The sequence below is a fragment of the Labrus bergylta genome, chromosome 22 (assembly GCF_963930695.1).
Source record: "Labrus bergylta chromosome 22, fLabBer1.1, whole genome shotgun sequence".
In the NCBI taxonomy this organism is placed as follows: domain Eukaryota; kingdom Metazoa; phylum Chordata; class Actinopteri; order Labriformes; family Labridae; genus Labrus; species Labrus bergylta.
In genome coordinates this window covers 8,384,484-8,498,782 of record NC_089216.1, presented here as the reverse complement: position 1 = coordinate 8,498,782, position 114,299 = coordinate 8,384,484, and the positions used below count along the sequence as shown (strand labels likewise).

Below are 114,299 nucleotides of genomic sequence, written 5' to 3'. Positions count from 1 at the left end.
GTGTTGTTGTCCCAACCATGCAGGTTGAAATCAGTCTGGAAGGTAGAGCACAACAATGCAAAAATATAAATCAGTGATTTCTTTCAAATTCATTAAAGCTAAAGGAAAACGTTTTTTTTTAGAATAATTCTGAGTAAAGATACGTGTTAGAGATGAAAACTCCCGGGAGGAACTTTCCACTTTGTCGATCTCAGCGCGCGATGAAGACAAAGTTGTGCGTCTGATCTCTGCTTGAGTCGTCCTGAACATTAGTAGCATCTCCTGAAGAAAAAAAACCTCATCTTTTAACCAGTCAAATGTAAGACTGTCTCTGCCCCATCTGGTACCTACCTGATGACAGTGGTTACAGACATCAGAAATCACTTTATAGAAATATTAAATCCCATTCCTGTTGGTTTTATTTGGTCATAAAGATACCTCTGTATTCATTTCAGTCTGTTGCATAACCAGCTCTAAACTCCTCACAGGGGCTTGAAAGCAGGAAATAAAAAGGAAGTTAAGTAACAATATATTTGCACTTAGTTACTTTTCACCTTTGCTAAGAAGCCATTAGTCACTGATATGCCAATGGAACTTCTGTATTAGCTAGACTGTTACTGGAATCAGAATCAGCTAATTAGCTGCTTAAAGGAAGTGAGGGTCAATAGGCTGCATTGAACTGGACTCTTCTTTATTGCTCCTATACACCCTACAGTTTACTCGCTTAATGTCTCTATATCCAATCGAAGGTGTCCACATCGACCTCGGGGGGGGGGGGGGGGGGGGGGTCAGCTCAGAACAGTGTGTTCCCATCACAGTCAGGTTCATCTATACTGTATGCGGGGTGTGGATTAGGGGATGAAAGAATGCCACTGACTGTGAAATTGCCTGATTTTTATCGGGGGATGTTGGGGAGCAGCTGTGCTCAATCCTCTGCCCTAATCCTGCGGCCGGAGAGAAACAGACAAGCAAGGGAGCTGTGTGTCGGTGTGGGTTTTTTTTCTTCCCCACCTTGTGTCTGTTGCATGCATACCAAGGTGCATAATGGAAAAGTTCTGAATGGTTGTGTTTAAGCATGCTCCTGCAGCCGACAAGATATACCTGATAAATCATCCCACTGTTTGTGCTCTCATGAGTGTTTTTGCAGCAGTGTGGAACCGGTGGTGTGGCGGGGATGCAGGATGGGGTTTGGCGGATGACTACTTTTGAGCTGTAACAGAAAAAATATCAGCGATGCATTGGCTGTATAATCCTGTCACTACACTATCTGACCAAGCATGCTGCTAGCATAGCGGGGGGAGACGAGATCCAACTAGGAAGTTTGTCAAGATTTTTACAGAATTTCAGTTAATCTGTAAAACAGTTCACACATAAAAGTGTGATCTATTCAGTGCTGGAGGGAACCTTAAGCTGCACAAAGGTTGTTTTTTTATTGTAACAACTGGTCAAAAGCATGCGTGTGCAGTAAATAGGATCATTTACAGGGATCAACCCATGGACATTTATCATCCAAAATCTGTATTAACTATAGAGAACAAATATGCATTCAAGTATCTTTCAGCTAATGGTTTTATTTTATAGTTTATAATAGACCCTCTTTGGATGGATATATAGCTTTCTAGCAATATATGGCATTTGACTTAAACCTAATTCCAGACACAGGAAGCCAATTGAAAGAAGGAAGAAAAAAGTGTATCACAGTTTTATACTCAGCTGCAGGCTGCAACACTTTAGAAGAACTTGATCATTTTAGAAGAATGAAATATGATCAGTGAAAGACGGCAAATCATAAGATAATGTATTCATTACAAGGATGATACGAGCACGACTGGAAAACCTCTTTCATGTTAAAATGAAGTTTAAGTCAAGTCAGAGTTCATTAGCATATCTTAAAAAATGACCACATAATAGCTGCTTGTCCTGCACACTGTAAGGGTCTGCAAAATTGTCCTGTCTGCTAATCAGTCGTTTAATTCAACACTTAAGTCAGTTACCAGAGCAGCTTTATAAACCTTACCCAGTAGGATGTATGAAAATCTTTGGCTAAAGATACAGTGGCAATATCACGCTAACAATCATAATCCAGTATAACTTCAACCTTTGACGTTAATTTTACTATTACCCCTTAAGATTTATGAGTCTTAAACTGTAACAAAATATACACATGTAATAGGAAAATAGAGTCATTATTTTATTAAAAATATTTTAAATTAAGTAGGTGATTCTCTTGTACTGGGACTAAAGTTTTCACTGACTAAAACTTTAATAAATGCACTTAAATAGGCAATAATGACAAAATAAGTGTCTGTTAGTCAGTCAAACTCTTTCATATTTTAAATGTATGGTCTATTTTTACTTTCTTTAAATAACCTTGTTTTTTCAAAGTAGATTTTACAGCATTTCTGTTGTAGTCTTGATGTACTTGTTTCCCACATACAGAACTGTGATTGGTTTGTGCGACGCATGCCACAGAAGCTCTCTCGCTGCTCGTCTCTCTGAGACTGCACGGGGGAATCAGTCCTTGTGGCGGTGCTCGGGTATTTGCATACACGATGAATCGAGGCCTATCTCTGTGGCCACGCCTGACGCACGGACTGAAATGTACTCAGCAGGTGACGGGCAAACATATGCCTCAAATGCCATGGGGTCCTGAAGCCGGATCATCTCCAAAGGCTAACTGGCAGGTCTAAGTAGGGACGGCATTAATACATATTATTCACAAAGAGCATGATTGAACAGAAAAATGTGCCCGGCGTGTACCCAGCTGCTTTGTTGGCACACGGCTCAGTCTCTGCCCGGGTTTCAAGACTGGGCTCGGATTTAGCCGTGCATTCACTGAATTCCCCATGCAGCTCTTATTCATTCATTCAGGCGAAGGCCGGGCTGTACCAACAAACTGCTGTCTGTGTGTGTGTGAGAAAGGCTGTGTGTATTGGTGACAGTCCCTGAATAGTTTGGTACATCACAGCAAATTTAGAATTTTGACGAGTCAATAAAGGAAATGTTTTTATTCATTTCAAAATGCCTGAAACATTTATACGTATGATACATTTTTCTGTGGCGGCTTTACACAGTGAACTTCACAGGAAAATCAAACATTTTTTTAATCTTTCCATTGAGCTAAGTTGTGATAGTTTTACAATTAGCATTTTATTAAATGAATGCATCATTAATGAGAGGATCTTTCATGCCTTGGCTGGTCCAAACCAAGGCGACAGTTTCCTGTTTGCATCCAGGCACAGCATGAACCGCTTCACTGATGTTCTCACCTGCTGCACAAGTATTTTTACACTTGGTTTACATACATAAACATGTATGGAAACATTTCTTTTTCCCATAGAATGCCTCCCAGCCATCAGGAGGTCAGCAGGTGCTCCTGGGCTCACCAGATGTCTTTGGCTGCTTCAAACAGTAAATGTGATGGATATATTTAGAGATAGAGCGCCCTCTATTGGCGAAGATATGAAAGGTTATTCAGGCTAAGATTTGCTGGGGAAAAGATTCCTTTTTTTTCCCTTTCAACCCCTTGTTTATCCATGAATTCATAGTTTTTAAATGTTAACTTTTTGGCTGAAAAACATTCAATAAGTGTTGTAGTACACTTGTAGCAGATGAATTATCTTCGACATGTAGATATTGAACTCACTGCAGAAGAAATAGTCTTTTCTCCAACAGTTAAATCTTCAAAATCAACAAGGTTGTTTCATGTGGGAAACATTCACGGCATTCATTTATTCAAATAAAATATAAAATGAATTAAAAATGGAAATTTGCCCTTATTGTACAGAATGTGAAAACCATTTTCTTAAAACCAGAAAAATACCTCTAAAATCTGTTAGACCTGAATCAAAATGTGACTACATATTATACTTTTAAATACAAAACTTTATGAGTAATACAATTCAAACGACTTGTTAGTTAAACATTTAAATTGCATGATTGATTGAAGATTTCAGTGCATATTGAACAATTGAGCCTGGAAATAAAGAAATAGGACATGATTAATGATCTGGACTCAATCTGAAGTATTACAATGTTTCACATGTTTTCAATCATAATAATTTTATATATATTTAAGTAGTTTTTAGTCTTACCTTCACTATTTGTCGGCTTTGGAAAATTAATTTGACTGCAAAACAAGTCAGAGGAAAACATGTCAGTGGCTTGTCAGGCCTTCATGTGTGTAGTCTGCAAATTCATGCCTATTTAAATCGCACAAACATTATTTTATACATCTTTAAATAGTCATAAAGGTCTGCAAAGCTTCCCTTAGCCAGAAGACTCAACTCACATGCTGTCCTTTAAGCGGCGTGCTGTAAAATTCAGACTCCACTGCCTGGCTTCCTCTTCGACCCGCGTTCCCTGCAACACCTGGAGGGAAATGATCAGAATTGTTCAGTGAAAGGACATAAAAGCATTCATTTAGCGCAAGTGAAACTCAATGGATCAAAACATGGCTGTGGGGATTTGATTAAGCAGCACTTCCCCAAGGATTAATCCCCCACCACTGCAACTGAGAGTTGAGGAACTACAAAGGCTCGCTAACAGAGGTTTTCCTCTGCGCATGCTGAGCTGCGTTTCTAAAGACTTACTCTGAGTTTGATGGACGAGGTCGATTTTATCTGTGGAAAGAGAGGATATCTCAGCTATTCGCAGTTTGAAGTAGTCATTAGTGGCCACATGCTCCAGTGAAACTTTACCAGCACAGAATGGAGTTTATTTATATGTCTAAGTTCCAGGAAAGCAGGTCTCTGCGGAGCGTCTCTGTGATGACAGAAGAGTTTAACCCGCATACCAAGGATGGAGAAATATTTACCGTACACACTGTCATCATCCACTCTGTTGTTGATGGTACTGACTCCCAGCTGACTCGACTTCTTCTCCTGCAGGGACAAAGATCAGACCTTAAAGGTTAGGTCAAGATGCCAAAAACAAAATGTATTTAGTTTGGAAGAAATGTAAACCACAAGAGAAGTGAACATACTAGTTCTTCAACTTCAATGCTCTTTTAGATAACGGTACACTTTTATCTTAACTTTGTCAGAATCTGATTCAGAGTTCACGTCAATAAAGGCGACACGTTTCTAAAAGTTTAAACCTTGTGATCAAACGAGTCTAGTTTGGTCTCTTAGACCGTTGTTTTTGTTTCTGTGAGGTGTGACTTTAACCACAGATCATTTCTACTCACACGTCTAAGATTGGTTTCATTCGAGAAACGAATCAAAAGAAAAATCACAACCACAATCATCCTAATGTATCGTGTTACTCCTTGGACGGGCTCTCTTTGCTACATTGGGAAACCTTTGGATTGCTCTATCAAACTATATAGAAAGAAGTTAAAATCTCTCCCATACATCACCTTACCAATATAACAAGGACCTTAAATCACTGGTAATGTGTACATTTTAAGACAGATTTCGAATTTCATTTATGAAGGTTAGAAAGTTAAGATTGTATCGGAGTCGCCTATTTGTGAGTTTTTTTATTGGACGTCACCGCCACCGGACTCATGCTGGTTATTGAGACTCTAATGTAAACATTTGCATTTTAGGAAAGACACATTAAAAAAAAAACACATTAGCCTTCTTATTAATATCAGCCATGTTCTCACCACCTCTTCCAGTCTGTTGATTCACCTTCATTTTAACCCTCCTGTCATGTTAGACCCTGCCACTCCCATCTCCCCGGCCCGATCCCAATCTCCATCCTTAAGCCTCGGGCACTAAACACTCACCGACTCTAAAGCTGTGAGGGCTTGAGACGGTATGAAAAAAAGAGTAATGGCACACACTATCATGACATCACACGCTTGGAAACAAGATGTTCCATTATATAATAAGCCATAAAGCCCATACCTCCAGAATTTATTGTATTTCTTTAATTACAATGTTTGTATATTTTATCATTCTATCAAAAAAGCTGTTACACTCTGTGAATGTTTGACTGGAAGACACAAACATCTCTCTAATGTGCTTAAAAATCCACAGCAGTAAATAACTAAGCTTCATATTGTCCCATAATTTTATTTGCGTGACGATTTCCTCCCCCACTTCCATACTTGCATACATAACATTTCCTCTTTTCTTTTTTTTCAAACCCTGATTACTGCTTCAATATACTTGTGGTAATTTGCATAATTTGCCATTGAAAAGTCTGCATCAGATCCCTCACACACCTGACGATTTCACAGTGGGACAGCACGGAGCTCTCACACGCTTACCGGGGGAGCGAGCCTCAAAGTCCCTTTCCTCTTATGCGTCACCACCTGCTCACCTTTTTCCACTGTCTCCTCTAAAATGCTTACAACTCAGTAATGGTGATGAACAGGTATGATTTTAAATGTTGTCATCAGTAGAATAGTACGGCAGATAAGGCATGGTTTCATTGATTTGATGTGAGACAGGAGACGTCGATCAATTACAGTCTATGCAGAAAGAAAACATCTCACTTCACAGAGAGCACCTCATGTTTAGTTGACCAGATGTTCCAGTTTAAAGGCATTTCTTTCTGGTTTGGGTGTGGAATATTCTTGGATCTTATACTTTCTCATGGTCTAGCCCTGCTTTTTTATCCCCTGCCTGTTCAATTCGGCCTTTCTTTGTTTGCCTGCCTGGTTTTTTTTTTTTTAACCTTGGCCTGTCTTTTGAGTAAGTGCCATTTATCATCCGTAAGTATAGATTTTGAAGTTGTGTTTCAGGTCTAAAACCGTGCCAACACACTTTTTCTTCAACATTAATTCATACCGTTGTTTAACATGCTCTGAAATGCTCTTTCCCAGCTGCCTTTTTAGATGAGTCAGCTGAAAAGCACAGGTGTTACTAATATCATTAACAATGAAGCAGCTACATGGAATTCAGCCATCATCAATTTTATGACTTACACCTGTGTGTTACCTACTGTGAAGTTTCAAAATGTGCTGCATAAAAAAAAAAAAACATCTCTCTGGACATCTGGAAGTGCAGGACTTTAGTGTAAATCAATATTCACATAAGTCTATTGTCATGGCGACAGACACAGTCCCCCCCCTCCTCCACACCTTCTTTCTGTCCTGTTTGCTATAAATCAGCTCTGGCAACTCCTGTAATTCCCTCGCCAACCAGCAGGTGTCCTCAGCTGGCTCTCTGTCAATTTGATTTGTTCTGGCCTGTCTCGTGAGAGAGGTTACACAGCCATACAAAATGTGTCTGAGCTGACAGTACCATGATTTATTTATTTGCCTTTATGTGTAAAATTAACATACTGCACATTGAACACCGTATCTAAGTACAAGATGTTTGCACTCACCATCACCTTGCACATTATTTGCTGCACAATTATACCAGTCCTCCATTGCACCGGTTGTGCATATGTTGTTTTAATATAGTTTAAAAAATATATTTTTGCATCTTCTGTTTAAGGTCCTGACCGTAGGAGTACTACTATACATAACAAATTACAAATTGTATGTGTATTATAGACTAACTTGGCAAGAAACCCAATTCTGAATCTGATTCAAATTAGTCTGAATATAAAATTCAATATGTTTATATATTTGCTATACCAAGACTGTCCTGTTTGGTAAATACAAAACATTATTCCTCGCAAGGTTAGCAGATGAATTAGGTGACCTATCACTGATCACTATTTCATTGCGTGTTTAAAAGAGGCTCTGAATGTGCAACACCACCCACACATGCAATAACATTTGTATTTATTATACTAAGAAGGGTAGAAGTGTTTTCACATTCCCATGTGGGATTAACCTGTTAACTGTGTTTGCAAAGCATAACCAGCAGATGCTTCTTGTGCAGTTACGTTACAGCTGAATTTATTTCTTTCAAATCCAGTGCGATTGTGATCAGTGTGTGCGATCGCTGCACCTCCTGGATGTTATCGACTGCCTTCTGGCCCCGCTGCAGGTCGCTGGAGCGCTCCAGGTTCCCGTCCACGGTGAGTGAACCTGCCTTCACCCTCTGCTGGAGCTCAGTGAGCGGCTGAAGCCCGTTCCCCTGGTTTGGCAAGAAGGTGTCATAGGTGGAGGAGATGCTGTCTTCTCTCCCGTGTGCTGCTTTGGAAACACAATAAAAAAAAAAAACATGCGTCTACCACATGTAAGAACAAGACAAAAGGCTGCATTATGATTAAGAAATAGCTTTAAGTATTCTTCTTTTCTTGATTGTTTAAAATAAGGCAAGATTGGGTATACACTGAACTCAATTTAGTGTCCCCCTATAAAGCAAAGCAAACATTTGGTTCTTTCATTTGGCACTCAAATGTGTCACCTGCTCTTTTTATTGCTCTTTTTAAGCAGCAATAATCCAGTGTGATTGTGATCACCCCCATAATGCGCACTACAATTTTAATGAATTTAGCAAAACTGCCTATAAAAAAAAAAATTCACATTAACTAATTCAACCTAGTAGGATATTTGAACATGTAATGACGAGGGGAGAAGTTACAGGAAAATGACTGGCACAGTAAAAGTCCCGCTGTTACAATCTTCAGACCTCACAGTGATAATAGTGATTCTGCACAGAGGAGGGAATACAGGGAGGCTTTTTGGAGGGAGCGGGGCCAGCAGATATAAAAGAAATCTTCCTGCTGTACCACACATTTTGTGATTTATTTATTTTTAACTCCAAAACTAATGACTGCAACTTCATGCTTGAGCGTTAATAATGAGCAGAAAGTGGTGACAGAAGCTCCCATGTCCTTGCATGGTAACAGGTCTGAATGTGGATCTTTATTTGCAAGATATACCGAGTTAAATTTAATACATATTTGTCTCTATTCTGATAATGGCACTGTATCAAAAGTGTGTATCAATGCCTAAAAAGTCACATAGCACGCACCTTGTTTGGTGGGAAGTGAATACAGATCAGCATTCCCCAGTGGTGCCTTCTTCTGGAACACTGTGAACACAATGCAGCTTATAATGACCAAGTCGGTAAACTATTTCATATAAAGTTTTTTTTTTGTCAATATAATATATTGTAGATGTCGCAAGCCTGCCAGATGCTACAAAATGTTTAAAAAAAAAAAAAATTAAAGCTGCTGTAATTCAACCATTTTTCCACAAGATGGCGACACACCCTAAACTAACAAACAACAAATTAACTTAAAATCGTGACATAATAAAACGTCATCCTACTAATGTTAACAAAACAACAACAACAACAACAACACTCATGTTACTGAATGGTCATGTGTGTGAAATTCCCAAGAGTTGTTAATCAGGATGTTAAATCTGTGTTTCTTTCTGAGAAAGACACACACACACACACACACACTCAGTCAACTCTGGATTGAATTAGTCGCTCAGAAATGATGCTTTCAGTTTGGTAGTGAGCTGTCAGAATGAAAGGCTACACTGTGTGGCTGTCAGAGGCGGTGGATCTGCGGCTATATGACCAACGCTGGAGTAGAATTCAACATCCACACCCTGCCTCTGACTTCTTCTTCCTCCATGACAACATCTCTCTTTTCCACTTCATGTTCAATCTCTCTGTTTTTTTTCTGCACACAACGAGAAATCAGGCTTGATTCAGATTGAAATGTTGAACAGAGTACTGCTGCAGATGTGTCACGTGACTGTGGCTATTACTTTGGAGTGTGTACATTGCTCAGTCCGTGCATGGTAATTCCACTCTGTTGGATTGGATTTCACTCAGCAACATTTCAGTCTCATCAGGGCTCGAGACGTCGCCGCTAACAAAAGAAAACTCCTCATTATTTCCACTTTGTGCATTGGTCTCCAATAACTGGCTCCTCTCCTAATCCTCCAGCAAGCCTCATCTCTTCTCTCACATCTCTCACTGCGGCGGTGGGAGTAAGGAGCAAAAAATGTGATCCTTGTGTGGTTTGAAGCTGCACTGTCTCAAGAGATGGAAACCTCAAAATCCCTCGGCTTCTTTCTCTTGTGCGCTCGGGGGACAAGGACGATGGAAAACATGTGTAATGACTTATTCTGGCTGACTTGGCCTTGGTTTTGGCCAAGATTGGTTGCAGATGGTAGCCTGGTAGTTCCCTCTCTGGTTGGGAGAGCTGAGGAGAGTTCAGTGGTGCACTCAATTTCCCTATTTGTTTTCATTTTTTTTTTTTTAGTCCTATTGGTCAGAGCGTTCGGCCTACCGGATGCAAGCGAGCTCAATAAAACACTGCAATGACGGGAGAAGCAGCCTGTTGCACTGTTTAATCATTATGTGTGTTTTTGAATACATAAGTGAAATATTATCTGTGCTAATAATGACATAATGGATGCATTTTTAAATAAGCTATGGAAAAACAAAGTCACAGCCCTATTTTAAATGATTTATAAGCCTTAATAATACCAGTCACTTTTGGATGTTTCATCTTCATGAAATATTCAAGCTGCTGAAATTGAACAGTTAGGGGCTGTGGGCTCTTGATGCAGGCAAATGGTTCTTTTCTCTCTCTCTCTCTCTCTCTCTCTCTCTCTCTCTCTCTCTCTCTCTCCTCGCTTTTGTTTGTTTTGCAGCACGGAACTGCCGTGTTCTCGTGGTTTATGGGATCAAAACAAACTGCATCGCAAAAAAAAAAGAAAAAAAAAGCCTGTACTGCTTTTATTCAGCAGCACTCCACTCCACAATGGCAATGCACATTCCAGGCACTTCCTCCCTCCCACATGATCTCCCCAACTCCCCTTCACATACTGTGCATAACTTAGTGTTGCTTTTTTACTCCAAATCAGCTCCATCATTGCTGTTGTTTGGAGGGCGCAACAAAAAGAAGCAAGTGTTTATGAGTTACCTTTAGTGATGTACGGGGTTCTGTCCTCCTTCACATGGCTGCTCTCAGGCCGAGGAGTGGGTGCCGGTGGGCGATTGGCGATAACAACAGCGTTTGTTGAGTTCAGCATGCTGTCATATTCATCATTCACCTCCAGTGGTGCGTAGATCTCCTCCTCCTCCTTTTCCTTCTCTCCTTTTTGCTCTTTGTGCACATCTGTGAAAGAGGGAGTCCCTAACGCACATAATGTTTACTGCATCACTTCGCTTAAGTCATGATGAAATTCTGCATGCTGTTTTTTTTCTTTTTTCTTTCATTTCACAGCTAATCGGAAGCAGCTCCACATGGTGCTCACATCAGCGCGGGGGGAAATATTCAGTGGTCGTAAATGACCGGCAAACCCAGCATAATGATGCGGTGGAAAATAAAAACAATGTCATTACGGGCTTCTCTTTGTCCTACTTCCACTTCCCATCAGTCCTTTCACTCACCTGCGGCGCACATCATTTCGTAAACGCTGGAATCGCCATTGTCCTCGCCAGCGTTGAACATATTCTGCAATAAGAGAGCATGAAGAGGTGCCTAAATGCCTACCCAAATCACAAATAAACAGCTTTAAAGAAGCTATTTAGACCTCAAGGGGAGACATGTCTAATATGTGACATAAAGGCCATGGTTTGCTTTGTTAAAGTGGATTTTTGGTTGTGTTTTTGACAAATCTTCATGTTGTTTTCTTAAGAATGTGAATCCATCCTCGCTGTCATCCTATTTTCTCACCTGTATCCTCCTTCCAATTCACAATAATGGCACATAAAAGCTAGGCTGATTATCCTCCGAGCACTTTCTAAGCTCTTTCTCACAACAGGACGTTAGAGGACCTGCCTCTACGTCCTCTTGTAATGTTCTGTGTTTTCATGTCAGGTGTGACAAAGTCCACATCGTTAATTGAGCTCTCCCATAACTGCATCTGCTAGGACTTGACTTGGGGAACAGCATTTTCAGAGTCACCTCTCTCATAGGTATTAGAGAGGTGTGCTGTAACCCTGCCTGCTGGCTAACAGAGAACAGTTTTTCCCTCCGACAGCAGAGCTGCTGCCGAATCGGCCCTATTTGCTAATAGCATGCTGAGGAACAGACAGGGGTATGATCAGGGTAATTATGAAATCAGACAATCTTCCCCTTTCAGTCCAAACATATCATTTAGCGAGCAATTCAAGACCATCAGCTTGATATCTAGACTGCATCCTCGATTAGACCGACACTGATGTTTCTGCCATATTTGAACTTCTGATCAGGATGTGAAACACTGAAGAGTTGCTTCATTCATTTTGAAATATTACGTGGTTAGATTTTCTCCAACCAAAGTGAAATCCTATCAATGTCTTTATTACTGTGTATGAAAACAGCTGTGAAAGCATTCAACATGTAATGACCTCAAAATATCTATGATGTATTGTATGATATTGTTGTAGTATTACATTTGAATCCATTATAAGCTGAAAGAAGATAAGGCCTAGATTGCAAAAATCCCAATCAGTAATCTAAATCTTGCAGGTTATATGTGATGCATCTCCCTTTGATCATGCTATCCTCCATATAACCCACCACACTGTGGGCAGTTTCCAAGCAACACAGCCACTCGTGACTCAATTACAATAATACACTGTTCCTGGTACTGCAGATTACTTATTGACTGCCATGAATCCCTTACTAAACAGTGGAGGTTCCTAACAGGCCCAACAGGTAGAGAGGACGGGTTAATTACCGTCACAGCTTGAACATTCAAATACAATAGTTGGATGCTGTGCTTAAGCTCCGTGCGGTATTTTAAAGAGGTGATTTCTGGACAGGGAAGGGTATTTATTTACTAAACGCAAGTGCTAAATCATTTTTACAGATGTTTGAAACTGCAGGAGCCCCAGGCATTCCAGACAAATTCAGTTTCACTGCTGCAATCCGAGCAGCAGTGCTTCAGACTAAACAGCGGGCATGATTGTGTTAGAGGGCGCACAAATCTCAAGCAAATCTAGTGAAGGATAAGGAGCATAAGTCTGTTTTCAGCAGCTGAAATGGTCAATCCACAGGACCGGCTCGTCTCGGGTCACAGTGCCAGCATGCTGGTTTGACATAGGGGTATAAAGATCAGGAAACCTTCCACTTAAAGACAGGGCAGAAAAAAAAAGTCTTTAGCATGGGGGACAGAAGAAGTGGTCAGCACAGCAGGCGGAGAAACACTTCACACTTCTGTAAGACCATATCATCTCTAGTAGATTTTCTTCAAAGTTGTTTTAAGCCAAACTTGTGTTCTGGAATACTTTTAATAACTGAGCTAAAAAAAACGAAAAAAAAGAGACAGTGTAAAAAGTCCCCACAGTCAGTAGGACTCATCATACAGAAACCATGAATGCCTAGGGGGGTCCTGGGCCTAACTTATTTAACTAGATTAGAAAAACCTTTGCCAAGGTGGACGGCTTCATACGCTGGTGACCGTGAATAAATAAAATATCTTGATGACAATCCATTGGATAGGTGTTTCAGTCTGGATTCTGGGGATTCTTCCTTGAGGTATCTTAGCTTAAAACAAACCGAAATGTGTATGATTGATCTAAATGACAGCATACCTTCTCAATGCAGCTCATAGCCTAAGGGAAGAAAACTGTGTCTTTGTCCTTATGGCCATGACCGTATCATTCAAATGATAGTCAAATCAGTGGAGTTTGTTGATAGTGATGGTGCAGTCCCAGACCATGCAAACATTACATGCAAAACAAGGACAGTAGAATCAGGACTGTAGAGTATGGGATGCCACTAATTTGGTGCTCCTATGTTTGTAGGAGTATTTGTATACAAACGCAGCATGCAGAACACAGAACAGAACACTTTCAAGATAATTTGTATTTACATCGGAGAGCGCACAGTGAGATCTTGATAGCAGAGGAGTCCATGTAGTGCCAAGTGACACTCAGCCAAATGTGTGACTCAGTATAAGAACAAAATATTAAATAATGTGTGTTTGTGTTGGTAATTACTCTGAGCAGGCACAATATTGCAGCGTGAGGACGTAAACATGGTAGATAACTCTGTAGCGTTTTTTTTTTCTATATTTGTATTCTAGTTATGCTCTCCCTGAATAATTCAGCCTTCCCCTCTGGAGCAGTTCACAGCTAATTAACAAAGAAGTGCGGTGCCAAGGCAGACTAGTGGATCTGACGCAGGCCTTGTGAGTGATTCAGCCTGTGTATGAAGCATGGGACCGATCCATCTAGGATTTATTGACATAGTGCTGCTACCCTGACGCCCAAATCACTGATGCATCATGGGTTGATTAATTGGAGGTAGGGGGGAAACGCTGCAGATGAGTTAATGAAAATGCCTTGCAGAAAAAAAAAAAAAAACGAGCGAGAACAAATCCCACAATGCTGACTCTTACCCTCCATGTTAGCACCAAACAAGAACAGTATGTCTGTAGTTTGAGCTGTCAAGACAAATTTTAATTACCCTTCAAGAAACACACCGCGTAGAAATGTCAACGTCGGATCTGTCTGTTATTTTACAACTATAGGCTTGTAGAAGTCCCCGTGGGGAGACCTCTGTTTGACTCGGCTGCTCCTCGGTTGCCTCCGAGTCTCACAGCGAGCACTTTGACTCACTAGAGCGATCTGATCAAACCTTGCTCCATCTGCAGTCACTCTCAATTAGCGGTGTTGCTAGGGGGGGATTAATACATTTGCAACAGCTGTTGGAGTGTCTAAACGTCCCCAGGGGGGGGATTCTCAATATGTTGATCCAGACCATCAGGGAAAGTAAAAAGCTGTCAGTCTTAAGGGGAGATGGGAGATAAGAGCGGAGATTTCCACATGAATGAATGAGCCGCGTGCTACTATCTGTTACAAACTGGTGTACGCACACTCACAAGTTATTCAACGGGTGACACAAGCTTAAAACGATCAACCCCACCAAGTGAAGACAAATGTTTAATTTGTCCAGGTTTTGAATGATCAATCCCTCAGGTTTTTTTCATGTTGTGCTAAAAGTTCTCTATTGCTTTTTTTTTTTCTGTCACATTTTTGATTCAGGACTTTCAGTTACTGTATAACACCAGTGCTGTAGTTAATTCCTCTCTCGCTGGGCGTAAGATGAGTAGATGAATACCATGTTAAGGACTGTACTGGTTTTGTAGCTAATCACTTGGCAGAAAAAAATTGAAATAGCTAGCCTGGCTTAGTCCAAAGCTAAAAAACAATCTGCCCAGCAACAACTCAAAAAGTGTGTTTTTTCTATATTTGTATTAACCAACCAATCAAAGTAATGTCTTTCCAGTTTCAGCTGCAGCAGTTTACTTGGGATACGTAGAAGAAGCTTCTGGGTAGCATTAGCAATATATAGCTAAGGCTTGGCAAAGCAGGTTATTGGCTGTTACATGGAGGTAAAAACAAAACACCAGAGACAAGTCACACCAAAAACTAAACACCCCAGGAGACACTGTAAATACTTTCTTACTTAACTTTTTGAGAGAACAAATAAGATAGTTCTAGGAACTGGAAAGATCAGTCAGTGATAATGTCCTCACTGCCTGATAGAATTTGAATTGAAAAAGGAAAACATTATGATGCGAGTGTCCTTCATGCCTATCAAATGAATGTATGAACATGCGTGCAATGGAGCTATTTAATGTGTTGCTCTTGTGTTCGTGTATCCACAATGTGAAATGGCTTTAGAGTGAGGAGGCTCTGGATATTAACACGAGAGAATGGCAGCCATTAGGCAAGAAAATCTCAACATTAGTGGCTGCTTTAATTGTCTGAATGTATGCAGACGACCCTGCGCTCTGAACCATTGTGCATGCATGAACAAACACAGCCTTTCTAATGTCTGTGGGGGAGTTCCATTAGGAACCTCACAGGCCGAATATATTCAGGATAAGAGGGGCGGGGGGGTGTTATCATCAATTCTCTGTCTGTGACATGAGCTGGATGAAAAAACACTGGTTAGGAGGCAGCGAGGTCACCCCTGACACACAGGTCACTCTCAGTGCTCTCCATCTTTCCATCCTCTCCATTCTGTTCATTATTGATAAAGCACCACTCACTCAGAGGCCTCACGCTGTATTGGTGTTCGTTATAGCATTCCTGAGTGCTGCACTTCTTCACCTTAGCTTGTGAAATCTCACAAGCCTAAGGTGCATTGTGTTGTTTTTCTCTGCCGTCAGCGACAAACTGTAAACTATAGAATTCCATTCAGATGACATGAAGTCCAACCAGACAAATAATCTCATTAGGGATGTTTTAATTAGCCCACAAATCACTTAACATGAGCAGCTGTCATCAGATATCGACACTTTGAGGAATGTCTTAATTGCATGGAGGGTCAGAAAAAGCTAAAAGAATCATTTCCAACAAGGATGAATTCCAACTGGAGTGAGATATGCAAAGCTAATAAAATAAAAACTCTGTGGATTGGGTGTGAGTTGCAAATGGTCCATAAGGAAATAGTTACCAGTGTTTCCTTCAATAGGACATGTAGCTCTGTATGGCCTTGATGTTTGGCAATCTCAGCGGGAGTCTGCCTGTGGCAATTGGCTGTGCGCAGGGCTCGCTCGGCGCCTGGACACTGCAGGAGGAGGCTGGAGACTCTCTTTAGTCCATACTGGGCAGCAAAGTGGAGGAGTGTTGGTACTTCTGCGTGGTGGAGCTCTAATGGGGGGAGATTTGGCGGTTTCGATCAGGTGAAAATAACTCTAAAAATCAAGCTGTACACTGAAAACACCACTTGTAACACTTCTGCTACAGATGATAACTTGAAGTTGACCCCGATGCAATCTAACACCATCAGGAGAGTTGAAGAAAGGCACCTCGGAGGCTCTTATTGACTTGTTTATCATGGAGACGTTTCCCTGTGCCCTTTTTAGCAGAGTTAAGGATCAATCTCAGAGGCTGATGAAGCCATCAATCTGCCACATAATGAGCCCAGCAATAATGGAGGGCTTTTCCTTTTCATGGCGGATAATGTGCATCATGCAACAAGAACGCCTTCCAACTGTGAGAAGTCTGTTCAAACCACATTGTTTTGCATGAACACATGCTCTGAGGGCAAGGAGCGGAATAAATGGACATTCGGTTTTGCTGTAGGCATTTGTATAATTACTTTTTTTGATAAGTACTTCCAATTTCTCCTCTCCTGCTCCAGCACTTGTGGTTAGATCTGATGTTAAAGTGATGGAAAAATGTAGAGGCTGTATAACTAAGCACATGTGTACAGATTTGAGAGATTTTTTTTTTTTTTTTTACCTCTTTCAGGTGTGTTTTCACTGTTCAGTCCCTGAAAGCCTCCGGTGGGCATTCCCTCCAACAGCATCGAGGACAACTTCTGATCCAACCTCTCCACAGACGACTCCTGAAAAGCCTAAAACAGAGAAAAAAGACAGATTGCGAGCACGCCAGAGGTTAAAATAACGTCTGCAGGTAAGGCTGCAAAGAAAAACAAATCTACAAAAGTGAAAACTAAAACTTAAAAAAATGGTTTCAGCTTGAAAAATAGTCTAATGGTCAAATTATATAAGAGACATAAGGTAAGCAGACAGGTTAACTATAATCACTAACGCTTAAGCCCAACTGAGCAAGAGTTTTATTTGAAATTCACTTGGCAAAATCAACTCTTGGCTCTGCTCGAGTTTGCCTTTTCAGCAGAAGACACCTAATCAAATCAAGTGTTCATGACTGAACGAAGGCTGAAACCTGCCGTCTCTTCAGTTCCAGAGAAGAGACTGTAAACGGTAGCTCACATAAGCATTTAGATATATGCTGACTCAATGCATCTTCTTTATTGGCTTGAAGTGGATCAGATATAGGCAGCGTTTTTGGGCGGCCATTGACTAATTTCTATAGCGGAGTTTCATAATGATGAGTCACAAAGTAATTTAAATGACCTCTGAAGACTTTCCTGTATTGAGAAAAGAGAAAATCGCTCAGCTGTCAAATGAGCTTATTACATCACTTAACCAGTTGTGAAAAATGTTATTTCTATACATTTCCAGAAGTTAGAAGTTTAATGTTCGGAGGTTTATACTTCACAAACTATACTGTAATGTAGCAGTAGTTTTTGGTCTTAGTCTAGTTCTCTTTATTAAAAAAGTTCAGACATATTACTGCACGTCCCATTATATTGTTGCTGCGCAAAATACACTCTGGGATTCTGCTGATGGGTTCTTGGAACTGCATCAGGGTGGATTGCATTCTGCTCCGTCTGCTCTCCACACACATGGAATTTGTGCCCAAAGTCAAAGCCTGCTAATGTGCTAGTAGACAATACTACTCAGACCACAAGCAGTAACCAGAACACTTCTGTTATCAGTTTTTGTCTGGTAATGGCAAGAGTTAAGACATTCTGTTTAAAAAAAAAAATCACAAATTAACATGAAAATAATTGGCCCACTTTGAGGAGTTATTACTGCACATTAGTAATAATATTCAGCCAAGAACCTTTAGTGAGTACCTCTCACTTATTTCACATCAGTTGGGATTCAAAGTCATTGTGACAAGTACGCCTTTTTGTAACGGTATAACAAGACCCCAAAATGTCATTTTTATGTTTAAAATTATTTTATTTTCTTAAAATTCTTTTTTTGTTGACTCTTTTCATCTACAAAGATTACAAATACATCAAAGAAAAATTGTTAAACTGAAAAAAGCAGAGACTGACATGTCCTGACATTTTGTCCCTGGTACTGGTCAAGCTAGCACAAGCACTAAAAAAGCACTAAGTCCTAATATTGTCCTTTTTATAGCATTCATTTGCTAGACCTGTTTGGTAACAGCAATGGTTGACTGTGGCTCAAGTGTCCTTGATGGCCAGGTAAATACCATGTATGGACGCTCAAATCCATTTGTGTTTGAATGTTTGCAAATGGGGACTTCCATGCAAATTGTGCTGTTCCTGTATAAACACAACTCTTTTTTAAATATGCTGCCTTTTGGTCAAGGCCAAAATGGTTGGGCTTATTTAAGGTAATGTTTTCAGATGTTGGGTTTACCTGACACATAAAATCCACAGGGTCTGCAGCCCTGGCCAGAAGGCAGGTTATTTCCTCCATGTTGGTGTAGTACTGCAACTGTGCCTTGCTCAGCGGCACTCCATTGATATACACAGTAACTCCAACATTTCCTCCTGGAAAATCTGCAAAAATATATAGAAACCATTGTGCATTAAAACTGAATGTTTAAGGTGTAGGTTTTATAGGTTGCTATTAATGACACACTCGTGATTTCTTATTATTTCGTTCACCTGGTGCATTGATGCACAGGATCTGCTCGTTCCACCGGACAGGCTTCACTCTCACTGTCTGATTCTCACCAGTGAACTCAACCTCGGTGTCGCTGCCAGCCGCCTCATTTTTCAAAAGAATGAACACTTCCATGGAGCTCTGCCAAGAATTCAGTACAGTGAACTGCAGTGTAATCAATGCTGTGGATGCTTTATGAAAAAAGGAACGGTTTACTACTGACTACACGAGTGTCTCACCCCGCAAAGCACTCTGGAAGGAACGACCACCACGCTTCTTGATGTGTCACTGTGGGCTTCAGTCGACTGCTTTTGTGCCATGTTTTCCTCTGATCTTGTTGGTTTACATGTTATAGGGTTGACATTTGCTGTGGAGGCTGACACGCCCAAAAGAGATGAGACGTAAATCATTAAAGGAAGTTGTGCCTGCAAAAGACGTTTCAGATACCATAACCTTTAACAGTACTGGATGTTAAGCATGTTCCCTGGGAGATGAATCATACTGACTTTATTAGTCCTTTGTCTTTGGTTCAAAGTGAAAAATCTCAAAAATAGAGAAAAAGAATTACAATTTAATTTAGGAAACAAGGTCAAGTTATCTGTAGATAAAAGATTACTGTGTTTTTCTGACCAACATGCTGAAACTATATCATTCCCATTAGGCCTCAGCTTGACTGTCTTTAATGCAGATTAGCAAATACTTGCATGCTGAAAAAGATTGGTGAAAATAGTAAACAATACTCCTTCCAAGCACAAAGCAAAACATTATATTTCTGGCATGATAACAATATTATGCTGCCGTCACGTGCTCCTCGGCGATATCGATTTTACTGCATTTACAAGTAATGAGCACACGAACGGCCCTTCCAAAGTCGTAATTACGAGCGGGAAATTGGGACATTTCTATGAAACCCGAGTTGCCGACATCTGCAACGGAAAAACACTGAACAGCGTCCTTTTTTTTGTCGCTTTTTTTTTTTCCGACCAGAGCTTTTAAATGCGTGTATGTCGTCATTACGAGTGCAAAACTGGGACGTACCATATTTCAAAAGGAGCATGTGAAGGCAGCATTACTGTGAGGATGTTAACGCCCAGCTGTACCTCAGTTACCCCACAGACAAACCCTCTGGTTCCCAACCCAAGTCCCTACAGACTTGAGTTACTGCTGCCCCTTCATGTGTGATATGAAATTCAAAAAAATGTTCAGGTCCTGAATGCCTCGAAGCACTAACCCCTGCACCACCGCGCAGCCTAAATCAACGCTTAAATACCTTTATGAAACATGTGTTTTATTTCTTTGACATTAGTGTTTACACACTCAGTCGTGAAGTGCACTTTCTTCCCCTGTGAACACAAAAGCTCATTGTACGCCCACAGGTCTGTTGTATGAGCTAACAAACAAACAAACAGCGTCCTTTATGAATAGGGAAGTGTACTTCTGGGTTAAAATATAACTGTTGGTGAGATCCTGGCCTGATCCACTTCACTGTATCAGTGCAGTGAAGTGATGCAGAGTGCACTTGAATTTGCATGTCATGATGAGTAGTCAGTGGTGACCAAAGAGGAAAGACGGGCTATTTGCATCAGATGTTGTCCCTGCACACCTGTTTAAATACAAGCCCCCCTCCTCCGCTTTATGAGCTCATACAAATAGTGCCATTAGGAAGAACAAGGAAGGGGGCAGAGGAGAGTTAGAGGGGCAGATGTGGACATGCTACATATGTACCAGTTTCCCCCAAAGACGTCTCCGAAGCTGCTGTTCAAAAAATATTGGATGTCAATCTTCAGCGCACACAAAGAAGTCAGTAAACAGGTTTCCAAGCTGCTGCTCAGGCATGCTCACAAATAATGAGCATTCTTTTCTGCTCACACCTCCAGCAGAGGAGCAGCAAGGCCATGTGACATTTTTCCTGAAGGAAGGGTTTGTTGAAGAGGGATTCTGTTCTGGGTTTGCGAGACTGGAATGCAAATTAGGAGTCAGTTCTGGTTTATTTTGCTGTCATGCATTTGGATGTTCGTCACGCCGAGTGTGTTATATTTTGTCCCTATTAAGAAAAAGAGATATCAATTGACAAGTGCCATGACTACAAAAATGATGCCTGAGGCTCTAATATTTTGATTATAATTTAGTATTCACGGAAATAATTTACTGATTGTAACATTAGAATTTTTGGTTGGTACTTTAATGCATATTAGTCACATTAAATTCAGAGATTCAAATTATGTTTAATAACATTTTTCCTGAAACCCAACAAGGTTCCAGGAAAAAAAAAAAGAATTAGCTCAAGATATCAAATCTAAGAGCTACAGGGGAACTCTAGTGGGATTTCTTACCTCACCCTTTTTCATAAGCACAATTGAATTGACAATTAATTTGTTCTGCTCATGTTAGTAGAGGTCTTCATGTTACATTTCTTCAGTACAGCTAGTCATAGTTGATACAAAATCAACCCTCGATTTGGGCCGAGACAACACATTTATCTGCAGGAGGTCTCTGATATTTAGGGGTTAAGCTCTACACATTTCTTGAACTAACGCCATACCTTTCTTCACAATATCAGTGACAGCAGACAGGTATTCATGAGCATCTTGTTCACTGGAGATCTGCAGGCACTCGTCTGCGTTCAGGGGCACCAGCTCCAGCAGCGGGGTCAGACTCTCCACCCCGCACAGCAGAACCACCACATGAGCTGCAGGACTCAAAACACGGGCCAGGAAGAAGCGCTGCATCTGACTGAGAACCTCCAGCATGCCTTTGGAGAGGATCAGGAGCTTGCAGGTGTACTCGGCCAGCCTCGAGAAGTCGTCCAAACGCCGCCCCGCTGGCGCTGAAGCGATGTCATAGCAGCAGATCCCGGCCTCTGAGATTGGACCAGTGAAGACTGAGTGCAGGTAGGTGGCCCATTGCTCTGCCTCTGTCTCATAGATGATTAACAGCTCCTTAGCTACAAGAAAACATCGTATTTTGTGGAAATGTCAGCAAATATTCCCAATAACTTTCTGTTTTTTAAGTTTTCTATATTATGAGGAAAACATGATATTCTTTATGTATAGATTTCAAAGGGACAGCTTACCTGTCTGGCTCATGGCTACAGTACTGTTTCTCCGTGTGTGTCTCTCTCCACAGTGACATGGAAAACAGGGCTGCTATTGTTAGGAGGAACTCAGATAAGAGGGAGTTTCCTGCTACACTACAACAGAAAAAGAAATGATAACATTTTTGTTTTTCTGTTTAACGCATAGCCCTCTCCCTGCTGGGGTTACAAGAATCAAGATTGGAAGTGATTTTTTTTTTTTTTTTGTTTTGTTTGAGAAAAGGAATAGAAAAATCAGAACATGTGTGATGGCAGCAATTTCCAGCAACGGGGTCAATGGAATGAATTTGACTTCATGCAGTGTGGCTTGGAAATCTCAAAACTGATTTTGTGATTTTGACGTCACCTAAGTTTAATCTTTCTGCGCTCTCGGGCTGGTAATTGCGCCACTAAATGTGCTCAACAAAATGTCTGTATATAAATCTCTAGTTGTAACATATAAAGTTATTAAAGGCCAACGTCTGGATCATTTTTGGTCACTGTGGAGGGCGCCACAGCGAAATGAAAAAGGTCACTTCATGTCTAATTATGACATGGCTCAGCTCGAGTGCTTCCCTTATTTCTAGTCGAATAATTCAACATTATTTTAACGAGTAAAAAAATCACAAAAGTAGGTGTTCATGTCCTAAAGGTCATTTGAAAGCAAACAACATGTGATTAGAAAGTCACAGACTCCACCGGAGTTTAATTAAGCCTGCAGAGCTGTGGCTGCTGGGATGACGACTAGAACCTGAGATGTGTTAAGACTAATGATGTGGTGTGAATGTCTCTACCACAGGCAGACATTCAAAAAAAAAAAAAAAAAAAAGGCTGGGATGATCTGACCTACTAGCACAGAGAGAGAGAGAGAGAGAGAGAAAAAAAAAAGCTCAGGGCTTCATTAACTGCCTCCACCTGCCAAACAACTGACTCATATCACACCAGTGTCTCGCTAATAGCACCATTTATTCCCTTTGTGCAGCACTAGGGGGACTGAAAAGCTCAACTGTTGAGAAAATGTGCAGGTGAACACTGAGGTCTCCTTCATGCAGATGGTGGGTGCCGTGCACAGCACCCGGTGACTCACCAGAGACAGATCATTCTGTTCTCATGTATGTAGAGTCACAAACTTTCACTCCTCTGTACGACTACTCTGATCTAACAAAGACACAACATGAACATCTCAGCAGGATCTGATGTGACAAAACAAAACACATCCTCTATATCAAACAGCTATTTTTTCACAAGTAGTGACATGGAGACAAGCAAAGCTGCAGCCGAACCATGACCTCAGTGAGTTAGACTATCGATAATGTTATCACCTATGTAAACAATCAAGACCAAAACTGGAACTTTTCCACTTTAGGTTGGTGCTAGAGGAAAGGACACTATGTAATAAACTTAAAGGGCTTACCTTCCTGGGAACAGTAATATTCTCTTCAAATATTATGGAAATGTGTTCCATCAGGTTAGCCTTTGACATATCTGGTGTGCACTATTAACACTCTCCTGTGGGTGGCACAAGAGAAAAAAAAATGGAACAATCAAAGGTAGAAAGATCTGTCACTAAGCTAGCAGGATTTATACTTGGTAAATATGAACTGCAGGGTACCTGCATGAAAGTCTGGCTTTGAGAAAGAGTTCAGTAAATCTTTCAACTGATTTTCTGGTTGACAGAATTAGTGATGATTTTTTTTTTTTTTTAAATGGAGATGAGATTATTTGTTTTGGCCACTAAGAGAGGTCAAGAGTTAGTCATAATGAAAACAAAAAAATCATTTTTGTAATTCAAAAATGATGACATAAATATGATATCCATTTTTATTTTTTGTGTCATAATTTACAAACTCATAATTTAGGAAATAAAAAAAAAAATCAATTTCTAATCCATGTTTTGTTCTAATCAGCTCATCAGTGTGACTAAGTTTGTAAAGACTTGCGTACCTCAATATAAAGTGCTACAATCAATTATTGCATGGATACATTTGTTATGCTCACAGTCACATACTCTATTATGTGTGCATTTACAAAGAGCTTCTTATTTTATTTTTTTTATTTTTTCTGCCTATAAAATGTATTATAAACAGATTCTTAACAGTTATTCATACCAGGTCAGATTGACACAGAAGCAGCCCTTATAAAAAAAAAAAAATGAACGCACAGGCAGAGAGTAGAAGTCTGTCGCTCTCCGCCAATAGGAAGAGCCGCCTGCGAGTCGGAGGCGGCTCCTTGCGCGTCAGCAGGTTAGGCTGCGCACTGCGCTCAAACAACTTGATACAGAGTAACAGTAAATCAGACAGAGCAGCTCCTACCAGCCCCAGCAGTGAAATTGTAACCCTGTTGCAAGTATTTTTGGCCGCTGATAGGAACGAGTGAGATCACTGCGGTCTCTTTTTCTCGGATAGACTCAAGAGTTGTTCGGCAAGAGCAACGCAAGGGACCGTTTTCAGTCTTAATTTCCTGCTATATCTCAATATTATATCACACTGGAAATGTCCGAAAACAAGCCGAATGATGAACCGAAGTTATCTACGACGGACAGGGTGGTGAAATGTAAGTGTATTTATTTATTTTTGTTGTTGTTGTGTTAATGCCACAGCTCTCCCTTGTGTCCAGGAGAAGCAGGCAGAGGAAGCACAGTCGCAGCAGCAGCAAGCAGCAGCAGGAGCAGCAGGAGGAGTAAATGTAGTCGAAATTTGTCTGCTTGGCTATGGAGGAAGAAGGGTGTTAGCCGAGATATGACAGCAGCTGTAAACTAGGAAGTGAGGGGTAACTCCACTTTGGAGACCCGAGCAAAATGTGTGTGTGTGTGTGTGTGTGTGTGTGTGTCCTCTTAGAAATATGTGCAATTCTGCATGTGGGGCGTGATACAGCCGCTTGTCTGTAATGTGCTCTGTTTGCATTGGACAACGAATAGTATGACTGATGCGTGGTCATTTTCGATTCCTATGTACAGTCGCTTTACAACATGCATGCAGATATTGCAAAAAAAAAAACCAATGCAACCCGGGGGCGATTCCCCCCCCCCCCCCTTATTTTGCATGCATCACTAAGCATGGCTTCTTTTTTCTCTCTCTCTCTCTCTCTCCTCACCATTGCATAATACTCTACTTGATGTCGCCTATGTTTTGTAATCACACATTTGGTTCATCGTGTGCTAAATGCGATAATGGGGCCGTGCTCTTCCTGCCTGCTGTGTTTACAATGTCTTGCATTCCACCTTTGCAGCCTACCATAAGAATGCAATGAAGATCATAATCGACACGACCTAACCCCTGGAACAAGGAGTTGGAGCAAAATGTAGCCTTGCAAAAGGTTTCATGTCAGTTGACGTTTCATGGTGACTTAAAAGGCACTGCTCCACTTCCAGTTGCAGCAGTGAAGCCTGTTTCTGCTTAGGAATATTAGCACCTTACATTTCCCCATGTTGGAACACCAAATCCCAAGCCCCCCCCCCCCCAGAAGCAGTGTTTTGGTTTTCTGTCCTGCCTGTTTTTTTTTGGTTTTTTTTGTTCCAGCACCAGTTGCATCCATTATCCTATCCGGCTCCAGTACATCCCAACAGGCATGTGCAAGCGATCCCAGTGTGCACACAAGCACATCAGAGGGAATTGTTGGAGTAGTTTTTATTCAGGCTTAGTTGCTGGGGTTCAACTGGTTGAAATGATTAGATCATCAGTGACCATTAAACATTAGGATTGAGTTGGGAAAGGCAGTGCTACAGGGGTTGAAAAGACCATGACTGGAATCGTTTACTCGCTGAGCTCTTACGCAAACTCAGTTCTACTTCAGTGCTTTCTTAGGCTAAGCTTGCGGCGTTGAAAAAAAATATGTTACACCATATAATAACTGCAATAATCCCCCCCCTCCCCCCCCCCCACCCCGCAGCCAGCAAATAAATAACCAAAACAGGGTTGAATGGTCAGAGAGCGTTACACCATGTCGTGGGTGCTTTTGTGATGAATATTTCAAGAGATCATCCCCCCACAGTCTCCAGCCACTTGGAAGGGTAATGAAAAATAGATTTGACAAGTATGTGTTTTTGAAGAGATTTTAGAACATCATCTGGAGACTCGGCCTGTCTCGCGGTGTATGGATCTGAAACTAGAGATGCCGTTGTATTGCTCGTCTCAATTCTGCGTTTTTCCACTCCCGCTCTCCTCCTCTGCTAAGTGACGGTCTGCGTCCGCTGTGGTCTCAATCAGGTTGAAACGTATTGATTAGTCATTAGAGGGGCTGTGTGTAAGGGAATCTGAGAGCTCACTCCTAAACCTGATGTGGAGATCAACAAAGTAATTGAACTCATTATTCATTCATCAAGTTTCAAGAAGTCATTGTTTTGGTAATGCATCACTATTATGACAACACGGATGCTGGCTGTGTACAAAGCACCTCTCCAAAATAACTGCAGGCTATAGGTGTGAAGTAATTTGTTTTCAGCCGCCTAGTTTGCCCTGCTACAAGGTGTCAGTCCAACTTATCATAAGTGCTTTGCATCCACCTGTTTTCGAAATGCATTATCATAATGCTCCTGAACGGGACTGCCGCATAGTAATTACTCATAGGACTTTAATCAGCTGAGGCAGGGGAAGTTGCATAATTTTCATCTTGTTTTTATCCCGGACAGAAAGAAACTGGAATAAATGAGCAATTTCCAGTATGCAGCCATTAGCTTTAATGAACTCCATCAGTTGTGTGTTAGTCAGATGTGCCTTTTGTTGTTGTATCATGCCCGTTGATTGACTGTTGCAGCTGTTTTGCATTAGTTTTTAAAAGCCTACCTGGTTAAGCAGCATTTGAATGAGGATTAGTTTAGCATTTGAAATTATTATACTGCTGATTTTGACAGATGTTGCCATATTTATTAGTTGTATAGTTTTTATTAGCCATTTATTAGCCATGTAGCTGCATCTAAAAAAAAAAAAAAATGTGTGCGATAGATCGACCTATCGAACGATATACGGTGCATAAAATGTATGAAAATAGCTTCTCAGCTGTGCAAGTTTACACATTGAAATAGCTTATTTTGTCTGACATTTTGTTCCTGAAGTGAAAAATAATTTAAGATAATAAAAGATCAGGACCATTTAATTATTCACATGAAATAACAAAAATCAGCACTTCTGTGCAAAAAGTACTTGAACAAATATAGATGCCAATTTACTTTACCAAGTATTGATGAATCAGCATTTCTGTCAGCTCAGATAAGTTATGATATGCATCAGTCATCATACCTCTATATTAAATACGTCAACAGAGTATTCACAACTTCTGTAGTCTCAATGTAGAAACAGAGTCTTGCTCTAAATGATAGCTTGCACTGGAGCTATCCTCAGTTAGATATAAAATAAATAAACAGTTGTTAATATGGTTGTCATGGTGCAATCATGACAACCGCCATGCTCCAAAGCAAAACAAGCCCAGTAATGGTGTTTTTCCATCACCAGCTCGGGAGCAGGGCCTCTGAGCCCCCGATGTGGCCTGGGTCCTTCTCTGTGAGTGGGAATGGATAACATCTGACATTTGACTTTTTGTGGAGAGGCCCCCGTGCTCAGACATGCGTAGGTTGGAGATGGCGGTGGTGACAGCGGCCCAATGCCAGCCACTGATCCCAGCTGGATAGCCAAGTCATTTATAGAACAGAACATTAAGTAATGCCACATACTTGATCCTTGCCTTACATGTGATCACCTGCAGAAGTGCCTCATGTTCAGTCTGACATGAGTGTTACCGTAGTGTTCCTTTTTTTTTAAATTTATTTATTTATTTATTTTTTACAAGTACAAACACAGCGCAACACAGTCATATAAAAATTACCATTTATCAAGAGCTTTCCTCAGGGTGTTGTTACTCTCAGTTATATTTCCTCATTAGCATGCAATAACCATTAGCTTTCTTTTTTTTTGCATGGGAATTCGATTACAAAGGGAAAGTTAAGTGATTTATAATGACTGCTGAGGCTGTTTGTGATTCAGATCCTGTCGTTTTTAAGTTAAGAACTTCACTAGAAGTAGTCTGCCATATTTTGGTGAAGACTAAAGTCCTATTGTGTTAGTAATGTTATTGTTAGTAGCTGAATATTTAGGCATATTTAGGGCATTTTCAAGGAACGGTTGACTTTAATCATTAGTCTTTTCTCGCCATATTTACACTCATCGGCCACTTTTTTAGGTACACCTTACTAGTACCAGGTTGGATCCCCTTTTTGCCTTCAGAACTGCCTCAATTCTTCGTGGCATAACCCTAACCCAGCAACAATACTGGACGTGTTGTGCGTTCAGAGATGCTTGTCCGCATACCGCTTTGTAACAAGTGGTTATTTTAGTTACTGTTGCGCTTCTTTCAGCACAAGCCAGTCTGCCCATTCTCCTCCGACCTCTGGTATCAACGAGGCATTTTTCGTCGCTCACTGGATACTTTCTCGTTTTCTAACACTTTGCTGTAAACCCTTGGAGATGGTTGCATGTGAAAATCCTCGTAGATTTCTAGTTGCTGAAATACTCAGACTAGCCCGTTTGGCACCAGCAACCATGCCACGTTCAAACTCACCGAAATCACCTTTCTTCCCCATTCTGATGCTCAGTTTGAACTTCAGCAGATCGTCTTGACCATGTCTACATGCAGTTGAACAACTGAGAGCTTAATAGAGTGGTCGGTGGGTGTATGTACTAGTGGATCTACTGTGTCGGCAATGGAGGGAGGTTTGACTTTACACAGACCTTTTCACTCAGAGAAAAAATGCCTTGGGTTTTTCGCATTCCTTTAAACCAATCGAAATTGTCCCTATGCATGTGCAAAATTCTTCATTATGCCATACTCCAAATGTTAACCTATACGTGTCAATTTAACATATTAGTTAATTGTTACAAGTTTTTTTTTTTTCCCAAGTTGTGATGAGATCTTCAAAACAACATGTGCTCACAGAGAAGAAAGAGGACTATTCTGTTTGAAATAAGCGGCCACTGTCTACATCCTGTGAGTCAGACTGTGTGATTATGACTGGTCCCCCCCCCCCCCCCCCAAAAAAAACGTAACCTTTTTCTGTGAACATACAAAGATGCTGTACATTGCAGCCGAATTAATTTCCTCAGCTAGGTTGCTTCCACCGCTTGACTGAACCATCTAGAAAGAGTGAATGGAAAAAAAGAGTAAAGCCTCATTTGTTTTGCATGACTGTGGAAAAAAAGTATTTTGTTTGGTGATTATTTCGGTCAGAGTTAAAAGCCTTCTTATGAATCAATCTTTGTGAACATCAAACTACAGCTGAAATGAATTAGCATTACCCACAACAGTTTTGACCCATTATAACCGCAAAAACGTTTAAGGGAAAAATGCCTAAAGATTCCATCGTTAAAACATCTAAATGATGCTGCGTTGTCTGATGTCACACTAAACAAATTACCTTCACAATTAAGCAATCAATCTACAGTAATTATGATTAAAATCAATCATGAGTTACAGCATTTCATCACAATGTTTATGCTTATAATTAATGAGCCAAGGAGCCTACAAGCACATGCAGTTACACCACGCCTGTGTGAAAGTTCTGCTGGCAGTAGTTAACCGGGGCCTTTGATTGGTCAGACAGTTGACCTGTAAGCAGGGAGCTCTTGATCTTCTGCAACAGACTTGGCTCTTCAAGATCAAACTGTCAATATAATGTCCAGTCAAACTGAATAATGTGTGGAAATTATGATGACGGTTATTATTAATTGTGCAGCCTCATTCCATTATCAAAAGCACTCTATATAGTTTGCTGAACGGTCAAGCTGTCAGCAGACGGGCTCAGTGTGTCATAATGCACTTTCGCAGTTTAGATGATGCGTGCAAGGCTGATGTTTCAACTTCTCAATAAGAAACTGTGTCCCCTGTGTCAGTTACTGAAGTTTCATCAGTTGTCAGGGATGCAGATCCCTGTTTGCATGTCATGTCTCCTTTGCATGTGAAGGAATCATCAGAAGAGTCATGTTGGGTGGGTGGGGGTGGGGGTGGGGGGGGTCCTTGGCTTCTTTTGACAGCGGTCCACAGAAACAGCTGGACCTGGAGACGTCCCCTTCAGCAGAAACTGCAAGTGATGAGAAGAAAAACCAAACATGTGATCAAAGCCTGTCGTGTATCATCTCCCCTTGTCTGCTGCGAGCTAACAGATTCTTTTGGCGCTTTTTGATAACAACATATTGCATCATGGCACAGTAGGGAAGACCTGCGCTGCCTCTGTTGTGATGTGATGCTCAGATACACAGTCTGGTATCCTGAACCTGAGTAAGTGCACCTTTACTGCTCATTAGATTAGAGAGGAATTAGGCTCTGTTGTGGATTTAGGGCACTGCAAAGCGGCGGATTTGGACAGATTAAGCTCCATATAGTTGGATAAAGGCGGCTCTGCTCAGAGGTTGTAATCTGACTCCATGCATTAGCTGCTGCTCTTGCTAATTCATGTGAACAAATGGATGGTGGGTCTTTGATAAAGACATGAGGGCGAAGAGCTGTTTACCTACCTTCGCATTTTAGGTTGTGTCAAAGCCTATGATCACAGATTGTGGATTTGTGAACCTTTTAAACTCACTGTTGATCCGTTTGCAGCTTCCGTTTGTGAAGTTGGATTGAGTTTAGCGATGGCTTTGTGCTATCGTGACTCTTTTTTTAAAAGGTGTCGTACATGCATCAAACTCCCCTTTTCAACCTCCAAAGAACCTTTTTCGAGGACCAAAAGCAAAAATACTGCTTTTTGTTGCCTGTGTCCACATTGCATATCCAAAAGCCATATATTGGGCTATTGTATTTGGTAAAAAAATCAGCCAGCGTATAAACACACCCTCAGCGTTTCCCATTTCATGGCTGGCAGAAACAAACACTTGGTCCCTTTGTCAGCCACAGCAGCTCACAAAAGCCATTTTGGAACAGAGACAGGAGTTGTGTGTCATCAGATCACTCTCTGAGGCTGGTCGTAGCACACTCGCAAATCAATCAATACAGTGTCTACAACACATGTAGCTACATATTGGGCAGGCGCTACAGTGAGTGTGGGGGAGGAGAGGCTAACCCAGTGAACTGGGAGCAACTGGGTTGCTGGGTTACATTAGAGGCCAGTAGAGTAGTGAATTTGCTTGTTCACCTCAGGTCCTGCTCAGGGGGCAGAGAGTGGACAGCAGTGAAACTGGATCTTTTTGGAGCAGTGTGCAGACATGTATGTAGATGCATGCACATAATGCACAATCTGGGTCAGTGTTAATTAATATCGTTAAAAGCCTGTTTTTCCTCACAATTCAGATATAGAAAACCATCTGTCCTAGGATTGTTGCCAAATGCTGTTTAGCAAATATTGTTAGCAAATGCTTTGTCATGCGCTGCATATAACTCGCTTAACAGAGGCCCAATTCAATCAACGCACAGTGAATGATGATTTGAATCAGGATTCATTTTGTATGCATTTCCCCACATGTACATGTCTTGATATTTATACTGTCAGCTAAAATCCATTACAAACAGGTTGCAATGTGAATCAGACAAAAGCAGGAGAATTACAATTAAGATATTTAAGGAAAAAAAGTTAGTGACTAAAAGTTGGCATTCATTTTGACAGTTTACAAAACATGACGAATGTTTCAGGCTGAGAAACTGCTGTACATTTCGTTTTTTTTTCCCCCCAATTAAATCTCTAGTAGCAAGTAAATAAAGAAGTGAAACTTGTAAAGAGTTTGAGTGTAATCTGTCATTTGTTCATGTCACTTATTTCTCATTATTATGTAGTTTTGGGTAGTTAACTTACCAATTGTAACTTATTAAGACTAGCAAGGGGAGAGAGAGTGTGTTAAGGAGTGATGAAACTTTAGATGGATGTGCTGAATCTAGCCTTTTGTAGCACATTGAGCAGTGAGTGCATAAATCAAAGCAAGTCTTGCAGCAGGAGTGTAAGCCCATGCATTGAAGGTTTACAGAATGAGTATTTTATCCTTATTTATTTAAATCACAGGAAAGTCTGAAGAACTCTTGGTTGCTTCATTCATCTGGTCAGTGCCAGGAATATAGTTTATATTTATGAAATATACTGTCAGTATCCATCATGTGGATTATGGCATTATAGAGACACCAAGAAAGACTTGGACCCAACACCAAAGTCAATATATCATTTCATAGGCTAGGACAATAAAACGTTTTTTTCTTTGCAGGTAAATGCAGTAAAACGTCATCATTTATAATCAGTGCATTAGTGAAAGGTAATACATGAATCCTTGCACCCTTTGCTTTATCATTATCCAAAGAATCGCAGCCTGTTCATATTTTGAATTGCCTAAATATTTATCTAACCCCAGCCCACAGGTATGCACACACAGCCACCTCAAACCGCACGCTAAATGAGAAACCGTTTTAGCACCGCTGAATAACGTTTTATGCCTCTGAATAAAAGCTCTCCACAGAAATGATTTTATCTGGGACAAACCTCCTTCTGTTGGAACACACAGTATTCTGGCTGCAGTTTTCCTGCCATTCTTGTCTCTATTAAAAGGGGAGGATCTTTGTGGTGAAAGCATACCTGTATGCTAAATGGGAGGCTTTGTCTTGGTGTATTGAGACAGGCCCCTGCACGCTGCTGTAACGCAAACACAGACACACTGTCCTGTGTTGTGTCAGGCGGTCGTTTGTATTTAAATATGGGTAAAATGACTAGAGCCATCTGCGGGCTGTCTGTAAACGGCAGATTAGTAAGCAGGGAAAAGTCACCGCAGGGGGAGGGATGTTGTAACTCTTGTGTTGGCTCATTGCCTCGGTGCGTATAGAGGGGGGAGGTTGACATGGGCAGGGTGCGCAGTATCTCATGGTAACAGTCTAGTCGAGATTGCCTCTTCTCTGCTATCATGTAGGCATCGGTACTTGTTGACACCCCCACACACACTGAAGCAGATGCAAATGAGACCTGTTCCTATGAAGAACTGATGAATATGCTGATTTTTTTCATTTCCAGTACTTGAGCTTGTTTGTCAGGGAACATGCAAGAAGCACACAACCTAAACACTTTCTCCAACATTAGAAATAATGTTAAACCTTAGCAAAGAGGGAGTTTGTTATGATGAACTTAGTGTTCTGTCTTATGTCAGCGCAACCAAAGCAAAGCCAAAAGACATATTAAAGAATAAATCAAGGAAAACAAATGTACTCGTAAACCACTGTAACCATTAGAGCTAACTTTAGAGAAGATGGATGGTGACACCTAAAAACAAAATGTTCAAGATTTGGTTTTGCCAAGACGGTATAAAAAGTAGTTTTATGATTTAAGATGTTACAGGGATTGTCATGAATACAAAACAGATCAATCTTTTTGATTTAATCCAAAAAGTAACCTTTAAAAGTCTGATACAGGTTGGTGTTGTGTTTCCTACATTGACAGTTTACCCTTAAATTACATTTTAGTGAATCAAAGAATTACAATATCTGACCTAACATAGAGTTCAAAATATATTGAGCATAATGGACTGTAAAGAACTGCTCATGTAAAATGCATTGTAGATACATGGACGTAGTCTCAGTGACATCACCTACTGGTTTCTGAAGAACAATTTCAATGAGGCCGTAAATGTTAATTTGATGTAAAAATAATAACATGGGGATTCTTTGGCCCGTGTGGCTAGCCTCAAGTGGACAATCGAAAAACCGCTCTCCTCCGTTGACTTCATTATTCTACGATGGAGATGTTCGCTTTGACACATTCTCATCAAATCCATGTTAATGCTCGGCCCGAACATCTCCGTAAATTCTTTCCCGCCGGCTGCAATCGGAGCAGAACAGGACTTCTTACAGAATTCAAACTTGTCTTTAGGTTGTAGCAAAACATTCCACTGCAGGTTTGTTCTGGCGGGAGTTTTGTTTGGCTGACTACTGAAGCATTAGGCGCAGAGCGGCGTCAGCCAACATGGCATCTGTGCTGTGCATTCAGTCAAGCTGCCTGCCGGTTTCTGGCCAGTTGTGGGCTTCGGGCCTTCAACCGAAGTTGGACATTTTTCAGGGCACTTTCTACATGGGTATAAACCAAGAGACCTTTTGATGTGAAGTATGTGTGGGAGTCACAGTGAATGTCATGTGTGCCCAGCGTTGCCTGTCATTTGCTGCACTATGAGAGAATTGCGGTGGCGAGTTAACCTCACTCTCTCACCTTCTTGTTTAACCCCCCCCCCCCCCCCCCCCCCCCCCGCTCGGGAAATGGATCTACTGCTGGCCAGATTTTATCCCGCAAGATGAGAGATTGCGTTCTATTCACGGTTCTCCTTTAATTAACAGACCAATCAATACTTTGAATCAAGTGTTATGAGTAGACTGTATTAAAGCCTTGAAAAACAGAGGGTCCGTAAACTAAAGAAAGACTGCTGTGCTGTTCTCAGGTTGTGTGTAGAGCCTTTTAACAGTAAAGACTTTTATTTGTCAGCTCCATTAAGCAAATTAACAAAAATTAGCTTAATTGAGGAAAGCCCTTATTAGAGAAGGGTAAATAAGAGCATTGTATGCCTCGTTGTTTTTTGTCCATTCATTCACCCTGCTGCATGAAAAAAGACAACCCTGGGGGGACTTTTCCCTTTTTTTCAGGTGTTATTAGCCAGCTAGCTAAATCGCCCAGAGTGTGGACGAGAGAGAAACTCCAGCTATACAAATACAGCTGGAGGTGAGTCGAGGCCCCAAGGTTTATTTACATGTGTTAATTATAGACCACCTGGCTGAAAATGAACCCTCTTATTCCACGTGGCGAAAATTGGTGTCTGCTTATCTAAGTCCAGGAAAAAAAAAAATCTTTCATTGGATTTCAGCTTGTTCTATAATTGACCTGACAGGATATTGTTACGTGACAGTCTAGCCTGACTCACCTTTCAACAACGTATTATTTATAATTACTTTTTTTTTTTTTTTATATACATTTAGATGTCAGAACTTCTTATAAATTCAACGATCTTCTTTGCAAGTATTTAGTGATTCCACTTTATTCCAATGCAGCAGTGCATGTGATGTCTTCATAGGGCCGATTTATTTTTACAGAAAAAAAAACCCAGTGTGTCTTGAATTTCTTTTTCTTAGTTTCTTTTAATGAATTTATAAATAAACAACAAGAAGGTCTTCTTAATAACTGGAACACAGATGTTGCTTCTTGCTGCTGTCATTTTTCTACACAAAAAATAAATGATGAACCTGTTTTTGTAAATAAAAATCTAAAATAATACTATTTACCATCAATACAGACAAATATAAGCCACAAAAACAAAAGTAGTCACTTCACAAGGCCTTGCTTTCGATTTGGAGTTAGTTGCACAATTAGGAAAAATGTATAAAAAAATTGGTTTCAATCTGACCCCAGTTTCCTTCCCCTCTCTCTCTTTTTCCCAGTTTGAGTGGAGCCCCCGTCATATCTCTAAAATAAAATCTACATATACCTCGACTGCCTTTTTTAAAGGTGAATTGTGCCTGAGTTTCCCCCGAGGTTTAAACCTGCTTACACACCTCTGAAAAAAAAAAAAATGTGTCACGAGACAACCAGGCATAACAAGGGTTAAGTTTGCCCCGGAGCTGATGATGGCAGGCCTCTCAGTCACTCCCGCCCACGTGGAGAGAAGAGGGCGGAGGACCGCTGACTGGCCCACTCACTCCAAACACACTCTGCAGAGGCTAAGCAGAGCCAGAGTCGTGACTGAGGTGTGTGTGTGTTTGTGTTTGTGTGTGTGCGTGTGCGTGTGTGTGTGTGTGTGTATGCGCCCGCATGTGTGCGTGTAGGGGGTAGAAAAACTGGAGAGGTGTATTTGTTACCATGCCCTCGCTGTTGAGTCAGGCTCCAGGATCAACTCCAAAAGAACCACCAGGTGAAATTTCATTACAGCCTGTTGGCCCTTTGCAATGAGTTTTCCCTGGGAATACTCTTCAAGGTCAATTTATCTTTTTTAAATTTAGATTTCATTTACACTAGTGTTTGTCCAGCAACCTGAGGCAGAGCCGACAGGCACAGCGCCTCCCTGTACTCTTGAGTTGTCCTCCACAGTCGCTCAGGCCAAGGCGAAGCGCGATCACACAGGCGTGCAAACTGATATCCCATCGGTCTGAGCTCGCCGTGCGCCTCTGTTAGCCAGATTGCAGAGAGGTTAGTGTGTCCCAGGGCTCCGATTGATTTTGTGCCTGTCCAAACACCAACGGGGAGCCATACATTACGATGACCAATCATTTGAGCTTTAATGCCGCCCTGCTCCCGATCGGACCATTAGGAGGAGTAGAGGGAGGGTTCCGGGACTCCTACTGTATCTTTTTGCTGTCAAGCGGGCCTGCTGCTTATTAACAGCGTTTTGCTTTATTGATTGCATGGAGAGAGATCCTGTTTTTCAGCAGACTGTGGCCAATGCACTTGTGAACTAGCTGTCATTGTTGTTCATGTTCATACTTGTGCGTTTTCATATTTGTCTGACTCTGAAGAATGTCAAACCCAAGGACATGGAGGAGCTTTCAGTTCGGCTGATTTAATTTCTGCGTGTGTTAAACTGAGTCGTGAGACTGAAGGAGACATGTTGTTGCAACAAGCTAATCTTGAGTCTGTTTGAACTCTTGAGCCCAAAATGTGGGTCCATTGTCGGTAATTAAATCCGTTGTCACACCCCGGTCTTATAAACACACACTAGCTGTCAGGCCCTTTTGGCAGCCTTGGCGTTGTTTTGCATTATCAAGCAAGCCTTTAGTATTGGCCCCTATCCCCTGCAGAAAGTGGCCATGGTTTATGAGTGACACGGACGTTCAGTCACACACACACACACACACACTGCTGTGAACACAAGTTTGGGTATGTCCCCGTCCATGACACACCGTCTCAACAAGACTAAAGAGTACACCGACTTTGACAGCTTTTCTTCCCAGGCTCCACAGCTACTTTAGTCAGCACTGCCTTCTTTTCTGTCCTGTAAAAATGTGAGACATGCCCCACCAGGCTGAATATTTTCTTTCTCACTGGCTTGACTCTTTCTGTCTCTGTGTCATGTATTCCAGCAAACCCTCTAACAGCAGATTTCTTGTCTTCTTCTTCTTCTACTTCGTTTTAAATGCGGTTCTACCCTCCCTGACTACGACGCGTACTCTAGTCCACCATCTGCCATTCATTCAGCATTACTTTGCATTTCCATTTTGCACACTTTGCTTTATCACGCTGCTTGCTCAACTGTTTGAGACCGAATGTCGTGAGACCGAAACCCTCGTAATGCTTCAGGCCTGTACCCCTGTATAGAACGTAATCTGATCCCCCTTTAGGAATGTGGCAGGCCTAAGGGAAGGCCAAATCAAGGTACAAATCAGCCGGTCTGCAGGCAGATAGTGTATCTCAAAGTGATTTAAAGCCAGCAGCATGTGGCAGAGTGAAATCAATTTAGCATTCCTCCTTCACCAAACCAGATTCACATTTTTTATTTTTATTTTTTTTTTACTTTTAGATGCTTAATGAAATTAAAGTTGGCAGAAAATAGTTGTAAGATGCGTTAAACATTCACAGTCTGTTTTGTAGCCAGCAATTAAGAGGGCAGGGACTTCTCCTCAGACTAACAGATGGTGTATACAGTGCAGAGCTATTCGGATCCACAGTATTACACTACAGCAGTGCATGTCATGTCTTCATAAAACCAATTTGATTTTACAGAAGACAGCAACTTGTGATTCGGATCAGACTTCAGCAGTTATATACTGAAGCACATGTCTTCGTGCGTCTGTTTGCATTTAGCGAAGGAAATGGTTGTAAAACTTTGTGACTTTGCATAAAATACAGCTGTTCAGAACATGTCCCGAATATTTAGTCTTTTTATGAAGTTGGAGCTATTACTCTAGCTGTTGTGTAGCCTAGCTTAGCACATGTCTTCCCTCTTTCTATTGACATTTGGATCTTTTTGAGTTTCTTAAAAACAATCTTCAATCTTAAAAACAAACAACAAGAAGGTCTTAAATCCTGAAAATTCAATATAGAGAAATATAACCAACAGAAAGAAACTTAGGCTACCATCTTTTTTTGGATTAAGAGTTAGTGGCACAATTAGAGAAATTTATTAAAAACCCATTTCTGTTGTACTTTGGATGGATATTTTGTCCAACCAGATGGTAAGAAGAGGCTCCAGAAGAATGGCAAGCATGAACCTTCAACAACCTTCTGTGTTTTCTACGGATCATAGTTTGTTTTTCTTCTGGAAAACAACATGCTTAGCCGTGGGACTCTAATGTCACGGTAATAAATGGGAGGCACAGGCCGGGGCGAAGGCTCGCTCTGCAGGGGTACATACCAAGATGGAATGTTCAAAGAAGAATATATAAAAAGCTGAGCCTCAGTGTCTGGTCTGTACATGTACAAAGATATGTATGTACAGTGAAGGAGGCCTATGACCGCAGCAGGAGAAAATATCTGGGAGTCAAGGCTCCCTTTAGGCAGTCAAGCTGTCAAAGTGTCCCTTTCTTAGTCCTGAACATACTCGCTGACCTAATCCTCAAGGATGAATGACCTTTGGCGGCCTGCTTGATCCAAAGAGATCAAGGGCATGACCCGCACTACCAAACAGCGCCTAGAGTTCTCTAGAGGCCTTGACCCTTTCTAACACTCCTCGTCTTTGATTGGACGCTTCTGAACGAGATGGCTTTTGTATGTGACGCTTTAACTGCCTTTTAATCTGGCTGCTAGTAAAGCCTGCACAGATGGTGCCTTCAGCATAATACTCCGCTTGTGAATTTTTGAAAGTGCTTTATCTGCAGTATGGAGGTCGGGCTGGCGGCGGAGAAGGATGATTTACTTTACAGTCACTTTTAGCCCAGAAGTGTTGCATAATAGCAGCTACTTCAGGGGTTCCGTCACAGCTTCTCCTGATATATAGAGCTCCTCCAGGGGGCTTGGCATGGCGAGACAGAAGTGTGTGTGTGTGTGTGTGTGTGTGTGTGAGGCTGCTGAGGAGTTATATCCTTTGCTGACTCAGAATTCCTTTGGTCTTCAGAGAAGTAATTCCTTTGTTGCACTACCTTCCTCATATCACAGCCCCGTGCTGTTTTTTGCTTTTCATTCTTGGCAGTCAGGTGCTCCTGCTGGCAGGAGAACCCACCACACCCACGCAGTCATGGCCCAGATACAGACATGGGTGTTAGAGGTGGGCGTGGGCAAGGGGGAAAGGGAAGCAATGGCAAAGGGAAGGGGACTCTTAGGGGCCTTGTTGTCTTGGCAATATGAGGGAGGAGGTGGCTGGCTGTGCTGTCCCATTGCCTTACCACCTGTCCACAGAAAAATCACAGTAGGCCTGCCAGAAAAAAACATGGATCAACCATGGACACAAAGTCATGATGCCATAAAGATGCCTGTTGAAATGTTCTATGGATGTCATTACTCTTGAATCCTTATTCTTTAGAACCTTCTTGGATTCATTTGTGAATGTTTTAATTGAAACACACAATAATTGCATTTTTTTTCGCCCCTGTGTTGTCCTGGTGAGACAGCGTAGAGGAATGTCTTATCACATATGCGATGGGGCTATTCTTGTATGGTTGGGAGGGTTTGGCCCAGTCCACAGATCATTGCAATATCACAGGGCGGCATTCCTGGGGGCGGTGAGTCCAACAGGTAACCTTTACAGCTGAGAGGAGTGGCAGTGTGGACAATGGGTTGGGGGAGGGGGGGGGTTAATTAATGATGTGGAATCTTATCAGTTCAGTCAGTTTTATTTGGGTCAAGTCTTGTCAAGTCTCTTATTTACCAAGTGGGGGAGCAAATATAGACTGGTCTCATCCCCCCTGTATGCATCCAGTTATTGCATTCTAGAAATGCCAACATCTCGTCTGCCAACGAGCCCTCCTTGGGAGGTGCGATCACGCCTGTTGAGGCATATTATCTCAGGCAAGCTGTGAATGAGTGCAGAAAACACTGAAGTCAGCTGGAGTTTCTGAACGCGACATTTTCCTTTTGGTTTATTGTAAAGAAATGGATAATATTGTGTGAGGGTGTCGTGAAATCATAAGTCGTCTAATGTACTGTATGATAGTACAGCTTTATTTAGAACTTGACCTCCTTCTGTAGTTTTTTCATAGAGATCTCCTGAATAGCCAGCATGATATTTATATTGTTCAAGGTTACACACGTAGATGTCATCCAAGATTATTGTTAAGGTCTGTTTTATACTTCCTGAACAAGACATAATTGGCCTTTATACTTCCAGCAAACATTTTCTGAAAGCTGAAATTCCCTTTCCCTGTTATCTCTTGAGGGTTTACATGTGTGGATTAAAATATTTAAAAGGGGATAAAAAGCCGGAGCTACTATATGCCTCTTGACAGTTGACTGTAGCTGTGAAAAAGACAGAAATAGTTGCAACACTGAAGCAATATCACACTGTTGGCTGTGCTGTTACATTGAATACGAGCATGGCTATAATTCAGTCATCAGCTTTGCTCATATTTAGTAAAACAGCAGCATCTAGAGCATGCTTATGCTCCCATACAAAAGTTCTGCTCGTGGCGTTTAGCTGTAGACAAAATCAAAAATCAGAGGTGATCACTATTTTCATTCAACAGTTCCTTGTTTTGCGTTGCCATCACAACCTGTCCTTTAGAGTAACTCCACTTGAGCTTAATGAATGCACAAAGCACAAAAAACATTTATTGCACATGTTCTACTTCTGAATGTTTTCTACATGGAACAAAACATTTAATTCACTTTTTGTGTTAGGATATCGTCCTTTTTTAAGATGTAAAGTTTGCCTCAATCTCGACAATGACTGTATACATAGTTTTTAAAACACCTGAAGCCGGAGTGTAGACCTGGGCTGGACGATATAACTAAAAATGTTATCAGGATAAAAATGTTCTTATCAGTCGATATCAATAATTATCACCGTAAATGTCAAATCATTATTTTGTTTTATTTAAAGGCTGATTTTTGCTCTTGAGTGAAAGTTGAAGAAACCAGAGGATTAATGCTGGTTTAACAATTCTTTATTGTTAGAACATGACAAACTATACTTGAACAGAGGAACATTTGACAATCTTAAGTACAGTGCAGGGTGCTGGAAAGTGCTGACATGGCAGCTTGCTGCTGGGGGAGTAACACTTACTGGCCTGGTGCTTGCTGAGGGTCCACTAACACTCATTTGGGACTGTCATTTCTTTCCTTTATATTGTTTCAAATGGTAGAAAAGGTTTGTGTTGTTGACTGTTTTAGCTGGCACTTGATTTCGGCACAGGGAAGACTGTACATTAGCTCAGTGTGGCTGATGGATCATCATTGATGATCTTATCCAGAAAAAATGGTAAGCAAATATTGTCCATGTATGGGGATTTTTAATATGCCGTTATTAATTTTTTAAATATTTACAGCTGGACATTTGGCCGTTGATGTCTTTTCCCGCATGTGATACTGCTAAAAGCGCTAAATAGCGGCTAACTTAAATCCTGCCTGAATCAGAGTGATACAGTGAAGAGTCATAGTCCTGTTCTTCTGCATATCAACTTTTGGTTTCACAACAACATCTGCCCAAGCTTAGCTGCACACAGCGGATCTCTATAGCTTCCAACCACTCGTCCACATGTCACTACTCACTCACAGAACAAGCCACCAACAAGCACGCCTTATTAAGTGGCTGCGTGCGTACTGGTGAAGCCCTCCAGGGTTAGTGGGGACATATGTTCTCGATAGACCTGTGTCGTCAGTCCTTCCTCATACAAGCGCCAGTTGACAGCATGATGGAGAGCGATGAAGGACTCACACAAAGGTGGTTCTGTGCACGTACAGGGCCAGTTTTTTTTGTCCAAACACTCTCCAAATCCCCACTTCAGTTGCTTTTTTTTAAAATTTACCATGTGAGTTAATGTTGAAATTGTAGCCTTGAAGTCCTGCAGAAAGATGCAATCACCGTGTCAAAGACTAGACACATAATAGCACCGGACATTGCCTGATTTACTTGAATCTGATTCATGAATAGTAATGTAGAATTGAGATCATTTTTCTGAAAAAGCTTTTGTAACGCCCTGCCTGGTAAAAGTCTGGATCTTTTGGAAGTTGCGTCAGGGTCCTTAGATTACAAGTGACGCAATTAGCATGTTGCATTCAACCTGTTTGTCATGCATTCTTTTAGGGGTACATTATAACACTGGGCATGACACTATAAAATGTGGCCTTGTAACTGTCGAGTTGGTTTGTATGCCACAGGTTCTGTTTGTGGCATGCGTTTGCATACAGCGGAGCATGCACCCATAGCACCTCGTCTTCCAGATCCTTTCAGCCTCTTCTATTGTTCCGTCTCCGCTATGCTCCAAAGCTGATTACAGCGCCTTCTCTAATGAAAGCTAATCCTGTGTCACGGCATTGTGGAGAAGGAGGGGGGGGCAGGCCTCAGCACGGCAAAGCTAGCAGGGAACGTCTTCTTCAGGACCTGTCAGAGTGGCTTTCAGAGGAAAATGCCAGAGAGCGCTAACGTCTCGGCAAACCTGGAAGTCTGCGAGGTGTTCTATGTTGAGATTGAGCTTTTTGGTTGTGGCATTTTGGCCCTTTACACTTTACGCACAGTTAAGCCCAAACCTGTCATGGGCTTTAATAATTCCCATTGAAAATACTCAGCACAGCTGTTTATCATAGCCTCTTATTAGTTGGACATTGGTTAACTAAATAACTTCAGTGAGATTTCTGGGTTTTTTTTTTACACTTTTGCTCTCATTGACATTGTTGTACCTGCACCTGAATTAAAGAAAAGCATTGCCATCATGATTTAGGATTTTAGAGATTTTTTAAGATACTAAGAATCACTGAGGAAGACGGATCTTAAAATGTACATTTTCCAACAATAAGCATACTATTTAAGTACATGAACAAAAGGTGCAAATACTGTATAAAAGAACACCTCATATATTTATTCTGAGAGTCTTTTTTTTTTTTTTGCCTGGAGAAGAAATGATAGCATTGTATTGTGTCAACATTCAGTATGGCTTTCGGGTAGCAGTTTGAGGTAGATGACAAGTTGTGTGAGGCTGATGATCTGCAGGGACATACCATCAGTGGACTGTGAGTCAGGGAGTGGATTGGGAGGGAGTCAATTAAGAGTGACAGGTGCTCCTTCCCCATCACTTCTGATGACTTTTTATTTCATTGACTGATCTTTTACTCTCCATGGCTCATGCACCTCCCCCAATTCAGCTCCAAATCAACTTTAGCAATTTGCCAGCCATGAGCCAGGTCCCTGGCGGCCTCGCTCTCTGCCATTGATTGGGTTGCTTCATTGATGAGTTGCAGTACGCCCAAACTCAACCAGAGAATGCAACGACATCCCTTAGAAAATGCCTATCCACTCCCCTACAACCACAGCAGCTGCCACCTACTCCTGTCTATCCATCCTTACATCCATCCATCCGTCCCTCTGATCGCCCACGCCAGCCTCCCACGCTGCAGCCCTCACCTCACTAATTAATCAGAGACTTAGTCAGAGTGCTGTCTGAGCAGCGGTGCATTGTGATCACCTGCTGCTGCTAACGCTTTCCACATTTCTCCTCTCGAATCTGTTGAGCCAGCAGCAGGATTAACATTTCCCCGTCACTCACTATCACACTGCTGTCGCCGGACCTCTGAAACACCGCTATGGGCTATTTTCTGTCAGTGCTCGATGGTCTCTGATAACCCTGACAGCCATGGCAGCATAAACGCAGGTCTTGGGTGTATTGTTGTCTTGTTTAGTGTACGACCTGTCCATCTTAATAATGAAAACCCCTAGATAGCTGTCAATGACGGGAGCGTCTGTGCAGACAGCCCTGCATGTTGTTGCAGTGAACAGCTGTCAGATGCACCATCACACTCCTTTTTGTTTGTGTTCAGCACATGCTTCCTATACATTATTTTGTAAGCGTGAACCGGTGAGATGTGTAAGATAATACTTCTGCTCTTATTTTCCAGCCTCTGATCAAATTTGGTACAGAATGTAACATGCAGCCGGCGACTCTTTTTTTTTTTTTTTAAAGCCAATATTTTGATGGATGAGAGATTAAGACTGAGACTCTACAGCTCTGTTTCCCTGGCAACGCCTTTTACTCACTTTTATCTAATATCTCTCCTGTTTGTTGATGCGATGTTTAAGCTTATATCACTGCTGCAGGAATGGTCTACCGCTGATTGAATTAAAGTTTTGGTCCTCAATAAGTTGTGATGTTGACTACCGGACAAAAGAACAATAGACTAAAAATGTTAATTGATGTAAAGTAATAAAGAGAACGGTCTGTACTTAAACACAGTCTGGATGTCTCTTTTTTCCTGACCACATGAAACCGTCAACAACTTTAATTCCTGCTCCTATAACAAATTAAACTAGCATGCCATCAATTAGTTGGAATACGTTGAATAATATAAAGGCACTGTTTTAACATTTTAGGGCGTGAATGATTAATTACGAAGAGAAAATTCAGTAGTAAAAGAACTAGAAATGATTAATTCAAGAAAAGGAGCGATTGTGTGCACAAATGATATGTTATCCTTTATACCTGCTGGGCCCAGCAATGTTACTCGTCCTCATAACAGACTATCTTCGATACAGGTCCTCTTGAGTGTTTGTTGACATTTCTGCTCACTCTCCTTTTTTGCATTTTTATTTCCTCTCTTTGTGTGTGTCTGACTCTCGGAAGGTGAGTGTTGTTGGCTCCGCTCATCTTCCTGCATCAACTACAGAGGTAACCACTCCATTTCCATACTGCGCACAGACATATTAGGCGGACTCAAAAGCACTGAGCTTCAAAGCTAAGCTCTGCTAAGCGTTTGCATTCAGGGCCAGCTTCCATCCCTGCTAATGCATGGTGAAGAGGTTCACTTCAATTTCTAAGTGACCTTTTCACTGTTAGCCTTAAAGCCTGTGGCTTTTTTTGAACCTCCAGACGTACTCTTTGGCCAGATGGCATGCAGTACTGTAAATGTTCTATAGGTTGATTTCCATTTTACGACATTTACATACGTAATATTGTAAAATAGGAGAAGTTTCCCTCTTTAATGTTGCAGCAGGTGCACCAGTTAAGCTGTGCTGCTTCACCACCTCCGAGGTAGAATACAGCCTTACAGCCCGATGAACTCTGATTGAGTTTGTTCCAGATTCCTTGTTGTCAAACCAAATTTAGTTTTTTACTTCTTTTATTGAACAATCTAAGAACATATTGTCATCAGAGATGGTGTCTATTCTTGTAGTTGACAAATAAATATTGAGAAATCCAAAAACGATATATCAAAAATCTGAAAAAATGTCTATGGATTTTGATATCGGGAATAAACCAAAGTCCTACAGTCGTTACATTACAGATCTTTACATTCTGTTGCTCTTCTGACTTTAAGTAGTTTGAAAGTTGCTGTGCTATAAATGGCACATTTCTCTTTTTTTTTGTGTTCTTTCAACAGATTTTTACTAACTTGCCATGCAAGCTGCTATGAGATGGTTAGCTTTTGAAATTGGCTTACATCTTTGGCAAATCCAGGATATAATGAGTTATACAGATTGTGTATTCAGTTCTGCCCATGTTCTTTCCACACAGTGGAAATCGTAGGACCCCAGGTTAACTATTTCATTTTAGAAATATCAAGCAACTGAAAGTGTGTGTTGAACCACCTCTCGTTCAGTTTTGGACCATTTAAGAAGGGAAACCAAGAAAGAAAATTAATTTTGATTAATTTTTACGCTCGCTGTTCACGGTGTACTTTTCATTTAATAATATTGTTTCTCTGCGTAGTTATCTTTAAATTGCGCTGGCAGCCATTGTTTCCCATTTCAACATTCTTGATGCCATACTATACATTTCTAGTGTGGACTGTGGGCGTCATTGTGCGGCTGGAATTCATGTTGTGCTAATTGTACGTTGGAATGCATTATTTCAATGAAGTGCAGACTTATGAATTATTGATTGACAGCGTTATAGGCTTTCGAGATATCAGAGGGGGAGGCGGAGTTGTGGAAGAACGGAGACGGCAATTTCAGTCCTGACATATAGACAACTCGCTGATGCTTCTAGTGTGTGCGTGTGTGTGTGTGTGTGTGTGTGTGTGTGTGTGTGTGTGTGTGTGTGTGTGTGTGGTAGACCATATTGCAATTAACGCCTTTTGAATATAATGCATTATATGCTTCAGCTGCAGCTCTTTGTTGTCAGCAAAGATGGCCACATCTCTTGCATTATGCATGTCAGGTAATCAGATTCGAATGCACTTTGTGGTGGTGTAATAAAGAAGCGATGGAACTGGTGCCAGATGATATTTGAAGTTGGGAGGGGGGGGGGGGGGGGGGTTTCGGATGTACAGTGTGTTCCTTTGTTTTCTCCCGCCTACAGAAGCTCATGCATTCTGTTCATCCTGGACTCCTAAACATATCCCTTTCTAATTGAATGTGGTTATGTAATTTAATTAACAGACCCTGGCTATCAGTAGAGAGTGACTTGCACACTCTTGGTGCACTATTCAACACTTGGCAGTCTTCCTCTGGGCATGCACACAGTAGATGCATCAGCAGTAAAAGGCTTCCAACTGGGAAAACGTCTTGAGTGTGATTGAATTTTTTTTCTCCGTTTCTGCACAGTCAATAGCAGATTTATCTCATGCATATAATGTAACTTCATTGTGCTTTTATTGTGAGGCATATTCTCACATTTCAGTTTGTTCTTTTTTGTGAAATACTGTTGCACATGAGTTCTTTTTTTTTTTTTGCAGTTCTCCTAATGACATAACAGGTTTATAGGTATAGGTTTATTTCCCAGAAAGATAACAAAAAATTGAAATGTGGATGCAAAATTTGCACGAAAAGGTTCAAAAGTAGAAGAAAAAAAAAAAAAGGGCCTTTCTACAGCCCAGCTCTGAAGAATGGGTCGAAGGGCTTTTCACACGCCTATGCTAAGGGGCCTGTTCTGTTGCAATGTTCTTACCAGGCTTTAGTACTCATGTACCATGTAATCAGATTGAGCTTTCGCTTTGATTAATTACATAAACATTTTGCTTTTGCTGCCACTCACTTACCTTGCCTGAGGATAAGACGCACAGCAGCAGCAGCAGCATCCGAAAAAAGAAAAATGGATCGGCTGTAGTTACTGCTGTTTGAGTAAGGAAGCAAAGTTACAGATCAGTATCTTGTACTGCCTTTGCATAAAAACATCTGAACATGCAGTCAAATCACCTCTGGTATTCTATGCTTTGTATGAACCGGCCTTTGTTGCACCCTTGCATAGTTGTGAAGTCTTTGTTCTGCCTCAGCTCCCTGTTGGTCATGCTGAGATTTCCACTGGTCATGCTGAGTCTTAGGGTAGGAAAATTGCTGGTCTGGTGGATGTAGGCAGTGACAATCCGAGTCTTGCATCATGCACCGCTGCAGATTTTGTTTTGGATCCGTTTGGTATCTGATGGATTGATGCTTAGCATTGAAGGATTTCGGTTTCTGGCACTGGAATTGTAAGAATTGATCACAAGTTGTTGCTTATCTTGCCAAGCAGTCTGCGGTACCTGTATGTATTTCAAGGAATTCATTCGATTCATCAATGCCCACTCATTGGCCGCCATCCCAAACCTGCTGAGGCCATGCTGACTTCGGATCAATTTCATTTATGGAATGCCAATTCGTAACAAAAGACACCTCAGGGCACTTCTCATAAAGAGCAAGTCTAGACCACATTTCTTATGAGAAAGGGTAGTTATTAGCAGAGAGCTAACTCCCTAACAGCTTCTGGGGCAGCCAAGTTTGCTTTAGGTTTAGCTGGGCAGTTGATGAAGATATACTAGCACAGTGTCTGTCTGCTTATGTCCATGTTGTGTATGTGAAGCTGGATATTATTATTATCTGTAAAAGCACTTCTTCTACAACTTCGGATACTGATTTGCCACAAAGTAGAGCCAGGTGTTGGAATTATTTTTTTAAGAGGTCACTGATTTTCAGAGATATCCTCTGGATTTTACTTAAAGAGAATGAAACGTTGTTTTATTTTGTCTCCACAGTCTAAGGTGTAGCTTACTCAACTTCTCAGCTGCTGACAAGGCCAAGCAGGAGGGTGATGTACAGCAATTGCAGACATCTTTGACACCAGTTCAGGCCAAAAATCATGCTTGCACTCTTTCTGTTCTTCACTAACTGAAGCCAGAGGTTTGCTCGGTGAGCGCCGCAACAGTCTGTCTCGCTTTCTCCAATTAAGCTGATCTGTCCAGCACCCTATGACTGCACACCTCCCGCTGTCTCGTTCCTCAGAGGGGGATCGCATCAGCTCTGAACTACACCAACCTGAACATTTCAAGCTGCCTGTTTTTCTCACCGCTTCTCAGCGGCTGCAGATGCGCTGCACCCAGTGGTGCAGATTTATCCAGAAGAACACCTGAAAGCCTGCGGTATTTTGGGATAATTATTCTGACAACAAATGTTGCATGAACAAAGGTGGCTGCAGGGGTTGATCATCTAAAGCTTTGTGAGTTCAAAAGATGCTCATTGTTAAATGTGGCTATAAACCTTGCTGACCGACACGAGACAGTATTAAATAAACTTTATTTAGCACGCCCCCCAGACATCCTGTGGATAAGCTACCTCTTAGTCTTTAAACTTAATGGCTGATGGATGGCTTTAATTTGTATGTTGGAAATTACAATGCTAATCTGAGACAAATGACCAGGGAAAGTTAAATCAGACTCCTGCCTATATTTTTTTTCTTTTTCTTTTTTTTCCATCCTCTCCGACCCTCTCTCACTCTCCCTCTCTCTCATCATTTCTCTCTCATGCTGGATTCGAGGCTGCAGTGCAATTTTGCTGTTACATAACAGAAAGGGAACAGAGAAATGGTAAAACTAATGAAGGCAAAAGCAAGCGGCTAATGGAGAACATTTTCTGAGTCACACTTAGGCTTCAGGCAGATCGCCTCGGGTCAGTTTGTGCTCTCACAGTTATGAAGCTGTGTATGAAAGGCTGAGTGCACAGGGTTATTCGCAACAATCCGCCATTACTGTGTGGGAATGCTCTCACACTGTTGCTTGGCAGGAAAAGGGTGGAGATTTAGCTGTTTTTTTTTCTTATTATTTATCCGGCTTTGACAGTCAGCAGTGAATATGTAATTACAAGGATGGAAATATTTGACCCCACCATTTATTTTCTTGTTCAAATATAAAACTGATTTTCTCCTCTGAAATGTTTTTTTTTCTCTGCACCAGACTTTTTTTTTTGTTGAAGGCTTTTTACAGTGTCGTCGAACTTACTATTCCAATGTACCGCGTTATATTTATGGCAGGGGTGGGTGTTAATTTAAGGGCTGTGAGAATGTCTAAGAGGGGAAAACTCTGTTTCCATTTTCATGATTGTAGAAAGCAGAAGGGTTCGAAGGCGCCTGCAAAATACAGATTTTATTTTTTTATTCAACAATTTTTATAGATTTTTCAAACAAGGAATAACAAACACACCAATTCACCTGACCAAAGTCATTTAATAAAATATAACACACTACTAAATTGGCCTCTAAGTTGCAGGACAGGTAGACAGGCTACCTATGTGAGCATGTACTGATCAAGCTTGTTCAACAGAGAATATGTCGCTCTCTCATTGGCTGCTTGATGAGGAGTTGCAGCCCGTTCTTCATAAAGAGGGTGTTCTCTCCTCCAGCGTCTCAGTATGATCTGTTCAGCTGTTGGGAAAGCTAAAATAATGCACCATTTGTCAAAGAAGGACCAGTCAGAGAGTCTACAGCCTGACTTTTAAAGAGCAACATTATTCGTAAGTGATTAAACTTCAGGATGTGTCATGTTTGGTCCCTTCAGTGGAACAGATGTGGCTCCGTCAACATCCACAGCTCACTCTGAAGGCACCACCTGCTGAGTGTTTGAGGAAGCATCAGTCTGTGAAAATGTTTAAAATCATCTCAAATGGCCAATTTAGTTTGTGTTACCAGTCGATGTGTCTATCTTTCTCCATATTTGAAAACACTGAAGGTGTGTCGAGTCATGCTTCAGCTGCGCTTTAAGTGATACAAGTTCATCCGAACAAAAATATATTTGGTTGACTTAGATTTCTAAGTCACTCTAGACATATAGAATGTTTTTAATCAGGATTTTTTTATTGCAGATTATACATTTAATCCAATAAATAACTACAGAATGTTTGCCTTGGTCTTTTAAAATTGTAAATGTTTACTTAAAAGTAATTTAAAACCTTCCTCAGTGAAGGTCAGTCATTTTCATCTTGAGGAGAGGTCGTGCGCTTTAGCATCCTCTTTTGACCAGGAAACCAGATTTTTTTTATTTTTATTTTATTTGAGTTTAAGAAAAGGAGAGAATTGTTCCACTTTATGAAATTGGAAGCTAGGTTTTTTTTTCCTCTTTTTTTTTAATGTGGAAGTGAAATCAAAGACTCTGTTGTCAGATTTTTTTGTATGTTGCCGTGGTATTGGTTGCCAAGTGATTGTAATTGGACAGACCATCTAGATACTGTATCTTTGGTTTTCTCTTTGAGTGAGGGGCAGGCAAATAAGACTTGATCTTCTCCCTGTTTATTTCCAAACATGGATTGGGATCAAATTGTGAATCGTTTTCAGTGAACGATGTGTGTTTTGACATGTTTGGAACAAAAAAAAAAAAAGAATTTTCCTTTCAACAATGAATAATATTCTGACAGAAAGAGAGCCCTGACAGATATTAAACATTTGACATGAAAAGCAAACAATTGCACAAACAAACAAAAAAGTGTCACAAATACACTAAGCCTGTTGGACGATACAAGAATTGAACATTTTGATACGATTCTATTATAAAACAAAAAATATCCATACCTGTTTTTATATGATAGCAACTAAAGAAGTCTATACAACAAGTAGTCCTAGTCACCCCAAAGTGAAAGATTTCTTGTTTTTGTTTCCTGAAACTGTAAGTAAACCCCTGCACACTGACTCTCAAAAGCAGCAAAACATCATCAGGGTTTTTTTTGTTTTTTCACAAAGTTACATTTTGCATATCACAACAACTTTATATATATATATATATATATATATATGTGTATGTATATTAACTCAGACACTGGTACCACAGCTGTATTCTAGTTCTTTACACAGACTTATCTTTCCAAACATATTTTTGCAATAAGATGAGGGTACTTGGCTGAAAGAATATTTCACTAGGGGGACTTTGTTCAATAAAAGTTTGAGAACCACAGGTCTTTAGGGTGACTCTCCTGCCTTACTCATTATATGAGGAAGATGTTTTTGCAGACATTGAAAATAATTTGGTTAGGTCTCTTAAAGTTTGGATCAAAGAGCAGCTCGGTTGTGGTATAGCCTGCCTTGGGATTTGACCTGTCGGAGCAGTCATGCTTAATTGGCTAACAATATGGGTAAAAAAAATCACTGTAGTCCTCTGCCTCTGATGATGGGATATGGATTTATTTATGACACTAAAGATCAATACACTTTATATTAAGTAGTTCATACTCTTAATGGTCCATTGTGACACAAACACATATCAGACTCTGGCCCCAGCTGTCATGTTTAAATCACAGATGTGACCGTGTGCTCGGGTAAACCATGCCTCTAAAACAAGTTTGTTTAAGTTCACACAAGTATTCACGCTGTACGTTTCCTACCTCACAGGGCTCAGAGTTGTGTCGTCGTTCAAGTCAAAAGCCCCAAGGCCCTGGCCTCGGGCTAGAGTTGCGTAGCAGGTGCTCACAAGAGGCCAACCAGGCCCCCCCCCCCCCCCCCCCACAGTGTAATACTATCTCTGATGAGGATTTCTGAATGTCCCAGATCCTTTAGTGGTCATTTTAAAACTGATATTTGGTCGATGTTGGTTTATGTTCAGAGACAGTGGATGTTACGTGTGCAGACTTGGAAAAAGATGTTGCTTGAAGAAGGGCAAAAAGTTATTCTAAAGGTTATCAAGAAACTGTGAGACGATGTCTTCCGGATGTTTGACACCATTGTCAAATTGCCCCCCCGGGGACAAGTAAAAGTTTTTGAATTGAATAAGGAGCAACTAATTAGCTACATACATAGAAAAATCTTCCCTGTAGTTTACCAGAATCCTAACGTTGGCTTTAAGATATTAAATAAAAGGTGTGATGTTCAAATGTTATCTAATTGGATCAATCGGCGTATTTCATAAATGTATTTTCAATAAGCTCTTTGCACGTTGCTTCTTGTTGATGTCATCGGTAAGAAATGCAGGAAATGAAACTCTGCGAGCTCATTAAATCTGAAATTTCACTGCACGCCTGTTGGAAAGCTTTAAATGCTGACATCCTGAATATCGTCTGTCCCTACAGCACAGTGTGACACCGAGTAAGTGCAGGTCTGATTACCACTGATGTCACCTTTGGGAAGGATGGATGCTAAGGCAACACACACATACTCTCACAGAGCTACCGACACATCAGTATTTGCTTTCAGCTTAGTGCGTAAGTCACACTTGTACGCTATGTGCAAAGTCGGCAAGTGGACGTTAATTAAGAGCTTTTATATTTCAAAGACTGGAGAGCTGCTGAATTGGAAAGTCCACAGGATGTCGTCTTTAATTAAGTCCTTTTTGTACCTTTCTGTCAGTGTAAACTGGCTCATTAGGGGGGCAGTAAAAAAACGGACGTATTAACACTCTGGGCCTTTGTGTAGGTCGAGGCCACTAAAAGTAGCTCACAATGATGGTTTCATTTAAAAACATTAAGTTTCCTCCTACCTGTTTGATGTCAGCTGCTTAAATGGCAGCGACACAGGGTCCATTTTAAAGAGTTGCATTGTGGGGGTTTCTATTCTTTGGTCACAAGAGCAGGATTTGGACTCACAGTCTGTCCAAAGACTCATTGGGGCTGTGCATGGTGAATGTGCTCCGTCTGCTTTAAATGCGCTGATAAGGTTATAAAGTTCACTGTTTAAAATGAAAATGCATGCAAACAGGATTCAGGCCTTTGAATGCATCTCTTGTATCCAAAATTACTCATTGAATTGCTGTGAAAAGCAGCCCTTATTAGGCCACTAATTATGGTAATTGATAGTAACAGAGATTTGTTGTGGATTTGGTTAGTCTAATTTCCATGATGCCTTCCAGACTGGAGGCGAAAAAACACATCTTTTTATACTCTGAAATAATAGTGACTTACACAGAAGCAAATGTCAGACTTTAGATAATACCTCTGTTCTTCTATAATAAGAATTAGAAGTATAAGAAACGTCTCTTTTGACGTTTGCGTTGCACATTAAACAAACTACCTCATGTCATTTAGACTTAGTACTCATATTATGGCCATTTTAACAGATTCATCTCAGTACCGAGCTTCATGTAATCACTTTTTCCTATGAAAACGGCGAAGCGAATTAGAAACTGTGAGGCTCTGTTATAAATACTGAACATTAAGTGACTCGCTGATCACAGCAGCAATCTGGTAAATTGTCTCAGAATGAGGGCTCTGAGAATCGGGGGTGAACAGTTACTCCCTCTATTGCGGGAGTGGATCCCCTGCAAGGTACCGAGTATCTGCTCCTCACATGAGGAGCGATGTGGCGTTATCTGTGTATCCATCCAGCCTTTTCATCAATGAAAGGTCAACTAAATCACTTTGAATATATAATGAAGGAATAAACAGCTTTAATGATATATGTTTTTTCTTCTTCCCCTTCCAGCTGTTCCGTTCCCCCCGAGTCACCGGCTGACGGCTAAAGAGGTGTTCGACAGTGAGGGGAAGCCCAAAGTGGACGTGCTGAAAGCTCACCTAACCAAGGAGGGCCGCGTGGAGGAATCGGTGGCGCTGAGGCTCATAGCAGAGGGCGGCGCTATCTTGCGCGCAGAGAAGAACCTGCTGGACATTGAAGCCCCCGTGACAGGTCAGAAGCCTGATATGACTCATTGTTAGTCATGTGGACGATAAGCAGAGATTCAACATAAGCAATCATGTGGGCTTTTATTATTCCTTTAATAGCTTTTATCTGTCAAATATTTTGATGATTTTTTTTTTTTTTTTTGGGCCAATCCCAAACGGCAAGGATTCATTTGCGAGTTTCCTCATGTCATATTACAATTTAGCTCCCGGGTATACTCCATTATATTGAAAAAATAACTATTTAAGTATATACTTAACATACTAAGTATGTTTCCCAACCTTTTTGGTCCATTTCATAGAGAGAGAGAGAGAGAGGGATGAAAAAGCCTGCTCTCCGTCTGTTCATTAATCGATTGAGTTGCAATGTGCCAACAAACTGCTTTAAGTCAGATCGGACGAAGGTGATGACAGGCAATGCACAGAGGCAAAGCAGATTGTTTTTACCTAAAATCTATCAAGCTTACAATCAACTCCATGTGAAAAATACCGTGTTTGTATGCAGACATGGCAAAAAGAAAGAAAAAAAAAAAAAAAAAACCCTCCCTTCGTTAGCAGTCAGTCGTTATCAAGACTGCAACTGGAATGGACAACTTGCAGAAACAAGAAGGTGTTAGATTTAGTGTTGGATTTGAAAAGCCCCCTCTGCTGACTTTTTTTTAATACAGGGCTGCAATGTTTCAGCCATGTGACAAATTCATTTTTCTTAATAAAGTGAGTCATTGTGTCCCCAGGCTGTATTTTGGCCGTGTAGCTAGCCATAGCGGTGAATGCTTTTTGGAAAAAAAAACAAAAACAGGTTTAGTTCACCCACTTTGCAAATATTTATCAAGCTTAATGACACTCCGCTGTCTGCTTCATGCTGTTTTAATACTTAGCTGATGGTAAGAAGTAAAGCTAATACGACTAATTCCCCCTTTTATTGTAGCTACTAACCATTGGGGAGGGAAAGCCGTAAAGAACAGCACTGAAGCGGATACATTTTCTGTCTATTGTTTGCTGATGCTAATTTTTACTGTGGAGGACTCGTTCTGTGTGAAATGCTGACCTGGAGAGGAAGCTGCTTCTGTGAAGGAACACTGTGTAGAAGGAGGCTCACTGATGCATATGCACTGATCCACAGCATCCATTGTTGTCTTTCTTCCTGGTCAAGTGCCCTGTTCCTCCATTAGACTTTCTGATGAGGCGTCTTTTGATGTTCGCGTAATCAGAAGCAGAGGCCCACTCAAAGGATCTATGGCAACCAATCATTTTTATTAATATGAGCTCGTTCTCATATTATTGTGCTGGGTGGCCCGGCTGGCGTTGTGCTTACTTAAATTCATGAATGCGTGGTCCTTTTTCAACCAAACAGGGGTTCTAGTATGCCTAATCAAGCTATTAAAAAGTGAATATATCTTCTTATTTATATTCTGAGTGTTTAAAGAGTGAAGCTCCACAAACAAAAAGATGCAAACAGGTCGGACAATCATGAGCTGTACTCGCTGCCTCTGTCTTTTTGTTTGCTGGCACATAACCAGGGGATTAAGAGTAATCCTGTTCAACATTGGTAGATTTTGGTTATTTAGCCATGTTTACACATAACTGCATGGCTTTCAGAAAGGTCTTTGAAAGTGTCAATGTATCTGAACCCGTAGCCTTACACTAGACAATCCCAAACAAAATATATTCTACCTCCGGCTCAGCTTCCAACCCAGACTAAATTGTATTGATTTTCTTTTGGTTAAAGCAAACATGGCTGAATAAGTTAATTTCCACAGAGAGAGACGATGAGCTGTTTGTCAAACTTACACACAAATACTCAATAAAGAGTAAAAAAAAAAAGCTGCAATCGTTCTCAGAGACTGTCCTAATGTTGGGCTGGAGCTGAAACCCTTAAAGTGACAGTGTTTATTTTATAGCATGCTTTTTAAGATGCACTTCAAATATGCCTGCGCTGGTTGACGACGGGGATCTTATATCTGACAGTGATTTAAAAGGGTGTCAGACATGTTAAGCGGTTTTATGATTTCCAAGCCTTAACTTATCACGCGCTGCTTTCTCGTGTGTGAACTTGCTGAAACACTGACCTTTCGCTACAATAGAATTGTTATTGCTGCATTAAAAATAAAAAAAAGTCACAAGCCAAACTCTATTTGAGATATTATAACATTTAAAATGATGAACCTGCCTTTGTTGTTACTTTAAAAAAAACAGTGGACAGCTCCTGTTTTACATGAAGGCTCCAGGATCCTCAGGAGCTGTGTGTATGTGTGTTTGTCCTCGTTGCAATGAAGCACATCTTTCCCTCCCACTCAACACCCCTGTCTCAACCCCTCTCCCACTCACTGGCCCTTTTCAACAAGGATTTCTCTGTTGCGCGTGCTCGTGATCCTGCTGTGTCTGCCTCGCATGTATGCCCCCGGAACTCATGAAGCATTCTCTCTAAACATTTCTTTTGTTTTTCTCGGCACTCCTCTCCTCCCTCTATCTGCCATGTTTTTATTTTGTTTCCCCATCTGTCTGTGTCATTGCTCTCTTAATCCTCCCCCCCCCCACCCCCCGTTAGCACACCTTCCATTCCAACATGGCACCTATAGTCAGCAGATTAGTCAGTAAATATTTATCATAGATGTAAAGCGCCATGACGCGTCACCTATCTCTCTCTCTTGCCTTCTTCTTCTCACAGTCGCACAGTCATTTCCTGGTTGGCCCAGATGGCAGGTGGGGTTTTTTTCTTGGAGGGAGGGTAGTGCATATGTGTGTGTGTGTGTGTGTGTGTGTGTGTGTGACGAATGGGGCAGGATTAGGCCACTGAGTACAAGCTGCTCCCATGGCCTTCGCACAAGTCATCCCATCAATAGAGCTCCTACATCTGCATCACCAGGCAACAGCGAGATTTTACACTGTTCATACATCTGTCAACAATGCAGGGGATCGACCCCATCGGAGCTGTGGACTGTCACATACCAGAATACAATGAAGCATGCTCAGGGAACCTGTACAATCTGAATTAGGTCAACAAAAAACAAAAAAAAAATTGTCTTTTCAGCTTGTGCATTTCAAAATACTTGGTGTTTTGTTAATAAATAGTGATGTTTTCTTTGTCAGGAAATGATAGGACTTTGAATGTGGAATTTCCTGTTTAAATCTTAGGTCACACAAGGACCTTGGTTTGAACGGCAGCTTTATCAGTTTCATGTGAAGTGTGTTTGCTCTGTGTAGCATTCAAGGCCATTAAACCTTTCTACTAGGTTGTTATGCAACAGTCTTAAAATGAGTAGGCAGATAAATTGGACACAGCACTATCAGAATTAAAACTGACAAGAACAGTTCTTTTTAAATAACTCTTGTTCAGTAAACCGTATATATTTACAGTTTTTCCCCCTTAAGAGTGACAATGCTCAACTCTTCTGCAGAGTAGATCATGCCAATTCATTATGCTGTAAAAATGAAATTATCCAGCAAGAGAACTGCACAGGGCTAATAGAGTGGCAGTCTAAAAGCTTGTGGTTGATTCATCAATAAACCTTCCTTTGCTCTGAAGAGTCACAGTTCAAACCTGTGGCTTACACCAACGCAGTAATTTGAAGTTAAATCTAAGTCAGACGCTGTGACATTTATTGCCGCTGCTGCTGCACCAGCAATTTCAGCTTTTAAAACTTCACAAACAGCTTGATGGTCATGACAGATTGCAAGCTCCACCTCCGCCTTTGCATAAATGCACACTCTGCAGGATGTAGGCTTTCCGAGAGTCGGTGCCATCATAAAACCTGGGGGGGGGGGGGGGGAAGGGGAAGATTGTTATCAACCAGTCTCAATCAGAACATTATCTGGCACAGTCTGCCTCACCGTGCATTTCTCTCGCTCAATGAGCCCGGCCTTTTGGAGTGGCCTGTGTAGGTTCTGAAGCCAGGTTGTGTAATGCCCACCACCCACTCGATAGCTGCTGCCCGTTGATATGCTGCTACTCAGGGAGATCACTTTAGCGCACAGGCAAGAGATGGCCAGAACGAATTGTTTCTCACTCCAGATAATGTACTCCCACCTGCTCTTCTTATGTGGGCTCTGCTTCTCACCTCGTTTTTGTGTGTTGTGTGACAAGAGGGAGGGAAGCAAAGCATGTCTGTAGGTGTGCTGGAGCTGAGCGATGGGTGGATTGTGCTCCCGCTGTGATGAAGCAAAACCCCGAGCCGGTGGAGTGGGCTGCTCTAAAGCAGTTGCGTTTAATATGCTTTGGCGGGTGATGTTCACACTCATGCAGAAAAGTCGTCTACAGTTCCCAGTGACCATAACACCGGCCAGAGTTTAACTCTCACTGTTGTCGTGTCACCCCGCTGTTTTCGCTGCCAGCAAGTGACAGCTTTCCAAAAGGTCAGCTGGAGGTGCAGTCCTCCCACACACAGTGTGTTTGACAGGCGCTTCAGGTGAAATCGCAGCCACTTACTCCCTCACTGGACTCCCTCCTGCAGAGCTGGCCTCTGAAAATATGAAAGTATTGTTAATTCCCCTGTGAAAAAGCTCTCTGTTCTGGTACCAATACAGCCGCTGCATAGATTTTCACAATAATTGCACTCTTGGTGGTCATCCTGTCAGATAGTATTGTATTTCACAGTTAAACATGCAGAAAACAAAAGGTGCTTTACAGAGGAGATGCTTGCCTGTTGCGTCCATCTGTTTATTTCAACACAGTAGATACATTGCATTGTTGCCATTGGTGATACTCCCAGAAGGTCCTTTATCAGGTCAGCAGCAGCTTGGATTTGTTTTTCTTCTCTCAGTGATAGAAGCTGCCTTTGTTGAAAGAATGTTTCCATAGCAATGACGAGGCTTAGCATCATCATGCACCCTGCACCGAGAAGCAAAATGAAGCTCTTGGATTGGACTAGTTGTGTTGTCCTTTTAAAAAAAAAAAAAGAAAAAAAAAAAGACATTTGAAAAATGACAAAAACAGTACATAAACAATGAATGTGAAACCTTAATGGCTTCCTTGATGCAAGATATAAATATGTGATGTTAAAAATTATCTAAAAAAAAAAAAAGGCTTATTTTCTATCTTGAGGATGAAAAAGTCACTTTCTTGCTTCAGTTGATGTGATTTTGTACATCTCTACATTTGGGTTTTGATTTTGACCGTTCTAAATTCCTTCAACTGTTGCACAAACACTTCTTTTTTTTCATACATGAGTTATTTGGGGCCACACCCAATGTAACGTCCGTTATTGACTCATTCACCAAAGAAACATGCATCATTTTTTATTGTGTATTGAACAAATCAAAATCAGATCACGATCATGAGTTGTACATGAGCTTATTATTTAACAAATTAACAGACAAAAGTCCGTCCATAAATTATTTCAATTCTGCCAATTTAACCCTTTTGATGGACCACCAAAAAAGACAAACGAGGCTTTGCATTAATCATAAAATATGGGAGCGATGGATACCAGAAATATGTTGACAAAACATCCAACACGTCAACATGTGCCATGTCCATTTTATGTTGTGAATAAAGTTAATGAAAATGCCAATAAATGAGAATATTATTTTAAAAAGCTAGATTCTAATTCAAGCATTTTTTTTTTTTTTTTGCCATTTTTGTTCCAATGAATCCATTTTCAGGAACAGCACAAGCCATCTAAAATAAGCCTCCACTACGTGTTTGTAGTGCTGGCTTGATTGCATCAGGGGAGTAAGGACATCTTTTAGAAATTGGACACATATAACAGGGCTTCTTTTTGAAGTTAGTCCCCACTGTGGGTTTAAACAGTTACACAGTGTGGGTTTAATAAAAGACAAATGGTAAAGCGGAGGTTTACGATACAGTCAAGGAGAGCTGATTCTCCAAGCTGTCTAGCGAGCCTCGTAACTTGAGATAATTGCTCTCCAACGCTGTCCTCCAGCTCCCACTAATTGGGGATCTCTCTGAAAGACTTTTTCACAGGCTCTTATTGTAATTCTCGGTGCTAGATACAGTGCATAAATCAACAAACAGTCTTATGAAAAGAAAGGCTTTGTCCTTCTCAAATGTGATTTCAATCAATTTACCCTGTTTTGAATCACTTCATTAGCTGATTGTTTGAATAACAGATGGATGGACATCAGAAACCCATACCGTGCTCATCATTGTTGTCACTGTGATAGTCTAAAATGTAATATTGCTGATTGTTGACTTGTGTTGTTGGTTTAATAAATCTTCCAGGTGACTTTTAAAAATGTTTTATATTGGTTTGATATACAGTATATCAGTGGTTCCCAACTGGTACTGCCAACCTTACAGTCGTTTAGTTTTTTGCGACCAATCCATTCTGAGTCTGTGGAGTCAAGCCCAGGTGAAAAACTAGAATATCACCAAAAAATGTTGAAACTGGGGCTTAACTAGAATGAAAATAAGTAGCATCAACACTACAATCCGTTAACAAAACATTAATAGCATTTCAAAAGTAGTTACATCTAATTCCTGCTTATTCATCCCTGCCTCTACGGTTTAGACATCATGTGAATTGGCCTGATAAAGAATAGGGCAATTAAAGAGCTTCACTGCAGCAAATGCATTAACATGATTAAAGCTGTTTCTTGCACTTTAATGCAACATCTTCAGATTTTTGTATGTATGTTCCTCATTACCAAATTGAATGTATTATAACAATTGTGTTATCTTGTTTTTGAGTAGGTTAGCTTAAACTCCTAGACAGACTGTTGAAAGTCTCTCTGGGTATCTCTCACTAAACTCTGCTTCCACTTCCTGTAAATACTATTTTAGTGTCTGAATGTTTGTATTGGTGTGTTTGTGTATACCAAAGACTATGTATAGAAACAGACTTTCTTCAAACCTCATTAATGCTACCAATACTGTTATTATGTTGATTAAAAAAAAATGCTTCTTGTTTCTGGATCATTCTCTGAACTGTGTTTTTCTACAGATTCAAAGTTTAACAGTAGATTCATTGATAACCTAGAGTTCTTTACCTGGATTAGTCCTCCCATTAAACCTAGTGTACTTTGAAGTATTGCAACGGTCATTTCATAAAAACATTTTTTTGATAAAACAAAATCCATTCGAGGAACGATGAAAGCTCCCAGAATGGCTTTGTGGTCCTAAAATAGATCCACCAGTGGGGAAAAACCAATGAGGATGTTTATCAATAATAAATGAAAAGTTCAGGTGTAGCTGACCCATTGAACCAGCCTTTGAAGTATCTACTAAAGTGACAGAATGCTTTTAAATCTGACACCCCCACCCCCCACATGCATCCTGTCAGCCAATGGTGGCTAAGCAGCAAATCTCCTTTGGCCTTTTGCTCCCCTCGCCTCCCCAGAGAGTAATACGGCAAAGGGTCACGTTGGGAGATGGGAAACCGATCCATATTAAGTGATTTGCGGTTCCTGATTTCTGATGGGAATGGGTTTTTATACCAGAACTCTCCCTTGACGCTATATAACAGCTGGCTGCTGGGTTGTTAGTATTTGCACAGAGTTGATATGACACTAGATTGAAACAAGTCAAGCGATATATAGTGGATTCCACCGTGCTGACAGCTACTGACGTTCCTGGGGATTCAAGCTGAGAAACAGACTGTCAGTACTTCTTAGGATGAAGTGCAAATTCTCCCAGCAATTATCTGTTAGTAATTGCTCCGACAAGCCAGATTTGCATCACGGTTAACGTGGCGTGTTTAGAAATGGGATACAGCCGAGAGCCGTTTAGTGGTTTCAGCCAATGAACTTTTAGTGCGTTTGGCAGGGAGAGGTGTGTTCGAATTAGGTCTTACTAGCCAGTTGAAACACCTCAAGGTTATAAAGAGGCTGAAGGTGGATGTGGTGGAAAGGCAAGGCATGAAAAGGCAGACTCGAGCCAGATCCTGTTATCCGTTTCCATATTGGACATCTGCTTTCTGACAGAAGATTGTGTGCAAAGAAGTATTCACAGTTTTGACGTGTGATTTTAATTATAACGCTTTTGTGTTCCCATTTTATTTCCCATTCTTCCCCTCGTTCTGGTTGGTTAGGAAAGGCTCAGGTTCTTTGTCGTATTGTGTCCTACATATACGTGTGACAGTCCGTACGGTGCTACGTTGAAGGTTTGTTGGTAAAAAAACCTTTTTTCCGAGCACTTCACATCTGATGGAAACTTTGGAAATAAGCAAATATCCTGTCACTGTGTTAAAATGGATTTTATCTGAAAGTTTCTCTGCTCTAAAAATAGCTTTTTTTCTGATGTCTTTTTTTTCGTTCCTCTTTCTGCCTCGTTGCAGTGTGCGGAGACATCCATGGGCAGTTCTTTGACCTGATGAAGCTGTTTGAAGTAGGAGGATCACCAGCATCTACGCGCTACCTTTTCCTGGGGGACTACGTTGACAGAGGGTATTTCAGTATTGAAGTAAGGCTGTGTATTTATTTCTTTATTTAGGTGTCCTCGCGAGGGCCTAATCAAGTATGACACACACCATACGCCAAACAGAAGCTGTGTTTATTAATAGCTTTCTTTGAGCGTAGATCAAATCAGGCTGCTGATATTGGAGCAGTAATAGGCTTTTGTAATAACTTCAAATGTAGCCCGGATAGCAAATGTCACGCTGTAGCTTAGGGTTATGTAGAGAGAGATTTTTAATATGAAGCAAAATATGTGTTTTAATCTAGGACGTTGGTTGGAATTTACTTCTCTAGATATTCCCTGCCATTTCATCGTCTGGAACATTATACTTTTATTAATAAAACATGTTTTAATGGAGTGTGCCGTGCCTGTCTTCTGGTGGCTCCTCTGGAGGTTTGTCATCTCTCCCAGCGAGCCTGAAATGTGCCACAAAATGTAGCGCATAAATGTTTCATTATAAGCAGAAGCGCGTGTATTATTTCACTCTGCGACGTTGACAAAGTCTGCCTTGATGGTTTTGTGTTTTGAGTGTTATTTCCAGATGACACACTAACCATTCCCCAATGCCTTTTTTGTGTTCTTCTTTGTTTCAGTGTGTGCTGTACTTGTGGGCCTTAAAGATCCTTTACCCAAAAACACTGTTTTTGCTGCGTGGGAATCATGAATGTAGACATTTAACAGAGTATTTCACATTTAAGCAGGAATGTAAGTAATGCTTTTGCACTTCATTTTCATACCTTTGATCTACAATGAGCAGTCTGGTGTGTGAATCTCTGCACAGAGCCAGTTATTCTTTCTAAAAGCTGTTTATTCTACCAGCGACCTCAAACGCTCACTTAAAAGTGCCCTCTGGCCTGGAACAGGATTCAGTCCCATTTTTTTTTTTTTTTTTTTTTTCTTGCCTGTCTTGATATTTACACACGTCAGAACTATTTCTGTTGGACTCAGACAGAGTGGTGGAAAAAAACACAAAAGCGCTGTGAAATTGTGCTGCTCTTAAAGTGTGTTTGGGAAGTTTTTTGGCCCTTTTTAAAGCCTTTTCCGTCCCAGTCTAGCACACTGCCCCAATGTATGAAAGCTGTGGTGTTTGACTTGGCGTGCTCTCCTTTTCCCTGCCCTGTTTCCCCCCATGACAGGTAGAATTAAGTATTCAGAGAGGGTGTATGACGCATGTATGGACGCCTTCGACTGCCTTCCCCTGGCTGCACTTATGAACCAGCAGTTCCTGTGTGTACACGGAGGACTGTCTCCAGAAATCACAAATCTTGACGACATCAGGAAAGTATGTGTCTGATTCGGGACCATTTTCTCTATAATTTCATGCAGCTCCAGCCTGTGTGTGTATGTGTGTGTTTATGTAACAGCAGGTGCCCAATGATGGCTATAAAAGCACAGAGCATTTGTTGAAAATTGGAGCTTCCTGTCTGCTTCATGTATTTTCTGCATTCATTCAAAGTTAATGAGGAGAAGACTGTGCTCGCTTTAGAGTGATGTGCTGTGAAAATAACAACCTGAGTTGCAAATGCATGAAGCGATTCTCCCAGATCTGTCTCAAAATCAAAATAAGGCTCAGGACTTGGACACCAGGGATTGCAAGCACAGGGTCTGGTCCTCGCTCTGATTAAAAAAAATGTTGAAGAGTTGGATCCCGCTTTCAAACTAATTCAATAACTCCAAATGGATTTTGTGGCTGCAATCAGAGGGCATGCATAATAGAATTTGCTCCATTGAAGTGTCCATCATGCTATGCCTCCTGTAATCCACAAGCTTTTGTTTGAGAAAGAGCTATACTTGGCTTAAAGCAGAGTTATTTATGTTCATCACTCCTTAAGAATGACAGCCAGAGTTTTTATGTGTCTCAAAAAGAGCCCTTTAAAAACCTTCCTACACGTCATCCACACTGTATATCTTTTCAGCTTTAATTCAATACAATGTGACTTCAGCATAAATGTAAGTCACAGTAACAAAATAATAATAATGATAATGTCAGCTGCAGCCTCTGACGTGGCTCTAACGGAAGAAGCAAAAAAAAATGTTTTCTCTGCACTAGCATGCGAGCTCTAAGTGCATTTTTTCCACTCAAAGAGGCTGACATGAGTCCTACTTTTCCTTCCACAGCTAGACAGATTCAAAGAGCCTCCAGCATATGGACCAATGTGCGATCTGCTGTGGTCCGACCCCCTGGAGGACTTTGGGAACGAGAAGAGCCAAGAGCATTTCACACACAACACAGTGCGAGGCTGCTCCTACTTCTACAGGTGAGTGTTTTGATCTCTTACGAGAAGGGGCAACAGGAGGTTTTTACTACTTTAGCATTAAGGATTCCAGGTAACAGCTTTGATTTCTGTCTCCCATCAAATACTGCTGCAATGTTTGACCTCATACTCAATGTGTTTTATATTGGAGTATGGAACTAAAAAATTACAAGCGTCTGTTTTTAAAAGCGTGCCTCTTATTTTGAGTTTTGTCCACTCTTGGAAAAATAAAATCATCCTCTGATTAGTTTGGCTGTCCTCTCCGTCATAGACATTGAAGCGGGTAGCTCTTCAGTAATCATAAAAAAATGATGCAAAAGATTAAAGATACAGAATGACCATCATCCTGTCAAATTGTTGATAAATTGAGAAACCCTGCTCCCATCACTTTTTTTTGTTTTCAAGCACTGCAATTCCTCCACTGTGAGTGGGAGATTAAGAGTTGTAAGAACATAGCGTGCATTAAAGTAGTCCAAAAGTCCTCCTCCTTAGCCTGTCACCAGTATTTATGTAACCCTCATTGCCTTCTATTGAGCTGAGTAACTGAACAAACGGAGGAAGTGCTCGGAGCAGGCAGCTCACACTGTCACAGAATGTAATGAAGTGGCACATTACCGCGAGGCACAGTCCTGTCTGTGAGAGCGTTCGGCGCTCCCTCCGCTCATTACGGCCTAAGCGACGCTTGCTTGGCCCTGGCGCGCCTCAGGCGAGCCAGCAGAAATAGTCGGAGACGTCCTGAGTTTCCTGATGTGCATTTTCCTTCTTTAATAACAGGTGTTTTATAACTACAGACTTAATTGTATTTTAATGGCTGTGCTTGGGAATGAACTCCCTCTACTGCCGTCGTTGCGGATTTGCGAGGGCATCTTTTGCCCGATTGTCTGTACATATTCTGTAAATGTTTGTGATCCATTACACGGCAGATCAACAGTTTGCCATGGGTTAAAATAATCTTTCTAATGGTGTCATTTTACTGAAGTGACACCAAACAGAAATGCTCATAATGTGATCTCATTATTACCACAAATGACGGATCACATGTCACGTGTTTGTGCCGCACCAGCATCCTGCTTAACCTTCTGTCATTTGGTCCAAATTCCTCTGGAGTCTTGTTTTCATCAGTGTCCACCACTTCGTCTGCCCGGGGAATGCTCGCTAATTGGCATCACACTGGCATTCAGGATTTATGAGACGGTTTAAGCCAGACTGAGAGAGAGCCATTCCTCAACACAACCCCCTTTTAAAAACATCAGCTTCTTTGTTGCTGCTGTCTTGCAGCAACCAATAATTTCCCCCAGCGCCGTGGGCACGCTTGTAACACTTTTACAAACACAAGTCAGGCGTGAAATTGCAAATGTTTTGAGTATAGTCGCTTTCATTTTGGCCCTCGCTCAGCAGCCTGGGTGAACCGGCCTGGAGTAATTTTCTTAACATCTTTCTTTCATCAGTGTAAATCCAAGTTATTGATAAGTACCTTAAAAGCTTAATTTTTCACATACAAAACGCTGCTTAGATTGCACATGATGAAGGCATTTCTTGCAACACTTTGCATGTTGTCCGAGGCGCTCATTAACATCTTTGCCCTCTGGTCGGACAGATGGGAGATGCTCTAAACTCCAAATGCAAAATTGCCCAAAAAAAAAAAAAAAACTAGGCCTTAATATATCTCAGGCTCCATATGGCATGTGTCTGCATCTGCTGCAGGAAATCAAGTGAGAAATAAACAATCTAGTCCTCATTTTTACCCCCTTCTAATGGAAAAAAAAAACTCATTGCATTTTTTATTCCCCCCCCCCCTTTTTTTTTTTTTTTTTAATACACATCCCCTCCACCAGATGTTTGTCGTGACTGTCAGGAATGCATGTGTTCTCATGTCTGCACCAACGAGGATTGTTAATGAACCAATCCTGGCTCCTTCAATTTCAGTCTCCTATGAAAGGTTTCACACTATTTGAAATGAAGATAATTTAGCTCTGCAGCAAACATGCTCTCAGATAAGCCTGCATACAAAAAAAACAAGCCAAGTTAATTTGCTTATATAACACTTTATTACAAGCCTGCTCCAAGCACTTTGCATTAAGAGACGCAATAAAGCTGCCATAAGAATGTTCCCTGTATCAATCTTGACCCAAACTCCATACCAGCTTGGCCCAGTCATCCAGAAACCTCAAGAGGGTTTTGTGTTGATTGAAGAGAACAAGAAAAAGCTGTTGTTGTTGTTGTTTTTTTTTGTGTGTTTCCTCATATTTATCAGAAACCAAAATGCAAGTTTGGTTTTGATTGCTGCATGTGGGTGTTGTTTCATTGTTGTGCTCTGATTTCTGCAGGGGCGTTTAGCTTTCATTAAAGGACCTTATACCAAACCATTACCTGTGTTTTGTACAAGCACGGTATACTTCTTCGTTGAACCACAACGACTGTCTCGTGTTTAAAAATGCGTGTTTGTTTATAGACTCTGATTGCACCGTTTTTTGTTTACCTGATAGTCTAACAGATGATATTTCCACTGATTAAACTAATCACCATGACAAAAGTTTGACGTACACATTTTCAGTGACTACACCCCCCCGTTGAAATCCACTTTGTTCGAGGCGGTGATCAAAAATATTAATAATTTCTATTAACAACTGATTGACAAACATTTTCTTTAAGAAAAGCTTCTCCTCATGGCTTTTCTTCTTCCTCTCTCGTTATGAGCAAAGAAACATTTCTCGTAAAAGCTGGTGTGAGGAGTTAAAGGTTGCACCAGGAAAGCTGTAGTACTGTTATTGGGTAATTGGCTGTGAGCTTTTCTGGTCTCTGTGCGCGCAGACTAAATAGATCAGCGTGAGCATGAAACACACTTGAACACTCCCCAGCGATAGCTGCTTCTTCTTCTTCTTTTTTTTTTTCTTCTTCTTGAAGAAACAGTCTGCTGTGAATCATGTGTCATACTTGACTTTTTTTTTTATTTTTTAGTTTCATTCTTTACAAAAATCCACCACTTAAGGAGTGTCACACCTACTCCTCTTTTGGTATGAAAGTGGGTTTAAAAGTACAGAATGAGTCATTTAAAAGCTGCCTATTTAGACATTTGATGAATCTGTTGTTCACATCAGGATATTAGAGCCTCCTTTAACAGCCCCCCCCCCCCCCCCCCTTCCATTTATGAACCAGAGTTTATGTTAACATTTAGCCTGAACTCCATATTGTAGATCCTATGTTTTTTTTCTGAACTCAATCAATAATAGCCATGACTTATTTAGTTATTTCCATTGATCGTTCTTGATTCGACTGAGTTTTTCTTGACGTGTGAGTAAAACCAAATGTTTGTCTCTTTCATTCAACAGCTACCCTGCAGTCTGTGACTTTCTACAACACAATAACTTATTATCTATCATCCGGGCCCATGAAGCGCAGGATGCTGGGTGAGTGTTGTGGCCTTTCGTCTTCTCCCATCACATTGTCACACGGCACAGTGGTTTCAGAGCCAGGTATTAAATGAAAAGCCCTCCCCCTCCCCCTCCCCCCTCCCTGGTACACCCTTGGTCTGTGTTGAGCCTGTCTGGAGAGCAGGTTCAGCGCGTACTGAACTTTGAGGGAAGGCGGGGTGATGAAAATGAATCCAGTGTGGGGAGTTGGTCGGCCAGATGTGATGTGACTAGTCAGATTTTTGTGCAGAATTATTGTTTCACAGTTCATATTTAGTTTATATTCTTAACTTTACATTCAAGCACATGTAGTCTCAAACGACCTAACTCATCTTGTGTTCATGAGGAACAAAGAGTGATTTCTGGATCTTCAACAGAGGCGTTGCAAAAGCTTCTTTTGAAAACATATTTTTATTTTGAGGGCAGGTGGCTGGATCTGTCAGGCTGATCACTCTCTAAGGGAGGTTGAGGCGGTGGGATGCATAGCATACAGTTGTTTATCACTGCACACCCACAGCGTGGTCACACGGGACACCTCGCCACGTCTCAGATGAGGTTGCTGCCCCAAGCCGCCTTGAACCACACAAAGTAATAATGTTACAGAGTTTCACCTCTGTTTCCTTTTTTTTTTTTTTTTCAAATTTCTACAAATAGTTGCTGCAAGGTGTGGTGTGGCAAATAAATCATCTGTGTCAGTACTGTTTACTGAAAGCTCTTATTTCATTCCAAGCATCCAAACCAACAAACACAGCGCAGCTGCTCGCAGTGAGATCACAGTAGTTTGACTTGAATGTGGAGTTGGTTCAGTGAGATGACTCTGGAGGGCATGTTTCACCTGTAACACAGGGATTTACTCTCCTGAGGCTGCCAGACAAACAGCCATAGTGAAAACAAGAGGCCATAAAAACTGTCACTGCTAATCATTTCCCGAGGGCCAAACACCAATGATTAATGTATGAATGTAATGTTTACTGATGCTTACATCTCTTTTTTTTGGATATTTACCAGATACCGCATGTACAGAAAGAGTCAGACCACTGGCTTCCCATCTCTTATCACCATCTTCTCAGCACCCAACTACCTAGATGTCTACAACAACAAAGGTAAGGAGAAGGAATAATTCAGGTTTCATTTAAGGGAAGCATCAGGATGTTCCAAGATGTTCTCTTTTATGTCTTAAACCTCAGATGTCATCAAAGTCTTACAAATGGCTGTTGAGGTTGTTGATCTGCCACACGCTGACTTCATCTCCTTGTCGTTGTGCACGAGGGCAATCAGCAAACACATATTAAAGTTTGTTTTGCGGTTATTATGAGGGAGAAATCCACCCAAAAAAAAAATAATAAGCTGGAAGTAACAGAAAGTTTCACAGAGCTGCAGACTGGAAGGTTCATTCTTTTTTTTTGGACCGGTTGGGTAACCTTTAACAACGTCCTTTCACAGTTCAGAAGAGCTTTGCTTTTCAGATGTTTTAACAATATTTCATAACGGAGCTTTAAAGTGCCTTTTAAAAAGGATGAACAGAAAACATTTAGCTGTTTTCACACCATGCTTAGGGATTAGAAATGAACATGTCCCTTTTGGCTTACACTCGCACTTTATTAACACTATTTCATGTATAATATGAAAAACAGTGCAGCCTGTCTTCACAAAGGCACTCTTAAAAAAGCGACTATTTATCTCAACAAGCTTTTTCCTGGGTTAATAAAAACGTTTTAGAATAAATTTAAAAAATGATAACAAGTAACACTACATTTCCAAAGTACTATTATGGTATTTAAATGGTATTAAGGAGTGCCAAACTCAACTTTCACAGTGCACACAGCTTTTGGAGCGCCTCTCCCTCATAGTATAGAAATATTTTGGTTCAAGTTTTTAGGGTTGTTTCATGACAAAACTCTCTGACACTGATTCTGGTCAGGTCAGTTCAGGGATGTAGCTGGACATGAAGTGGCTGGGCGGGGGTTCACTTGGCACCTAGTGGTGCCCAATGCGGCGCTACGTTGCCCACGCAGCAAGATAGGCTTGCCTTTGTGCTGTGAGTCAGCACTTTTCCCCTGGAGAACAGACAGTATCTGACTTGGCTGTGGGGGCATGTTGTGGATGGGGGCGGCGATGGGCAAACCACAGGAAATGGAAATGGGAAGGAAAGAGCGATGGTGCTGCTGGTGCATGCTGTTTTGTAATTCCTGTCATGATGAAATGCCATAACAGAGCTGTGTACTGCAGTGCTGCTGGTGTGAGTGTAGTACACAAGGGAAACATGGCTCTCTTTTTTTTTCCACGTGTGTTCCCTTGATCTCAGATATTAGGATCTTTTTGTTTACTATTTTCCTCAGGAGCTGCTTCCATGCCTTGCTTCCTGCACAGGCGGGAGAGTTGAGGGCGGGTGGGGGTGCAGCCTGACAGTTTGCATGCCTGGTGTGTTGTTTATTATTAGGACCCCATTCGTTCCATGCCAACTAATCTTCCCAGGGCTCACAGTCAACCCAGCACACAATAAAAACAAACAAGCAAACATATTGATGTCAAGGGCCTGTTGTTTTTTTGTTTTTTTAACTTTTGGCAACCATTTGCCTGGCAAATCATTTGCACCTCCAGAGCTCAATATGGGATAGTCGAAGTATCTAAAATGATTCAGTCCGCACCCTGGTCTTACCTGAAGCTGGCTGACCTTCTGTTGATAAAATGCCTCTGAGAGCGAGCGAGTGTGGTTATCAGAAAGAAAATTATTACTCTGTTTATAGAACCGACTTCATTTAGGAACACAGGTGTATCTTACCACGGGGGATGGCAGGTTCTTTATTTCTCCCGTCATTCGCCGTCTGCTTGAAAGTGAGACACACTTTTATCCTCAGCTTAATGTGTTTGAAGTCAGATTTTTGGCTTAGAATACAAATATAATTGCAGAAGAGAGGGAGAGAGAGCTCTTCCCAAGCAAATAAACATCCCTCGAGCTTAAGGTCTTGCCAGAGATTTGATGTTAGAGCTCTTAAAACTTGCGGTTATGTAATTGCATAGTTGCACCTTCACATTATCAATCGTTTACTTAGCAGATGTATTTTCCCCACAGCGGCTCCACGATTTCATGAATCAGGCACAGCTAACCAATACCGTCTTATCAGTCCTGTTGATGCTCTTCTCATCAGTTATGTGGGTGGGGTTCACTGGGAGACCCAAAGCCTCTATAATGAATTGGTCTGCTCTTTGCTTTCTTGCCGGAGCTCGGAGCCCACTGAGCATGTTCTGTGATTGATGGCCAATCGAGCGGGCACATAAATCTTAAAGGCGGAGGGAGGAGGCATCTGCAGGTCCCATCAATACAGCGCTGGGAGTTGGCCAGATTAACCAATGAAACCTCTCCACATGGGGGGGGGGGGGGAATTGTTGAGAGACGGGCACTTCCAGTCGGAGAGGAGGAGGCGGAGGATATCTATGAGGTACCAGAGGCGGGCGAGGGAAAAAAATTTGAGTCGTAGCTGAGTCAGGAACGATGTGATTCTAAAAAGATAAAAAATCCAGCCTTTAGATGCCGTCCATCACTCGTTTTCCTTGCAAGTCAAACTGTTGGCTTTGCAATACGTGTCAGGCGCTGACCAGCTGTCCATCAACGCTCTGACCCCTGCACCCCCCCCCCCCGAGCTGACAGTGGAGCTGCGTTAAATGAAAACACAGCAGCGGTGATGTAGCACTTTTGAGCGCTCACAGTTTGGAGAGATGGAGTTGGAGGTGTAGCTGGCAGTTGAATACTTTGGAGATTGCTTGCGGTTTCACATTAATGGAATGTTTTCTGCTGCATCGTTATTGACTGGTCTCGAAAGCCAAAGACTGAATCCAAATGGTCGTGCTGCTTGGATGGGAAAAAAAATGCTAAATGACACGTAGCTGCCCACCTTTTTGACGCTGATTTTTTTATTACACCCCCGAGACAGTGAAGGACATGGTGGTTAGATCCATCTCACACCTGTTAAACCTTACATAACCATGATAACCTCTCCATCTCCTCTCTAGTTTTACAGTTTCATGACGATGTAGAAACAGGAATGGACTTTTAGAGAGGAAACTTAAACGATAATGTGAACAATGTTTTCCTGAAGAATCCATCTGGTTCATTTTCCAGTCAAACTGGACAGCGTTTCCTTTTTTTTTTTTTTTTTTTACATTATTTCCTGCCTTGGTCATGTGCTGATTGGTTGGTGAGTAGCCGACATTTGTGATCTGAAGGAGTGAAATGCAGTGGTATGATTGGCTCCTGGCTCTGCCACTGGAATAAATAGCAGGATGGAAGCTGGGGCAGTGATGACGACAGCACAGCAGGGATTTCATGTTTCCCACCTCTTGTCACAAGTGCCAGCGAGAAGCGTTCCCCCGTCTGCAGATGCCCACCCATCTGTTATCACTCTGATCATTACTGGGCTTTCCTTCACTTTCCTGTAAACAAGATTCGGTTACAGAACTTTTCAGGCCGCACCAAAACAAGAAAAATGGACTGTGTAATGTCGTACTGGGAAGGCCCTTCTGGTTCCATTCCAACAAGGATCTAAGTCTTATAAAACAGAATTCTGGTGAGATCTACTCACCATATGGTTTAGTAAGAAAACTTCTCAAGATACTTCATATTGAGATGTATTCATAACAACTGAGCAGACCTGATGTTAAAATATCCAGAAATCACTAAATGAACCTTGAATAGGCTTTTTTCAGATCATCATAAGTTAAAGTTAAAAACAACCTTCAGGATGGTTTTAATTTCCAACAGTCTTTTTTTTTAATCAGGGGTCTCCTTCAACCATTGAATTAGACCATGAAATCCGGTTGAAAGTTCAAGAAAATATAGACAGGGCACAACCTTCAACATATTTTAGACCAATTACATAGATAGTAAGCGATGCTTAAGTGTTTTCTTTTCTTCATGACTCAAATATTTGAAGTCAGAAAGTATTTCTGTTCTCCGGCATGACCATTCAATGTGGTTTTAAGCCCGAGAGCAAGTGGCCTTTTTTGAGTCATAGATTTCTAGTGAAATGAAAATGATTTGAAATAAAAAAAGGACCTGTACAGGTGCTGACTCATTACTTTATTAAGCAACAATTAATGAAAAATCATTCATGCAGTGTTCCACTGTACAAGTACATTCAGTTCCAACCAACAACAAGTCTGACATCTAATGGAAGTCAAGGGCTCTATGAAATGGACAGAGGAGGTCTCAACGCTTTTAATGGAATACTAATCCATTGGAACTTGATACGAGAGGCCTTAGAGACAGATATGCAGTCGGCTTTAAGCAACAGGACAGGACAGTGGGAATCTCCCCCCTGATCTCATAGCAGATTTAACAGCCCTCGTTACCGGGGAAACCGGCTCAAGGCACTCCCTTATAAATAATTAATGAGCGGGCGTAGCCTCACAATATCTGTGTTACCGTGGCAGCAGGATTGGCCTCAGCTACCCTGTTAGGCAGCACCAGAGCTGCAGAGACATCTAGTGGCTGTCATGCAGTGTTAGATTTAACAGAGGACTTTAATACAGATCTCACAGCTGGTCACCACGAGAGCTGTGCCCTCCTGCTGTATGAGGAATAACTTTGCATATAATTGTGCATTCAAACAGTAGTAATGCGTGTTCTTTTCATTAGGGCAGCAAAATGCTTCTCCTGTAACCTCATATCTGCAGGTTAAATCCCATATCCACCCCCCCCCCCCCCCCACCCCCCCAAAAAAAGAAAGAAAGAAAGTGGGCCGTGACCTGCTCGTACCTAGAACACGATGATCGTGTTTTGTTTTGTACGGGGGAGGTTGCCGGGTGTCTGTTCCTTTAAAGGGAATCCGAATTGAAGGAGCGACGGCAGGGGAGCTGACCTTCTCCCCCGCTCTGCCTTTTTTATCCCCTCCGGGCCTCCATGGCTGCATTCAATCAAGTGCCTCGACCATGTTTATGCAGTATGTGATGTTTATGCAAAGGCTGCCCACGCGTGCGACTGCTTTCATGCTCACACACACACACCAACACACACACACACACGCATAAACACCCCCAGCCCCGTCTGAGTGGAGTGTGTCAGAGGAAGGCAGTGCTTTGCTTATTGGAATGGGTTGTAACGTTTCTGATATCGATAATAATGCCACAGGAATTATAAAGTGTACAGATTCTCCTCTGTTATTTCAGAGAATATGTGTGTGCTTATGTGCAGCCTTGGATACGATAGTGATGGCAGTGGAATTTAATGCTTTGCCATACTTGAGGGACCACTTTGATTGCATAGTTACTGCACTATATATATATTACCATGCCTCATTGATTACACACACACACACACACACACACACACACACACACTGAGGAAAGCCCCGGCCTAGCAGGATGTTTTCTGACCCCATTTGTGTCGCGACTGAGGTTACAGCTGCTTTGGATGCCAGGTTTGATGACTTGCTATTCCTGACCCCCGAGAGAGGCCGAGGCAGGAAAGTCTCCCCATGGTGACCCAGCCCAGGTGTCCGCTTTCCCCAAATCTGGGCCATCAGTCTGGCCTGGCTCGTGAAAGAGAGAGGGCGTCTATATATACAGCAGGGATATATTTATGTTTGGCAGCTCTCGTGTTTTCTTCAGCACCCACACTGTCTCTTAAGCATGGGAGAGGTCACATGGTGCATTCTGTGGTCAGTGATTGGGAGGTGGCTTCTATGTCAGTGGCACACAGATATTATGATTAAGATAAGACATTCATTACACGGTTTTTATTTATTATATTTCCTATTACATTAAATTGTTTTGTGAAAATACGCTCAGTGTAACATTTAAAAACTGAAATTCATGCCGTTAATTACAGTTATCGTTGCTCTGCGGCCTCAGAGTTTTGACAGTAAATTCAGAATTCTAGTGAATTGTCCGAATTCTGAGAAAAACGTCGGTGGTCGGGGTAATAAACTCTGTGGCCTTAATCCTCCTCTGTCCATTTTTGAGATATTTTTAGCATTAACTTGTTATCCCCTTTCTCAAGAAACGTAACACATTCATATACTGGAGTGCAGCGAGTCATAGTTCAGTCATGTACCCGACTGTTTAATAGACTCTTGCTTGTTTTGTCAACATAAGGAGCCAGGGGACATTTAAGAAGGTCACAAGTAGCCAGCTAGTCCTTATGCTAAGCTAACTGGCCTCTTGTTTAGCATTAAAATGATATCTCCTGTAAGTCTTGCGAGAAAGCAACTAAGCCCATTTCTCTCAATTTCTAACTAATAACTTAGAGCTTCTTTTGGCGATGGATTGTGAAAGCAATGCACGCTGTAAATGTTGATGAATTAAATCAAAAAGGAACACTTTGATGGTGATGTCAGTAGGAATACGCAGTTGTTTCTCATGGTTGAATTCTGAGCACCACAGTATGATCATCATCCAGAGTCCATCGCTATCATTACCTCAGCTTCCTGTCTCTGGCTCCTCTCTCCGTCCCTCCTCACCAGAAATTGATGGTTTTCTGTTAACTAATGAAAATTGCCCCGGCCGCATGGAGCCCAAATGCTGAGCCATGTGTTTCTGTGATGACAGACATGTTTCACCCTGTGGGGGCGGTAATCAATACGCAGAGGAAATGTTCCGGAGAGGGGGAAAAGGGACATTGATTTTTTTTTTTTTTCGAGCTACCATCATTTAGATGCTTGGGCAGTTTGTACAGCATTTTGCAAATCTTCCTATTTATCAGCCGTCCTGTCAGAGGGAAAGATTGACGGATTCTGATGTCAATACATCATCTTGTGGAAGGTAGTTTTGCCAGATTCTCTATTCGCTGTCATGAAGCAGAGGTTGACTGACAGTGTCTGATAAAAAATGATGTGTTAAATCCAGGCCACAGTTCAGTCTAGGTGTTTCTTTTTGCTGCGTTTTGGACAAAACAAATTCTCGACTGTTTTACGGCCAATTGGAGATCTGAAGTAACTGGCAATTTCATTTGTCGCAAGTCTGCGCAGCACCTGCAGCTAATGAGTCATTAACCAGGCAAGGTAAACAACAAGAAGAGCCAGAAAAAAAGACATTTTGGTTAATCTGTTGAGAACGGTTATATTCAAGACTTTAAAGACACAATGCTTCATAAGCCACCTGTAAAACTGTATTTTTAAAAGTAAGTGTTTTGTTATCTTTTTTTTTTAATGTGAACTCTGATTGCTCCTTCTTCAGATTGTCCATCAATCACTCTTGTTTTTCCTGGCACATAACGCTGAGTACTTTGTGGTCACTCTCCATGATAGCTGGATGGAGTGCCGGTGCCGGCTGCTGAAGCCGCACAGTACTCCTGAGTGGTGGTTGGGAACAGGATGGGGGCTGTAATGGGCCTGGACCTCAACGAGGATCTGATGTTCTTTTGTAGTCTGATCATGGTTGGATAGTTGTGTGCAATCTGAAACTTTTAAGGAGGAAAATAGAGACGTCATAATGTTCGGCTTGTGTTGTATATTCTAAACATACATAGCCATTTGCAGAATCAGTCAACACAGGGATTTGTTGCACATTAAAGGAGAAGAAGTAGAATAGTTTGAGTTCTCCTTGAGGGGATTGTGGATGTTGACAGACAAAAAAACTGAAGATGTCAGACCATAATCCATCCTTTGTGTCCAGAGACCATAGAGAAAGCAAATCCCGTTATTAAACTTTACACATTTTGACACATTTTAACAACCACCTGCCTCCCTGCCTTGTCTCTCCCTCCCCACAGCGGCAGTGCTGAAGTACGAGAACAACGTGATGAACATCCGACAGTTCAACTGCTCACCTCACCCTTACTGGCTGCCCAACTTCATGGACGTCTTCACCTGGTCCCTGCCCTTCGTCGGAGAGAAGGGTGAGCATGAATACACACATACACACCCTGTGAGAAAACAAAAACAAAGTGTGGGCATTGACAGGTCTCCCAGATGTTCGCTCCAAAACGTTGAAATGAACACTGAGTTTCCAGAGTCAGTAATAAAAATACACACAGATAAATGTAGTCAGTTAGAGTTCATATTTAAAATACTTACAACACTTGATTTATTAGCTAATAAAATGCAAACCAGGCAAAGATACGTCATGAGTTCAACATGCTGGGGGGTCTATTTTTTGAAGTTAGCATTATCTTAAGATTATCCAGGCATTTGACTTTGTTAAGTTCACTGACCCCCCCCCACCCCCCTCCTCCTGTTATAACTGTGACACATCTGTGTCAGTAAATCACACATAGCTATGACTGACACACTCAGTCCAGGAAGCCCTTCTTGGGTGTGACCCTTCGGCACGGGGCAATACCTCACAATGTTGCAAGGTTAATGACGGACACAGTTTACAGGGCGTGTGCAGGGAGGTCACTCGAGTGCATTCTTGTCAGTCTAACTAGCACAACATGACCGTCTGACTTTTAGGACAGCTTGCCACATTCCATACTTGTTGAAAACTTATACTATATATAACTTGAATGTAAAAAAAAATAAATGAAATATATATTCTTATTTCTTTATAGTGACTGAAATGCTCGTGAACGTTTTGAGCATCTGCTCCAACGATGAGCTGACGACTGACGAGGAGCTGGACGGTAAGCAAACCTTTCCAGTTTTCACTGCAGCGAGCCTCCACTAGAGGGAGACCTCTGCCAAAGGGAGCACCACATAGACACTCACTGCTCAATCTGATACACATTTGGTTTATTCTATGTTGTTTTTGTTTTTTTTAAATGTCATGCCACTCTTTTTTTTAAATAAACACTTTTTAGCATTCTTCAACATGTTCAATCCAGTGAATCCAGAAGCTGTTTACACTTGACAAAGTTCAATCAACTAATCATCCTTGGGGGTTTTATTTTGTCTTTGAGGTTTGAAAATACTTCTTTTAGAAAACCTGGTGTCCTTGTAAAATCAGAATAATTGAAAGGCATCACTAAGAGACAGAAAGGTCAGCACACTAAATGTCCTTCAAGTTTCCTTTATCTGGGTAAGAGAAACATACAAAACAACAACACTAGGCCTTTATCAGCGTTGATATCTAATATCACTAGATGGCTCTGTAGTCCCCGTCCTCCTGGGCTCAATCAGCTTTTAGTCAGACAGGATTTATGACTTTTATCATCATATAACAGTAGAAAGTTCAAAGTACACAGTCATCTGTGTGATCCTCGGTCACAGTGTATCGACGATGAGATGACCAGTTTCCCCTCTTCCTGCCCGACCAAACAGGAAACGATCTCATCACATCCCCCCCCACCCCCCGCCTGCTTCTCTCTTTGTGTTTACTGACGCACAGATTTTTAATCTGTAAACAACATCCAAGGGTGGAGTTTCAGGATATCACCAGATTCTAACCTCCTTTTTTTGTTGTTTTTACATAAAAATGCATCTGAAATACCAAAAGTATATAAAAAAGGACAAGAAAAGGGGAAATTTGCACAACTAACATATTGATTTGACTAGTTTTTAAAGAATAAGTCATGTTGTGTGTGCAGAGGTAATTGTAGTTTTACTCCACAGCCCATCATTTTCAATTCATCATACACAACTGATGTTCAATCTGAATATGAAGGAGTGGTAAACAACTTTAAAAAGTGCGATCTGGGTGCGCGCCCCATGTGCAGGGGCTGTAGTCCTGAGGCTGGACGCCCCGGGTTCTGGGCCCAGCTACAAGAACGACAGAAACTTCAAACATTAAACTTGAACTAGAAACGTGTTGGACAGCCCTCTGAGATTTACTTGGTGGCTGTTTATTTCAGACCCTGATTTTCCTTCATTCTACTAAATTCATATTGATTGGACTGTGGCTAAAATCATTCACTGGTCATTTCCTCAAATAATCCATCGTCCTCTAACATCTCTTCATTCTGCACCGACATTGATCATGTTCACGATTCTTTGCCTCATTCTAACGTTTCTGTTTCCTTCTAAGCTCATTTCTTTTCTTCTATATCTTTCTTTTTTTCACAACCTTTTCCTTCATCTTTCTCACTCATCGTCTCATCATTTACAATCCTTTTGGTTGCCTTTCTCTTTATCTGCTGTTGTTTCCATGGTTTCCAATTTCTGTGATGTTGATATTTCCAACCTCAAATCCACAGATTTCTTTTGCATTATCTCTCTCTCTCTCTCTCTCTCTCTCTCTCTCTCTCTCTCTCTCTCTCTCTCTCTCTCACACTCGTGTCGTGCTGTCCTCACTACCTTGGTTTGTCTCATCTAATTTCTTTTTTTTTCTGTTTTCCAGAGTTTTGTGTTGAGGGCATCGCTTTTCTTTTTCACTTGCTGTGCTCTCTCGCTTCTTACTTCACTGTCCGCCTCCTTTCTGCCACCTCCTCTTTCATTTTACAGCCATCCAATCATCTCTCTTTTCCTTTCTTTTGTCTTCTCTTCTGGGGGTGTTACATGAGAAGGACAGCTAATATATCCCCCCAAAAAAGGTACACATAATAGCAGCACGGGTGTGCAGAGATAGATTTGCTTGCTTTCTGGGTTTTCCGCTAACGTCACTGTTTAACACTTTCTAACTATACTAATGAGTCTTTTACAAACTTGTTTTATCTGTAAACATGAAGATTTGATTTATTCATTGACTGTCATACTTGTTTTAAGGTTTTCCCTGCACACACTGAATGAGAAATGCTACGACAGGAGACACATCCTGTGCCAAATGTATTTGAATTTACTAATGGAGTACTCAACTGAGAGCGATAGGAAGTCTTCAACTTGACACCAGACTGTCAGCTCCTACCTCTCCCAAGCCTTTCACCACACATCAGCTTCATTTCCATCCTTCATACTCACACATTTTCCAAGCCGGCTCCCTCGAGGCCCTGAAACCGTTATCCCCCAACAAGGGTTTTCCTTTTAAACATACCGTTTTGTTTTCCAGTCCTGGAAAAAAAAAAAAAAAAAAAAACCTGCTAAATCTCTACAACCAAACACAGCTAAGAAAAACACATATAGTGTGCTTACTGAACATGCTGAAAAGACAAGTTTGGACAAGGAGCAGGCCACTTACAGATGACGTAACATGGTTTTAAAGATACATGAACTACTGCTTCACTACAGAGAGGCAGCATGAATACAGTGAATACCTAAGAGTTACTGAGTGGTCGTGACCTGTGGGTGGATTTAAATGACTCAGTTTGATCTGAAATCCAGGCTTCAATAACCACATTGTGTTTGCATTGTGTTGGTCTGACGCACTACTGGATACAACTAATAGTCCAGAAGACTGGCCCTGTCTCAGCACTTTCACTTAAGTTAATGAGAAGGCATGTAGTGATTACAAAAAAAACACACAGTCTGGTTTGCACCTCTACAGCACAAGGTAAAGTATGTGTGAGTTACGATTGTACCATTGTATGACCGTGTCCAACTTCTGACCCTTCCAGGTGCCACAGCTTCTGCCCGCAAGGAAGTCATACGCAACAAGATCCGTGCCATTGGCAAGATGGCCAGAGTATTTTCTGTGCTGAGGTATGCAGATGTGGAGAACACAAACTCCCTTGTGTTGGTGTTGTAGCATTACCCCGCTACTTCCTGCTGAAGTGATATTTAAAGCTGCACTTGTTGATGTTTTTATAGTTAACAACTGGTCAAAGACATTCAAACGAAACAAGAAGCTTCTGTGTTTTTTTTTTGTTTTTGTTTTTTTGAATTTGAAATCACGTGTTGTTGTTTCAGAGAGGAGAGTGAGAGCGTGTTGACGCTGAAGGGCCTGACCCCGACAGGCATGCTACCAAGCGGAGTGCTGTCCGGTGGCAAAGAGAAGCTGCAGAATGGTAAGACCGTCACAGAGTACCCCGAGACCCCCTCCCCACCCCCCCACCCCACCCCCACCCCACCCCCCAAGAACGGAGTCTCACACACATAAAATCCCCCTTACACAGCGAAACCCTGAATAAAGTGCTAGCTCGGTGTAAAGAAGACACTGTATACATAGACTCTTCCCCTCTCCCCTCAGTGATGGCCCTGGAGTTTAAAAGTGCTGCCTCAGAGTCAAACTCTTAAGTGTACTTAAATCTTTTTGGCAGCTTCAGTCAGTCAGTATCCCTGTGGTGAAATTCTCCTAAATCATAACAGCTGCTCTATGAAGCCTCTTTCAACTCTAATGTGTGTCACTGTAGTAATTTTCCATGGAGTAAATGACTAGTTCTATTTCCTACACACAACTCCCTTTCTAGACAATATCAGATTTTCTTTGTCCCTCGTCTCCTCGAATGTCTCCCTCCTGATGTCTCGCATTAATACCCTGTCTCCCCATCCCCGTCTCTTCCTGTATTCCACTGGTTTTATCTCAAATATTACCTGTATCTTTTCTTTCTCCTTTCTCCCTAGAAACTGCAGGTATAATCGGTTGTGCAAGTATTCTGTTGTGTTATTTTTGATTTATTTTTTTCCTTTTTCATTTTTGTGAGACAAGTTTAGAGTTCAGTTCACCCTCCTCTGTTGAATTCCAAACACTCCCTAAATAAGTCTTGACAAGCTGCTGCAACCAGGATGTTAAGACTTTCTGGAAAACGCCTTTAACAAAACAATTTCAATTTACTCGGACTCTTGAAAGAAATGGCCGCTTTGTCGTCCATTCGTGCGCCAGCTGTTATTCTCAGCAGTGCTCTGTCAGGATAGAGACAGGGTCCTCTGTGATTCAAAGGATGAATTGGAATTGACACAACCAGCTGTGAATAAAAGGGGCATAGCTGCAGTCTGCCCTTTCATTCACAAAGTAAAGCAGAAATCCAGACAAGCTTCTCTCTCCTCTCACAAGTTCTCTCACAATATCAGCTAGCATGAAACTCAAACCCAACGTTCAGATTGTACCTCTTTTTACTCTGAAGCAGGCACATCCATCATTTGTAAACAGCAAACGCTTAAATGAGAGTATGAGCATGATACCGTGTCTTACAGAATACAGAAACATCACAAGTCATAAAGTCAGCAAATTGTCTTTCAGAAAAGATATAACTACCTAGAGCGTCATAAAATGAGCTACTACAGCTGCTGCAAATACCAGACTTAGTTAGGCTGTCGCAAGAAAACCACACCAAGAGTGTTTTATGATTTTATTTTATGACACAATTATATTTTGGATGAATTGGCAGTTGATTGGAGCTGTCACATATAACAGACTTCTGGTTGGGTTCTGCATATGTTTGTTTTCTTGACCTTCCTCGGGAAGTGGAGTAAATAAAGTGGACTTAAATGAATGTTAAAGACGGGGGGATGGGGGATGGGGGGTACTGTAGAATATTTTAACAACCAGGAGTGCATTAAGAAGAAGAGACACCCCTCACATTCATACAATAAATCATACCCAATGAAGAGTAGAAACAATGAAGCCATTTGGGCGCAGCTGATACTACAGAGAGCTCCAGTGGAAGTAGAGGGATGTTCAGAGATTCCTGCTGCGACATTGGTAGAATCAGCTTGTGCTCCGCCTTTACGCAGACGACACAGTGCTTCTACTACAATGTCGACTCCATCAAGCCATTCTGTCTTAAAGTTGATTACTTTTGTGCCTTTTATTTGAACCCTTCCACATCATCATGACGGTGTGCTGCGTAGTCTGTAGTACTGTTTAAGCTGTTCCTCTGCCATCACCCTCTGCCTCATCCCTGTCTTTGTGTAGAGCTGAATTACACACTTGTACTCCATGTTGATTTCATTTTTTTGTAACTCAAGGATGACTGTAAAAAAATAAAATTGGTAAGTGGTTCAAACCAAAGGTGTCCACCCCGTCCCCTCACACTTCACAAACGTAAGCCAGCACTTTTGATATTTCATATCAAAAGGTGTTCACTCTGCAGTTCCAGATGCTGCTTCATGCTGCACACCTACACACCTGTAACGCTGCTCCATGTGTCGAAAGCGCTTCGATTTGACATTAACAACTAAGCAATGAAGGCAGTCACAAAGTGGCACTTTGAACGTTTCCCTGTTCTCCATTCTTTCAACTCCTCTCTCTCCATGTATGTGTGTAGTTGCGTAACGATAGCACTAATATACTTCCAGCTTTATCTGCTATCACTGTTGGTCCCTGCAGTATCCATTATTTCTATCACCACATTGATTCCCTGTCAGACTTTTTCAAAGTACCTTTAAGATGCGATCCTCTCCATGAGGTCACTCTCTGCCACAAACATTTCTCGCCTTCCCTTTACAGATCTGGAACTCATCAAAAAGCTAAGGCTCATCCCTCTCCTCTTCCTCTTTTTCTCCCCTTCTTTGCTAACATCCATGTGTCTTTGATCATAAAATGTGGAGTTGAAGTTAACCTTTGTTGTCGGCATTGGCTGTCTTTGCTGCTCATTGACTTGTTCCTGGGACAAAATGAACTCCTCTGCTCACTTCTCTCATTCGTTTTGCAACCCCCCTCTTCTTCTCTTCAGCTACTATTGAAGCTATTGAGGCTGACGAAGGTAAATGGGTCTGGCTGCCCTCTTCTGTTGCTTTTCATGGCAATAGACAAGGGGGGTCCGCTGGGTTTTTTTTTTTTTTTTTTTTCTTCATCCATCTCGCTGGTGCTTGAATAGAGTGTGTTGGGTGTTTGGGCTAACAAAATGTGGCATAGTATTAACGGAGGGAAAAAAAAAAAGAAGTAAGTAATTAGGAAATCCTGTGGTCACACAAGTTTTAAAGGGGAAGGGATTTCATAGCACAGATTTCAAAATCACAGAGAGCAGACTGTGATTTAAAGTGAGTGCAAAGCAAATCCTTCAAGTCATTCTCATGAAGACTGCAGCTTATTACAAGCTCAGAATAAAAAAAGAATATTTTAGCTCCACACATTTAGTTTAACTTTAATTTTAATGTTGCAGTGACATGTTTAGAAAGAGCTGTATTCCTGCTTTCTGATGAAAAATGATCAGGACATACAATGTAAGAGGTGTAAATACAAGGCCGTCGTCAGGTCATCAACATTTATAAACAGGGGCATGTAAGTATTCATTTTATTGTCGTAAACTGCCTCAGAAATCAGATATTGGTCGAGCTACAGTAACCAGACGTTCACAGGCCTCTCTAGATCTTCAAACATCAATTTTTGATCAAGTCACAGAGTTTGTGGTAGGTTACACTTTAGCTATATAAAGAACAAGTGTTTGATTGAAAACACTCAACATTGAAATGTCACTGAGGTGTAACTCTTACCACATGAGATACCCCCCCCCCCTGCTCTGCCCTCACAACCCAGTGAAATCTTGCTATGAAAGATAAAAAATAGTATTTCCCCTTTGAAACGGCTGAAGCAGTTGTGCATTGTTGTTGCTGTTGTGTAAATAAAACAATAACACGGCTTTCTTTAGAGTTGAATCCAAATTAGAAGAGAGAAATGCTCCACAGGAGGCTTTGAAATCCAAATCGGAGTCTCCCTAAAACCTTCTCTTTTTTTTTTTGTATTCATACTACCCCCCTTTGGCGCAAGAACAACCTCAACTGCGAGCTAAATAGTAGTCTGCCAGCTGCTATTTACGTTGGAATTGTGCAGTACTTCCTCTTTATCCCCCCACAGAGGACAGTCCGTTGTAGTGTCGAGACACTTCTCTGCTTCTCTCTCTCCATGTGGATCCTCTGTGGCCCTGCCGTGTCGTGTTCTTTCCTGTGAGCTGCTAATAACCTGTCTGACCTGTGCTATGCAGCAACACAACTACGCTACCCATCATGCCCCACACTCCACATTCCCCCCCCGCCAAATTGTCCTAAAAAAAAAATATAATGCCCCCTTGGCTCATTTAGTAAAGGGATGACCCTTTGCAATCATAGTTTATATCACCATTAAGACCCCCAGCCTTTATGAAAGGTGGAGGTGACAAAATGTAAACTTTACACAGTTCAAAGTGGACTGAAATGAATTCAGATCAAGCTGAACATTAAAATAAAAAGACCTACAATTGAATCAAAAATAAAAAATAAATAGTGTTAAGTTGATGAAATGATGCTTTTGTATCAGATCAGCCTGATTTCATTCATTTCAAGGTATTTAAATGAAACAGCTTTTCCAGCTAATCCAAAATTCCCTCCAGTCTGAATGACATTGTGACCTCCGCCCCTCATAACTTCCAGTGAACCCTTAATTGCTGCATGCTCCAAGCAGACTAAACAAGTCGTTAGCACCCCAAGTACCTCTGTAGTGTCTTTGTACGTGAGCTCAGTCTCAACGTGGTCCTCTTTTGTGGAAGTGAATGTCTCAGTGGGCTCCACTCCAGTGTTTCCCTTTTCTATCCCCTCCTTCTTCTTTGGTCTCTTTTGATCGTTCTTCCTTCTCCCCCTTTTTGTCGTTTTTTTTTTTCTTTTTTTCAATGTTTTTTTTCTTATCTGTGACGTGACGGGACGATCTGGATTTTTCGGGGTCTTCAGATGTTCTTGAATGTGCCTGAATAGAAAAAAAAACATGCACCGTCCACTTACATTTATTTTATGTAGAGTGCATACAACGATTTAAATCTGAAAAAAAAACAAAAAAAAACGAGATGGTCCAGCATTGTAGACGGACGTCAGCAGATATGATCAATGATGGATTGATCGCACAGTGAAAACCTGTTGACCCTGATGTTCAGACGTCCCCACTTTAGATCTAGAAGGATTATTTCATCCTTTGTCTGTGCAGTTCTATCATTTTACAACGTTGACAAATGTTGTTAATGTGTTGTCATTTCATGGAAAGTAGTTCTTTTATACTTACTGTTTATCTGTTACTGTATAACTAAACTTCATGATGAGCCATGTGTTAAAACACTATCAAACATATTCTGTTGTGCATTAAAGACTAAACACATTTATCAATGGTTTAAGACAGAATTTTAGGGAATATTATACATTTTTAAGTTTTAAGTTCATGTTGGGAAAGAAGCTGCGTTGCTTGAATTTTTTAGTTAGCGTGGCTAAGCGAACATTATTGACTGAGAATTTATACCACACAGTATCTTCATTTCAGTCATGTCATTAGTCTTTACTGGTTTAACAAACATAATTCATTAAAACTCGTCAACTCATGAGATGTTAGCAGGCAGTTTATTAGCTCAAAGAGATGTAAGCTAGCTGTTTGACCATGCTGTCACTATTTGAGGCAAGGCAAGCCGACTCATCCGACCCCATGTTTGAGAGAAAGGAATATTCTTCTCTAAAGGATTCAAGGATTCTTTGACACTTATTTCTTCAGGGATCTGCATCACGCAGTTATCGTTAGTGTTAGCATGCTCTGCAGTCACACTTCCTCATGGATTTCCTTCCAGTGAATGAGCTAAAAGTACCTCAGATGCAGCCTTTACTTGTTGTTTTCTCGGAAAACAAAGCAAAAGATAACGACGTCTGGTGATGTGTGGCTGAATGTGAGAAAGTGTGACCCCATTCTTTGAATCATTTAATCCTGCCCCTGGAATATCAAACCTTATTTCTCTCCCCCTTTTTCCCCTTTTTTTTTTTTTTTTTTTTCTTGCACCAACAGCCATCAAAGGCTTCTCGCCCCAGCACAAGATCACGAGCTTTGCGGAAGCAAAGGGCCTGGATCGCATCAACGAGAGGATGCCGCCGCGGCGAGATGCCCTGCCCTCCGACGCCAGCCTGAACTCGCTCAACAAGGCCCTGTCCTCGGAGACCAACGGCACGGACGCCAAGGGAAGCACCAGCAGTGGCAGCAACATCCAGTGAAGGCCAGCAGAATGGGCGCTAGCTTGGCCGATGGGGCCAACCCGCCCCCAGCCTCATCACGGCCCGCCAACACAGAAAAGGGGTGAAGGAGTGTTAAGAGAGCGGAGGAGGAGAGGCATCTACGGCTCACACTGGGGGGGGGACATCTCACTTGCTAGTCTTTGGATATGCCTTCAAAATATTAGTTCATAGTCAAATCTGCTAAGTTATTGCCGGTTCACTTTTCTGATTGGTCAGGCCTTTGTTGTGCTTGATTGTCCACCACACTGCAGTATGTCAGAGAGAGAGAGAGAGAGAGAGAGAGAGAGAGAGAGGGGGGGGGGGGGGGGGGAAGGGGACAGAGAGATCTTAAAGCTGACTTCTTTTATTCTATTTCTTGAACGACCCTTGCTCATTGACACCGAAACGGAAAGTCGTGTTAACTTCTTACTAACTATTGTACGTTTACAAAAATACAGCACTAAAAGGACAGAACATGAGATAATGTTTTTAACATATAAGGGTGTACAAACTAAATAAGGACTATTTATTGATAACTTTTTTTTGCTACTCTTTTAAAATAGCTCTGAAAATTAATTAGGCAGTCTTAAAAAGAATGTTGCAATGTTGTCGAAATGCCAAATAATGGAACGTTTTATGGTTTTGTACATATTATGCTTACCTCAGGTTCTTTTGGTGTGTGCTTTGACCTGATTTTTCTGTATAATGGCTAAATAACTCCGTAATGAATACCTATTTTCTTGAGTTTCATAACTGGAATTTACATTTACCTATCTATCATTTGCAAATATGTTTATTTTTTGTCTCTTTTGGAAGGGAAGGGGGGGGTAGATTTATCGTGGCTTGCTGGAATTGAGTGTTAATTTTTCTCTTTTTAAGTATTGCGAACAAAGTAAAAATAGAGAACCTATATTGTGTAAAAAAAAGAATACAATAAACTTCAAGTGTCTGCCTATGCATGTTTTATAAAAATCAAACAAAGGAAATAGAAAATCTGAATACCTTGGCTGTGGAGGCCTGTTTTGAAATATATTGCGCTTTAGTGAACATATACTGGATATATCTGCATAGTTTCAATTCAAACCATGATGCTCTATGCCTTCAACTTCTTTTGTAATTGAAGCATTTAATGATCTACGATGGATGAGAAATCATATTTTTAACCTGCGCTTGTCAGTGCACACAGTCCAATTAAGCATGTTTGACAATTCTTGTGAGGTGTGTGGTTACATGTGTAACTCAAAAATGCATGATTAGCTGTTTGTGTCATATAACAGGTAAAATCGGTTTTGTTCTGTTTTGTAAATGTGCCACAGAAAGTGTAATTTGATTCTTATTACTACTATTATTTGGAACTCTGCTTTGTATATCAGTTACAGGTTTGATACTGCTCAATACTTTAAGATGAAACAAAAAAAAAAAATACTTCAATCTTTTTTAAGAACTGCTTAAGTGCCCAAGTAATTCACTACACGACATGAAGCCTTGCTTTTGTAATTTAACTTCAAAACTGTTGGCAGATGAGGCATGCACTTGCAACTATGAAAAGTATTTTATATAACTGTTCAATAAAAATGTGCATGAATTTCAACTTGAAATGAAGCCGCTTCTCCTGTATGTGTGTTTGCGTGTGTGACTCGGGCTGCCCCTCAGTCCTCCACCGATGAATATGCAACCATGTAAAATAAAATCTAATACATAATACACATAGTCCTTTGGGCGTTTTTTGCATTCGGAGTGATAGAGCTGCATCGGAGAGCTACGTGATGTTTTCCAACAAGGTGACAGGAAACACTCACTATCGTCCATAAATCACACATGCAGGAATTTCTTACCGAAACAATTAACACCTTAGAGAGTTCAAGAGGGGGTCCAGAGTTATCTTTCCCAGCTTTAGTACTCCTCAGTAAATTAGTGTTTGTGTTGGCTGTGTACGGTTCCACAGCTAATGATTTTGGCATCACCTGCTCAGTTTGTAGATGGGAAAGTACTCCTTGGCAATTTCTTTGCAAAGGTGTTTCCTCTTTATGAACCTTAGTGACTTGTTTGATTAAACCATGAAGGTGAAGCCAAGATTTCTGGTATACACTGGCTTCCTTCCTTACAATACACATGATTGTGTCTGAAAAAAGTTTTTTTTTTTTTTTAGCTCTGATTTGATTGGTTTAACAGCCAGTGGAGTGATTTACTTTCAAAAACCCAATAAGCCTCTCGTTTTTTGAAGTAGTTGTACAATTAAATAATAAATAAAAAGCTAAATTTAACTTATGGGCTTGTATTTTCTCGTCACTGGTTTCTGAAAAATGCTTTCTTCGGTCTCTTCAGCCCAAATCAAACACAATGCTCAAACCAAAGGAAGTAAACTCTGACATCCTGTTTTTTCGGGAGGGCCAAAAAACAGGAGCTTGATTTTGTAGCCTAAGAGGGACAATATGAAGACAGCAAAAAAAAAATGCATCTACTTGTTGTATAGTAGATCAATTTAAAAGCCAATGTAATCGTTTTCTTTTTTCTTAAAATCACGGAAAGTCAAACTATCAATTCAGAAGAATTGAAAATAGATTTAGCTTTTGGTTTATGTAGCCTCAATAGTCTGCATGGTTAACCACCTAAGGTCATGTCCATGCTTTGTGAAGGCACGGTTACATAAACAATGAAGAATAGTCAAATGTAATGGCTGGAATTTAAGCAGCTCCCCTGAGTAATCAAGACTTGGCTCTTTGTCATTTGTTCCAACCACGATTCAACAAAACATTTGTAACTCCACTCAATCCAGTTTCTTATGTTTGTTTGTTTCGATGTTTGCCGTGTTAAAGTTGGTATCAGTCTGAAATGTGATGCAAGTGTTTCCTGTTTTTCCATGGATGGGGTTTGAGAATCGGTGCCAAAGCTAGTTATTCCAAAGTACTTAACGTCTTTGTTTCTCTTATATGATCACTTCCATACAATTCTTGGATATTGTTTATTTAAACTGGAGTTAACGTTCTTTGTTTGAGAGACAGCAAATTAAATTGTGTAGTAGCAATAGGTAGGAGGGTGAGTCCCATTCTCCTCCCAACTGGTCAGGGAGTTGGTGATGCATTCAAACACGTAAAACCCAGATTCCTTTTAAATGGACACAGGTTTGCAGCCACTGACTGCCTTGTGTTGGTCCCCACAGCCACCCACTTTACGTCAGGGGGGGAAGCCAGTGTATTTCCTCCCGTTCTTTATCTAAAGGAAGTGCCAAAATAAGCATCAGCTTGCCCAAGCCTGGACACCTTTTCCACTGACCACTCTGCTGCAGTCTGAGGAAGAAGTCGGAGGAGTTCAAGGGGCCGTGGAATCACCATGAAGACTGCCAGGGTTGTTGTCCTGGTTCTGCTTGCATTTGTCCACAATCTAACACCAGGTAGGAGAACTATTTAGACGTCTTTGCTGAAAAAACTTGCAGTTATTTCAAAGAATTACAACTCAGGGCCTTAAATAGTCCTGAACAGACCTTAACGAAAATTTGTTGGCATCCATTTTGGTACTGTGCCTGGGAAGTGCATGGACGAGTCAACCTTTACTGATTTGTCGAGACAAATTTAATACTTTCACAACTCATGTTCAAAATTATAAAATTGGATTTAATGTTGGAAGATTTTTGTGTGCTGTGCCACCGCTTTATTTCTGATTTATTATAACTTTTACTTTAGTTTTTTTGTCATGTTGTTTAGTTTTCCTTTGGTATGTGCAAAGATAGATATCACAGTGTTGTCAGAAGACACTCACACTTTGAACGGTACCTTGGAGACATCCACTAGATGAGTGTATTTCCGTTCATTCAGTCTGAGATCAGTGTGTGTCTATGTGAGCAGATGAGATCACAACTAGTTGTTTATTTTGCTGTAATTAGACAAAGTGAAGATAGAATTTAGGTTTGATCATGGATAATAGACGTCACATACAATAACAACTTCACTTTCATGTAATAAGCAGACAGAGGAGTGTCTCCTTGTTGAAGGAAAGGAAAAAGAGGCTGGCTCTCAATTTGTTTGTTTTCCTTGCTCAGAGCCAAAAGAACTGTTAACTGTTCTGCGTCAGGCAGATAGGTGATCTCACGTCAGATAGCCAGTGGGAACCAAACTGCCCTCTCTCTCACAGAGGCAATAGATCATTGTCTTGTGACCCAAACGTCCCCACTGGCAAAAAAAAAAAAAAAACACAGCTTCAAGCGTTCAGCAGTAGACATCTGAAGGAAACACCCTCACCCTGAGTACGGCTCGCCCGACAGGAGATTTGAAGCTGAAATTTATAATCCTCTTTTTCCACAGAACAAAAAAAAAAAAAGATTTTAGAAATATTTCTTAAGCCTGGCAATTTAACATTAACTTTATTATATTCAGCATATCTGAAGTTGCAATGTGGCAAAAAAAAAAAGAGGTTGTAATTGTCCTTTACAATTAAAACAAATATCAGTAATTTTAATAGTGCACATTACGAGATTTAAAATACTTTACTTGGCATGACTTTGACTTGTCCCAGAGGACTTTAGACTTGATTCGGAGCTTTACTTAAAACATTACATTTAATTTGACTCTTGCATCATATTCTTGAGATTCTAGTAAAAAGAAGCACAGACCTGTTCGGACCACAGTGGGTCTTTTTCAGAGCGTGGGAGTGTCAACACGCAGTGGAGGGTGGGGTCCACTTACATCATCAAGTGGACTGGAGGAGAATTACACCAGTATATATTTACATAATCCACAAGTGTCAAATAAGGAATGTTAGGATATACATAGTTACTTTAAAAGTAAATATAATAGTTTGAACAATACAAATGGAGATGCAGATATATTTGAAATATTTAAATGAGATTCTAGTTGGACATGCTTCAAATAACTCGAAGTTGTCGATGTTTTAAACTGAGACTTGATCACCAAACTTGACCTGTGTCTCAAAGACCTTTTGGGACTAGTGTGTGCTCTGGAATACTCACAACAAGACCGCCTTTAACGCGCCTCGACTGTTTTACGGACTTGAGATGGGACTTGCTCATTGCTCGAGGTTTAACTTGGACTTTTCTCAAATAAATGACAGGATATGACTCGCTCTGAAACACTTCAGACTTCTTTTGACTCGTCTGATTGTCTGAATAACTTGAGGTTTGTGAATTTCTTTTGAATACTTGAGACTTATTTGAACTTGTCTTACTTGCAATCCAAAATAACTTGAATTGGATTTTTCTTGAATCAGTTAAAGCCTATGAAATGTAACTTGAGACTAGATCTAAGATAATTAGAAAGTGACTCAGCATTGTTTAGAAGGAATTACAGAACTTGAGACTTGGGGACTTCTTTGAAATATTACACACCTACTTGACCTTGTTTGGAAATACTTTATGGACCTGAGATTCAATCTGAACTTGATCAAAAAATACTCAAGGCTTGACTCTGGTTCATTTAAAAGTAGAAGGCCTACTACTACCAGAGACCGTACTTGGGCTTGTTTTGAATTACTTAAAGGACTTGACCATGGCTCATTAATAATTGAGTCCTGATTTGTAGCTGGCAGCCCCAAAAAAAGTCTTACAACTTGCTTTTCCTTAACTATTTGACTCATTCATTCATGTGGCCTTCCTGAAACGTGCGGTTGGGCGGTTTAATGGCGCCTCTGGTGTGAAATATGTTGACCAGCATCATTACTGACAGCAGTGAAGACAGGAAGCTCAGCTGCTCAGGTCAAGGGGACAACAATAGTGTGTCTGGGACAGGATGCAGCTTCACACTCCTGCAGCACTCGGAACAGAGGAAATCCACCTCAACTATTTTACATTCTCATCCCTCGTCTGACACTTAGGGCAAGGGCACGTCTTTGTCTCAGACTTTAGGCTTTAAAGCGGTGCCAAACAGGAATGGTAAAAATATGCAACAGTGAACCTAGAATAGAGAATCTGTCAGAAGAAATGTCTTACATAGACAAAGTGATGCTCAGGTCCTGAGGATGTGTGTATTACGGATTTCTAGATAACCAATTGTTCTAAACATTGTGACCAAAATTAGCCTACAGCAACCAATTTACTCTTCAGAAATATATTTATATTTATGAAAATGTTCATCGCCATTGTAAGACTTTGCAGATCCACCTGGTACAAATACAAATGTGCAGTGTTTTAACAGTTGTGTTATGCTTTACAGTTTCATCAGAGGAATCAGAACCATCAAAATCAGAAACAGGAGGTAAGTAAAGTATTAAAGGTAACAGTTCTACATCTTGGGATATTCTCACATTTGTTTGCTGGATAGAAGTAAAAAATGAAAATCAGTATTTATTTTTACAGTGTAAGGCCAGAGTCAATAGCCAGTTAGCTTAGCCTAGCACAAATACAGCTCCCAGAAAATAAATATCTTCTCTGTGGTTGAAAATTCGGAAATTCAGCTACCACAAGTTACTATAATTCTGTCGTCCGCGTATTTAGTCTGTTTTCTGATTCCTAAAAACAATTTTCTACTAACATCGTACCTGCTAACCTGCTAATTGAATTTTATAAGGACACACAGCCCCCATTACATTTAAAATTGCTCGTTTTCATTATTTTAGTTTTCAGATTTGATAACATAATTAGCCTACTTGTTTGATAGGAGCATTAAGAACTGTCTTCCTAAACATGTTACCTGCCATCCACTTTCACAGGGGCACAAAACCCCTCCCTATACATGTCAGAAATAGTAAGCTAAGGAAATAAGGTAGGCAGATTTTGTTATCTTTTTACAGAGCCAGAAAACAGTTTAAATCTGTTAGGCCTACAAGTATTTGCGCTGAGCTAACCGAGCTAAGTTCCAAACATTCTCCTGTTTTTCAAGATCAACGAGATCAACTGGAACGCTAAAAAAGTTTTATATATATATATATATATATATATATATATATATATATAAAACTTTTTTATATATATATATACATCTCTCTCTCTCTCTCTCTCTCTCACTCTTTCCTCTCACACGCACATACACTCTGTCATACCACCCAAAGGATGCTCATGAGGGAGGGGCATGACAATAATAATACAGACTACTGCATTTGGGGGTGTAGGGGGGCGGGCTTCCCTCTGCTTGGGGTCTGGTGGCCCCTCCCGCTCATGTGTGCTCGCTGAACAGGCCGGGTCCTGCAAGTGACAAGTCCCCTCCTGATGGTCATCGGGGGCTGCTGCTCATGCAGCATGCAAAGAAAGAGAAAAATAATAATAGCTTCGCCTCTCCCGCCATCCTACCCTCAAATCAAATCAAACGCTCAAAACCAAACCCAAAAACCCCCCGGCTTGTGTAGCCTACAGCAACCAATTTACAGAAATATATTTACATTTATGAAAATGTTCATCGCCAATGTTAGACTTTCCAGATCCACCCGGTACAAATACAAATGTGCAGTGTTTTAACAGTTGTGTTATGCTTTACAGTTTCACCAGGTGACTCAGGCCAACTAAAATCAGACAAAACGCCAGTAGGTAAGTAAAGTATTAAAGGTAACAGTTCTACATCTTGGGATATTCTCACATTTGTTTGCTGGATAGAAGTCAAAAATGAAAATCAGTATTTACTACCCTCAAATCAAATCAAACGCTCAATCCAAACCCAAAAGTCCGACTGCAGCCACCTACCGCTAAAACATAATCATTACACAAACGCTCACCTCTCACCACCACAACATTGTTTAACATCAACATGTTCAACACACACCATACACACTGCTCAACTCTTCAACTCTCTTCTACCTCTGTTTGTTATTTTGTGCCTCATTTGTTATGTATATGTCACCAGTTTGTCACTCTATTGCACTTATAAAATAATAATAATAATGAATAAATAAATAAACTATCACGTGGTGTGTTGTTATCGTCTGGTATTAGCTAACAAAAGGGTTATAGTATTGCGTTTTGAACATAACAACATAGCTTGTTTGAAAGTTAGCGTAAGAGATTTATTTTGACAAAGCTAGGCTAGCTGTTTCTACATCTTACATGTAGGCCTACAGAACGCCTTCAACTTAACAGGCCGAAGTACGTGAGTCAATAACTGTAACTGTAGGAGTTTATGTATTTCAAACAAAACTTTAAATACATTTAAATGGTGGAATAATTGGGAAAGAAAACGTTTTTGTAGGCAGAACTTATCTGTACATTTACTTTGCGGCATCTTATTTCTTTATCGAGCCCAAGAAAATATGTTTGTACTTCTGGGTTACTTTAAGACTGTTCATGACAAGAGTTCTCGGGTTTTATAATTAAAAAAACCCTAAGCAACTACTTTATTTTTCTATCCCCAGCACCAGCACAAACACCAACACCAACACCAGCACCAACACCAGCACCAACACCAACAACAACACCAACACCAACACCAACACTAACACTAACAGGCACAAAAGCAGGAGGCCTACTCACAGTCTCAACAGCAGCACCTACAACCGCCCGAATAACTCCAGCTCTTTCTTCTGTTTCCCCCAGTGAGTAAGCATTTTGTTACCTGGAAGCTTGTCTGCAAGTTGCAATCCAACGAAATTCCAGAAAAGTTCTTTAATTATCTGTATTTAATTCTAACTAATGCAGATGGAAACGCCTCAGTGACAGAGAAGCCTGCTCCTCCTACAGCAGTACCAACAGACCACAAGGCTGTAACTGGTACACCTGCTGTTGTTGACTTGCCAAACAATGACAGTAAGTTTTTTTTTTTTAACTTTCTCATTAGTGTGATGTTAAAACACCACATATGAACTGGAATTATTATTATTTTATTTTTTTTACATTAGAATAAATGCCATAGCAGAAGAGATTTGATTTAAATGTTTCAAGTTGTTTTGTCTTTTTTTTTTCTTTAAGCTATGAAAAATGGCACTGGGCAGCCAAGATCTTCTCAACACCCTATCTCCATTTCTGGAAATGACTCAACAGAGATAATAAATGCCAATGACACTAAGACACAGAAGGGTGACTGCAGTCAGCAAACTTAACATATATGGATTTAACTATCCATCCTTTTTTTGCACCATTATTAAACTAGTTTGATTTTTTTTCTCCAGGAATTGAAGAGACCACTGAGAAACAGAAAACAGGAAAAGGTATGTTCCAAGACCCCTTCTTGTTTTACATTTTAAAATCCTATCAAATATTTGTTGTAAACTTAATTTAAGAAGAATTGGTATAGATGCTTTTAATTCACATTACATTGTTCTTTTCTGTAATATCTGCAGGTACAACTAATACTGCCCCAGGTAAAGTATATATTTGTAAAAAATAATGTTTGCTCATGTTTTTTTTTTTGTTAAGAACAAACTCTTCAGTTTTTCCTTCTTATATTCTTCATTAAAATGAGAAAATAAACGTAAACAAATTCCATTGTTTTCTTGACATTCCCTATAAGGTTGATGCTTTTATTAGTTGATAGATAATTCTTTAACATTCATGAGGAAAGGTAAATACTGAACTTTGTATTTGAAATAGACTTATCATGTTATTTATGGTATAAATGAATGATATTTTTGTCATTATCTGCTAGTATCGCATCAAACTGTTATATCTTCAATGATGCCGCATACGGAGAAAGGAGAAGCCAAAGAGAAAGGAGCTGGTGAGTTATATTTGACTTTACTTTATACTTTATTTCAGACCCATAGGTCCATATCATTATAGTTTGTGCGTGTTAGTGTTTACAGTGTTGAACGGAATCAATCATGAAATCACAAATTCATTGAAGCTTTATCGTTTTTTGTTGACGATAATTTCATCGTTGTGTTATTTTCAAAGGATCTCAAACTGGCAATGGTGAGAAACCCCCCCCACCAGAAAAATCAGGTAATGTTTTAAAAACTTGTCTGTAGGCTGTTATATCAAATTCATCTCTGCAAACAGATCCTGCGTTCAAATACAGAATCTGCAGACATGTGATATTATTGTTGGCATTAGCAGCGTTCTGGTTACATTTTTATCAGCACCTAGCGTTTCTGCGAGTATTGGATGTATGCAGGAAAACAGTCCAATGTGGAGGAGAAAAAAAGAGACTGTACACATCAGCTCTGATGTAATCCCGCTCCAGTCAGCTATCATCTGACAACCATGTAGCTTTCACTATTCTCCATATATAATTATCTGCAGTATTGCTGAGCACTGATTACACAGGAAGCCCAAAAAAATGTGTCTGTGGCTCCCAGATTCTAGATAGATGTATACCCCATTAAGAGATGGGTCTACAAACTGTATCTGGTCATGTACTGTGCCAGAATCAAACAAGTTCTGTAGCATTAGCCGCCTCTTGATGGATGCCCAAGGTAACACAAAATGATAGCCTTCAATCAAACAGATGGCGTGATGTTTCCGTTTTTATTCAGACTGAATCAAGGTGGTGAAGTGGCCGAGACATATTCTTGGGCTAACATGCCGCTTTAATGGCACTTGAATCAAAATCTGGTTATCGCTATCCAAAGACATTTAAAAAAGAGCACTTTTTTTGTTTTTGTTTTTACATTTAATCTGTTAAAGACAGATGTAGCAAGCTAAGTATATGATTGACAGATGCTAATATCTTGACTGTAATGTCCTATAGGGATGAAGGGAATTAGCCATACAGATTGCAGGTTTAAGTAATTGGGCTTGATTGTATAATTCAAATTTTATAATAACAATAATAATAATAATAATAATAATAATAACACATTTTTAATTATAGGCACCTTTCAAAACACCTAAGGTCACCTTACAAAGCAATGACAAAAATCAACAACAATTCAAAAGAGGGTTGTCTTTGAGTTGCTGCAACAGCTAAATTACTCGCCTGCCATTTGGTAATACATATACTATACAGTATAAGTATATATACCATACAGTATAAGTATATATACCATACAGTATATGTATACTGCAGAGACAAAAACCATGCTAAAGCTAACAACTGTTTCTTTCCTCCACTTCTTTTATTAGACAAGAGGCTGTGGTTGATTCTGTTGCCTGTCTTCCTGGTCGCAGCTGCTGCTGCCATTGTGCTCAATTTCAAATGCAAGAAGATCCACAATCACACAGGTGCATACACAAATATCATTCAGTAAAGCTCTATTGCATCCACTGTTGGTTTTATAAATGGATGCTTGCACTGGATGGATTGAGTTGTAATGATTCCCTCATCATTCAAATGAGATCATACTTATTCATGGACGAGTTGATCATGTCTTCCATTGTGTTCTACTCCTCAGAAACCATCGACACTGGAACTGAGAAGTAAGTGATCTTTCTACTGTTTTTGAAAGACGTGTAAACATCCAAAGCGCTCTCTATTTTGTCTGTTTTTCTCTCTTTCACAGTGCATCTTTCCAGAGCAGACCTGAGAGCACCAAAGACGGTGTCATGCTCCTCGGAGTGAAGTCATCAGGCGGAGAAGAGAACGGTGAGCAGCCTTTACGCCTATTTCCTGCGAGAGCTCCTTCCAAGTTCCTTCTGTTTGTGCATTCTTCCATCACTTGGTCAAGCCGTTTCTCCAGACGCAGTTTTGCAATTATTCCAGGGAAGCAACAGGCTTTTAATATCTCATTGTGCAGCACGGGTTTGTGGGTCTTAGCTGGCCGACAGAAGGTGTTTCCTGCGATTTTTGTCCCCACCCTCCAACAAGCAGCCGGGCTTGAAAGATAGGGACTTCCTAACATAAACACAGATTATTTTGGACGGGAGCTATTGTGCGGTCAGTAAATGGCACCGTGGCCCAGACGCTTCAGGCGTGTGTGTGTTTATGGTGGGTTTAATGTATGTGCACATCCACCGGCTGTGCATGTGTCGTACGTGGTTCGTACACAGACTGTACCCCTTTGACCCCTCCCGTGAAAAAAATAAATCTGGGCAGTAAATGTCTTGCCTTCCTTCCCTCATACAATCAGGCCTGGAGGACTTTGCTGCAACACTGGAGGGAAATGGAGTCATGCTTTAGGAATTCTGCTGAGGAAGAAAGTGTTCACAGACTACTGGATTTCTTTGGATTTCAGGGTTTTAAATTCTTATCTGACTGTGAACCATGATAAAAACCATTTGGTCCAACTTTCAAAAAATGTAACTTCTTTTTAAAATCCTGTATTAGCAAGTATGGCAACTATAATGTCTGCTAAAAGTCATAAATGTAGCACAGTGTAATGTTATGTATGTCAGACGAGGCTCAAACAGCCTTTTTTTTAAAAGTGTCCTCGTCAAAGATTAACTGTGAGTTACACATAAGATACACAAAATAAAGGAGGATTAGATTTATTGTCGGAAAGTGTTGCTTAAACACATACGGGACGAGATCAACAAAGCTATAAATCGTCCCATCTCGTCCACAGGGGGGAGCCAAAATCGGTTCCTCAGGGGAGTTTAAATGACCACTTGACCTAGATTTATCAAGATGTCAGCGTCTCTTCTTCCTCTTTTGATTCTGAATCAGTCAATAAATGACTGGCCACACCCACAGTCTTGAGTTATAGTTAAAAAAAAAAAAAAATGAGTCACAATGTTTTTGGTCCGTTTAAAAAAAAAAGAAAAAAGAAAGTTATGAGCGTTAATTTGACCTTGGTTGAATTAGATGCTTAATGAGACTATCAACTGTTATATTAACATTTGTCTTTTTTTAAGCCACATTTCCAGTGTCTGAAACAGGTCCTGTTTCCTTTCCAATCCAAAGCATACTGACCATTACTAAATCAATGCAGCACTGCTGTGTAGCTGAACACACACTTCGATTGGTGTTTTGTTAGGCTTGTACATTTGTGTCATTTTCTAATCACGTAGATTTGGTTTTGATCCTAATGTGGTTTCCTCTGTCGTCATGTGCGTTCCAGCTGCTGCCAGATAGAAAAGAAGCAACATGAAGAAAAGCCAGTGGATGAGTCACAGCAGCCGCCCACACACTGATGATCTGTGGAAACAGTTCCATGTTTTTGATTTGACTTTCTTGTGAAGGAAGGTGTTTTACAGTGGTTTTGATGTTTGATTTTGTTAGGCTGCATACAGTTTTATAAAGCAGAGTTTGTAACTGTGATCAGAAGTCTCAGTCAGTGAACTTTTCACCACCAGCAGTACATACCTAATGACTACATGCAGTACATCTCTTTGAATCGATGCATTGACCAAATTAAATGGCCAAATAAAATGATAGATTCTAAATGGAACAAAGTAAATAAAAACTTTGTGTTTTACCTTCAACTTTAGTATAATGCTGAAAAACACAAACCAAAAAACAGCGGCGAGGATCATTCCTCTGTGTGTTTGACTAAAACACTCGTCTTCTGTACAGTGCACTGACCTCAGATCATGTTTTTGTTGTAATTAAATTCTGCTCATTTCATGCTTTTATAGTTATTTCTGGGTTCTGTTGTAAACCATCATGTAAAAGTGTTGAACTGTTTTGTGGATTATGTTGTTATTATGTTTTATTTTGCATCTTATTCAATGTCACCAAAAGATAATATCATGAGAGGCTTTTTGTTGATGTGCTCTCTCCATTATAACATTTTTAATGTATTTTAAATTGCCATTTTAAAATGTCTAATACGGACAAATTAAACATTTCTCAAGGCTTCTTCTGCAGAAACAATTTAAAGCCAACAATCTTTTGCATGTCTGCGTATTCCCAACCAGTTTGTATAGGTAACCAAAGGTGATTCAATGTTGTAATGTTGTTGTAAGATTCTTTGTTCCAGTTAATAAAACACGGAAAGCAAGCACGAGGACAAAGTAAGGCAGCGGCATTGTATTTAAGGACACTGGAAATACTTTATGGCTTGAATTCTCAATAAATCACTTGAAAATATTTGTGTTCTTGAGAGGGTTTTTGGAGATTTTTGCACAGATATATAACACCATTGCATTAAGTATAGTTATTTCAAACAGCTATGACATGTAAGGGGTTATATTTTATTTGGAAACGATAGTTGGAACTTCTGGTGAGTATTTCAACCACAGTGTTGTTGCAGTGCTCCACCACTAGAGGGAGCCGACGGTCAACACAAGACAGAGAGAGAGCAGCCATGTTTCTGCTCGTCCTTCATAAACTGGTGTCTGTTGCAGAGAGGTTTCATTAGGTTGTTGTCAGAGGAGTGTGAGTTAGACGACCAATGTGAAAACTCTCACTGTCTCACTGCCCTACATAACACCGTGTTCATTTAGTGCGGGACAGATACAATCATAAACAATCCCACCACATCTTTACAATGATTTGTATGAAACCAATTCAATTTCATACAACAAATTCAAATGACTAAGCGATTTTGTTGTTATCGCCCCCATTTTGAAAGCATTCACACACACACACACACACACACACACAGGTTTATAATGACTAGTGCTATCTCTGGTCTTTGAAAGCTGAGACTGCTGGATAACAGCTTTTGACTGTGGGCGCATTTTCGCTCTCAGAGACAGTGAGCATATTGGCAGAAGGCCCCATTACACACCATTATAATGCCTCAGCAGCTGTGGCATGGACTGAGTTACATTCAAGGCTCTTTCACTTCAACCTCACCCTACAACATGCAGTGTGTAATGCTCCTCTGTGCCGTTTCACTCAGTAGTTTGATATGAATCTAAGTCTTTGACAGTAAAAAACTATGCAAATGTTACCCACAGGAGTTCTATTTTAATGTGTTGTACAAAATGACATCGCGCTGCATATTGCCTTTGCAATGCAGCAGTCTCAATGAATGCTTAAGAGAACAAATGGAGGTCATTTCCACATTTATGAATCTGTAATGTTTTCAGCACAGCAATAAAATGCAACATTTAGCTCTAGTAGTGCTCCCTTGTGAGTGTTTCTCGGGAGAAAAATAACTTATTTTGGCTTATTTAAATTTACATCAGAAAATTGGAGTCTAACACGGTCTTGAATTCTCTAAAATAATGGGAGCTATTGAAACTGTACCACTGATATTACAGCTACAACACATTCCCTGTCTTAATTGTTTTACATTAGGACACCTGCTACCAATAAATATACAAGACTGAATAACGTGGGGTTATGGGGTATTAAAGATAGTTTATGTTGGTGTAGCCTAGAATCCATTACATGCATGTATGCATTACGGGAAAGTCACATGCATGGTTTACTCATTATTGAACAACGTTGTTAAATGTATTGTTGATAGGTTATAATGTCAAACACCCAGATCCTCAGAGTTATGTCTCCTTGGGTACAAGTCGTTTCCCACAACAGAAGTATAAGTTAGTCTGAATAACAACAGCTGGCTTAATAACATGAGCTCTGTTATTGTAAGATGTTGGAAAAGCAGAAAACCCCTACAGTACAAACATGTCAAAAAAAATGTGGGGGGAAGAAATGATGGCGATAGTTGAATGTGATATTCTTGGGAAACTTGAGTTCCAGGATGACACGTCGAATGAACGATGGGACCGTTTAAGTTGGACGCATACTGTATGTTGAAGTGAAGCAACCTGACCTTGTTTTAATGGTCTAGTTCAGCACAAACTAGATTTAATCGTAGTTGTCATGCATTAATGACACTCACAACATTATTGTAACCAGTTTTTTTGCAGTCCTTGCATAGTTTCCTTGCATAATTTCTTTTCTCTTTTTGTTACTTTGCTTCTTTTTTTCTTGTTTATTACTGAAAACTCATGTCATAAAAGTCAAATACATTTACAAATAGACATCAAATTGTGCATTAGTGCAAAGACAATGTCTCTTTGTCTGTCCCTTTTTAAAAAAAAACAAGTATGTTAGCTTTTGTGTAAGAGGTCAAAAAGCTCCAGCTACACTTGTAGTATGAAGATCAACTTTATTGACAAATTAAACACACGTGTTTCAGCTTGTTGCCTTCATCAGAGTCATCAAGAGACAGCTTTTGTGTAAGGACATTCACGTAAACATTTTTACATTTTTAGCAATTTCTGCAAGGGCTGTTCTGATTTTTTTTGTAGGTCTGTTGAACAACATCCCTGATTCTACCTTTAATTATCTACTAGAAATGTTTTTTTTTAAATTGCCATTCAACAATTATCCTGCAAACATGTTCTGTTAAAGGAAGATTCAATTGAACAGGAGCTTGATTGAGAGTGGAAATAATTAAATGAAAAAGTTTAATCTGAATACAGAAAATAAAAGGGAATCATTTTTCTACAGGCTCTACGAAAATGAAAATGAAAATAAAAAATCTGAAATCCCCTTTACTTTATACCAGAGGGGACTAACTTCCATTTGACACACATCAGCTGTGTGCCAGAAAATCTCTGGTATACACGAGGAAGACTCCTGCACATGCAACCAGTTATCTCCAGCTGAGATACAAAAATGCAACTCAGCAAAAAGGCTCCTGCTGTTAACTTTCAGGGTGGGGGAGAAAAGAGGGAGGGACCAGAGGCACGTTTCACTGAGCAGAGAGCTGTGCCAGGTCAGACATACCAGGCGCCTCAACAGAGAGTTCATCTGAAATGCGATGACTTAGTGACCTGACTCAACACCTGTTATCTTTTGCCTCTTTCATGGAAACAGGAGTTGGCACATGGAAGAAATTCAGCAACAGATTTTAGCTGACTCGCTCTACCAGCAGGACGTGAAGGTCAAACGCAGATGTGTTTCGTTTACTAGCCTCAGTGACAGATTCATTCTACTTTAATATACTTGTGAAATCTTAGGCTTTATCGTGCTCTGGATGGTGTCACAAAAGCCCAGAAAACCACAGACAAACATCAAAAAGGAAAGTTTTCAATGAGGCAGATTTGTATAGAAACAAGACGGGGAACAGCTTAAACCCAGACTGCAATAAAGGGATTGATTTTGCAGAGATCCGACACATTATAGCTGTATACATTATAGGTCCCTCAAGCTTTTAGCTGTGTTTTATGTGATGCATGTGTTCAGAGATCAAACTGGCTTCTTCCTACCTATTTGAGTAACAAGCGCAGTGAGAAAATTGAAATGTTGGACCTCAAACTATAACGAGCTCCCAAATCTCTACATTATCTTGTGTACACAGTCTTTCTCAGTCTGCACACTTATCACTTCAGGTTTGGGATGATAGCGTCCCATCATGACTTCAAACTGTGCAGATAAAAAGTCTCTTTGCTTGCCTTTGTCCCAAGATAGCATGTTGACTGGTTTCCAAATGATTTTCAGTTGCATGAACGCAGGAGTCTCTCAGTGTTAAAACTGCACAGAGCGATATGCTCCTGCAGCTCATTGTGGTCATTTTACTGCTGTATGATTAAATGCACCTAAAGTGTTGACCTTGCAGAATGTATTTCACCCAGGCTGCACAGTTAACCCATATTGTTTCAAGTTGTGACAGCATCTGCGGATAGGAGCAGGTCATTAAAATGTTTTATAAATAGTGTCCACTGTAAAAGTGTGTCAGTGAAGCTCTGGCATTCACAGGTCCATGCCTTTTAAAACAGATGTAAGCTCGTTTTATTTTCAACCTATTGGTCAACCTGCATCGAGGTCAGACTTTGCGTATGGCTCCCTGCTTGTTAAGTTTTTATGACGCAGTGTGAAATGTGGACTACTGGGTCAGATGCTCTCTCAAATGCAATCATCTTAAACGAACATCGAATGTATAGGACAAAGCTTTGATCACCGAGTGACTTTACTTTACGAGCTCATTATCCAGGCTCTGAGTATAGTCTTGATTTGACCTCACTCAGAATACGATAGCATAGAACGTGCTGCATTATGCGTACATTACAGTATCCGGGCGCTTGATTATCTGAGTGCAGTTGTATTTTGATTTAGTAGCATCGTTGACATGTTCTGTCCCAATAAAAGGAGGACAAACGTGGACCTACATGCTGCAGTACATGCTGTCAGACCACTCTAGTATGCATATCCAGGATTTCTAAGTCATCTCTGATTCTACAATAAGAGGCCTAAACTCTTGATTTCTTGGCATCAGCACCTTAACTAACCTAAAGAAAAAATACAGGATGTGTCCAAACATTTGACCTACTTAAACTAAGATCAAACCTCTGCACTGCATTTGATCCCCTGCTAATATTTGAGTCTCCTGCACATAACTTTAACAGTAATTAGCTGCATCCACAAAGGCAGTAACACTAGCTAACGCAGGTGACTAACTTCTGAGGTATATCCATTTCTCCACGTGTGACTGGAGAAAAGCTCTCTCTCTCGTTCATCCACTGGATTCCATTACCCTTTAGCCAGCAGGGCTGCTGGGGGTGAAAAGGGGGGCAGATCCAGTTACTGGGAGAAAAATCCTGTTGAGACGGAGTATGATGAGGGATAAACTACCGAGCAGCTGTGCTCAGTGTTTTACCTGCCAAAAGCACACGCACAAACACATACAAATACAGTAAGATGAGACAATTTGGCTCAGTAAATGTGTCAAATCTTAAAGGACAGATGGGACCAGGCGACACATGTACGCTTTGATTCTGTTTTATACAGCGGACTAAGAAAATGTATTTATTTTGCATAATTCTGGTCTTAAGTCTGAGGTGAAACAAATTAAGTTTCTTTTTTCTTTGGCTCATTTTAACTATCTTGACTTTTATTATTGCAGCCACTAAGGTGCGTCTATATTCTGCAGACCTACAGTTCTTCTTTAAATGCTGTTTAAGTGTGCCAAGGCAGTAGACGTGAGGTCAACACCAATAAACTTAAGACTCGTGTTTCTAGGTCAGTTCAGTTTAAAGCTTGTATTTCTACTACAGACATTGCCAAAACCTTTGTGTTTTAAATTTAGTTCGCCCTTTAAAAAATTGCACAAAAAAAACAAACATTTAATGCATGAGGTTGGTTGTCAAATCAGAAGTGAAGGTATGATATATAACCCTCAGGTGGTTTGCTAAGAAGGCTTGATGTTCACCACAGTACATTAAATGTCTGTGTTTGTTTGGGGTTTTTTTACAAAAAAAAAAATGTAATACTTGTTTCCTCAGCATTCAACAACAACATAGACTCTGAAGTCCTTGAGGGACACACCTTTAATTCTTTAAAAATACTTTTCTATTTGTTTTGTGGTCCAAGAAAGCATCTCATGTGCACTGTTAATTTATGGATACACTTGAAAACTTGTGATAAAAAGCCACAAGACCAGATTTTTATTTTGCCTTCAGCCCCCCAAAAAAATCTGAAAATCTTATTGCTTTTAAATAAGTAACTTATAATTTAATAAAGCAGATGAACGAGCAGCTTCATAAACCTGATATGAGCTTAATGGTGTCAGATAGTAAGATAATAAATGTACAGTATGACGCACATATTCCCAAACAGACAGATGACATAGTGTGCAATAAAAAGCAAGGTTGTAGAACATGAATCCCCGAAGTATCACTTTTTTACAAAGAAAATACCAAACTTCTCTCCACAGGCTTGTAGAGAGCACGCTCCCTTCTCCATATAGCAACACAAACTATCTCCAAAACCATTGGTCAGTTATTAAATTTGAACACCATTTCCCAGCCAATCAAGTAGGGGCTGGGTTTTACGTGGCGAGGCATGCTCTGATTGGCCAAACATTCAGGTCAGCTGAGAAAGAGAAATGTATAAATATTCCATAGAAGTTTCGCCTGTCGCTGCAGTGTGTCTGTATGTCAGTGTGTGTGTGTGAGAGTGTGTGTGAGAGAGAGAGAGACAAAATAACGACATGAGTGTGTGAGTTTATTTATGAGACACCGTCTGAACTAAATTATTTTTGCACTTTCATATTTAAGGTAAGTTTTTCCACATTTGACTAGATAACTGTGAGCTCGTAGTGAACAGCTACTACAGTTTAACTTGTGTATTGTTTTGAGCCGGTGTTTATTGTTTATTGTTGATTTTTGCAGTTAAACGGTGAACAGAAAGTAGTGAACGCTTCCTTTATTACCCACCTGTCTCTTTTTTTTATTTTTTTTATAGCTAAAACACTCACTTCGACTGTTCCTCTAACGCCGCTATGTCATTTTTTTTTTTTTTTTTTTCCTCCCAGGCAGCTTTGCTAAAACCACAGGAAAAACAGCCACCTCCTGAAAGAAATCAACACTGCCATCATGGTTGCTACAAGCACTTTAAAGACCAAAAGCAGCGAATGCATCTCAGACTTTGTTGATAGAAGATATGACCAGGCTTGCATCGAAAAAGGTAACCGTGCATGCTTTTTAATCTGCATTGATAACCTGGTGGTAGTTGCTGGGTGCATCCATTTGTGTGTGCTTGTTGTTTATCCCGGTGTGGTGCATGGCTGCAGCAGCTGAGGGGAGGGGAGGGGAGGGGAGGGGAGGGGGCGGGGAGAGAAGTCAACAGTGGATGAAGTCATCCTTTTAGCTGCTCTGCAAAACAAAAGACTGAGTATCATAACATTGAGCAAATATTTCCCCCCTGAAATAAAATGCTTCTATAATAAACCCTGTGTTCACCCACCTTGATTTCTTTGACACATTTTTTTTTTTTTTACATTATATTTCTATTTTACTGTATATATGTGTATTAGTCATTTGAGTGTTTATTACATGGCCTTGCGGAACAGTCTTTACATTTCACTGCACATCTGTATGAGCTTGTGACAAAATAAGAATCTTGAATCTTGAAATACTTGAACATTTTCGAGGTCTGTTATGCAATCCATTTTAATTAATTAAAAAATGCAACAAGAATGGAAGCAAAAGCAGATCCACTCAGTCGCTGATTCTTTTGTTTCATAAGACTGATCAAAACTAGAAAAAAAAAATCTGAAAGAGCATGTTGCAATCTTGAACTATGAATTTGTAGCCCTGCATTTAGCTTGTTTTTTGTTTTTTTTCAGAGAAAGCATGTGACGTTGGTTTCATCATTTTTCTATTTGTATTGTTTTCTCAGAGCTGGACTTCTGGGATCACTGCTTGGCTGAACCCCAGAGAAATGCAGATGTCACAGAGGACAGAACATGTCAACAGCTCGCCAAAATGTTCGAAAACTGCCTTTCGCGAGCCAAGAAGACGACACTGCACTGCTCCTCTGTTCTGGTACCAGAGAAGCTCACTCATAGAATAGCTCGGGAAGTGCTGCGACTGGCATCCTGCGAGCCCTGTGGCCTGCGTGGCTGTGTCCTCTATGTCCACCTCGAGCTGGAAAAGGGCTGCAAGCGGCTGGAGCGCATTGTGTACGATGCCACTGTGGTGCCCACATTTGAGCTGACTCTTGTCTTCAAGCAGGATGGCACTGCCTGGCCCAGCCTCCGGGACTTCCTCTTTATGGGAACGTGCTTTGCCCCAACTTTCAGGCATGTACTTAAACTGAGTCCAGGTTTCAGGCTCGTCAAGAAAAAACTGTACTCCTCCTCGGCTGGCACCGTTATAGAGGAGTGCTGAACTACAGGAGGGGAGTGTTTTTTTAATGGGTATTCGCACTTCTGCCCAAATGTTAATGACACTCCAGTGGTGTTATATTTTCTACAGTGTTTTGTACAATAGTTTGTCAGTTCAACTTTTAGTAGCCAGTCAGTTCAGCTTGGGACTTGTGGGGGATAAGAGGTTAAAAAGCTTTTGCATATATAAGCCTGATGGCTCTGGATTTGCCTTCAGTGTTTCTTAAGTGCTTCTTTTTTTTTTTTTTTTGTCAGGAAAATTGTAATTTTCAGGTGGGTTTTTTTTTTTCTGATTGGAGCATTTGTAGCTGAAACACAATTTTAAATTGTACAATTTGTAGACGAATGTAAACCATGTTTGAGAGGGACGTACTGTGGGTACATTTTGTTAAAGACACTCGCCACTTTGTCGACGTATCTGCGTGTTTCCAGATACATTGAATGTGTTCAGCAACAGCAAACACACATAGGCTTGAATAGCGGACTGTAAACTAGTCTTTGGGGGCCATATGTAGCTAGTTGTGCAATGTTGTTGACCAGAGCTGCGTAGGTTGTTTTTTGGGGTTTTTTTAAGGAGTGAATGTCTTGTGATGATGCTGCTGTCATGGTGTTGGCTTCTCATGCTATGACAACGTGGATGCCTTAAATGTCACAGAAATGTATGTTGTTGTTTTTTTGTTTTTTTTCACTTCGCTCACAGATATGTTTATGTCTTGTGTGAATGTTTTAAATGTATAATAATTCTTAAAGCGATTTCCCCAGACACACCTTTTCTATTCAGAGCCTTTATTGAACTTTTAGAAGGATGGTTCACTCAGATATCAAAGTTAATTTGTTTTAAATGTTGTTTGTTATTTTGAACCAAAGGAATTACGACTCCTTTTCGTGTGAATTCACTCCTTTTTTTTTTCTTTTTTTTTTTTAATGCCTTGAACTGTCTGTTGAAGGAAACTCGACCTTGTCTATCAGACAATTAAAAGTTTAAACCTAACCTCACATTTGTAGTCCTTTTGTTCCCCTCCTGGACTTCTCCCAGCACTCATGATTTCATTTCTTCAGTTGTCTCATATTTGAAATGTTCTGCCCCGCCAGCCTCTGAGAAAAGCAAGGTGAAGCGTGCACATGGTCTGCTGTAGCTATTTCTACTGTTCAAGCACATCGGCTGCTTGTCGTGGAAACCTGCAGATTGTGTGACATTTCTGTCACTGCCTTTTAATGGAGGCGTCTCCATAGTGATTTAGTGTTCCTCTGTGAGCTACACAAATGTGATGTAGATTGTGACACTTGCGTGGGACATTTGCAGCGATAACATTTGTCCTGCTGACCCTTTTCTCAAGTTCAGCCTCTCAACTTAGTAAGTGCACGGAGTGAGGCTAAATTGGGTGAGCTATTGACCTCGTGGTGTACTAGTTTATGGAGATTGCATAATAGTTCCACCAATTATACAGTAACGACATTCATGCCTAAACAAAGGGGGACGTGGTTACAGTAGGTTAATGACAGAAGCACATGATCTAGTGGAAGATGCATCACTGTCCTTCAGAGGGGACAAAGAGCCAGTGATCATTTACTCAGTGTCACACGCCTGACCCCTTTCTCTTTCTGCGCTGTGTGGGTTAGCATACAAGTTAGCATTGTTGAATCCAGAAAAGTAATTGTGTGAACATCTGCCTGTGGGGTCTCACTGGTGAATAAAGCCTGCCAGAGCGCTGATATCAAGAGCATATATTAAACATAAACATGTCTGTGGGTGATGTATGCTGGGAGCAAAAATCTAGTTTAATTTTAGAATATTTTCTATCCAATTATGTCTAGTTTATTTTACGTTTCACGCTTCATAGGGCTTGAACTTTGGTCATGTTTCCTCAAGGAATGTACTTTATACTGCATTTTAAATGTTCAGTCACACAAATGTTGAAGCATGTTTGTGCCACACACAAACAAATAAAATCATCAAGTACAAAAAAAATGCTTAAATTGCTTTTTTGTCAGGTTCGGGTAAAATTTATACTATTATCTACCCACTGAAAGTAGAAAACTGGAAATAGAAGACAGTTAGCATAGCGAACACAAAACTGGGTGTATAGACAGGTCGCTACGCAAACCAAAAGTTCCTCACAGGAGCGTCCATTGTTGTTGATTATTCCTGTAACAGTCAGATCAATCTTCTATGCAAGCAGAGTTACCAAAGTGTTAAGGTCTTTGACGTATGGTATCTGAAGCCAGAGGATAAAATAAATAGTGTATATGCATTGATACCTTCACTAAGTCTCTGGTCAGCAGCTGAATTTGATCATCCTATAACTTAATGAGGGTCTTTACCTACTAGTACTATTTAATATGCAACATTTACAACATATACTTCATTGGTTTAAACTGAATGCACAGAGAAAGGCAGAAGAATTAAGCGCTCCCTTCAAGGGGCCTAGAGCCTTGGCTCTGGGCTCATGGAAAAATACTGGAGGCCTCCAGTCTGCACTCTACTGACTTGGCAGCTCACTCACTGAAGCTCGTGAAGCTACTGGTGGTACTTGAGCTACTCAACATCAACATGATTTACTAAACGTGCACAGTGTAGATATCAATGACAAGAGCCATGTTGTGAAATGAGTCCCTCCTTGCCACAGCTGCAGCGTCAATAAAACTGATGGCACATACACACTACCTACACATACTGTAGCATTGACAGCCTACAGATGTTTACCAGCCTTGAGTCCCATCTCCATCCCAACGGGGCGTCAGATTCCCTGCATAAGCCTGTTTGTTGCTGACTTCCAGCTGGGCCTGATCCATGCTTCCTCCTGATCCACAGCTCCACCTCCTTCTGGGAAGATGGAAACCTGATGAACATGGATGAGGGGTGCAAGCATGTCACACTGCATGGGGTGATGTGATGATCAACAAATGTTTATGAGTCTCCTGATTGCTTGAATGTAATCTATGAAAACAACACATGTTAAGTAATGTTATCTTATGTTAACCTTCTGAGGTCTAAGGTATTTTTTAATGCCTGGTCTCCGAGTAATACACGACCATGTTTTGGGTTTCAGGAAAACCTTGGGAATCAGAATATCTATTCAGCCAATGATGTCAGATGACGGCCAACATAGTTATAACACTAGTATGAATCCATTAAAATCAGTTCTATCTTTCATATTTCTGTGCTAATGCTGCATTCATGTGCTACTCGGATGGTCCCAGTTTCGTAGCCTGGAAGTTGTTCTTCCGACTTCACTGTATTCACGTAATTTCTATTCGAAAAGTCGGAACGTTGTAACACCAAAAAAGCGTGGATGCTACGATGCTAACAAGATTTGCGGAAAGTCAGTGTTACGAGTTATAATTTCGCAAAAAGTGGATGTGCAATATGTCAAATAAAAAAAGTATGTAAACTTTAGCAAAACATATTTTGCCCCTCATGTGATGACCATTATGACGTCAAGTCAGCAAGTTGGGCATGTAATTCTTTCACAAGTTTTCGATTTGTTGCTCAAACTTGAGCAGGTGGTCATGTGCTTTTTAGAATAGAATAGAATAGAATAGAATTACTTTATTGATCGCAAACTGAGAAGTTGTGGCGTTACAGCAGCAGGTTATCCAAACACACAATATGAGCAAAAACACAATGTTAGCAAATCTAAACACAATATAATATTAAATACAAAGTAAATAAGCTCTAAAAATATCAAAACTAAGAATGTGAATATATACAACCAGGATTTAACTTAGCATCACTAGTCTTAAATAGGAGGATTAAATGTAAATGTGCAAAAACAGAGTCATAAATGGACAGTATTGACATAACTCCAAAACTTGTTCGTCCGATGTGTGCGACACAACATGAATGCGCCATGAGAGCAAGCAATGACGTCTGTTTCAGGCTGCGCTGACCTGTCATTGGTCCTTACATGTCAGCTGATCGTAGACACAGACTCTGATTGGTCAACTACCAAAACAAGATGGCAGCTACCACGTTAGCCAAGTGAGCTAACATAAATTACACTTTTTTGCAAAAATGTATACATAAATCATCATCATTCGTTTATGGCAGGATTTGATCCGGATAGTCACTGGATATCTACAGATGTTCTCAGTGGAAGGAAAGGCGCATAAACACAGTGTTTATCACCGGAAAGCTGCCGATGTGTCAAAGAGAGTGGGTTTAACAGTAAATTGCCAAGTTTTAGCATTCTAATTTTTAGTGCTGATTATGTAAACTCAACCCTGTTTTGACAGCCTCGACCTCAGAGGGTTAAAATTTAAACCCATGAAGGAACTGGTCTTCATCCAAATGCTCATTTGGTAAACATGAGCTGCACTGAGGTTATATCACATGCTGTCTTGGTATTGAAATTCAAATGTTCTGAACACTTGTCTCTCGTTGCTTTTGGAGCTGCAACATCGAGAGTTGGTGAGTGGAATTTTAAATCTACTTTGCATTGCAAAGTAGCACCTAAACACTTCACACTGAGCGTGTTCTAACATTAGTATCAAGGACTATATCAAAGCCAAAACAGGAGCAGAAGCATCATTAAATATGGTATAATCTTATTAAAGTTTTGATTTATTTTAATGTTAGAATATTAAAAAACTAAACATTTGAGGTGAGGAGGTCAAATGTGCTCAATATGCTATGAATCAGTACAGTATTGTCACCATAATTTTAGCGTACAGCTTCAAGCACCGTGGTATCTTATCAGGATTATGCTTGTTACTAAGTCGATACAAAATGAAATACATGTCATGTCGTTTCAGGCCTTTACGGTTTTAACCTCCCTCCACCTGCAATGCTTCTTCTAGCTTATGTGTGCATTCTTAGCATACATTTGTAATCTTAATTTACAGTAAATTAAAAGCACCTGAATGACTTAAAGCAACTCAAATAAATAGCTAAATAAATATAAATAAAACTTAAAGTGTACTTTAAATGAGTACAGTTTGTTTGCAGGCTTATTTATTTTATTTGAGCTTTGCTGGCTTACTATTAAAAAAGGTTGTTCAGATGAATGTAGGGCCAAACATATGAACACATTTCAGTATAATACAGTAAAGATGACTGAAACATACAACAACTGATAATAATAATAATAATAATAATAATAATGAAGTGTATTTATAAAGCACTTATCAAAACCAACGTCACAAAGTGCTTTACAGAAAAAAGAAAAAAATCCCAACAAATACACAACAATAAAATCCTATTAAAAGCATGAAAAATAAAACAACAGTGCAGCAATCATTCAATTAACAGAGAAAGGAGAAACAACCGAGACAAAGATTGGCTAAAGTTAACAGTAAAACAATAAAACATCCTGGATGAAACAAGGATTATAAGAAGCCCTGACGATAAAAATATGTTTTTAAAAGTGATTTAAAAGAAGATACTGATGTAATGAGCATCCATCTCCATAAGACTTGGCAAGGTATCCGCAGCAATTCTGTATTGCTTTGATTTTACAAACTAATTGTATAGTATGACTATTTTCATGATGATGCATGTGTGGCCATTCTGTTGTTATTCCAGCACTCCACATGATGCTTTGTGAGCCGTTGATATTTAAAAAACAGTTTGCCTATCTACAATCTAAATACAGCATTAAAATGTTTGGGAGCACATGATTTAAAAGGAATTGTTGTGTGTGGTCATAGATACTTTGAGTGCGTAAGCGTAACACAGTGTAAAGCACAGGCGGTACCCTCCCAAGAACTTGGAATCTAATTTTATTTGCCATTTTAGTTGCTCAAGTTATTTATAACCTTCAGATCTGCTGTTACGTATGCTTAAGAGGACCACTTGTGTTGATTATATCATGTGAAAAATGTTGATTACCAGAAAGGCAGATCTTAAATTAACTATTCCACCTGCCCTACATGACACAACAGCAGCGTTTGCCTAAAAAAATCTGGATATTTTGAGATGTTGCTATGCTATTCTCAGAAGCGTGAACAGGAGGTTATTTGAGTGTAACTACAATGTTTATCTGACTGGTGTGTGTGTGTGTGACCTTAGCATAGAACTCTGCCTCGGGCAAGTTTGAAGCTAACAACTCCTCCACAACTAATGAATGCACTGCCAGCTTTGGGGCGTTGTTCCACTTTTGACCGTTTATGGGGAGCTGCTGGAAGTAGGTTGTTGACATGGTGAAATCAGCTTTAAATGACAATGGTCCCTGCCTGCATTGATAATACTGCATCCATGGGACTGATTGGAAACCTGTGCCAAACCATGACTTTGGTGCAGCAATGGAGTGCCTGGAATTCTTAATGATGTTATGATATGTGCATTGATGATAGAAAACAAGACGTCTTCAGTGAAGTCATTGCTTCACTTGTTGTCCTCAATGCTACGGCTCTATGTGCCTTTGAACTGCCCCCCTTGGACAATTAAAGTTTTTTGAATTTAAATGAAAAGATGCACAATGTGTGCGCTGTATCTGGTTATTAATTTGTAAAAGGTGCATCTTTTCTGGCTCAGATATCATTTAAACTCTGTAGCTCTGCACATTGCAAAAAGGCTCCCATTATAAAAGGAAATATGTAGACCGGAAGTTTTTGTGCCAAGACAAGATCTCT

General features: G+C 40.6%; 4 protein-coding genes and 1 long non-coding RNA gene across 13 annotated transcripts; 4 read left to right on the top strand and 1 right to left on the bottom strand.

Moving 5' to 3' along the window:
• Positions 1 to 2,972: 2,972 nt before the first annotated feature.
• LOC110002074 (B cell scaffold protein with ankyrin repeats 1) lies at positions 2,973 to 22,168 on the bottom strand. Of its 4 annotated transcripts, none has more exons than XM_020657708.3 (16): positions 22,059 to 22,168; positions 21,528 to 21,929; positions 19,225 to 19,361; positions 18,988 to 19,126; positions 18,737 to 18,879; positions 16,995 to 17,109; positions 16,204 to 16,400; positions 11,199 to 11,262; positions 10,729 to 10,941; positions 8,811 to 8,870; positions 7,839 to 8,026; positions 4,796 to 4,862; positions 4,572 to 4,601; positions 4,271 to 4,350; positions 4,074 to 4,108; positions 2,973 to 3,955 (listed from the first exon to the last, which is right to left on the bottom strand). In XM_020657708.3, exons 1-15 carry the CDS (start codon positions 22,069 to 22,071, stop codon positions 4,100 to 4,102), a joined length of 1,857 nt encoding a protein of 618 aa, XP_020513364.2. In that variant the 5' UTR covers positions 22,072 to 22,168; the 3' UTR covers positions 2,973 to 3,955; positions 4,074 to 4,099. The 4 variants fall into 4 exon arrangements, with proteins under 4 accessions (XP_020513364.2, XP_020513365.2, XP_020513366.2 ...); XM_020657709.3 differs by having other exon boundaries at positions 7,839 to 8,023; XM_020657710.3 differs by having other exon boundaries at positions 10,729 to 10,923.
• Positions 6,175 to 17,162, top strand: LOC114921736 (uncharacterized). Its single transcript, XR_003810055.2, has 3 exons — positions 6,175 to 6,306; positions 7,806 to 7,908; positions 17,004 to 17,162. It is a non-coding gene; the product is annotated as an uncharacterized lncRNA (long non-coding RNA).
• Positions 22,169 to 24,333: 2,165 nt separating the features above from the next.
• LOC110002076 (protein phosphatase 3 catalytic subunit alpha) lies at positions 24,334 to 88,063 on the top strand. Of its 5 annotated transcripts, XM_065950831.1 has the most exons (15): positions 24,335 to 24,611; positions 53,640 to 53,840; positions 62,068 to 62,192; positions 62,780 to 62,891; positions 63,323 to 63,468; positions 64,305 to 64,444; positions 67,771 to 67,848; positions 68,860 to 68,954; positions 76,559 to 76,684; positions 77,339 to 77,410; positions 79,229 to 79,255; positions 80,213 to 80,297; positions 80,505 to 80,602; positions 83,210 to 83,239; positions 86,263 to 88,063. In XM_065950831.1, exons 1-15 carry the CDS (start codon positions 24,551 to 24,553, stop codon positions 86,463 to 86,465), a joined length of 1,599 nt encoding a protein of 532 aa, XP_065806903.1. In that variant the 5' UTR covers positions 24,335 to 24,550; the 3' UTR covers positions 86,466 to 88,063. The 5 variants fall into 5 exon arrangements, with proteins under 5 accessions (XP_065806905.1, XP_065806903.1, XP_020513370.1 ...); XM_065950833.1 differs by lacking the exons at positions 83,210 to 83,239; positions 86,263 to 88,063 and adding an exon at positions 81,159 to 83,203 and having other exon boundaries at positions 24,334 to 24,611; XM_020657714.3 differs by lacking the exon at positions 79,229 to 79,255.
• A 1,523-nt stretch (positions 88,064 to 89,586) lies between these two features.
• On the top strand, positions 89,587 to 100,243 carry LOC110002073 (putative uncharacterized protein DDB_G0290521). Of its 2 annotated transcripts, XM_065950834.1 has the most exons (14): positions 89,592 to 89,856; positions 92,627 to 92,668; positions 93,886 to 93,933; positions 94,752 to 94,931; positions 95,035 to 95,142; positions 95,305 to 95,412; positions 95,505 to 95,543; positions 95,676 to 95,696; positions 95,981 to 96,052; positions 96,229 to 96,276; positions 97,399 to 97,497; positions 97,668 to 97,692; positions 97,776 to 97,858; positions 99,273 to 100,243. In XM_065950834.1, the coding sequence occupies exons 1-14, from the start codon at positions 89,796 to 89,798 to the stop codon at positions 99,284 to 99,286; spliced, it is 948 nt and encodes a 315-aa protein (XP_065806906.1). In that variant the 5' UTR covers positions 89,592 to 89,795; the 3' UTR covers positions 99,287 to 100,243. The 2 variants fall into 2 exon arrangements, with proteins under 2 accessions (XP_065806907.1, XP_065806906.1); XM_065950835.1 differs by lacking the exon at positions 93,886 to 93,933 and having other exon boundaries at positions 89,587 to 89,856.
• A 5,714-nt stretch (positions 100,244 to 105,957) lies between these two features.
• On the top strand, positions 105,958 to 108,717 carry LOC109991340 (DNA damage-inducible transcript 4-like protein). Its single transcript, XM_020643640.3, has 3 exons — positions 105,958 to 106,116; positions 106,374 to 106,525; positions 107,240 to 108,717. The coding sequence occupies exons 2-3, from the start codon at positions 106,435 to 106,437 to the stop codon at positions 107,728 to 107,730; spliced, it is 582 nt and encodes a 193-aa protein (XP_020499296.1). The 5' UTR covers positions 105,958 to 106,116; positions 106,374 to 106,434; the 3' UTR covers positions 107,731 to 108,717.
• Positions 108,718 to 114,299: the final 5,582 nt, after the last annotated feature.

Excerpts from the sequence above, each read along its gene's own strand:
- LOC110002074 (XM_020657708.3), bottom strand. Across the intron at positions 19,127-19,224 it reads CTTCCAGAGTGCTTTGCGGG|AGCTCCATGGAAGTGTTCAT; the intron begins GTGAGACACTCG and ends AATTCTTGGCAG. Across the intron at positions 11,263-16,203 it reads TCCTATTGAAGGAAACACTG|AATATGTTCAACGCTGGCGA; the intron begins GTAACTATTTCC and ends CTCTTATTGCAG.
- LOC110002076 (XM_065950831.1), top strand. The coding sequence starts at position 24,551 with ATGTCCGAAAACAAGCCGAATGATGAACCGAAGTTATCTACGACGGAC. Across the intron at positions 79,256-80,212 it reads AATATATCCCCCCAAAAAAG|GTGCCACAGCTTCTGCCCGC; the intron begins GTACACATAATA and ends TGACCCTTCCAG. Across the intron at positions 80,298-80,504 it reads AGAGTATTTTCTGTGCTGAG|AGAGGAGAGTGAGAGCGTGT; the intron begins GTATGCAGATGT and ends TTGTTGTTTCAG.
- LOC110002073 (XM_065950834.1), top strand. The coding sequence starts at position 89,796 with ATGAAGACTGCCAGGGTTGTTGTCCTGGTTCTGCTTGCATTTGTCCAC. Across the intron at positions 92,669-93,885 it reads ATCAAAATCAGAAACAGGAG|TTTCACCAGGTGACTCAGGC; the intron begins GTAAGTAAAGTA and ends TATGCTTTACAG. Across the intron at positions 96,277-97,398 it reads CCCCCCACCAGAAAAATCAG|ACAAGAGGCTGTGGTTGATT; the intron begins GTAATGTTTTAA and ends TTCTTTTATTAG.
- LOC109991340 (XM_020643640.3), top strand. The coding sequence starts at position 106,435 with ATGGTTGCTACAAGCACTTTAAAGACCAAAAGCAGCGAATGCATCTCA. Across the intron at positions 106,526-107,239 it reads CCAGGCTTGCATCGAAAAAG|AGCTGGACTTCTGGGATCAC; the intron begins GTAACCGTGCAT and ends TTGTTTTCTCAG.